Genomic DNA, 144,179 nt, shown 5'->3' with positions numbered 1-144,179 from the left:
GCAGGATAATCTGACTCCAGGGTCTGCATTCTTAAATTCTATTTTCACTGTATTTTAAATTCCTGGAAGACAGAGATTGTGCCTTAATATTTTGTTTACTCCTGCAAAGCATCTAGCACAGTGCTAGAACTTACACATATAACACGTGCTTGATCTATTAGTATTTATTCCTTTCATGTCTTTAATTATTAAACCATTTAGATAAATTCAATACCCCAAAGGCGCCCCCCTGATTCAGATGGAGGAGATGAACATGGAAGAGGTGGCAGGGATCATAACATATAACTACCATTACATATTGATAAAATAGAAAAATAGTGTCATATTGTTGCTATAAAAGCTAGTCAACCACACAGGGAAGCCTCATTACAGCTCACTGACATTTGTTGTTGTTTGCCTTTATAAACGCACATATGTGTGTACGTGAATCTGGAACACGGGGCATGATTCCTATTTTATAATCTTGAAACAGTTAAACTTTGAAATTGTTTTCACTAGAAGAGTAGAAAGCAGAGAGTCTTGCAAATTTCACAAATCATTGACATTGGATATTGTGAGCAGTTGTTACGAACAGCTTCTAAACACTGGAGGTGGGGGAAGGGACTCCCTCCGTAGTGGTTAGTGAGAACATTTAGCTCCAGGCCACAAAACCTCATGTTTCTCACAACTCTGTTTCTCTCAATTAGGAAGGAAACATTTAACTGATTACCTGAGCTCATTTCTATTACTTGGATGCATTTTATGTCCACCATCCCAGACAGTCTGACTTGGAAGAAATTTGCTACCTATATTAGTTTCCTAGGGCTGTCATAACAAATTATCATAAACTGTATAGATTAAAAGAACAGAAATGTATTCTGTCATGGTTCTGGAGTATAGAAATCAAGGTACGGCAGAGTTGGTTCCTTCTGAGGTCTCTAAGGGGAAATCTGTTTCACACCTCTCTCCCAACTTCTGGTGACATCCATCAATTTTTGGTGTTCCTTGGATTGAAGATATATCACTCTAATCTTTGCTTTCATCTTTACATAACGTTTTCCTGAGTGTCTGCCTCTGTGTGTAAATTTTCCTCTTCTTAGCAGGACACCAATCATATTGGATTAAGAGTGAATCTTAATAACCTTTTCTTAACTTGTTTGAATCTACAAAGACTCTGTTTCCAAATAGGATTAAATTCATAGGTACTGGGGATTAGGATTTCAAAATATCTTTTGGAGGGGACACAATTCCACCCATAACACTACTCTGTATGTTGAAGAATTTAAAGTAATGTTAAGAATCACCTAAGCCAAGATTCCATTTAGGCCTGATTATCTGGATATTTTACAGAATTCAGTTATTTGGTTTTACCCTGAAGACAATCACTTTAGGCACCAAAGCCCCAATAGAAATAAAGAAAAATGTTCAGTTTAAATATTGGTCATTAAAATTTGAAATGTTTGAGGTCTGACAATTAAGTTAGTGAACTCATCCTAGAAAAAGTGCTCCATACCTCATTGCTGAATATCACTATGGTCTCCTTCGAAGTACTCCCCTTGGGAAGCTACGTACTGATGCCAACACCTAGTCACCTTTCAAAGCAACTTCAGAACTCTTTTTCTGGAATGGCCATCAGAGCTGTTGTCATATTACCCTTGATATACTGAATGTCATCAAAATGTCTTCCTTTCAATATTTCCTTTATCTTCGGGTAAAGAAAGAAATCATTGGGGCCCAGATCAGGTGAGTAGGGAGCGTGTTCCAATACAGTTATTTGTTTACTGGCTAAAAACTCCCTCACAGACAGTGCCGCGTGAGCTGGTGCATTGTTGTGATGCAAGAGCCATGAATAGTTGGCGAAAAGTTCAGGTCATCTAACTGTTTCACGCAGCCTTTTCAGCACTTCCAAATAGTAAACTTGGTTAACTGTTTGTCCAGTTGGTACAAATTCATAATGAATCTGATATCAACAAAGGTTAGCAACATCATTGAAACAAGTTCGTGAACTTAATTGTCAGACCTCGTATAATCCTTCCTTCCTCAATATAATTTATGGATTATTCCTCAACCATGTAAAGCTTGGATTCCTTTTTCTCTTGTTTTCTCTGGTTACCCCCAAGCTAGTTATACCTTTAGTCAGTTATTAGTCAGTTAATCAGGAGTATTTCATGGCCTCCTATGTGCTCAACACTCTACTAAGAACTGTGAAGCTACTGAAAATGTATTAAATGTGATATTAGAAGAGATACACCCATCCAGTCTTCATGTTTTGCTCAGAGAAAACTAAGAATCAGAGAGATTAGTTGTCTCATAAGTTAACCCTGTAGTTGGTGACAGAGACGTATATCCCCAGGCACCAATCGCACCAAACCTATTCTTATTTTCAGTTCCCTACTACCCTGCGATGCTTGTATAACCCAAACATATATACAGGATAGTTTCATTTCAATTTTTGATCTCCTTGGTTCTCTATCCTTGATTATAGCCAATGTGGAGGAAAGGGCTTCTAATATTGTCTCCAGGAGAGGACTTTTCCCCTCTGCATTTCACTCTGAGGACCTAGAATGTATTATAATATGGCAAACATTTGTTATTATCACTCTTTCTCTAATAAATACACCTGCAGGAAAAGCCAAAATCTCCATCAGTTTCTATGCAGCTGCTTAACCATCTCAAAGTCAGTTTCTTCACAAAACTCTCCTAATTCTCAACATTTCAATTTGCTCTAAAAGCACTGAAGGGTTTGCTTGGGCAGCTGCTAATGTCTAGCTCTGAATATGAAAAAAGATAGTTACACATAGAACAATCACCTTCTTAATCAAATAATGATTTATGACCTTGAACCTGGGAAATAAAAATTCAGATTGACTTTTCTGTAAGTTACGCCTTCTTCACTGCAATTCACTCATCCTTGCTCCAGTTTTCATTTTCTGTACAATCAGAAATCTCAAGCACTAGCGTGGCTTTATACTTGCAGAAATAAATTTTAAAAGAAAGCATGATTAAATTTGCCTCAATTCCTTTTTGAAAATCAAAAGAAATATTTCAAAGTATGCAAGTATCTTTGCCGCACTAAATAGGTTCATTTATTAAGCTAGGTATCCACAGTCAAACAAAAGGGAAGGATTGAGAAATTATGCAGATGAAGGAAAATTTTAGTCCAAATTAAAGGAAAAGCAAATCCAGTTAAACGTATTTTAGCTAAGTTCTAAGCCAAACATTCTTAAGGATATTGCTAACCATATTTTTGATAAGAAGAATTAGACCAAAAAAATTGAACAATATAATCAATCTATATAAAGTAGCATAGAGCCCAGAACTCATACCATTAATGGAGAAACATGGTAAGTTTTTTTTCCTGGAAAAAGTCAGATAATTTTATTTTCAATCTACATAAATTCCACTGAAAATAACTTTGCAGAGACTCAATACAGCATAATATTCTAATTAAAAGCTCTGAAGTTAGGCTGCCTGGATTCAAGGCCAGACATTGCAATTTACTAGGCAAATGACCTTGGGCACATTAATTAAACTTTATAAACCTTCCTCAATTTTCTCATGTATAAAAGAGAGATCATAAGTAATACCTGCCTCTCAGGTATGTTTGTGCAGATGTAATGGGATAATGCATGTAAAGTGCTTGCAATAAGTTCTTCATAGGTTATCTATAATTATCTGCCTTAAAATGTCATGTTAAATAAGGCATTTGGAACATAAAATACAGAAAATAAAAACTAATGGAAAGAAAATGAAACAAAATGTTCACAGTGATTAACACAGGAGTATACAACTATGACTGATTTCTTTTTTCCATTTTCCAAAAAATTTTAAATGCAATTGTATTGAAAATAGAATATGATTTTAGGGAAGTTAGGGTAAATGTGTTTCAATGGAAAGCTTCATTCTTAATATTTTCTCTATGGAAACCTCCAATATCTAGAAACCAGCATCTTCCCCCAAGATATATACTACTCACCCCAAGATGAAGCTTTACCAAAGTCTAAACCTCACAGGGCACATACAGAGAACTTATTGCATGGGATTGATTCAACTAGCCCTCCACAATTAAACGTTCTGTTTTAAGACATCCATAGAATTAGAAACTCGTGTTCTGTAGAATTCAAGAAAAATATAGCTGATTCATTTGTAAAAAATGAGGATTCATGTTATTATAACAAAATGTTGGTTTGCGTTAAACGTTTCCTTGTAATATGTGATCCAAATGTGGTTTACTAAAATTAACTGGTATTGATTAAATGCTGCATTAAGGAATTGGGAAAAATAGATATTCATTTATTTTGGGGGGATGCCTTTTTCAATATCAAGATTATTCATTTCAACTTCAGTATCTTGAAATCTAATTAAAAGAATGTAATGATTTTAGGTGGGGGAGGGGCAAAATCTACTTGTTTATTTTTTAACAATAAGAAATTCAGAAATGATTTAAGGCAGCTTATAAGTATACCTGCATCCAGTACAAAACTATGTATACATGAGAGGAACTTCTTTCGAAAGCCAACCTATACCTTATGGTTAGTGGATTTACGAAAACTTTCTTTGAGAGTAGGCAAAAGCCATACATAATTATCATGTTAAAGTTAGTTATCTGATTTCTTATCCTGTATAAACTTTGAAACAATATTTTGTAAAAAGGGGGGCGTGTTATGAATAAAGATAGGTAAGAGGCTTTTCATAAAATTTTCTGTTAGCGTTACAAAAGATGAGAGTTTGGCCATGACCAGTGAAATTTAATGTGGGTAATTTTCTTTTTATTTCTTTTTTTTTTTTTTCTGGTGGAATTTCCAAGAAAGTGGCTCATATACTCCCTGGAATTTGAAAACATAGAATATCAGCATACTGTTTGCATAGCCTTCTCTGTAGATGTGTAAACAGAGAAGATACACTGGACACTAGCGAACACACACTGTAACCCCTAACAACATTTCCTATAGGTGAAACGATGTTTAAAATACGCACTGAAGATGTCGTGAAGTGACAAATAAGTTACAAAGGAAATACAACAATCCGCTGGGACTTCTTGTCCCTCCCTCCAAAATCCTTTGATCTTTCACAATCTTCGAGAAGAAAGGGTGACCGTAGACACCCCTTGAAGATGGTAAGTGGAGCTTTAAGCATTGGCCGCACACAATGTCATTTGTTTTAGCAGCTGCAGATCGGGGCACCTCCTTATCTATCTCCCTGAAACACCTCACTCCCAAGAGCACCCACATCAGTACGACGTATGAGTAACCCTGTAGACATCAACATGAAGTATGAACAAAGTACTACTACTTACTTCTGACAGATTTGTGAGCCCAACCTAAATCAGAATGCACTATTGAAATATTAATGTTTTAACTATTTTCATTCTGAAATCTTTACAAGAGCAAACACAGACAAGTCAGCCAAAATAGCCATGTTGGGAGAGCATTAGACTAAAGATGAAAAGCAGAACCTCTGGTAGGAAAGGTGAGACGGTCAGAGATTTTGTGCCCATCTAAGAAGCAAATATATAATTTATACATATTTTTCCTCTCCCCAAATAATAAACATGTTTGTCATTATTTTTTAGCTGCAAACTATTCTCATTTCCATGGAATCCTTTTTTTTTTTTTTTGTAAGAGGTATTTACAAAATGTTGAGAAACCTGTGTTGTGTTCTTGGCAAATAACTTTGGTGACTACAAAAGCAAATGCTTCTCCACACTGTCATCCAGAAAAAAAAAAAGAAAAAAAAAGCATTGCAAGGTCAGAGCTATCTGAAAAAAATCCAGTAAATGACAGACGGGTATTATAGAAAATGAGGGATGAACAAGAACAGCAGCAACCAATGATTCTGTCACTGACTTACCTTGAATTCAGTAGTGTGCATTCAGGGGAGGAGGAAAGCAGCAGTCCAGCAGGATTCATTATGATTTGTTTTTATTATGAATGCCTCACCTGAAATTATAAAATTTTAGCAAACAGCTTTGTAATTAGGTTAAAGTCAGCACACAATTCCAGCTTCATGAAATGTATCGGAATTTATCCTTACTATTTAGTCATTGAGATTAAATAATTTGTAAAAATATGATTAAATCCCAACTTCCATCTATTCAGACCATGTATTCTGAGGAACAAGCAACAACAGAAATGTATCCAATATCAGCTTGCTAGAATTAATGGAAAACCTTTGCTGTCATGAAAGCTATCGCTGAAAGGAACAGTGAAGTCTGTTTCATTTGGACGAAACACATATGAAAGGAAATGCCACACAAATGCTGCTCTTTTACAAGTTTGTTTAGATATTCCTTCCATGCACCTGGGTTTAGGGGATGGGTGAATCCTCAGCAAAAGAAAAAAATGACACAATGTCAAGGTTATCGAGGCACAAAGCTTAAATCTGCCAAGTGATTGATTTGCTCTAATTAAATGTAATTCTGCAGAAGCATTAAGAAATCTAATGGTCTGTAAAAATGGTAAATAAATGTTTCCTGAACAACTGTTGCATGTGATTTAACAGTGATTTCAGCACTTTCCAGTGCTTTCTGATGTTTAGCTGGTATTGCTTATGTCAACGTGGCTCTAAACATCCAGGTTAATTTCCAGGTTTCAGAGCCAGTCACTGTGGTTGGAGATGGGGATCAAGTGAACATGCCTATTAGTCAGGAGAGAAGCATAACTTTCATTTCCTGTTAGTAGGTTCAGGGAGGCAAATATCTTGACCCAGATTTAAGAGTTCCAGGAGGTGGCTGTTACCATTGGTCCCCCAGGCAAAGACAAGTTCTAGTTTACACAGCTGGCCCTGACCCTTTAACCCTCTTCCAGGGGCCTGGGGATTGGAGGGTGCTAAGCAGCTCGCAGACCCAGGGGGAAGGGGCAGGAGGTGGTTATTGCTTCACTTCTTCCTACTTACCCACACTAAAGGGGAAGCTCGTTCTCTCTAAATTGGCTGAGAACTCTGGAGATATTCCTAAAAAATTAAAGACATCTAAATCTTCCACAAGGAGGCATTCCAGGAAGCAAATTTTTTTATGCAAATTTAACTAATATTTTGGCCTATATGGAATATTTGGACTCATGTAATAATACCTAGTCCTTCATTACTTTTATTGGGGAGCCACTGGATGTTTACATTCTATTTTTCAGAGATACCTCTTAGTACTGGATCTCAGGCTTCTTAAAAGCAGGGACTTTATTTTATTCATTTTTGTAGTCTCTGCAGCATTTGTCCTGCCATAAACAAATGCTTGTTACTTTTCTCGGATCTCAGCACCATGTCTCACTGATATTTCCTAACTTCTTGTGATGTGGACATCCGATCCTACAGTCATCAAGTGTGCTTAGTTCATTCATAGTCTCCATGCCCAGGGTACACTTCTTTTCTTTCAGCCTCCACCACCACCCATTTTCTCTAGCCCTGATTTTTTTTTTTTTTTAATCTAATTTTTTTGTCAATCCTGCTGTTTGGTGATTAGGCAAGTAACAGCAGAGATGCAGACATGGGAGGTCATCAATAAATAGCTGTCATTTGCTTGATTGAAAGTCATCAGGGTTAGCAGAACAAGAAGTCAAGGAAGGTGTGACAGGAAAAAAAAGTATATAGGACATAAACCAAATTTTTGTGCTTCAGGGATGTTCTAAATACAGAAAAAGAATTCCTAATATAAAACACAATAACCTAAAATTCACTGTACAGTTTGGTCTCTATGGTCTGAGAGTCAGCAAACTACCATCCTCTGGGATATTTATGGATACCAGTTAGTGAGAAGAGCCCGAGGCTTTCTGTTGGTATCTTGGCTAAAATATCCCCAACATTAGAGGAGCTTTGTCATGAAAGTCCCACGAGTTTCTGTTTTCAAGGCCAGAAATGAAAAAGAGATTTGTTTTTCAAGTTTGACTCTTCTCTTTGCCAGATAAGGATATTCTTTCATAAAATCAACCCAAAGATTATCACGTCAGGCTACTTGAAGCTGTGATAAAATTAATGGCCACTCATGTGCTAACAAACTTGTAACCGAACAAGCTCGTTTTTTTCTGTCAATGTGATTGATTGGCAGTATTGTTCAATTTAACATGTTTGATTATCCACTGGTATTTTCTCTAGAGCTACTATTGCAATAGCTTCAAAAGTATCTTTAGAACAATATGGAATTTAATGGAAAATATGATAATAAACAATGGCTGGGGCTTTTTAAAATTTCTGCAACTACTTGGAAAACTAAGTTTACTACATTCATGTTTATCACTGAAGCTTTTCATTTCCTTTCATGTTATATGTTTTCCTATACCATATATATGCATTGAAAAATATCTATTAATATAAAACACAAGGTAAGGAATCTCCTTAGGAAAATTACATCAATATTGTTTATATTTCAGTTGTTAAATATAACTTCGTAATATTAAATGTCTGTACCATGGTGATAGGTATCATATCTGAACATGAATAACTTGACTAATGGATCATTCCATAAAATATGATAGGAGATGAGTTCAAGGCACTTTTGAATTTTCTACTGGCTTGGTTATATACTGTGCTACCAAGTCTTTAGTGTATTAATTATTCTCTCTTGTCATGTATACAGCTTCCCTTAGAGCTGGGGTGGGAAGAGAAAAAAAGTCATGGAGTATTGAAAAATCCAAAGAACAATGCAAGGAAATTGGATTTTCTAGGTAATATGAATTTTTAAATTAATGTCTTAGAAAATACTTCGGGATTTACTTGCCATCTCCAATTTCTTACCTCATGTTTTTTTAAAACCACTTCAATTGGACTTTTACCCACTCTACTTCAATGAAACTTTTTAAGGTCACTAACAAATAGTCAATTCTCAAGCCTCAGACAGTTTCTCAGTTCCTTCCTTTTGCTATGTTTGGTTTTTTTTCTTTTTCTTGGATTTTATGGCACTAAAATACGAGGTCTGACAATTAAGTTCACGAACTTGTTGTAATGATGTTGCTAATCTTTTTTGCTATCAGAGGGATTATTCATTATGGATTTGTACCAACTGGACAGTTAACCAAGTTTACTGTTTGGAAGTGCTGAAAAAGCTGTGTGAAAAAGTTAGACGATCCAAACTTTTCACCAACAAGTCATGGCTCTTGCATCACAACAATGCACCAGCTCACAGGACACTGTCTGTGAGGGAGTTTTTAGCAGTAAACAAATAACTGTACTGGAACACCCTCCCTACTCACCTGATCTGGTCCCCAATGACTTCTCTCTTTATCTGAAGAGAAAGGAAATATTGAAAGGAAGACATTTTGATGACATTCAGGACATCAAGTGTAATATGATGACAACTCTTACGGCCGTTCCAGAAAAAGAGTTCCAAAACTGCTTTGAAGAGTAGACTAGGTGCTGATGTGGGTGCATAGCTTCCCAAGGGGTGTACTTTGAAGGTAACCATAGAATATTCAACAATGAGGTACTTTTTCTAGGATAAGTTCGTGAACGTAATTGTCTGACCTCGTAGCTTGATTTTCTACCTATATTGTTAGCAACTTCCTTTCAAGATTTATCACACCTAATAAACACATCAATCTTAAAATATCCAAAAGTGAACCTCTACCTCCCATCCCAATACATGTACAACCTATACTCTTCTGCATCTTGGTCATTATTGATTCTTCTATTTCTCTCATACCCATATGTAACCTGGTAGTTCTACCTTCAAAATGTATCAAGCATCTGACCACCTCTTTTTATTGTCACTGCTTCCACTGTGGTCCAAACCATCGTCATGGCTCACCTAGACCTGAATAGCCTCTAATTAGACTCCCTGCTTTTGTTCTTGCCCCTATAGTGTATTCTCCACACATCAACCAATAAGCGTGTTAAAGGGAAAGTTAGATGGTGTCACCCTTTAAATCCTTCAATCCAACAAAAGCCAAAGTACTTACAATGACATACAAGTTCCTTCACTGCCCAGCCCTTTGTTACTTTTCTGATACTATCCCCTGCAACTCTCTCAGGGCCCCCTTTGCTCCAGTCTGCTGGCCTCCTTTTTCCCGCCAGAACACATGAGGCAGCTATCACGTCAGGACATTTGTGATACATGTTCCCTCAGTTTGGAACGCTCTTTTCCCTGATACATGCATGACTCAGTCCCTCATTGTTTTCAAGCATTCCTAAATGTCACCTTCTCATTGAGGCCTTCCCAAAACACTCAGTTTACAATTACCACCCACAACTCAGCACTCCGATCTCCTTTAACTTGCTCTAATTTTTTCCCCACTATACTTAGTCTTTCAACATTGTAATTATTTGTTTTGGTTATTGTCTGTCTTTTCCCCACTAGAAGAGAAGCTCCAGGAGGACAGGGATTTGTAAATTGTTGTTTATAAATTAGGTACTCAGTAAATATTTTTAATTAATAAATGGTTAATATGTAAACATAACACACTATTCACTCATGAATAACTGAGAAAGAGTACCCTACAATGGCACTGATCTCTACTTTTTTTCTTTCATTCCCCAATTTTTCTCTTGTATCAATTTTTCTTTCCCAATGAAAGTCTGGCAGGGCATGTATCTAAAACTCTAGAATAGAGTCAGATGCACCCACCCAACATGGGATTCACCAGTCTACTCAAACGTCTTCAGGAGAGAATTTATGAAAAGTTCTGACTGTGAGAAAGTTTCTTAAATTGGAATAATATTATGCTCCTTATAACTTCCAACCATGGTTCGGTTTTTGCTTTAGAGGAAAGCCCTTATAATTATTTCCCCCTTCCCGAAGGAGATGTCTTCAGATATTTGAATATAAGAATATTTGCCTTTTGCTTCCAAAGTATTCACTTTTGCAATACAGCACCCATTCTCCCTATTAAATAGTTTAAAATTTTAAAACACACAATTTATTCTAGAGCAAATTATAGCACTCTATGGCAGGCACTGTATTACCAGGCATATCAAATACATTATCTAATTTAATCCTCACAATAATTCAATCAGGCAGGTACTACTGTTTTCCTTCTCATTTTGCAGATGAAGATCTTGGGGTTCAGTAGAGTTGGTCAACTTGTCCAAGGACACATGACAAGAAAGTGGCCCAGCTGAGATTCAATGTCAGGCTTTGTCTAGCCCCAATCTCGGATTCCTGTCTACTATACTTTGCAATCGTTTGACAAATTACTAAACAATTAAAGCATTCAATTGTCCATTACCATTTTATAGTTTTCTTTACTTATTGTTTCAAATGATGAGTGCAATAATTCTATTTTATGTCTGTAAACCTGGTTTCATGATAAAGAATTTCTATATTCTTTAATTTTTAAATTTTGTACCTATTCGAAAAGGGCTTGTTTTTTTGCTGAGGTGTCCTATGCTGACTGGCTGACTCTCCGGGGAAATTCTGCATTACTTCATGCATCCCGCGGGTATCACAAACATCAGCTTTTATATTAATGTCTCAGCTGGGTGATTCTGGCTTTCTCAGGTACTGCAGAGTTAGACTCCAAACCAACGTGGGACATAGGATCAGGCTTCTGATTGCTTGGAGTAGCGTTTTTCCCAGACAGACAAATATGAGCTTCCTTGTCAAATGTTGGGTCAAAGAGCAGATATTTAATGTCCACCTTTCACTGAAGCTTTAGATTTCTATGGCCCAGACTTTAAAAATATTTTTTCATAGAGACTTATATGATATAGATACATATATGCATAAAATATACAGATATATTATAAATGTATGTGTGTATCTATTATATACGTATGTATGCAGATATTAATACATATGTGCATATATGTATAGAATATGCACATATTTTACAGGTATGTATGTAGTAAATACACACATATATGTGTATCATATATGTATACAAATACAAAATATATAAATATATGTATAAAATATACCTAATATAATGCATTAAATTCATATTTATATATACTGTATAGTATAAATATATATATTATAATTTGGTTCTAATCTCAAAAACTAATATTGGAATTGGTGAAACTTACATAGCTTTGACACTGGAAACATTTCTTTCTCACATAGTTATGAAATCCTCTTATACTTTGATTATTCTGGTCCTGAGTGATTTGCTGATTTTTTTTCTATTTCCTGAGGTCCTGTATTTATACCAAACTTCTTCAAAATAGTTACTTTATTTCTTAGCTAATTTTCTATTTTCCTAAATTCTGGTTTTAAGTGTTCATCATTTGTATTTTTATAGCTTTAAGTATTTTACTACTCCTACCTGGAAGCTAGATGTTTCAAATCATTTTTGGAATGACATAGGGAAATACATTAATAAAAATAAATCAATTGCCATATAAATGCATACCTTCACAGATAGAATTTATGGAGCTTTGTTTTCCAACAATAGCCTCCTATAAAATGGTTTTTGTACTAACCAGGTTTTTGGGATTGGCTTCTCTCTCTGATTTCTACATTATGGTAGTGAAACCGATTTGATAGAGTATCTTGGGTTTATAAGACAGATCATTGTATTCTAAAAAAGCACCTCATCCTCCTCAAAACAAAACAAACAAAAAAGCAACTGAACTGAAGCCATGAATTGCACATTACTTTGTGTGTCACGCTCTCAGATAACCCACTGTCCATAAACTTTGATGCTGCTTCATAGTTATGATGCGGTGGCTGCATGGAAAGTCCCAATGTTCTTTTAAAAAGTGTGCATACCTGTCTATAAAAGAAGATGTGTATATTTTTACTTTTCAATTTTCCATAATTCTCAATATAAAAGTTCCAAAACTTTATATAAGCCAACCAAATAGATACTGGAATGTTGAGCATATACTGAGGACTTAGTAAAAAAAAAAATGGTTGTTGTCACTCATATAACTGGCAAAAAGAATGCCAAAAAAAAAAAAAAAAAAAGAAAGCTTCAATCAAATCAATGGTATAAAATTTTATAAAGTATCACTGTTTAGTCATGAAAATAAACTTTCTTATATAACTCTAAGTGAAAATAAGAATTTTTTCCCAGCACAGAGTTGATTTTATATGAGTTTAAAGCTGTTCTTTGTTTCTTCAATCTCTTGCTTTAAAACACTCTAACTAATCAGTTGACCAGAGCTCCACTGGCTATTCTATCTACTTGCAAACTAGCAAATTCAATTTTCGACTTAACAACACAAACTAAAACGCAGTGGAATGCTGTGATTTTAAGTGGGCTTTGCCTGCCTTTGTTCTGTGAACTCCACCAGCTTTGACACCATAGCAGTCTCACAGCCCTTTGTTCAAACTCACAACATTGAATGTAAAGAACGTCTTTACATTGTGACTTTCTCACCCGAAGAATCCAAATGAATCAAGAAAAATGTTCACCGAAGCTTGGAACAGAAAGAGGTATTTATTTTGTGCCTTAGTTCTATGTAAACTCAGCATCATGACAAATGGATGGAGTTTGCAACTGAGAGTTGAAATTCTCTTTGTCTCCTATGAATCACGAAGCCCAACATGATAACACTTTTAAATATTAGGAACTGATACTGAGCAACATTGAAGATTACCATCTCATGTGTGAGTAGAACCAGACGTGCGAGAGATACTGTAAATTTGAGTGGCTATGCTTATCTCTATCAGATGTCTATTAGTCAATTTTTCCACTTAAACACTTAATCGTGGTTTCTGTAATTTTTCAATGTGTATAAGAAATACATATTTTCTCGGAGAACTAAGGCACTGTGACAAGAGTGGAGAGAGCACTGGATGGAATTGGGAAGGCTCGGTGGCCTATTTATAAGAAACATAAATTGTGAAGTGAAGTAGATTTGGATCTGAACCTCAGTATGGTCACTTCCTGGCTGTTTGTCCTTGGATGAATTATTAGCTTCTCCATTCTTCCATTACCTCATTTGTAAGATAGTCATCAGGACTAAAGTAGTTAATATTTTTGAAGTGCATCGCACCATGCCAGCCTCATAGCAAGCATCTGATATGGTATTATTATGAGACTTGCCATATTGTTTCATGTCACAACTCTCCAGAACTCATATGTAATCATTTTCAAAATATAAATAAAAACCAAATGAACCTAAATAACAACCAGATCTCTATGTCATTCTACCCATTATTTGCCTCTTGCTTTTTTTTAATCTCATGCTCTGTCAGTTTTTTAAATGGTGTGTAATTCTCACAGAAGAAACTTTTAAAGGGTTGAAAGATAAGACAAGCAAGAAGTTTGTGTAGGTACTCACAAGTGGCCAGGCCAATTTAGCTGCCATTTGCCAAGGCAGTAGAAACAAAGCTATGAATTTCTTGAGAGCAATGATGAAGAGGGGAAAACTGGATAGCCTTAGGGGAAGTAAAGGAAGCAGGAGAAGAGGACAGAATATCGAACGCGGTATTTCTGTGTCTCAGAGAAGGAGAAGAGAAAGCAGCATTAGTGGAAAATGGAAAGAACCACTGGAGATTTTACAAAGAAGAAATGACTGTATGTTATTGAAAAGTTACTCCAATAACAAGAAATTGCATTGAAGAGAGTTCTAGAAAAAAAATAAAATAGAAGTAGCAATTCCTTCATGCACTTAAAAAGAAAATGTAAAGAGAAGAAGACTGCTAGTAATGGAGGAAGAGACCTGGGATGTTGAAAGCCCTTGAAAGGGATTATGTTGCAACAAAAGAAGCAGGTTTACTGAGGATGGCTTCTTGAACTTTGCTGTCTGGTTCCCATTATTCCTCCTCTTCAAAAAATGTCATCCATTTCTTTCAGGGCAGAACATTTTGCCAAATGCTATTTAAATATTGATTTTAGAACACTTCCTTGATTTGAAAGTATACCACCAAGATGGGCAAAAATCCAAACTATTTCTTCCTGTAGTCTTTGTTATGATTTATACTGGTGATTTTTCTACCAAAGATAAAATGGGAAAAGACCAGAATGAAAAATACACAAAACACACAATTCCTGATAATAAAATGCATTGGCTGGAGCTATTATGAAGAATATTTGAGCTATTACTCAAGAGATTCTGATAATATACACACAGATATCTGAAAAGTAATATTTCTATTTTTGATAGGAACACTTGAAGAACAGAACAGAAGGTTAAGGGAACTCTATATAAAATTAGTTTCTTAAGTATGGAAAATTTTGGCGAATACCTCTGATATCTCTTATATCATATACACAGATATTAACCCTTACAATTTAATGATCAAAGATTTGAAGAAAAGAAGTTGCTAAAGACTAATGTACTTTATTTTTTCTTTTTCTCGGCTACATCCCAAATGCCTGGCATATAGTTGGCACTCAACAAATATTTGTTATATGAATGAATAAATAAAGCCCTAACCCAACTAAATTAGCAAATAAATTCTTTAATCATTACCAGCTGAGAGCAAATTGGGTCAGAAAATCCTGAGATCTGGATTTAATCTCATGGTTTGGAGTACCCCAACCTTCATTCAGAGCCTCAATCCTGATAACAGTAACTTGGTTTATAATTAACTCTGAAAAGAAATAAGTTCATTAAGAAAAAAGAAAACAATCTAGTTCCTTATCTGGATTTCTTGTTCCATGTGAGAGTAAGTGTGAGTGTGTGTGTGTGTGTGTGTGTGTGTGTGTGTATCCATCCTTCTGAATCTTTTTTTTCAGTGATACAGACTCAGACGACCTTCTTTGGTTTAGATATTTCTCTTTAGAGAAGACTAGTACGTAATGACTATAACTAAAGAAAATATACCTAACGCCAAAGCAAACTGTTTTAACAGTGTTTTTAGAATATGTTTTCAAGTACTCTCCCATAGTAATGATATTTTTTTTTCACAATGTTAATTCCCTTTGAATCTTCACATACATAATGGTCCACAATTATGTATGAAAAATACTTCAAAATTAGACCCATCCTACTTCATTCCTTGATTATCCTCTGCCTAAGCAATTTCTAGAGCATTCTAAATTACTTCTCCATCTCTTCCTCATCCTCGCCCCAACACACATTCCAATCCACTCTCACAAACACTGAGTAAGTCTGCAAAAAATATTTGATAATAAAGCTCGCCAGGAAAGCAATGAATAAGGAAAAAACAAACAAAAATGTCATGAGTGAGGAAACTGTAATGGATGGTAAGCAGGAAATCCATTCAAATATAGAATAAATGCTTGGGTGACAAAGTGGAAGCCAAAGGTGACTAATAAGATGATTAATAACGTAAGCATGAGGACACATATTTTAGAAGTTGTTTTGCAAAGGAAAGAAGTGGGAGAAGAAAATTTGAGAGCATGAACATCTTTATCTGTCATAGAAAGAAATCATGATATACTTTCTAAAATTGATAAATTAGAAAAAGACCTGTCTGTGAAACCAATTCTAGATTTTCCATTTGTTGCAAGAATCAGAAAAACAACTGACCAAGATTAAGTTGAAGCAAAAATTTGGTGAGTTAAAAAAGGATGCTGAGCCATTTCAAGGGAACCAAGAATTGGAAGAACCTCTAGAGCAACTAATGCAAAGGAATCAAAAGGCATCAGACATGAGCATTTGGCCTATCAGCACTTCTACAGGTTTCACCTCTATCTTTCCTCTTTCTCTGCAATTGACTTTCTCCAGCTCACAAAGAGGAAAGTCTGTCTAAGATCTCAAGAATATTACCCGTTATTACTTTGTCCTGGGCCCTGGTTTCTTTTTCATTCTTTTCAGTTCTAAAACTTTGAGGAAAGTTTTCTGATTGACCCATGTTCAATTTTGAATCAATCATAACAGGAAACAGAACTGAATTAGAAGACTATGATTTGTCCAGCTCAAGTCACATGTACGTCATTGAACATATCACCTGTGGCCTGGAAGCCCAGGCAGAAGTGAAGCTAGGTGGGGTGGGTTGTCCCCAGAAAAAGAGGGTCTATTAGACAGACAATAATAGATTTAGGTTATATTTGGTTAACTGCAATCAGTCACCACTTGTAGCTTTCACCATCTGCTATAGTTACCAATGTTATTCACCAGCTAGTTCCAGTTTCCCCGCTTTCCAGACTGCTTTAGTCCGGTGAGTTGTGACTGGAAGGTGCAAGCCCTTTAGAACTTTCTTTCACTCAGGCACAGCAATGGAAACATCCAGGCTGCCTCATCAGCTTGGGTCTCTAGGTGTCTATGAAAAAGCAAAGCCCTCCTGTGAAGCTGTGATGGACCTGTGCTGTGAGAAATCTGTTGTTTGAAGCCACTGAGATTTGATGGCATTTTGTCACTGCAGCATTACTTAGCCTAGCCTATCGGTATTCCATCCTGTTCTTCTATTTCCCAGTGACAGTCTGCACTGCCGATTGACTGCTAACTGTATCATGGCCAAACAATTCTACTCTAATAAACTTTGCTACTCTTCTTCCCCTTTACTTTTTATGACATTCTGTCAGAGGAGGTTCCCACAGGGCTGTTGGCTCCCTAGTGAGAGTATGGCTTCTTTCTAGTCCAGGTGTCTTCAAGAATACAGATAATGGGCCGTGGGACTGAGGAAGGTAAATCACACATTTTCAAGCACTTTTACCTGCCACCACCACCCATTCCAAAATATTTGCCCTGATATTTAATTTATCATAAGCTCTTAAATTTTTCACCTAAAATATTTATTTTAGAAACCAAAATGTCTTTTACTCCTTACTCTCAGGTGGCTTCATTCAATAATCCCTTTCCCCAAACCTTCAGATGTCTTAGGGCTCTGAATGATGTCATACAACATCACAGGACATTCTAACACAAGGAATTTGACAGAGAAAATCTTCATTAACTGAATCTGAGAGGACAAAAAAATTAAAATGTTTACCTTTTATGGAGGACCTTCTATCAATGGACAAAAGTAGCAGTTCTCAATGAGGGAATGATTTTGCCTCCCAAGAGATATTTTGCAATATCTGGAGACATTTTTAGTTTTCACAATTTGAAGGGGTTACTAGCATTTAGTAGGTAGCCTGGGCTAAAGACAAGATTTAACTATGAATCTGTGTCTTTAATTAGGAATTTGCTGCTCCTGAGGCTGTCATGTCACTCCTCTTTAAACACAACATATTATCATTACTTGCAACCAAAAGGAAATGGCCACAACAGTCACTAAAACTCTTAGGAAAGTCCTTACTTTAACTGTCACTTGCAACCTGACTAAAAGAGAGGAAGAGTGAGTCTCCTAGGAGATGCAATAAATTGTTTTTCATTCTCTTAAGAAAGACCTGAATCTTGAAAGCTGAATAGTAATGAATTGTCATGAAGTTAGAGAAGATATCTTAATTATAGTATGTTTGTTTAAAAAAAAGTACTACGAAGTAAACAAAAAAATAAAAATAAAAAATGTTGACCTCAATTTTTAATACTCCTGAGGGCCTGAAATGGGGATACAGAACAAGATTTCTTGTTCTCCTAAACAGAAGTTGAGCCCATAACATAGGGTACTTTATGAGCCAAATAACGTCTAGCGTACTGGAACTAAAGAAATGTTGGCACATCTTGCAAAATCACAGCTGTTTCAGTCTCATTTGGTGACTGGTCCCACTTTATGCAGACCAGTTTGCCTTTTGAAATACAGCACAGCTAACTATTCTGCAGCATGTGATTAAAGCCACTGACAAGGGGGGTTTCTTTGTATTTTAGCTCTTTGTCTCCAAAGCTTCAGAAATCTTTGCAAGTGCTGTGAAGAAATATAGATTACTTTTTAAGAAAGAAGATGCACAGAGATTTCTTAATGTGCACATAATTATGCATATTTTTTTTTATCCACAACCTAAATGTACCCTGGAATCCTGAGAGTAAAAGGTACCTTTCTAAGATTAAAAAAAAAAAAAAAAAGGAACTAATTTAACCATAAACAATGCTGGCATAAGAAAGGATTTCTGTGACTTCATTCACTTACCATGTGCATTTTTAGGTTGCAGAACAGACTCTGCCAGCAACCTGACAGAGTCAGACCTTTCTAATAGCAGAGCTCTATCCCAGGGGACTAAAGAGCTTATAAATTAGGGAAGATGCTGTATTTCGACTTAAGACAGCTGTGGCTGAATGAGTAAGGGGATAAAAGGTGAAATGAGTCTAGACACTGAATTCATCTGACTGGCCAAAGGAACAATAAGAAAGGGTTACATTCTTTCCACAAATGTCAAGGAAATAATTCCCTTGGGATAAGCCCATTCATTTTTTTATTTTTTTTTAGGAAATGGCTCTATAAAAAGTTAGAGCACTATGCTTATGTCCAGAAAACCCTTGGCAGTAAATCAAGTATCTTCATTTAATTGTACACATTAAATTAACTTTCTTCATATTCTAAGACACTATAAAATAACTGACTATCTGGGATCATTTGTATATCAGAGCAGAAAAAAATCTGATAATCTTTAATAAATTAAAGGATGGAACGAAAATAAACTCAAAGGATTTCATTCTCTACCTGATTAAGTGAATGGTAGTAAATTGGGGAATGATGGCATGGGCTGAAAATATTAAAATACTACAAAAGTAAATGGTCCCTGGGACAACCAAGATGGCACAATAGGTAAACGCTGCATTTACCTTCTCTCACACCACATTAAAATTACAACTCATCTACAAATCCACCATTATTGAGAATCAACTAAAATCAAGCTGAACTGAAGCCTTTCAACTAAGGACATGCAGGAGAAACAACCTTCAGACTGTTAGGAAGGTCAGAGACACAAAATGGGCGGGAGGGCTATTTTGGCTGTGGAGGTCCCCCATCCCCTAAATGAGTGAGAGATCCCAGCCCCATCCCAACCCAGAGTTCCAGTGCTGGAAGAGAAGTCCCCATAATTTTTGGTTGTGAAAAACAGTGGACATTGTGACTGAGTGAGACAGTGCAGCTGCACTCACAGGCGCTCCTCTTAAAGGGACTGTGCGTGGACTTACTCGCTCTGAGCGCTGGGGCAGCAGCTGGAAAGGTGGCAGGACATATGGTGGGGAATTGAGTCGTTTGGCTTGGGACAGGGGCCAGAGAGGCGGCTTTCTCCTGGACGGAGGAGCTGCTGAAAGCCATTGTTTCTTTGTTGAGTCCTCCCCCTTCCCTGCGCACTAACACAGGCAGCCGCCATTTCTGAGTCTCTGCTGTTTGTGAGCCCTGCCCTGGTGATTCAAAACCTTGTCCTGCCCAACTTTCGGGCACACCCAGGCTGCTTTTAGTGGCCACTTGCCTTGGCTCAAGCTGCACTTTCCAAAGGGGCTCTCAAAGGTTCACCTCTAAGCTGGCACTAAGTTGGCACTAGTGGCAGCCGGCCTTGGTTCGCGTCTTGGCCTCTCAAGGTGCTTCCAAGCACAGCACAGGCGGCAGCCATCTACAGATTTCTTTCTGGCTCCCGTTGGGTGCCCCCGGGTGGGGCATGGGCTGTGGCTGAAGTAGATCTACAGCGGATCCCCTCTGAGGTGGTCCTGGGGCTGGTGCCCCCAGTGGCCAGCTTCAAAATGAGCTGGAGCATTACCCAGCTGCCTACAAGTATGACACAGCCAAGGGGCAGATTGGGCAGGCACCAGAGTCCTGATGAGACAGATCCTGCTCTGTAGGATCAACCCCTGCACAACAACACTTCCACTGTAGTCAAGGCCAGCCCTCACAACCAGTGAGCCCAAGGGTCAGTCCCTCACACTGATGTGCAATTATCAACCAAGGCTCAACTACAAGAGGAGGGCACACACAAACCACATGAGGGACTCACCTGGAGTGCATAGCTCAGGTGACCAGAAAGACTGCGCAACTGAACCCTACAGCACACAAACTACACAAGGCCACTCTACTAAGACCGGAAGACATAACAGCCCTACCAATTACATAGAAACAAACACAGGGAGGAAGCCAAAATGGGGCAACAAAGAAACATGTCCCAAATGAAAGAGCAGAACAAAGCTCCAGAAAAAGAACAAAGTGAAATGGAGATGAGCAATCTATCAGACGCAGAGTTCCAAACACTGGTTATAAGAATGTTCTATGATCTCATAAAAATGGAGATGGAAACCATGAAAAAGAACCAGTCAGAAATAAAGGATACAACAATGGAAACAAAGAATATATTACAAGAAATCAACAGATTAGATGAAGCAGAGGATTCAATCAATGATGTAGAAGGTAAGGTAGCAGAAAACACCCAAGAATAGCAACAACAACAAAAAGAATTCAAAAAATTGAGGATAGTTTAAGGGACCTCTGAGACAATATGAAGCATACCAACATTTGCATAATAGGGGTACCAGAAGGAGAAGATAGCAAGGAATTGAAAACCTATTTGAAGAAATAATGACAGAAAACTCCCCTAACCTGGTGAAGGAAATGGACATATAAGCCCAGGAAGCACAGAGAGTCCCAAACAAGATAAACCCAAGGAGGCGCACAGTAAGACACATCATAATTAAAATGCCAAAAGTTAAATACAAAGAGAGAATCTTAAAAGCAGCAAGAGAAAAGCAGTTAGTAACTACCTACAGTTAGGTAACAGTTAGGTAGCAGTTAGGTAACTACCTACAAGGGAACCCCCCCTAAGACTGTCAGCTGATTTCTCCACAGAAACTTTGCAAGCAAGGGATTGGCAGGAAATAGTCCAAGTGATGAAAAGCAACGACATACAACCAAGATTGCTCTACCCAGCAAGGCTGTCATTTAGAATTGAAGGACAGATAAGGAATTTCCCAGACAAAAAGCTGAAGGAGTTCATCACCACCAAACCAGTATTACAAGGACTTAGAGAGACTTCATTAAGATGGGAGGGGGGTTAAGGATGGGTGAAAGGGGGAGGGATTAAGAAGAACAAATTGGGTGTTATACAGTAGTCATGGAGATGTAGGTTATAGCATAAGGAATATAGTCAAAAATATTATAATAACTAGGTATGGTGCCAGACAGGTACTAGATCTATCAGGGTGATAGATGGAAATGGGGTTGGGGGCAGGGTGAAAAAGGTGAAGGCATTAAGAAATATAAATTGATAGTTAATACAGTATGGGGAATATAAACAACAATGTAGTAAAGATCATGTAAGGTGCCAGATGAGCACTGGACTTATCAGGGGAATCATGCCATAAACTGTGTAGATGCCTGACCAATGCACTGTACACCTGAAGAGCTGAAGAAGAAGAATACTGAATGTCAACTGTAACTAAATATATAGGTATATGTAGTCATGGGATGTGGAGTACAACAAAGGGAAGATAGTCGATGGTATTGTAACAGCTATATAAGATGTTAGCGGGGTAGTCTTGGGGGGTGGTTATCACTATATGGGAGGTTTAAATGTCTAACTATTACATTGCTTTGTACACCTGAAACTAATAAAAAAAATTCATTGAAAAAAAGTCAATAGTCCTTCGACTTTAATTGTCATCTCATTAAATACTTTATTTAAATAAAGTTTAAATACTTTTAAATTAAGTTTAAATATTTTAAAAATTATTTAAATAACTTTTTTCCAGAACCTAAGCTTTCACCTTTGTATAAAAACAAAACTTTTAAAACACATTAGGTGATGATCATTCTAAAGTGAATACTATTATTTCCCAACTTCTTAACTACACTGTCAGACAAGAGTTCGTGACGTGGGAGAGCACAGACCTGAGAGGAAAGAGTTCCATGAATGGTGGCCCAGAGGTCCAAAAGCCCTTTGAAATTATACGCAGAATTATGTTGCCAGCGTGTATTTTAATCAGCTTCTCAAAGTGACCCTGAATTTATAAAACCAGCATATTTTTGATTAATCAGGATATCCATTATGAACATCTACTATTTTACCTCCATACTGGAACACAACGATGTCCTCAGGACATATTAAACTAAATATATCTATTTGTCCAACCACAAAAATGACTCCAAACTGTCATTTTAAACAGTAGTAGTCAACAATAGATTTGAGATAGAGTAAAACTCACTGTGAGTTAAAAAAAAATCCTCTCTTTAGAATGAGAGATTACTTCTAGATATTTCTCAAAGAATCGCTTTCCTCAACTTTTTCCACTAAAATTAAAACTTAAAGTCTAATGATAGGGCTTAATTGGTGATTAACATATTAAAAGTTACTCATTAATGTATACAGCCACACTGCCTAGCACACAGCATGAACATAGTGCAATGTGATTATCAAAAGTTTCATAGTGTAAGACGCTTCCTTGATTATTCCACTCCCTGCCCTAAAATTATTAATACACATAAATATACTTATGTAAGACCTTCAGGGTTTATCAAACTAGTATTTCTTGTTTTATTGTCTTAGATAATGAAATCTTTGAGAAAGTTTTGTATCTCTAACTTTCTAAATCATTTCCAACACCAAACATTCTAAATCAATCATTTGGTTAAATTCAAGCAAGTATGTTTGCTTCTTTTAGCCTCATTTTTTTCATCCAGAAGACAAGGGTGTTAGACAAGATGCTGATCACATGGTACCATTCGGACCTTAAATTATGTAACTATGTTTTGAAAGTTGGTTAAAGTAAAATTTTCAAAAATTGAAAATCATGATTCAAGCAAATAAAATTACATGACTCAGCAGTCAAAAGTTATTAAAGCAAATGACTCCTATGCAAATGTAAAATGTATATAGGTAAAACATTTCATTCAAATAATTAACAAGGGAACCAGTAAGATGGTAAAACACTTTAAAAAGTATTTTAAAGCTAAATATGTACAGGCAATGTTAGAATAAGATTGCTGGACTACATTTAACTGGTTAATTTCCAACAGGGTAATAAACAGTAAAACCATTAGAATTTTCTTTTCCACCAGACAGAAATTATTTACATCTCTATGGTAAAAAAAGAATCCACAAGTTAACCTCTGCCCTACAACATTTTTAAATAGCCCATTTAATACAAAATTAAACCCAGAATCACACTAAAAGAATACACAAAATCCTCTTCTGGCTATTTCCAAGTGTCAGATAACTTTTCTGACAAATCAAATCTTTTTTAATGAATGAAAGGTCTTAATTCTTGACACCATTTAATTTTTAGAGAAAGGACTTTATCATCTTTATTTGACCTATGTACAATTTCCATATCATATTTTCTGACTTGTGCCCCAAGTATGCCTTATTTTGTTCTGTGCTTAGGTAAGCATTAGCATTTCATAAGAAAGTCTTTACATGACTCTACATCTAGCTTATTTTATTCATTAAATATAATGTAATGTATATTTAAAGGTATAATAAAAACAAGTTATTACACAAATTCAGAGATCACAAATATTTTGAGCATAAGTCTAAGACATTTTGTATTTTGAGAAGTTCCCTGGGTGCCTAATAAACTTAATAAATATGAACGCTATACAGAAAACTTTAGAATTTTTGGTCAAGAAGTCAGAGTATATAAATTCTGTGCTTGCCTCCTCTGATGACCACATCAAAATTACAACTATAGAACAACCATCATTGAGAATCACCTGAAGTCTAGCTGAACAGAAGTCCTATAACTAAGGATATACAGAAGAAACCACAGAGAGACTGGTAGGAGGGATGGAGAAGTGGAATGGGCTGGCCGCACACCCAGGCTATTTCGGCTGCAGAGAGGTTCCCCCCTGAAGAGCAGGGGTCCCAGCCCCACACCAAGCTCTTCAGCCCAGGGCTCCAGTGCCAGGGAGAGAAGTCCCCATGACTCTGGCTGTGAAACACAGTGGAGATAGTGGCTTAGTGGGACAGAGGGCAGCTGGAGTCCCAGGCACTCCCCTTATAGGGCCCATGCATGCACTTACTCACTGATGGACTCACTTACTCTGAGCTCCAGCGCTGGGACAGCAGCTCGAAAGGCACCAGAGACATGTGGGGAGGGAGTGAATTATCTGCCTGTAGGGCGAGGGCTGGAGGGACAGCATTCTCCGAAACAGAAGTGCTGGCAGAAGCCATTTTTCCTTGTTGACTCCTCCCCTCAATCTACATACAGACACAGGTGGATGCCATATATGCGTCTCCATCAACCTAGCTAATACTGATCACCGCACCCTGGTGAGATCTAACCCCACCCAACTTGAGGTCCTACCTAAGCCCCTTCCAGTCCCTTTTCCATACACAAAGCCTATCTTGGCTCATGCTGCAGACTTTCCTAAAATCTCTCAAAAGTTCACAAACCCCAAATGAGCTGCATCTGGCATTGGCATGCCCTGTACCTCTTGCTAAGCAGCCCCAAGCCTGGCACTAGCAGCAGCCGGCATCAGTTTGTAGCCCAGATTCTCCCAACCACCTCCAAGCCCAGCACAAGTGGAAACTATCTGCAGATCACTTTGTAGTTCGTATGAGGTAGCCCTGTGCAACTGATCTTGGCCTGCACAAGCCCCTCCCAAGAGGCCCCAGAACCAATACACCTGGTGGCCAGCTTCAGACCACACCAGAGCACCACCCAACTTCCACAAATAACTCACCCCAAGGGCAGACTGGGAAGGCACCAGAGCTCTGCTAAAGCCAATCCTGTTCCTTAGGGTCAGCCCCTGCACAACAGCCCCTCCACTGTAGCCATGACCAGTCCTCACAACCAATCATCCCGAGAGTGAGTTTCTGCCACTGACATGCAAACAGCAACCAAGCTCAACTACAACAGGAGGGCACACACAAGGGGCACACCTGAAGACTCAGGTAAGCAGGGAGACTGTTCCATTGGGCCACACAGAACACCTATTACATAAAGCCACTCTACTAAGACCGGGAAACTTAGCAGTTCTACCTAAAATATACAAACAAAAACAAGGAAGTGGCCAAAATGAGGAGACAAAGAAACATGTTCCAAATGAAAGAACAGAACAAATCTCCAGAAAAAGAACTAAACAAAATGGAGACAAACAATCTATCAAATGCACAATTCAAAACACTGGTTATAACGATGCCCAATGAGTTCAGAGAGAACTTCAAAAAAGAGATAGGAGCATAAAAAATGGAGACAGAAAACAAAAAGGAACCAGTCAGAAATGAATAATACAATAACTGAAATAAAAAATACATTAGAAGGAATCAACAGTAGATTTGACGAAGCAGTGGATTGAATCAACAATTTGGAAGGTAAGGTAGCAAAAAATACCAATTAGAAAAGAAAGAAGAATCCAAAAAAATGAGGAGAGTTTAAGGGGCTTTTGTGACAACATCAAGCATACCAACATTCGCATCCTATGGGTACCAGAAGGAGTAGAGAGAGAGCAACGAATTGAAAACTATTTAAAGAAATAATGACAGAAAACTTCCTTAACCTGGCTAAGGAAATAGATATAAGCCCAGGAAGTGCAGAGTCCCAAAAGAATAACCCAAAGAGGCCCAAACCAAGACATAAGATAGTTAAAATGGCAAAAGTTTACAGACAAAGAATGAATCTTAAAAGCAGCAAGAGAAAGGCAGTAGTTACCTAGAAGGGAGCTTCCATAAGACTGTCAGCTGATTTCTCAACAGAAACTTTGCAGGCCAGAGGGGTTGGCACAAAATACTCAAAGTGATGAAAATCGAGGACCTACAACCAAGATTACTTTACCCAACACAGCTACCATTTAGAATCGAAGGACTGGTAAAGAGCTTCCCACACAAGAAAAAGCGAAAGGAGTTCATCACCACCAAACCAGTATTACAAGGAATCTTACAGGGCTTCTTTAAAAAGAAAAAAAGAAAAAATATGAATAATAAAATGGCAGTAACTACATATCTATCAGCAATTGCTTTAAATGTAAATGGATTAAATGTTCTAATCAAAAGATATAGGGTGTGTGAATGGATAAGAAAACAAGACCCTTACATAGACTGCCTATAAGAGACTCACTTCAAATTGAAAGACACATATAGACTCAAAGTTAAAAGGATGGAAAAAGATATTTCATGAAAATGGAAACAAAAAACAAACTGGGGTAGCAATACTTATACTAGACAAAACAGACTTTAAAACAATGGCTACCACAAGAGATAGGACCCAGTAATCCCACTTCTGAGTATTTATCCCAAGAAATCCAAAAGACCACTTTGAAGGGACATGTGCATCCATATGTTCATTGCAGCATTATTTACAATGGCCACGATATGGCCACCTGAGTGTCCATCAATGGATGTATAGATAAAGAAGAGATGGTACATATAGACAATGGAATATTACTCAGCCACAAAAAGAATGAAATCTTGCCATCTGCAACAACATGGATGGACCTAGAGGATATTACGCTGAATGGAGTAAGTCAGATTGAGAAGGACAAACACCATGTGATTTCACTGATATGTGGAACCTAAAGAACAAAACAAACGAACAAACAAAACAGAAACAAACTCATAGATACAGAGAACATTTTGATGGTTGCCAAATGGGAGAGGGATTGGAAGATGGGTGAGAAAAGGGAAGGGATTAAGACGTACAAATTGGTTGTTACACGTCGTTATGGGGATGTAGGGTATAGCATAAGGAATATAGTTAATATTGTAATAACTATGTGTATGGTGTCAAATGGGCACTAGATTTATCAGGTTGATCACTTTGCAAGTTATATAAATATTTAATCAATAGGTTGTACACCTGAAACTAATATAATATGTCAACTGTAATTTAAAAATAAAAAATATTTGAAAGGAAAGAAAGGAAGGAAGGGAAAAAAAGGAAGGAACAAAGAAAGACAGAGAGAGAAAAGAAAGAGAGAGAAAGAGTAGGAGGGACGGAGAGAAAAAGGGAGGGAAAGAATATGTTAATTATGTGAGATGATGGATATGTTAATTAGCTTGATTGTGGTCATACTGTATACAATATATCAAATATCAAGTTGTACACCTTAAATATAAACAATTCCTATTAGTCAATTATACCTCAATAATGCTGAAAATTTTAAAAAGGAAAACTTTAAACATAATTGTAAGATTCACCCAAAGCAAAGAAAACCAAAAATTAAATATTCTCTTATAGTTTACGGTATCTGTTAATTTGCATGCCACCTAAAACTATGCTATATGCACATCAAGAGAAAACATGTCACTAATAATATCAAATATATGTATACACAAACACAATCCAATAAAATTCTTGACTATTCAATTCTTTCTTTTATCATGGATAAAAGTAGCAAACATTCCTCTATACTTCACTTCTGAGAAGTAACCCATCTACAAAAGATAATGAACCCATCTACAAAATAGAAAGCATGCATCTTTAATTTTTAATATTTTATTACAGATTTTTAAGATATGTATTTTCATAAGTTTAAAGAAAATAAATCACACAAGAATAAGCTTTTGTATGTCTGCCAAGGTAAATTGTTCTATTTTAAATTTATCAAGTTATAAATAAACCACATAATGTGCCTATGCGACCCACAAATAATCTGAGTACATTTGAAAGATACAGAATATTCTCATTGATTCAGTAAGGGAAAAGAGGAGCATTACTTCTTAGAATTAATAGCCTGGCCTTCAGCTATCCATTAATTCAAAAGTAATACAGCATGAATTATTCACTGATTATAAAACAAAATACATTGTTAAAAAGCAAAAGTGACTAAAACTAACATGTGTTCCTGAACCTTTCGTTTGATATTAAGTATTTTGGAAAAACTGAAGGCAAACAAACAAAGTCAGACCCACATATGGGAAGACGATGCTGGCCAAAAGCAGGTAACTTGAGACACAAAATTAAAGCTCACGTCTCAGAATCCTGGAATCCCACCACCAACAGCACCAATTTGGATGAAGATGGTATATTCCATAAAAAGCATATTACAATGCACATATGCCTCCTTGATAAGACAAGGTGTAAGGTAACTGGACCACAAGTTACTTCAAGTCAGTGCCTCACAGTAGAACCTGGGCTCCCAAACTTTTGTTAGGCCAATTTTTCATTAATATAATGATTAATGAGAGAAAAAGCGATCTTTAAAAACCCAAATACCACAGGTTAAAGTGGAGACTCAGGAGAGACAAAGAGTACGCTGAAGAGATGGGATCGGAGGGAGACACTCAGTGCTGTACAGCAAGAATGGTCGCAACACCAACTCTCCAAACGTGAGCCCGGCAAACAAGGGCCCTAAAATGCAGTACTTGAATGGGAGCCTAGAAAAGTTACAGTTAGACGATCAAATGATCTCTCTCTCCTGAGTCTATCTTCTCCTGTACTTAACATGTTATTTTGACATTTTGCCCCTATACTTTTGTATAAATCAGAATCTACAGATATGTTCTTGTTATTAAAAACATTCTTAAATTGTATTTTTCAACTTGCAGGGAAAGGAAAATTCAGTCTATTAGTGTTTAAGTAAAGGGTGGAGTGTGTGGGGGTGAGAGGATAATGATGATTTGTTCAAGATTTGAAACCTCTATATGAACATCTATCATACACGATGACATGGGTATCTTCTAAGACTATGAAGAGCCGCCAGCACATGAAGACTCTATCTCCAAATCCTTCCGCCAAATTTAAAAAGTTGGTAGAGGGAACTGGGGAGAATTATCTGAAGTTTAATAATATCCAAATTTGCTGCTTTCATTCTAGTCATGTGCTTTCCTTGAGGAGAATTGATCAGTCAGGTTTTAATTTATTTTGTTCATATTTTTCACATTGGAATAAGCCACACAATATATTTAAACACACTCAATATCTGGCCCTATTGTCAATATCTGGGAAATAGCAATGCAATCAGCTTAAATATAATTACACAGAACAAATTTGAAGAAACCCACTCTTATTAAGGAAATATACAGAAATTATAGTTCATCCTTTGTAAAAATAACAATACTTTTAAAAAGGGCATCCATTTTTAGAAAGATACTCGGTAAGTATAGTTTCAAATAGGTAACTTCATGCCTTAAAATTGTTTAATTTCTAAGCCACTAGACATAAATTGGACCAAAACTGAGAGAGCAAAATCACCTAACATATAAATTGTGAGATGTGGATAGTTTCTGACACTGACAATGAAGTAAATGTCTAAAAAAGGAATGGAAAATGTGGTTCTCACTGCTCAGAATCACAGAAATGCCTGGTCATTTACAGCTACAGTAAAATATATACAGATAGCTTTGCAAATGACTCACCATTTCTATTTAGAACTATTGCATGTGCTGATGTACTTACAGATTGTGTGCCTCAGTTTTCCAGTGCAGACTGGCCCCTGGGTTAGTGCTGGGACTGCTGTGTGGTAACAATCAGCAACAAATAATGCCAAGAATCATGCCCATTAGTATCTGGACAGACTCATGAAAATGGCACAAAATATAATTTATTAAAGGAGTCAGTTTATACCATTCTACTAAACAACATAACAAATGTTTTAACAAAGTTAGCTGGAATAATTATTGCAACTATTCGATCAACAGATACTGAGACTCACATGACATGATGTTAGTGAAAAATACAAACAAATATTTTTTGAGGAACATGATTTTTGAAAGCATTATAAGTCTGCTTATAGAGCTAAAGCCCATCACATATACTTGGTTCAATTTATTTCTTTTATATATTCATCTACACTGCCACATTCTTAAAAGGACTTGAGATTTGTGTACTTAGTTCAAAAACAAAAACAAAAAAAATACATAAATACATCTAGTACTCTAGCCAGAAGATCCTTTTGTTATTCATTCATCGGTAATACTTTGGCTCCATGTGCACTGATGTAGGTGAGGAGGATTTGGGCTCTTTGTTCTATTACGTCAATAAGCTTTTCAATTCCTTGTCTACCTCCTTGACTTTCCCAATAAACTTTATCAAGAAACAGAGACTGAAGGAGTTTCTGCCGTAAGTGCTGGCTCTTCAAAACAGAAACTGCAGATTCAGGAAACCTGAAAAGATAAAATATTTCACTCTTAGTAATTGTTTGGAAATGTTATACCTTACCCAACTGCTCTGCCCTTCATTAATCTGGCATAAATCACACTATGAAACAGTACCTTGAGAATCAAAACATTTTGATCACTGTCAAGCAGACACTTATCATAACAATATACTAGAATAATACATTTCAAGGGAACGAAATTTTCTATACCATTGAGAAGTTGACATGCTAACATCTTACCTCAGGCCATGATATGTAGGTAAAGAGAGGCACAGAATTAAAAAGAGAATTCTGTTGGATGGGCAAAAATACTTTCCTCAATCTCAAACTCCATTTCACCCATGGAAACCACTTGAATCTGTCAAGTCGAATAGTATTCTCCTACGTGTCAACGTCAGGTTTTATGCAAGAAAGTCTTCAGCAAAATGCTGACAATTTCAGGCAAGTTCTCTTCCTGAGTAGAAGTTACATGGGGAAGAATCCAAAATACGTGCAGTAAAAACAGAAAGGAATAATTCCAAAATGCCCAATTAAATAAAGAATTGCCCCTGATTCAGATTATACTTCAGGAATTCTAAGGATCTGGGAGCGTTTTCTTGAACTGGAATACTAAATTGTTTTCAAATCAATTTAGCAAAACTCAAGTGTTAGAGCCAGGGCATTCCACCAGGAACCATCTCTCTGGAAAACCTGAGGCCAATTTAGAATTAGCTTAAGAGAATGCATGTACTTCCTGACCTTCACACAAGAAGAAAAAGGCCAGGGTCTAGCACACACATTATCTTAGTAAAAGTTCTGGTTCAAAATCACTAGTAATGTATTTTTCTGAATCACCAATTCGGCCTTCCCCAGCTGTGATTAAAACGCTGATGAAAGCACAGTGAAAATATTGAGGTTTCATAGTAATTTTCAAGTAAAAGTAGTTGTTCCTGAAAAACCAAAACAAGAGCACATACTTGCTGGAAGAGTGCAGTTTGCCAGAAGTTTCAAGCCTTCTAAGTACCTTTTCTAAATTTCAATGGAGCAAGTGGGGCATGGCACTCAGGGGCATGAACGCAAGGCATCCACGTGCTTCTGCACTTCTGCTGCTGCAGAAAAACCAGAGGACACAGAGCTGGACATTCTCGATGAGTCTGAATAAGTGTGGAAATAAAGAAGGCTGCTAGGATGCTCTGAGCTCCTGAAGACATGCAGTATGTGACGTAGTGGCCATAGTGTTAATTAAGCATTTTAGCTCTTTGAAGTATTAGGAATCTATGATTTATAAATGCTATGGCCTTTCGACTAATTTAGCTGTGGCACAATGCATGAGATGAAATTCTTAAAACCGTGGTTCTTTTTACTGGTGAATTGTTTTCACAAAGAGAAATCAAAAAATTACCGGTCTTTGCATTATATTGGTTAATAGGATTATTCTATGCATAAATCTGGGTTAGCAAAATCTTCATTTTTGTTTTTCAGTGTGTGAGTTACATATTCAAGGAGGATTTAACGAAACTCATTACTCCTCATAAAGCATTTAAAGTTAAATTTTCTTTGAAAGTATAAATAAAATAGTATTCATATTTATAAAAATGGATGGACTGCATTCTCCAGGGACTCTTAATTCTAAGAGAAAATTTAGGGATTTAAGAAGGCCCCATAGTATCAACTCAGTAAGTGATACCATAGGTGTGTCAATTTTCCTACATGTCAAATTTCCTTCATTTAGATACTTTCAGGAGACAATTTGCCTTATATTCTACCTTCAATCCACAAAGAGATGTGAGGGCAAAACATGGGAAACACTCATGAAACTGGGGCTCATGAAAGTCTCACAGTGCTATCTCTAGGGTTGAAAGTACATAAAACCTACATTACCTAATTCTCAGTGCGAGGAAGGACTATTGAAATATGCTTCAGAGGATTATTAACAAGAGCAATAGTAACAGCACGCATAGCATGTTATTGCAGAAAAATCACTGGACTTGGATTTGGAAGACTTTGCTTCTACCCTCAATTTTAGACTTGCTCATGTGCTTTCCAGCAGTCACTTAGCTTCACACAGCTGGTCAACTACTTTAGAAATTCACCTCTCCATTTTCAAGTCTCAAACATATCCCAAGTTCTTGATCACTCTGATTTCTGACTAAGGCAGGAAAACCATGAAGCGTGGCTACAGGTGGACCCTAAAATCTAGCGTCTATCTCCATAGCAGGTTGAACAGCTCCGATTCTACAGCAGGGCTACTGCCACTATTAAGTGTCTTAGTTTCCTTTATTTCCAGTTACATGTAAGTTTGAGATACTTTTTTCCATAATCTATGTCTACTGGTAGGATTTCCAAATGTTCGAAAACCCTCCTACCTGAATTAAACAGCTGCTACCCTTTGGTACAGTGTTCTACTCAGCAGATTGGCTCTAATGTTCCACCACAGTCATAAAAGCCGCCGGAGTTTATTGTGCCTTTGGACACCCTGCCATGCCAATATCTGCATGCCTAGTTAGTTTCCCTGTCCCATGCCCAAATAACGGAGCCTCTGCCACCTGCTTATCCCTGTTCTGCCAGTTCCTATTCGAGAGATTTCTGCATGCTTCCACCCTAATCCACATGGATTTTTCACAGTGAGGGCCAAGCAACATGATGGATGTGAAATATAGCAGGAGCTTTGCAGGTTGCATGGGCTGGAGGCAGTGATACCCTGGATGCAGCCTTGTTCTGTTCCGCTAGGTTTTGTTTCCCTTTTCTGCGCCTCCATTCCCAGAGTCCACACCCACAATTCAAGGATTAAATCAATCAGACACAGGATGTGAGGTTTCTGAAAACCTTACTAATTATTTAATATAAATCTGAAATCCTACATCACGAAACTTACTCTTGGATGCCTTTTAACAATTTGAAGTTTAAGTTATCTTCACTTCTGTCAAAGAAACCCTTGTTGTTGATAAATACCAAATGTCTTGGGTCATGCTTTCGCTGGACAATGTGGGCCAGAACCACAGAATCTTGGTGATCACATTTCAGCCTCAGTCCGTTCTGTACACAGGCATCTTCCTTTTGAGGTCTGAATCCACAGCAATTGGTATCCAAGCGATTATAAATCTGATAATGAAAAACAAAAACAAAATTCAAGATGCTGAGTAAAAACAAAACTCGGGAAAGTCAGAAGAGTTCCAAAGAACTGGTATTTTCTAAATAGCTGACTTGCCAGAACCTAACAGCTTCATTTCGTTAAAGGCAACTGTCAGGATAAGTCCAAGGTTCATATCCTTCTGACTCAGCTATGGTTATAAGCTTTTCCAGCTTCTGCTAACAGCTCCAAAGGCAGATCACCCTAGTTTGGCGTCTCCACCCTTAATAGTCACAGTTCCCACTGACATCACATGTGCATGCACAGCCAGAAAAGTCTCTGACTCTATTCATGACAGAAGATAGAAACGGCTGTACTTCTACATATCCAGAAGGCTCTATCTTGTTTTCTCCCTTGGATTGGGTTACAGAAAATCTGAGTTATCTCAGTGGCTCAACTGGACAAAACTATTGGGTCTATTAGGGTTTATTATGGGGAATAGGGCTACGACCATATAGAAGAGGATGAACAAAGATTAATTAGAAAAGGAAAAAATTGTGTAATTTCCATTTCCTTGGGACAATGAAAGAAATATTTATTGATCCGGGTAAATTAAAGCCTTGGCTCAGAAATTAGATAAATTTAAAGTCAAATTTTGCTCTCACACTTGTTGGCTCTATGACCTTGTATAGATTCCTTTACATCACTGATTCACAGTTTAATTACCTATATAGTAGGAATGATACTATTCACCTTGCATGGTTAGTAAGAAGATTAATGAAAATCCTGCTCTCAGGCATCTAGTAGATACTCAAGAAATGAAAGCTGTTGTTATAATAGTTGAGACACACATACACACAATATGAAGTGATTTACCTCAAAACAAGCTTCCAAGGCAAAAGGTAATTTCTCCATTTTACTGAAGGAAAGCTGAGCCTCAGAGGGGTTAAATAATCTGCTTTGGGTAAAATATTAGTATCAAAGTTAAGATTTAGACCCAGTTGTATCTGTCTCCATAATGCCATGATTTTCCCCCATTATATGTCACACTGAATAGCTTATGGCTGGTGGAAGTTTATGTACATGCTCATGATGCAAAACATGGCTAGACACAGAATGTCATGTTTATTCTTTTGGCACTAAATGCCCATCCTGTCTCCTCCTCCTGTGTTTTTACAGATCCTGGGGGTTGGCCATTCTAGGAGGCAGGCCGGGTGTGAAGAAAAGAATGCGGAAAGAGTAGTACCAAAATGTAGCCTCCTTTGAAATGATCATTAATTCATCCATCCAACAGAAGTTTACTACGTATCTCCTACCACCTCTCCGTGGGCTAGGCATCAAGGTAAACGGTGCCTGTGGCCCGCACCTCCTCACACCACCACTTCCAGGGGAAAATAAAGTGGTCATTTAATTTTGCCTCACTACCACAACACACTTGAAGAACTGGGCAAATGACTTCCTCTCTGTCTTCTGCACGTCAGTGGACTTAGTATCAAACAGCATACTTTGAGTAGCAGAGATTATAAGAGACGTAAATTAGCATAAGCAAATTTCCTATGAGCTTTATGTAAAATCAGTCATATGGAGCAGGGGTGGTCAGTGAAATGCCAAGCATTTGGACAGCTCAGAGGGCACACTATTGATCTAGAAACAATCCACAGATAAGGAAGGCCGGTCAGGATTGATTCCAGTTGACCCAGGGGGACATATGTCTAATCAGTGGTTTATCCAAAAGGTCACATAGGCTAATTCCAGTCAACAGGAAGATCCCACCGCTGGTTACAGTACATTCGTTCGACATGAAGATAAATGAGTTTCCTGAAATTGAGCAAGAGTGCCCCAAGCAAATCACTGTAGGTTAAATGAAAAAAAGCATAAATTAGAAATGATTAGAAAAATTTATTGAGCCTTTTCTATGTAATTTGATTCATTTTACATGGTACTTTGACTGCCTTTGGATATAAGGTAAATCAAATCATATGAAGACATTGCATCTGATTACCAATTATCTAAGTCAAGATCAGGGGTCAGGGAGAACATGAAAAATAACTCTTCTAGAAGCTGCTTCTCTTCCAAGCTCCTTATTTTTTAAAAAAATTAGTTAATAATTCTTAAAGAATCTCTCTACCATTTTTCCAGCATCATCATTATCATATGTTTATATCAGTTATAATAACATTACATATGAGGAAAAATCAAATCCTATTTAATTTTGACTATAACATCAAGGTCTGTTATGTTGGATGTAACAACAAGCACTTTAGAATTGAGGCCCTAATTTTCAGTACTTCTGTATGTATTATACTCTTCTACTTTTAAACTACATGAAAAGCATTAAAAATTAGAGGTGGAAAAGTCCAATTTAGGTCATCTTTTTATTGCCTTCCCAACTTTAGATTGTTTCCTACAGGGTATTTTTAAAGTGCTTCATCTGATCTAATTTTGAATCACTCAACCGTCTGTGATGATTTCACCACTTCCCTGACAGACTGCTGCACCACTCAAATCTAACAGACCTTATTATTGAAAATGGGTGTGTGTGCTCAACTCCTTTTCAGAAAAATGTTTACCACTCCTTTTATTCAGATCCTCACATGTACATGGTGGGTATGTTCACGTGTACTGAGTCTGTGTGTGTGTGTGTGTGTGTGTGTGTGTGTGTGTGTGTGTGTGTGTCCACACTTACAGACACAGAAATGGATTAAAAGTCCTCAAATCTGGATTTTACTTTGTTTTTCCCATCCTCCAGCTATAGTAGATTATGTCTTTGTGTTATTGCCCTTATGTAGCAAGGGTTTAAAAAGCTCTTATACCTAGTTCCCTGGCCCGTCTCTGAATTTTGTTTATAGTCTTCCTTTTGAATTCACATTCAATATACCAGAAATAATTTGACCACAAAAACCATAATCCACTCCCTTAAATTCAGTGCCATTTTGCTTGGTATTTAATTTAGTTACCTACTGAATATATTTCTGCTTACTTTTAAGAGAGTTTACCTATTTTTTAAAGCCTAATAAAGCATATTCTAAATAGCTATGAATCTATAATATGGTTTTAATATGCTTGTTCAGTGCACACATTAAAAACATCATTTAACTACTGCATGATTAGCACAGTAGTTCACATCTACGTGTCTATGTTCTTAGACATTATCCTACAAAAATACTATTTGAGGGTAAATTTTGGCAGTTCGGCAATTGTGAGTATTGAACATCATTATTTCATTTTGTTCAAATTTACATTTTATTCTTTAAAACAAGGAAAATCTTTTGCAAAATTGACCTTCTGAATCTGAAGATTACTGTCAACCACTATGTTCCATAAAATTACTCTTTGCTCTTTTAGGAAAATACATCATTTCAATGTTTACCTAACTAAAATTATACTCGGAAAAATCCAGGTGTTCCAGCCAAATTTTTTGTGGGTGGGGATCATTGCCTTCTTCTAAAGTTGTTTTTTATTATTCCATTTTCCTTTTGGTAGTGTTAGTTTTGCCTGTAGGAAAAAGTATCTTATGAGTGACTCATGTGATGCTCTCGATGCTGAAACATGGAGGCCTCCACTGCACTCACTGAGGAGCTCTGCAAAGCCCATCAGCTATCTGGTGACTTTCCACTTTTTGGCACAACACCCATTCTAGTTGTGTCTTCAAAAAGTGGGTCTGTCAAAGCATATGGAAGCTTCTTCACTTCTTCTTTTTCCTCAAAACAATGTGATTAAATGACTAATTTCAGGCCATGCCTGAACGAAGGCAATAAAAAATAGTCTTAAAATGCTGCTAATATTAGTAATGAAAAACACAACAGCAGTCACTTGTTGAGTGTTTAGTACATGCCAGGAACTGCGCACTTAATGCTTTATGTATACTATTTCTTTTCATCTTCATAGCAACCTTAAGAGATAGGTGCAACCAATAGTCCCATTTGATAAATAAGGAAACTGAGGTATAAAAAGCCTAGTTGACTGGCCCCAGGTCCCTCAGCTTATAAATGACAGAACTCAGGATTTTAACCCAGACGTCTATGACTTCCACGTCCATGCTTATCCATCCTGATCCTATCTCTCAGGTGTGGCCTCCAAGACGGTACTGCAAAAAAGCAAGTGCATTTGTATAGAATGTTAAATGACAGGACATATCCAATAAATACTAGTTATAAGATTTCAGCAGAAATACAAAGAACTTCAGTGTAAGAGTCAGAAGAAGTGTAAAAGAAAAATTCATGGAGAGAATGTTATAGTGGGGAGTAAGCGACAGGCAGTATTAACTGAAAAATAGGCAAAGGCATGAAGGTAGGAAATCAAAAAACATCTTTAGAGAAACTGAGAATACATTAGATCAGTGCTTCTCAAACTGTGGTGATCAGGTGTTTTTATCTTTTCTCTCCCCTGGCCCCACAATCTATGTGGACAACTGCTTTGCTAAAACAAAACAATTTAAAAACTAATTTATTACTGGACGGATGAAAGTTTTAAAAGTACAAAATACCAATATTTAGAGCAATAGACAAAACGACTCTACCAAATTGCTATCGAAGTGCTTAATGCTTACTTGCAATTTTTGCACTTACTGTGGACTGCATGCACTGGCTGGGGTCTTTGAATTAATCGCTAATTGAGTAACACAGTAGGATACTGCCATCAGAGGTCGGAGCAAAAGGTGAGTAAGAGTATCGTGCCTATAAGAAAAAGTTAACAAAAGTGGATGTGTCTACAAGTTTCACTCTCATTTTCTCATGTACATTTGAAAGAAAGGTATAAGGCAAGGGAGCAGGTCATCAGGTTAAAATGTTAAAAGAATGAAAACTGAAGGGAACGAAGGCCGAGTGTAGATGGAAGCTGAAGAAAGAGCAAAATGAAGATGTTCTTTTTAACACAGATTAGAATTTGCCCTTATCCAAACATTTTTCTCAATTCTTTTAGTTAAATTACATAACCCTATATATTTTTCTACACCTCTTTAAGGGTATGAATGTGTGTGTGTGTGTGTGTGTGTGTGTGTGTGTGTGTGTGTGTGTTTCTGGTTTGGTAAGTCTGTATCTTAAGATTCTTACCATCTATTTGTTTTTACTGTTTAAAAACTGCACCTTTAACAAATAAATTGCATTTTTACAGAGCAGGTTTAAATTATGCAACAAAACACATAATGAATAGAATCTGACAATTCACACCATAACTCATCCAAAGCCTGGCACACAGTAGGCACTTAATGAATGTTTATTATTGAAAGAATTCTGCTCAAAGTTGGTATTCACTTTGCATTTGGCTATTTACAAAGCCCTTTCAAAACACTGTCTTCTATTGGGAAGACTCAAATAAAATACTAGTGGCTTACTAAGACATGGGTCTTTTTAAGGTAGCATGTAGTGAATGGAGCTGGAAAAAAATAGGAAAGGAGCAAACAATGGAACAGCTTGTGCTTGTCATTTGCTCTCGGTTGGCTTCTTTATGTGGGTTTGGTTTCACTTACCACAGACCATGATCTCTTACATCCCACAGAGAGTCCCCTTGCATGTATTAGGCATTTGATAAATGCACAAGCAGATGTGATAGAAATAACATTAGGACATTTTTCTATAATTAGCAGTTTCTGGAAGTTTCCTTTGAATACCAGTGTCTCATAGGACATCTCATTTGTTTTTAGAAAATGCATGGAGAAAAAAAGTCACATTTTCAGAAATTGCCTTACTTCAAAAAGTCAAAAAGACAGTGAGAATTGTTGCCATTATCGGCCCTCCTCTAGGTTAAGAGAAACACAGAAACATATGGACTAATTTATCAGCTAACGACAATGGAAAATTTGTCGACATGAATTTGTCTCTGTGTAAGCCAGTGCATGGTTGCCATGTTATCAGCAGAAGTAGAGTTGGATCCCTGTAATCTGGTGAATGTGTGAAGGTAGAGGATCACAGAGAAGAGCAACTTAAGACAAATCCCACAGTCCCCATGGAATTTGTTAATACAGACCCAGCCTCTTACCTTGGGAGCGATACAAAGCAAAAATGTTTTCACCAGCCTGCACCTGTATCACTTGGGAACTCTCACCTCATAAAATAATAGATTTCATTTTTATTCTGCGCTGCCATGGTAACAGGTGCCTGTTAAATTAGTATGCATGCAAATGTGACTAGCAGAGCAGGTGATGAATGAAGAGAAGAGTAAAAATAGTTTGCAATTTATACATCTAACAATGGGCATAGGCTCCCTTGGGTCTCTGCCTCTGTAAATAACAGTCATTGTTCTATATCACTGATACTCTTGGTATCAATTGGTACACATTGATAGTTATTTGACTGTTTTAAAAATAACTATGAATGTGCACCAATTCAAGACAGAATTTCTTGTTTCTTCCACATTCCTGAATCATAAGTAAAAACATAATAGCATTTCTTTATGTATAAGTAAAAACATGTTAATGCTACAATATATTTGAATCTATTGCTATAGATGCAATGCTTAAGCATATATGCTGCCTAAGCAAGCACTGGATGCAACATTTAGTTTCCATATATAGCACCCCTGAGTAAGTATCAGAAGTCAAACATCATTCTGGCACAGAAAGATTCTTGAGAGAGTCATCAGGCTATTTTTAGAGAAAGAATTCACATTCTATAATTTGCACAAGCAGAACTGCATGAAAATAGCTCTGCCAGAGGCACACCCACTTTCCTATAAAGATTTAAAAAGAGCATTCAGACTAAGAAAAACAATAATTTTTACATTTTATGAAATTCTGATTTATAGAATGGATTTATATTAAGCAAATAAATTTAACACAGGAATAAAATAAACTTAATAAAAGTAAAATTGTTTAAATGCTGTCTTTCAATGAAATGAAACATCCTTTTTAACAATTTAACATTAAATAGGGTTGTAAATAAGCTTAAAATCGTGTACATTTACGTCTCGGGGAATATTGTCATTGAAAACTTTTCCTTTGTTTGAATTGATTTATATTAATGTTTAGTATTCTTATAGAATTTCTATCAATTTTAACTTCTCCTATAATATAGTTATTTTATTATGAGGAAATTGATAAAAAATATAAGATAAACTAAATGATTGTACTAAAACACAATTCTGATTATAGTGACAAAAATTCTTAGCTTCACCAAACTTTGGTCAGGTTCCTAAACCTTCTCCTTGGCCTATCTGTGCACGTCTTTATAAAATCTTGTTTTAGCAAACACTCTGCTAAGTCAGCTTAACCAGAACCCACTCCCACCCCCACCCCCCTTGATATCTGATCACTCTCACGGTCTAATCAAGTTCTTTATCTTCCACCATCCCCCAAGTGACCCTGCCCTGTCTTCAGCAAGAACCTGGTTAGTCCAATTTACCCGGAACTCCCTTTACCCCTGATGTTTCCTCTTAGTGATTTTCGATTCTTGCACATGATGTTTGCAGGGTTGAGCCCAATCTCTCTCCCTCACTGTAAAATCCCATTGCAGTCGTCCCTGTACCAATTGTGATCGTCCTGAATTAAGTCTGCCTCACCAACCATCTTTAACAAGTGTCATACTTTTTTTTTCTTTAACAAAGATTAACACAATCTAATGTATCCAAAAGCTATTGAAACTCATATTATTTTATGGAAATTAGTTCTCTTTATAAAAATTTCATTGATTCTGACAGTAATTATTTTCTGGTTATTTAAAAAGAAATACTGCTTGAGAGCAGAATGGTGGTTGCCAGGGGCAGGGGAGTGGGGGACACGGGGAGATGTTGGTCAAAGAAAGGGTACAAGATGAATAAGTTCTGAGGATCAGGCATTAGTTAATAAAACTGCTTTGTATATTTGAAATTTTCTAACAGAGCAGCTCTTAAGCATTCTCTACACACACACACACACACACACACACACACACACACACACAGAGGTAACTATGTGAGGTGACAAATGTGTTAATTAGCTTAATCGTGGTAAATAGTTCACAAGGTATATGTATATCAAATCATCACGTTGTGCACTTTAAGCATATACAATCATATTTGTTAATTATACCTCAATAAAGATGGAAAAATAGAAAATAAATTGTGTTTTACTAAACTTTTTTCAAAGATTATTTTTCCATGTTCATATAGAATTTCCCATTTTAAATGGATTTGTTGCTATGCTCTGTGGGTTAACAAATAGATATAAAATAAAGCCATGTCTCAACATTATTATGGAAATAGTTCTGAACCCCCTGAAAGGGCCACAAAAAAGCCATTGCCCCAAACAGTCCCATTCAATTTGACCATAAATAGTAATAACTTTTCAAAGTTCTAAATATCTCTTAGCTATCTGTATCCATAAACAACTTGAATATAGTTGGGAAGAGCATGGAACTACTAGAATCCTTATGAATCAGCTCTCGCTTAATCCTCTCTGAGTCTACTACATTGGGCAACATGAACCATAAATCTTTTAAAAATAATTACATACAAAAATATATAGGAGCCGGATGAATTATCTGCCTGCCCCCTCAGGTGTTCCAATAGAAATATTATCATAATAACTTTTCCATGGCTTTCTAATTTGCTTCCTGGCAGATTTATTCAGAGGTCCACTGGTTAGTCCTCCTGTTTGAACCTCAGCCAAACTCAGGCAAGGTCAGTTTCAAATTGTCTCTGGTTCAATGGCATAGAATTAGTGGGGAAGCCAATCCCAAATGCTAGCTGAAACAATGCATTAAACAATTTTTGAATATCAAAAGGTTATGTATGAAATCACACAGGCTTCCTCAAATCCCTGATCTCTCCAGCCCAGCTATGTATATAACAAGATTCAGGACTGAAGTATGCAATGATCAGTTTCAGCACAGGCTAAAAATTTCATGGCAATGGTTGAAATAAGAAAAAATGACATAGAAGTAAACAGCATATGCCGTACTTTTGATTAATAATTAGATTACATTTGACCCCAAAATGCACAGTTGATTGTCAGTCAGCAACATGAGGTTTGTGAATATGTTATTTGACCAGATAGTTCCCCTTTTGATTCAGATGATATAAGAGCAAAGACCTACTGTCTACCAATTTCCTAGCCCCAAATAAGGCTTTGGCAAATCCATGCTGGAAATCTCTGTGAATAAATGCTAGACAGTAGGTGAAAAGGATATATACAATTCTAAAGGCTTTTAATTTGGAAGCAGACATCTGAGGAACCTGTACGCTCTTTAGCAGGAGGTTTATGCTCTGAGACACAGCGAACCCTTAAACTGGGCCAGGATCCAAAGAAATACGGTCTTGTTGTAGAAGCCAGGTAGCCAAGAAACGATGTCTGTGACAAACCAAAGTCAGTGTGGCTAGACAACTCTTTCTCTTCAAAGTTGCCTCCATTAAAAATCAAATACAGAGCTTCAATTCTGTGAAAGGAGAGACTGTAGTCTCTAAAAGTCTGGTCTCCTCCAGGGAAATTATGTCAAAGCTCAAAGGAAAGACTCATAGGTCAATGCCTTTGTGTTTACTCTCTCCATCCTGTCATATTCCTGTAGAGAATTTTTAGCAGCATAAATACATTCCATTCAAGGGCCATAAATAGTGAGACTATTTGCCTTTTGAAGTATAGGCCAATATAATTCTACTGTTGGTTTCCTAATCACCCCCGAAATTTTGAGGAGGCCTAACTTCTCTGGAAGAAGGTCCAATCTGGCAGGTCAATTTCTGCAGAGGATGGTATTACAGATTTCTTAGGTCAGACTCTCTTTGGAAGAGAGAATACTGAAGGAGCCACTGTGTGTAAATGGGACCTATTGCATGAACAATCAAAGTGGAATTGGTTGTGTGGATCAACCAAGAGGACATCTTGGAAGGAATTGCACTAAGAAACAAGAGGACAATCATTCCCAGGCATGGAAATGACATTGTGTCAGATTCAGGGACCAAGTCACGAAGTCTCAAATGAGCACTGAAGTCCACACGTAGATGGCGAATTGTCTGGATAGAATACAGAAATCCCTCAATTCAGGTTTGTTGAATTTAATTAAATCCCATAAGCTATATCCTGTATGTTTACAATTCCTAATCTTGTTCATAAAGTAAAATAAAAACTACTAAGACATACTAACAGGAAAAATAGAACAAATGGGTATAAAGCAAACCATTTAAATAAAACACCTTTGTAGCCAAGCAAAGTCTTTCATATGATGCTACAGTGCCCCCCCCAAAAAAGAAAATATTCTGTGGTGTTTGTCACATTAAGATTCTGGTTCTAATCTAAGGAAAATGTCTTGGCTGCTGCCTTGCAGGCCTATGTTCTCAGGAATAGACTCCCCATAATATCCATATCCCACTACACCCCTATTACTGGCATCATAAAACCACAGCCTGGCTAGACCCTGCCCCTCTCTAATTGTTAAAATAGGAGTAATAGTTAAAAACAGGAATAACAAGTTATATAAAAATGCATGTGGTCAACTGCATTCACAGTATGTAAGTTTTACAAAACACAAACATCCACTTATTGTGCATGTAAAATGATTTTTAAATTGGCATGTAAAATGATTTTTACATTGGCTCATGAGCGTGATAGCCTGTGGGGAGAAAATGCTGGAAGAGGATAGGAAGAAATGGTCAAAAGGGACTTTATTTTTAATGTTATTTATATCTCTAAAGTAAATACCAAAAGCAGATATGCAAAAGGAATATTGACAGAATAATTCTAGAGGGCGGAAACATGATACTTGTTATGTTACTCTTTATTCCTTGAGACTTTATTTTTAATGTCTCAACGAAGGGTATGAAGATTGTAAAGAACAGAATCTGAAAATAAAATGCCAACTAGCTTCCTTAATTCTGTAGGCTGAGAATACTGCAGTTAACATACAAGAAAGTATTCTCTGCAGTTCCCCATCCATCTACGCAAAAATGGCAACTCCTGACCTCACCCTGACTTAAATGGCATCTCCATGGAAACTGCTTTACATGATCGTATGTTTCCCTACACCACCAAATGCTACAATGAGCAGCTCTACGCTGCAAAAAAATTCAATAAAGACTTATCTGATCCCTACCACCAAAGGCCCGCAGTATTTGGCGATTCAGGAAATCATAAGCATACATATAAATACAATAAATTGAAATTCTTACCAATGGGATGGTTCTAGATGACAACTGTGCTGATCTATTGAGTACTTGCTATCTGTCAGTGTCTTAGTGCATTCAGATGCTGTAACAAAATACCACAGACTGGGTAGTTTGTTGTCCCTCTTCCGGGTTGTAGACTTCTCACTGTGCCCTCACATGGTAGAAGGGACAAAGGAGCTCTGTTGGGCTTCTTTCATAAAGGCACGAATCTCACTCGTCAGGGCTCTGTCTTCATGACCTAATCACCTCCCAAAAGCCCCACTTAATGTTCTCATCTTCATATATTAGGAGTAAGCCTATAAATTTGGTGGGATACAGACATTTAGACCATAGTGGCCAGGTACTGTGATAAGCACTTCATGTAAATTATTTCATGTTATTCTCAGAAAAAATCTCCAAGGGAAGTAAAATCATTCTTATTTAAATAGTAAAGAAATATCAGGGGGATTATGAATTTGCCCAAGATTACAGAGCTAACTATTGAAGAAGTGGGGATTCGAATCCAAGTCTGTTTTATGTAAACACTATTCTACGTCATTTCTCTATGCATATAATGTACTAAAAACTTGGGAAATTTTTTAAAAAATGATATTAGATGTTCAGAGGAGAAAGGGAGCTTAATCTGGTTAGAGCTGAACTTTGAGGGATGGGCAGGCTACACATTAGATAGTGAGGAACAGAATTACAGAATCCTTGAGAAGACAAATCTAAATCTGATAAAGTATATAGACCTGACGCCAATATATACGTCATGTAGATGACAGAAGGACAGATAAAGGCACCAGAAAGGTGGTTAGCCAAATTTAGAATCTAGAACAAGTGATCAGATCTCTTCAACAAGTATAATGATAGGAGAAAAAGAGATAGAGGTGGAGTCTACAGATTAAGAGACATACCAACTAATCACAAAGTATAGGCTTTGAGTTCTGATTTAAATAAACAAACTGTGAGGTAGATAAAAAGATGATGATAATGATAATAGGTAGATGATTGATAGATAGATAGATAGATAGATAGATAGATAGATAGATAGGAGACAATTAAAATTTTGACAAGCATGTCACTGACTGGATATTTAACTGGAATTATTGTTAATTTTTCTTTTGGGTGTGATAATGGTAACATGCTTGTGTGTTTTATAATATCTTCTAGTGATTCAACATACCAAAATATTTACAGATGAAAGTATATGCTTCCTGGGATTTGCTTCAAATTAAAGTGGGCATAGTAAGTAGATAAAAATAGAGATGACATAGGATTAGTCATGAGTTAATTGTTGTATTTGGATGACAGGTACAAGAGGATTCATTATAAATATTCTATCTACTTTTGTATATGTTTAAATTTTTCTATAATACATTTTCTTTTTTTAATAAAAGTTTATTGAGGTGACAATGGTTAAAGTTACATAGGTTTCAAGCGTACAATTCTGTAATACATTTTCAATGCACTAAGGCATTTAAAACTTATTTCAAATCAAATGGAAGTCTTCAAAGATTTCTTTTGCAAGAAGTAATATTACTAAAAGGGAAATAGAAAAGATAAATTTGGCAATGATTTGCACATAATTAGGAAATCTGTATGCTTCTTTTATATCCTTTCTTCTGTCTCTACACATCTAAACACATAAAACAATAAAGACATTGTAGGTACCCAATAAATACCCAGTCTTCTGGCCAGTTTGCTCACGTATTGCAAGCAGTTCTCAGAAGAATAAAACTGTAGTGTCATAAGATAATTTGGAAAATCTCTGAGGCCTTTTTAAGCAAGATAAGTCTTATACTGCAGCATCACTGACACTAAAAATAATTTCTCCTAGTGACAAAGTGTGAACATATACATAAAAGAAACTATGTCAAAGTCCGACTTTTGAATTTCATTATAACGAAAGGCAAATTAATTTTATACAATTAAAATTCTATAGTAACCATGAGATATTTCAGTGCTTAACAGGTCCATACATGCGAAGTTTTGGAGTTTGTCATTTATAATGCCTAGAATGACACACTCCGTGTGTCTTCTACTTAGTGAGTCTCTGTAATCCAGTGAACAACTGTGATTCTCATCATAAAAGAAGTTCTGAAGATTTTTCAATAATCAATAAGAAGCAGGAATATATTGTTCTCTAAATCCTCTGATCCTTGGCAATCTTTGTTTCCTAAATCCCAGCCAATTCTGCATGCCACCCAATATTCCCAAAGCTAACCCCAGACTTTCTTTTTTACTTGAATCCAAGACAGTATCTGACTACATCATCTTTCATTGTTTGCTAGCAAATGAACAAGAAACTATATAATTTGCTTGCTTGGAGTTACCAATAATACATGGTTAGGGGTTATTTAGATTGGCAATGTGCTAATTCTACAAAACAATAAAACTGACCCAAACTTTCTGAAATTCCTGTGACCAGTACCCTGAATTGCTATGCCTTTGTCCGTTAGAGTACCTGCCTGTGAGTGTTTGTCCTCACTGACCTCTGAAAGTCAGAGGTAAGACCCTTGGTCCCTGAGTAGTAAGGATAAAAGAAGGGAATGCTCGAAAGACCCTCATGCTCTATCATGGAGGCCATGGTTGGAGTCTTTCTTTGCCTAGCATATAGAATATTCCTGCAGAAACAAATCTTTTAGTGAAAGGTAACATTTCCTGTTGTTTATAGTTCATTGGAATGTTTACTTTTACTATTATCACACCACTAAGTGGAAAAAATGACACAGAATAAAGAGTGGAAGAGACTAGGTCAAAGGTTCACACCTATTAATCCATTTCATTACATTCAGTAATCAAATAATTAGAAGCCAGCTGCGAGTTAGGAGAGGTAACTGAAGAGAGACAATGGTAGAAGGCAAGGCATACCAATTCATATTTGCTTGTTGAATTCATGAACATAAGCTGATTACTCACAGTCATCAGCAAGAAAACTAGCTTCATGGAACAGTTAGTTTCCATAAGCATCATTTTCCCCATTCCGAACATCTTTCCACGTTCAGCCCTGTTAGAATCCCTCTCTGAAAACTCTCTTCCTATCTCTCATACTCATCTTATTTCTGCAAGTTCTTCAGTTTCTAAACTAAATGTCGCACTCTTAGTCTGCATTATCATGCCTCCAATTCCATAAAAACAAATAGCATCCTATTTGTGGCTACAGAATGTTAACCTTGACTCCATCAGGACAGCTGATATATTCTGCTATGATTATCTGTCTCGTCTATTAGTCTATTAGATTGCATAATGCTTGAAGCCAGGGAGATGGTCTCTTTTAATCACCAGCACTAAACCTGCTGAGTGTCTGGAACAGAGAAGAGCTCCAAAAACATCTGTCAAATCCAAGTGAAAAGAAATACGTATAATTTATTTTGTTGATGGTGGAAGCAAACATCTCCCAAGATGCATCTCTGTCGGACCCCTCTGTTTAAAAACTCCTTAATATCTCATCAAATAAATAGCTGTTCTTAAAAATATATAAGTGTAGGAGCAATACCACTAAATAGTAAAAATATTCAATATTTTCTCTTCATTTAATTTTTCAATCTCAACTTCTACTTCTCTTCCTTTAACAAACTTTGTTTCTTTATTTACAAGTATATCTTTGTTGCAAACCATTTTATAGTCTATCTCTGAGGTCAAAAGCAAATTTGCTACATCCTAAATCTTCTTCTGTTATTTTATATAACTTTTTGGAAAGAAATTTCACCAAATCTTGGAAATTCAAATACTCTCTAGAATACTACTCTTTGTCATCCTAATGGAAATTAACTTTTGTCTACAAAGTTCATACCCCCACACTTCATGAATAAAAGGTTACTTGTGTCTCTATCACATTTTATAGACCCAGTAAAATAGCATAGGCTTTGTGAATGTAGATTTGTTAACAGGGTGAAACAAGAAGAATGTTGTGCACAGAAAATTAACAACTGTGTTCTGTATTCTCTCACTTTTTCTATAGTATCATAAAACAAGTGATTTTAGTTTGCTTGAAGCATAACCTTTTAAAGATTATTCACAAATTCCATTCAATACACTCCAACACATTCTCAAACACCATTTAAATAAGGAATATATTCAACTTTAAAATAAAAATTTCAGTGAAACTGATGAGAAGGATTATTATATAAAAAATAACTATCTTTTTAGGGTACCCGTGAAAAATGGCCTAAGCTTATTATATATTTGTTCAGTAAACACTTTCAATAAATATCTATCACTAGTGTATGATGCTAATTATAGGAAGTAAAAAGATCAATTAAGAGATGATCTTATTAAAAACATATAATTTTTTTTGGAGTAAACTTTACTATGAGCAAAGTCAAAAGAAAAACAACCAACTAAGAAAAATTATTTGAGCTATATAGGATTGACAAAGGCAAATGTTCACGATATAGAAAATGTTTTTATAAATCAATAAGTAAATGTTATGAATGCAATAAAAAATGGCAATGATTTGAATATACAATTCAGAAAATATGAACTGCAAATAATCAATATTTGAAAATATGTATATCCTCAATCTCACTCATTATGAAAAAATCAGAAATATAAACAAGACCCCATTACCTTCCATAAAATCAGTAAAAACATTAGTTTTCTACCTCCCAAAGTTGGCGAGAGAGAGGGAAACTCACACTTTCTTATCTTACTGGTGAAATTGTAAAATGCTGCAATATCTAAAGGAAATCAGCCCTTTGTCTGTTGCACTATAGGAAGTAAATAAATGTTGGATAAATGAATCAATGTAAGTCCATTCTCACAGATGCCATCCTCAGACACATTACTTGATATACTTTTGTAAATACTAACAAAATTAATTCTTAACAATTGGATTAAGTTCCGCCTTTTAGATTCAGTGCTTTAGCCAGAGCCAAAATTAGGAACTCCAATCTTAGTATCATAACTTGGACAGGTTCCAGTAAAGTCTTGCAGAGATCTCATCCTCATGAATTATCAAGACCAAGAAAGACCTCCCTTACTTTCCCAGGAAGAAGGAGCAAGAGAGTTGACTGCAAAAAAACAAAACAAAAAACCACCTCCCCTACCAATAGCAGCAGTTCCTGCAGAGGTAGCAGCTGCCTGATGCCAAGTATCTCAAGCCAAAGGTGATCTTGGCTCATAACGAAAGAACTAGAGTGGATTGGGGGGAGTCCTCCAGGTAATGAATGACAAAGCCTGAACTAAAATAGGAACACAAGCTATACCTAAAAGTTAGATTTAGGTGATATCAAGGATATGGTCTGTATGGATGTGAGGCTACGTCTCACGAAGCATCTAGGTGACTCCCGGATTTTTCACTTGGAAAATTCAATGATGCTGCTGTCATTCCCCCTTAAAATGAAAGGAAGCATTGTTCAGAAGTTTGGCTCTTAAGCCAGAACTCCAGACTCTATTGCATACCAGCTATGTGACTCTGTCCAAGTTACGTACTTCATTTCTCTTTTCCTAGATTATCTCATCTCTAAAATAGAAATAATAATGGTATGTATTTCATAGGGCTGACATGTAGATTAAATACGTTAATATTTTAGTGCCTAGTATCAAGTGCTTAGAACAGTGCTCGGAATATAGCAAGTGTTACATGATTGTTAGATTATTAATAGTATTTATTTAAGGATTTGAAATAGTGATCCTTGTTAAAAATTTATAATAACGATTTCATGTGCCCAGACTTATCCTCAAGGACACAGACAATGGGCATAATGACGGTAAAAGCTGATGATGCCCTCAGAAGATGGTGGCTCAGTTGGAATTTGTTCTTGCTCAGTCAGGGGAATGGACAAAGAGAATTACAAAGCAAGCACACGTCTTGCAAAAACAGTTCCCTTCTTCCATGTTCTACCATACTTCTTCTAGGCAGAAAGTATCACTAGTCTCCTAAATAACTGCTTCAGACAAACGGGATATTTAGGATGCCGTAAATATCACATGATTATTGCCAATCCCTGTCCTTCCTCATGTTTTTTCCTATCCTCTCTAAGATTGGCAGCCTATAATCATGCTCAAACTCTTCCTCCTTCACTATCTATTTTATGACAAAGAGGTCTCCCTCTTTTGACCTCATAACAATAAGAACTTGTATTATTTCAGCCAGCCATTCTTGCATGACTCTATCTTTTTGTTTTAGACACCATACTTTCCAAACTAAATATTTAAAAAAAAGAAAAATCAAACTTGGGGTGGGGCAATGAGGATACAATCTTATACTACTTTGCTACCCCTGTGGTTTGTTTTCTATAGTATAAGGCACAGCAGATGTGGCATAAATACATATTCATTGGATGAATGATAGCTGTAGCTCCCCTCAATGATAAAGACAGAGTGTAGACTGAGATTTAGTTAAGATTCCAGAATAAAGACAAATGTCACTAGAGACAACTAAAAGGGTTTGCCCTCTACTCAGTGCTGATTGGCTCATGCGCATCAGCTACAAACCTGGAGATCATTCCTTTCTCACAGGCTTCACTATCATGGATTTCCTCTCCATCCTCCCCCTAGTCATCATCCTCAGAACATCAACATCTGTGCTGACCACTCCTCCAAACATCTGGCCTCGAAATGAGTACCTTTACCTACTTAACCCTATACATTTTCATTCATGCTCCACTTCATTGCTGATGCATTTTTATCACACTGACTTCTTTCATTAACCTAAGGATAACTTGGTAGTTGTTATACAATAATGGTTAAAAATATGAAATCTAGAGTTAGTCAGACTGAAATCTCTACTTGGGAACTTACTAGCTATGTAATTCCGAACAAGTTAGGTAACTGTTGAGAGACAATTCTCCAGGACATTTCTGCACATCTTATATCAGGTTTTATTCTGTACTATCTCTTCAAGGATGTTAGTAAAGCAAACAGCCTTGGAAGATACAAAGAGTGTCTCCCTCTGAGGTGGAAGACAGACGTGTTTCCTGACCAAGCTATACGGTCTCCTTCTGGGGCAGATTTTAGGCAGGTTTGCTAGCAGCCTTTTATAAGATTGGGGGTTTCCTGAGCCCAGAGTCAGCAGTGACACAAACCCACTACATACGGCATTCACCAGGGCCACTACCGGTAGGTATCACTCCATGGGACCTAAGAGACAAAGGACTATGAAGTTCATGCCACCTGCTGAACCATGAGTAACGAGGTCATTTGTCTCTGCCCCAGGAATCCTTTGTCTTCTGCTAGCATCCATGAACATATGGCTGACAAACTTGTTAGCTTTCAAGAAAGGTAAGATCTCACATTTCTCACAGCTCTCGATCATAACCTCTTTATGCCTCAGCTTCTCTACTTATAAAATGGAGAGGGTGCTTAAAACCAGCGTGAGTCTCATATCTGGACTCTTCAACAATATTTGGTGACTCCTGATTGCCTCTTTGCCAAACCAAATTTCATGCTTTCCAGCTCATTTCTCATGGTGGCTCTGTGGCACTGACATCATAAATCATTCTCTCCTTCATGAAAGTTCCTGATCCCTAGACTGTGAACTCTGTACTAAAATGGTTTCTTTCTTACGTTTTTGTCCCTTTTAGTTCCTTCCTGAAATGTCAGACACCTGAAAAAGGAGAACGCTTTGCAAATGTCCTGAGATTGTCCTAAGTTTCCACAAAATACTAATTAACAATACAACAGAAAGCCAGTTGTTTCTAAAATGGAGAAGGGAAAAGGCAGTAATCAGAATGAGGGGGTGAATAGAGTCATGACATCTTTATCAAAAGAAGATAAGAGGTATAGAAATCTGTAAAATGTCAAGTCACTCAATTTTGTAGATGCTTGATATTCATTTTTCTCCAATATTTAATTATAACGAAATATTTGTAAAAACTTACTAGAAAGAAAAGAAGGGAAATGGTGGCTGTTATATGCCCAAATGACCATTGAAACACAGTGTGGAATGATGGAAAGAAATCAGATTTTTACCATCAACAGATTCCCAGGGAATCCCAGCCCCAGCTTCTGGTAATTATAAGAACTTGGGTGAGTTACTTAATCTCACCAAACTTCAGTTTTCTCACCTCCCAAATGAAGTAAAACCATCCACCTTGAAGAGCTGTTGATGGGTTACCTCAATAAATTGTGTCGATGGTGAGTATGACTATCACAGGATTGTAGTATTAAGTAATTATTTTCTTTAGAAATTAATAAAAGGGCTGAGGGTAGTTCTGAATATACCCCAAAAGGATGTAAAATTTTGTAATGTGGTAGTACACTTGCCAAATATAGATAGCATTATAGAACTTAAACTCTGGCTTCATAAAAATTCAAGATGAAGAAAATTCCTTAGTGTCAGACTTCGATAATTCAGTGTCAGTCTTAGATAACCACTTACTCGATTTGATAGACTTACCTGTAACAGAAAATCAAAGAGGGCCATCTTGGACCACTCGTGGTGATGTACTTCAGTACAACCCCAGTCAGGTTTGGGGACTCGACCATTCTGCCAGCACTTCTGTTTTAACAATTGCTGATAAGTCCCCCAGGTGAGCTTAACAGATGAGTGGGTGTCATTACTTGTTGGAGACAAAGATGAATCCCAGAGAATGACAGGAAATGGGCGGCCATCTATGGAATTCAAAAAACAAACACGTTTTTAGCATGCTAATGCTCGGTGTGTGCCCTTAGACAGTCATACTTTTTTTGTTTGTTTGTTTTAAGGAGGGTGCAGCTCACAGTGGCCCAGGTGTGGGAATCAAACCAGCAACCTCGGTGTTAGCACAACGCTCTAACCAACTGAGCTAACCAGCCACCCCCATACATTCTTTCACAGCTTCACTCTCTCACCTGTCAAATGTGAGAGTTTGATTGGATGGTATTTTATGGTCCCTTTGTCTTCTGAGGCTTTAATATTTTATACCTCCATGATACTTCCTGATAGAAGTCTTATAAAACAGAAAGTTATTGTTAAACAATGATAGGGAAAAAATATTTTAAATAAGATACTTTATAGATGTGGCAGGAATTGGCCACTAACCACCAATAGCAACGTCCTCTGGTTAATGTGGTTTTATTCCACATCTAAAAGCAGCCACCACAAAAAAGGAAAGAATCCAGACATTTATAATTGTCTATTCAGTGTCTGAGTGGAGCTGCTCTCTATTTGTAATAACAACTGTCTGATTTTCTGAGGCCACATTATGATGTCAGGAAGAAAAAGAATTTTTAGAAGTCACAAATTTAAAAGTGAAATGGTTTGGTTCACACCAGTCACTATAATTTCCACTGAAGGAAAAAAAGAAGCCAGAGGTATTTTTTTGTTGTTTTGTTTTGTTTTCCTTTTTGATAGAAACATCATGACTTTTAGTATTAGATCATTTACTCGTGTATAACCTCACGTAGTATATTTAAGCAAATGACATTTCTTCAAATGCATATGTACAGATGATTTTTCAAAAAAAAATCTGTCACTCAAAATTTTTTTGTCTCACTCTCGATAGTTTAGACATTTCATGGCTACACTGCACGAAGAATGGCAAGTCTGAGCGCAGGCAGCATGAACGGAGAACACCATATCGTTGGGCACATGGAATGACACTTTAAGCTTACAACTGGTAACATCACTTTCAAGCTCCCATTTCTGCCAAATAAAGTCACCAAGAGACGATGATGAATAGCTTTTCAGGATGATGCTCTTGGGTGAAAAAAAAAACAAGAACAATAAAACGGAGTCACAAAGATTTGAAAAAAAAGCCACCAAAAAAAAAAAAAAAAAAAGCCCACTTTAACAGGCCTGGGCAACGGAAGACTCTGAAATTATGAGTGGAATGTCTAGACACGTCACAGGAATTTTTAAAAGCCCTTTTAAGTAACCTGAGAGGTTCTCAATATGCAACTGTTTTTCTTTCTGCTAAAGACATCGTTTACCACCTTGCTTGCCTTGCCTTCTTCTATAGTTCTTACCTCTAGTCTTTAACAGAGGAAACCATCATCTTCTCTAACCACTCTTGAATTGGGTGTTATGGGAACTTCAACAGTTTTAATAGCATTCACTTAATCACTCTAATCACCGGCATTCCAGTTTTTTCAAAAGAAAAAAATCGTTCTCCTTTTAGCCTTGCAATTTTGGCCAGGGCATATGGAAAGTCATTTAGATTGTGGAAAATATGCCACAGTCATTGACATTGAATTAAGAGAAAAACAGAGGGAAAAAAAATACATGAACCGTTACTAAAGAACCTCATTTTTTAACATTATCTCTCTCCTTTTGATTTCCTTCTACTTTGTAAAATGGTTTGGGGCTGCTGGGACCTAAAGGACTATTCTCTAAATACTATGCCAATTAAAAAAATAATAATATATCCCAGGTAAAAAGCAATCCATTAGGCAGTGGGAGATAATGCACCAGTGTTATCAAACAGGAGTAGAAGACACAACACAGCTTGCAAAGACATGGCTACTCCAGACTTCTAAAGATAAACACCGAGAAACCGTATCTGTCAATGTCTTTGGACCAAGGTTACACACAGATAGCACTTTGCATTCTCAGTGCTAGGAACTGTTCAAAGGGAGTTGAAACCTAATGGGGAATTTCAATAACACAAATCAATATGTGAGACAGACAGGCCAGCAGTTTCCTCAGCAATTCACACAGCACTCTCACAGAAACAACACATACCCACATAAACAACTGAAACGGTTAACAACCTTCCGGGCTATTTTTCCTTTCCTTTAGGAACATTTGTTTCTTATTTTAAAAGTAATTAAAAGTCAATCTAAAAGTCAGTGCATTTTAAGAAATGTAGAAAAACATTAAAATGTATAGCTAAGAAAACAAAATTCATCTATAATCTCATATCCTAGTAACTGGTTCTGTTATTTGGATCATTTATCTCTGGTATTTTTCCATCCCTTTCTTTCTCACCTGAAAATGTAAATTATTTTTAGAAATTTAAGGAGTAAAGCTTATTAAGAGCTCAGACTCTAGAATCCAACAGACCTTTTGAATTCTGGTCACATTACTTCTTAGCTTTGTAACATTAGACAAGTTATGCAACCTTTCCTTGCTCTTATCTTCCATAAAATGAGGGTGACAATGTACCTTCCAAATGGTCGTTGTTAGGATGGCACACTTACAGTTTTCAGCCTGGTATCTAACATATATATATATATATATATATATATATATATATATATATATATATATATATGCCAGAACGGTTTTGTTAAGACTGTTATTACACATATACAGTAAATAATCACACAGTTCATCAGTCTTCAACTGGTCTTTATTTGTTTATTGAGCATCTACTGTGTGCCAAGGCCTGTTCTAGACCTGAATTAATTAATGACTTTTTTTTCTTTCATGGAGCTTATATTTCCACCAGGGCTAAGAGGCAAAAATTGTGCAAAGAAAATAAACTATTTGGGATTATCTTATATATACATGATTAATTTGTCATAATTGTTTCACTAAATATTGTACCATAAACATTTATTTTATAATTGAATATTTTTAAATAGCATCACTTTAACTGAAATACACTAATATAGCTCAGAAGTCAGCAAACTTGGTTAAGGGCAGGTAGTAAATATTTTAGGCTTTGAGAGACATATGGTCTCCATCGCAACTCTTCAACTATGCAAGTGCTCAACTCTTCTGTAGCATAAAAGCAGTCAAAGACAAATGGCTTTGACTATGCTCCAATGAAACTGTATTATAGACGCCAACATTCACATTGCATATAATTTTCAAGTGTCACAGTAATATGATTCTTCTTTTGATTTTTTTTTCAACACTTCAAGTCGTAGAAACCATCGGCATCCTTAAGGGCCATATACAAAAACAGGCGTGGGCCATCTTTGGCCCATAGACTTTAGGGTATCACCCCCTCATCTAGTCTATGAGAGTATCACATTTCATTTACCATTTCTCTACTTTAGATCATCAAATTTTTTGAATAATACATTTTCTACACGGCTATATAAAAAGTTGTTTTCCAACTGCCAAGGGGAGCTTTCCACTGATAAAAATAATTGGCTGCCAATTAATATTCTGTGCTTTGCTTCACACCCATCCATGTCCCTCAGCAAAATACTTTGAATGCTGACTACCACATAAAGACGTTCCATCCTGCCTTGCTGGAAATCAGTGCTCCTCCAGAAAGGGGGGTTTCCAGAATCCAAGCAGGCAGGTTAGTAGCAGGTCTCAGACTGCGCGGTGCGTGGCCATGGGCATTACGACACAGGGTCTCCTCGCTGCATATGTGTGCATATGGCCCTCGCAGTCATAACAGTATGGCTCCAGACCTCTGAGCTGTGAGTACTACTGCAAGGAGAATTCCACTTTTTATAAAAATGTGGCTGTGAAAAGAATTAACAGAACTGTGATAGATCTGAAGGGATGACAGAAAAATAGCCTCTGAAAACAGGAAACTGGTTAAAGCAACTTACCCTGAAATATTTCAGAGATGAGGAGCATTCATCTCTTTGCATTCGGGTTTGTCAGAATGATGCAGTAATGTACTCTCTAGAGAAATCTAAACAGTGAAGAGATAAAATTCTAACTGTCAGAGTGGTGAGAAAGCAGGGTTTAAAAGATATGTGGGTGTTCGAGTGAATTAAAGGTAACACGGCTGTCTTTAAAAATGACACTTGCCAGGAAAGCTTATTTTTTTTCCCAAATCTGAATATTTTCCCTGAATTCTCATGTTCTCCCAAGTTGTTCTTTATTCAAATGCACACAAAAAAGCCATACTTATGAGAATATAAATGTGAAAATTCACTGAGAATGAGAGCCATGCACAGTCTCCTTTGCCTGGATTTATGAACTGGTCTTCACTTTGAACACTGGTGGGCTGGTTTTGTTCACCTGTGGGAGACGCTCAGCACACTGGGAGGGGTTGTGAATGCCTGTCTGCATCTGTCACTGAGCAAAAATAAGTAAAAATGTCCTGAGCGCTGATATCGAAACTCCTTTCTATCACATGGGACGACTTCCAAGACTCCTTGTGAACAAGGCAAAAAGGAAAGTGACAGTCCAGCTCAGAGCCCTTCATTAAAAACAACTCTACAAAACCCATTCAAGGAAACAAAGTCCAGTCAAAAGCTGAGGCTCATCTTTGTCACCGGGAATAAATTCTGTCGGGCTCCACTGCAACTGTCCAATGCACTGAAGGAAAAACCTTAATGCTGCACGTCTCTAATCGCTGATGGCAATTGTTACGTTGATGTAACTCCAATGATAGCGCAGCAGTTGTCTTGTTACTAATGATCCCTTAAGTGCTATCTGCTCTGTTTTTCTATTGCCTTCGGGTTTGGGCAATTAAAAAGTATTTGAAGTGAGAAAGAGGTTAAGGTCTCCAGGCATAGAATTGCTGGATGTGAACAAGTTAGTCAATGTGAGGACTGGCAAAATAGGAATGCAAGATTCTGTAACAGCCTGGAGGGAAGAGGAAATTTGCAGGATTAGATGAAATTTTACTTCTGCTCTGGGTTTTAAATATTGCTAATTGACTTACTCCACACACAAAAAAAAAACATAAAGTATGTACAATTGTCCTCAAATGGACCTATTGGCTCCAGTGCTTCAGCTATATAAGAATTCAGAAAATGGAGGCTGTACGAGATCCCAGACCCAGGCGAAGCCCAGGCCTTAGAGAGTTTAGAGTTTAGTAGAAACAGATAAGTGCATATATGTAATGATGACCAAATGAAATGTGGGCCAGTTTAATGAGTATTTTGAAGGGAATAAGGGAAGGACGAAAATGAAGACAGTTCTCAGTGTAAAGCCAAGAAATGAAGAAATGGTGTGCCCCAGGACAGCTATGTGGTGAAACGCTGCAGTTTATAAGGAGAAGAACTTTTACTGAAAAGGAGCTGAGTGTAGGGAGGTAGAAAAAGAAGTCATGATGTCAATTCTATTCTTGACTCCATCACTGGTCTCCACAGGGCATGAGCCAGCTTGTCCATGACGGAGTTTCCTGCCGTGAGGAGTACCTTTCAAATCTGTCTGGCAGGATTGTGTCACAATCCAGTGAAACACTGAAAATGCAGCACTGTCAAATACCAGTGCCAAAAAAATGTATACACATGACTTGTATCCATCTTTTGTTATTGGTATATTTTGAGTATTACAATTTTAATACAGTTTTTGTTCCTTTCTTGAAATGTGTGTATATATTTTTTGGCACCCTCTGTATTAAGGAGAGCCAAACCTGTGTTTGGGTTTTATGACTTAAAAAAGGGGGGTGGTGGGTAGAGAGGCAAAATTCCATAGATTTTTATATGTATACATTTTATATAGCCAGCCAAGTTCTGGATATAGGGATTTGTCCTAGAAATAGATTTCTGTGTGATTTAGAACATATTTGTTCAAACAAATAATAACTATATTTACCCATCTGTGTTTTTTTTCCACTTCATAACTTGTTTTCTCTAGGTTAGACTGAATTAATCTCCATATTTCCTCAAGAGTTAGCTAAGTGCAAAGCTAAAGAAACAGGAAAGGAGAATATCTTGTGACTTCCTCCATCACAAACTACTCAAACAATCTAAATCATCAGTTCTGATTTAAAAACAGTGCCTTTTTTTGTGCTGAACCTTTGACTAATACACAGGAACTTCTGCTTTCTAGGCCTGCCCTGGACTTCCGCTATGTAAATGGAAACTCCCAAGCCTCCCAGACTCTTCCTGTCTCAATATTCCATTAAAAAAAAAAAAAAAAAAAAAAAAACAGGAATCAAATTTGACTTCAGAGGGTGGTGATGATGTGGTCACAGGCTCCACAAACAATCCCATTTTGTAAATGAAGTCTCGGTCACATCAGGGTGACCCTGTCCTGGGCAATTCAGTGTTTATATAAATGGAGATAAAGGAGCCATGAATTCCTGACCAGAGTGACCTTTGTACAGTGCAAAGCTGATTACATCCCTCCTCTTCTTCAAGCCCTTCAATGATTCCCCGTTATCTGCAAGATAAAGTCTACTGTGTCCTTACATGACCTTAAACCTGCCTACTCTCCACAGCTTTATCTCACCTCATCCCCACCCACAACACTAACCTCCTTTTTTCACAATTGTTTTGCAATTTCCTAAGCACACTCTGCCTTCACAAGTTTTTTTACACATCTACCCTTTCTACACCCACCCAATCTCTCACTCTACCCACAGTGACTTTTAAGCACCAGTTCTGACATTATCTCTCCTGGAAGTTTATACAGTTCCCCTACCTACCCCCCTACACACACACACACACATTCTAGGCTAAATTCTCCCTCTCTGTGCCTGCAGAGCCTCCTAAAAATATCTCCACTGAGGTCCTCATCATACCCTTCTGGCATGGTGGGTTTGTTTAGCTGTCTCCTGCCCTCCAAGCTGAGAGCTCTGTGAGAAAGGGGACTATTTCTTAATCACCTTCAGATTTCCAACTCCTGACATAACATCTCAACCAAAGCAAACATTCAAAAATGGTGACTGATAAATGAATGAATGAATTTTTCAGGGTCCCTCAATTTTCATCTAATAGCCCTTAGGTTCTAAGGAATGGTCAATGGACCGGTTTGGTTGATGTGACATCCTAGTAAGCAGTGATTTCACTGTCCTTACTCATAATGCATTCTTTGAGAAGGATTAGTGAGAAACCTGAGAAACAAAGGTGGGGGTGTACAGAGGTTTCCACACCCTCATTCTACCCAGCTTGGGCTCAGCAGTCCACTCCCATGTCACCCTAATTCTCTGAGACCCTGGAATGGTGAAAACAAGGGTGGTGTACATACCACTGCCTCTCTCCTCCTGACCCCAAATCACTGTCATGAGAAAGGAAACAGTTAAGGCATCAGAAATCAGACAGAAAGGCAGTGGGGAAAGGGGGTTACAATCTGGATGCATGATTAACCAGGAAACCCCAGGCCACAACCATTGCAGGCTAACATGAAATGTGAAGGGATAATGGGACACGGTATACACACTGACAAGGAACAAGACTCTGGCGGCCTTCTCACCCGCGTTTACATCGCTGCCGCACCACCCACAACCCATGGCCTTTAGAAGACACGTGTTATTCTCTGAGCCTCGTTTCTTCCACAAAGAACCATCCAACAGTATCTGATGTATGGGACTGTTATCAAACGTAGAGAGATAATGAATGTCAAGTGCTTAGCACACCACAAATAAGGTATTGCTATTATTCACGAGCAACTCCAAGCACTTTCTTTAAATGACAATTTTAGGTGCCTGTTTTACTTAGTTCAATCTAGAGAAACTAAGAAAATCTAAGGAAACACATCACGAAGAGCTGAATCAGCTTGGAAATTAGATGAAAATAAAAGGTAACATTTACTGAATGTCACTATGTGTTAGGCGCTGTTACAAATATTTTATAGGTATCCACTCACCTAATTCTCACAACTCTTTTTTTTTAAGAGGTAGGTACTTATCATCACCATTATTTTTATTATCATCATCCTGGTTATATTAATGAAGAAATAAGATACAAAGAAACTAAGGTAATTATCCCAGATCATCCAGCTATCAAGTTAGGAACCAGGATTGAAATTCAAGATGCCTAGATTGCCAGTTGTTATGAGCTGAATTGTGTCTCCCCACCCCCAAAATTCACATGTTGAAGCTCTAACCCCCCAGTACCTCAGGATGTGACTGTATTCCTAGATAGGGGCTTTACAGAGGTAATTAGGTTAAAATGAAGCCAGCATGGTGGGCCCTAATCCAATCTGACTGGTGTCTTTGTAAGAGGAGGAGATGAGAACACAGAGACACAAGAGATGTGTGCACATCGAGGAAAGGCCACCTGAGGGCATAGTGACAAGGTGGACATCTGTAAGCCAAGGAGAGAGGCCTCAAAAGAAACCAAACATACTGACACCTTGATCTTGGACTTCGAGCCTCCAGAACTGTGAGAAAATAAATTTCTGTTGTTTAAGCTATGCAGCCTGTGATATTTTGTGATGGCAAAATAATACTCCTGTCCATGCTCTTAACTACAAAGCTATTTGAATTGGAGTCTGTGTGGCTTCCTTTGTAGGCTTAGGGTGGTGCCTAACACATGGAAAGTAAATGCTATTGATTACAACTGAATTCAACTGTAACTTCAGTAGTTACCCATTAATGGAGGTTGGAGCGGGGCTGTCTAGTCCTTCCGCACCTGTGTTGTCCTTAGAGACAGATGGGAACAGATTCTAATGGCAAGGTCATGACCTTGAGCTCAGGCTGGTGCTGTGAATCCCGAAATCAGTGGCAATGTGATTTCCTCCAGGCCACTGAACTCTCTCATGGCCCACAAGTGTCAATTCCACAGGGGCAGGGATTGTTGACTGTTTGGATTGTTCCACAGGGGCAGGGATTGTTGATGTAGCCCCAATGACTAGAAGAGTGGCTGGTACATAGCAGGTGCTCAATCAACACTTCTTAAAAGACAAAAAAGATAAAGTGATACTGTAGAGGGGAGTATACTGCATGGAGCTGGGGCCCGTCCACCTTTTATGCTGTGAGCCCTGTTTCAACAATTCACTGTTCCTTCTATCCCAGCTACGCGTGAGATCAGGGGACAAGTTACAGAGACACAGCAGAGAAGGTTACTCAGTTCCCCGACTTTGTCTATGAAGGTATGTACTGAGCAAACAAGGGGACCCTGGAGCAGAGCTCTGCTTGGAGTGGATGCTCAGTAAACTTTTGTTCGCTGATGAATGAGAGCATCAAGCGGATTGCTAAAGAAATACCCTTAGGGCTCTTCTGATAAAGAACCCAATGTGCTCTCAATCCAGATTCTTAAAAACAAAACATGATTCCTGCATTTCCAAATGCATATTTTAAAAAGGTTTGCAGCTACATCCAAGATTTCCAGGATATTGTAGTCAGTGTGTTTTCAAGTTGAGCCGGGTTATTTTCATAACTTCCTACAAAACACCCCCGTCCTCCTCACCTGAGGGTCTGAAACAACATGAAATGTGCAGCTGCCCACCCTCTCGCTCTGGTACCTGCGCCGTCACCCACAACTCACGACGCTGCTGCTCGCAGGGACTTGAAGAGAGAGTGGGAAATACACAATGTCTCTCTCCTACTTTACGCTAAGAAGAGGCAACACAAGTTGGAAACAGTGAGCAACTTGGGATCAACAGTGTATTTCAATGGAAGTTGGTAGCATGCCTGCAGTGGGCCATCTAAGCAGCCCTGACATGCAGAATTCCTGGAACCAGGCTACCTTAACTCAGTATGACAGCTCTGTGGCAATAGAGCAGCATCCTAAAAATAAAACATACATAATGTGTCTTCCATGCTGGGCATGAATAATAGCACAATGCTTAAATGCTACTAAAATGGTGTCTCTTGGGATCCATTCATATTACTGTGCAGACTGCCAGGGACAGCTTTGGCAAAGCTGCTAAACAGAAGATCACAGAGGGGTGCTGGATTTTCTTGAGCCCTCTTCTTTTACATGGACATAGTCTGCTTTGTCTTGTCTTAGACAAACATTTACAAATCATTTTGTTAAAATAATTATCTCAATGTTATCAGCACCACATGGCATCTGCTGACCTTTGTCATGATGGATGACTTTTGCAAGGATGGTTTGGCTTAAAACACACTAATATGTTCATTTACATAGCATCTATATGATAGTGTTTGTTAAGACAAGAAAATCTGGTAAGCACTGCCTTGCATTAAAAACAAAACCCAAACCTCGTAGCAACACTCAGAGCAGTATGCAATACTCCCTTTGGGTAAAAATACTATTAATGTTAAATTGTTAGATTGAAAAACAAAATTAAATAGAAATGCTAGCATAGTGGTGAATCAGAAATCACATGCCAAAATTTGCACATTTTTATCACTATTCCATAATTATACCAAGGTATATTTGAGAGATGGCATGTACGAAGTAAAACAACATAAGGAGGCTTTAGTATGAGGCAGAGTTGCGTACAAATTCCGATTCCACTGCTCACTAACTATGCATCCCTAACAAATTTCATAACCTCACTGAGCCTCAGGATTCCCCCATTTAAAGTATCAATACTATCTGCGGTATAGAAGTGATACAGTGGGCAAAAAACCAAATGCAGTACAGGCATTGTGTGATGCCGAACACTAGATTCATTATAAATTCATAATTGAAGATTTCATTATTGCAAATATGGATTGTTTTTAAAAAGCCCTTTGATACTACATTTCCATTCACTTTTGAATTTCCTGCAAAGACACGCATGTGGTGAGCCTCTGGTCCCGTGATAATTGCTAGATTTGTAGTATGATACACCTGTAGGCAATTCCTACTTGGCCTTTCCCCAAGTATACCATTTGCATTTTCTGGGATCTCTTTGGGGTAACACCTGTCAGAAAATGGTATGGTCTATACGACAAAGCCACTAAGTCTACTAATTTCACATACATATTTTTGTATTCAAGGAGAATCACCTAGAATTCATTAAGTTATACAACTAAGAACCTGTGTCCCAGACTAACCTGAGCTTGTGGCTCTGTGCTGAGCGGATCGCCCATGTCACTTTTACTAATTTAAAAAAAGAGAAAAAAATCACTGAGGATGAGCTTTATAATTAGGACCTTTTATCTGTGGACTGAATCAACAGATGAAACAGGTGGGGCCAGGCAAATCGTTCAGATCATAGTGTTTGAGTCACTTATACATCTCTCTTTATATGTCGTGTACTCTTTTTACATGCAGGCAATTTATATGACTTTGGACAAGGTACTTAATTACTCTGGGCCTCTATTTCCACATTCACAAAACGTCTCTCATAGAGTACCCACCGCAGAAAAATTTTACAAGGATTTAGAGATAATGTATGCTCAGTACTTAAAACAGTGCCTGGTACACACAATAACATCTGTATTACTCTCGCTGCGGCTAAAGCTGTTGTCTCCTTGAGAAAATAGAGGTTCCCGTAGCCTGCATCTGTGCATTTGTGTGCGTGTCATCTGTTTCTAGTTATATGAAATAAGTGGATATACCACTAATAGCTTGCGGTGATGGAGAAAGAAAACATACCTTACAGGATTTGTTGAAGGAAGACTGATGAAAAGAGGGAAGACTGGGAAGTTAGAAGACAAGGGTTTGAAATCTTTCTGGACAACTAACTGATGGTATGACCTTGAGCTGTCTTCAGAGTACTTTTCCTTCACCTCAAAATGGAGGTTAAAAAAAAAAAATTCTACTGCATAGATTTCTTGGAAAGATCAACTTAGATAAGCCAAATATCTATATTCAACTCACCATACAGACTAGCTACATTGTTCGTACTAACCATGAATTTATTTTCACAAACATTAATCAAAAGTCCGAGAACAGGAACAACACTTAAGGAAGATAATTTACAGGATTTGCTGGCTACCCACCCTCCCAGTTATGAAAAGATCTACTCCTAACCAAGGCAGACCATCAGAGAAAGATACACTGAAACTAAATCCTATTGTTCCTCCTACAGAAACCTCATTATCAAAGTACATTATAGTGTGAGGCCAGCAGACCATATTGATGGGCCTCACAAGAGCTCTATAAACCGTTTGATTTGCATTATACAGAGTCTGCCAAGGACATTTTTCATTACTTCTACAATGAGATCTTTATAAGATCCTCCCGGAGAAATCCCAGCCTGGGCTTAGGTCTAAAATCAGTAGCACCTGTCTTGAGTATTGGAAGCTGGAGGCAAATATAGATTTACTGTTTAGAGTCAGTGATACAGGCCAAGAATGCATTCCTGTATTGTCCAAAAATATTTATTGAGCACCTACTGTTTGCCAGACTCTCCACTGGGGGATAGAAATGGAATGATACACAAAGCAATGATATAGGATGAGCCAGAAATAAGTGCTGGGTAACTCGATGAAATATATCACCTCCTTAGATGGACAGGGAGGTGAAAATAAAGCAAAGCTTGGACCAAAAGAAGAATAGGAGGACCCTAAAAGGAAAATACACACTTCTGTGGAAATCAGGGGAAGAAAGACACAAGTCAGGAAAAGACTAGAAATAGGTAGATGGAGAAAGACACCAAGAACCTAAGACTGTCTATATATCTCCTACCATGACCAGAACCGATCTATTTATGTACCTTATCCGTATAATACTCTACATAAGGAGAATTATATGGTGTAGGGCGCTCATAACTATATTTAAATTATTTCACAGACTCTTAAGGAAATTGCCCTGACTTTATAACTCTAAATAACTAAATCCGAGAACGTATCAAAGAAAGAACAAAGAAAAATCTGGTACTGTTTGAGATACAATCTTAGGTATTTAATGCATCACATTGAATTAAATACAATCCCGTTAGTTTCTTTCCATCACCACTTACTTCTGAAAGGACAGAGGAACATCAGGCTATGTTGGGATTATAAACCCTTCCTTCAAACTGAGTGCAACTCCCCTTTTTATTCCCAAAGACGCTGGATATTCAGAAAACAGAAATAAATATGTACGAGGAATCCTGGTATCGAAAAGTTGAACTGCGCAGTTAGGAGACCTTGGTTGTAGTCCTAGTCCCGTCGCATAAAGAAAAGATATGTGAGGCTATGTGAGTAATTTGGTACCTTATGTGCTTAGTGTAGTAACAGAAATAGCCAACACTTATTGAAGGTTTACTGTGTGACAAGTACTGGTTCCACGTTTTCCATATATCGACAATAGCCTCATGAGCTAGGTAGTACTGTCATTTATAGCTGAGGAAACTGAGGCACGCAGAGATGCTGTAACATTTCCAGGTCACATGGCTGGTAAATTCACACCCAGTTGTCCCGTTCTAGAGCCCACGCTCCTACCCACTGCTTTATTCTCCCAACTTCCATCCAGGAGCATCCTAGGGAAGATCAAAGGATGTATCAGAGTATCGTGCCTCGGGCTATATTCAAGAGTTCACCTTATCTTCACAGGGGCCTTTATGACATGAAAACAACCGGCAATATCAAGTAACAAGGACTACATTATGTCCAGGAAAGCCTCAGTATATGCCTGCTGTCTCAGTTCCCACCAATATCTTCTTTCATTTCAGAGGGTTCCAGTTTGGATAATAAGTAATACAGCCACCTAAGGCCAGTGGTTAAGAGGTTATGTTCTGATTTTACTGGGCCTAGGTTCGAAAACAGCTTAGCTGTTAACATTAGCTGTGGGAGTTGAAACCAATTACTTTGCCTAAATAAGCCCCAATTTTCTTATCCACCAAATGGAAATAATAATAGTGCCTACTTCTTAGCATTGTTGTGAGAATGATAGAAGTGCATGTATGAACTATATGAATCAGTATATGCTTAGCAAACAGTGAGCACCCAATAAAAATTAGCTTTTACCAACAGTCAACTAAAAGTTTTAGGGGCTAGGGTATGGCTGGATGGCTCAGTTGGTTAGAACGCAAGCTCTGAACAACAGGGTTGCCACATGGGCCAGTGAGCTGTGCCCTCCACAACTAGATTGAAGACAATGAGCTGCCGCTGAGCTTCCGGAGGCGGGGGCCGGATGGTTGTTTGTTAGAGCGAGCTGTCAATGACAAGGTTGCCGGTTCAATTCCTGCATTGGATGGTGGGCTGCGCCCCCTGCAACTAAGATTGAAAATGGCGACTGGATTTGGAGCTGAGCTGCGCCCTCCACAACTAGATTGAAGGACAGTGACTTGACTTGACTTGGAGCTTATGGACCCTAAAAAAACACACTGTTCCCCAATATTCCCCAATAAAAATAAATAAAAGTAAAAAATAAAAATAAAAGTTTGAGGGGCTATTCCACATCAGCATAATCAGTATAATCATGGTGGGCTACCTTATAAACTTGAGACATCGAAACATACCTGTGACTCTGAAGCACGTAGACATAAACCATGATAAGTAAGGAATGCCGTACCTGTCTAAGTAAATCACTGGTACTTCAAGAAGTACCCATTCTAAAATTAAATTATAATCCTAAAGACATTAGAAATCGAGTTTCGTTCTTAGCCAGTCCCAAGAGTTTTAATTCATTCGAGCCCAGACTCCATGGGACTCTCACTAAAATACTAAATTCTATGGTGACAGGGACTAAGGGACTATCCTTTCAGTTTATAATCTCTTTGGAGTCCTTCTGGGATTGTTCTACTTTTAAACACAAGCCACTGGCCCACCCTACTTTGTGGCCATAGACCATGCCATAGAAGTGACTGGCTACATACCCTAGAACCTGCCAAAATGTTTGTCACCTGAGAGAATCTTGGAAATCAGACTCAATAAACCATAGTCATGGACTTGAAAAAAACCACATGGCTAGTTAGCATATATACTGAACAATCACCTGTTTTTGCCTCATTTTCTTTGTTAAATAAAGGGGTTAAACCCATTCTGAAAAATCAAGAGGCTGCATCTAACTTGGGCTGGCTCTGGGCCTTTTAAAAAGATTCCATCTGCTGAAGAAAGATAACCTACTTCCCCCTTACTTTCAAAAACTAACGAACAAAATTTACGTGCTTCCATAGTAACCCATCTAATAATATGCCTGACTGTCAGCAAGATTACCCTGGCTTCCTCTCTTCATCACGCAAATTGCCATTGGATTTAATTAGATTTAATAAGCCACTGGGAAGTGCAGTAAGGGAAATGGAGAGCAAGGATTATACAGTGTGGGCTTACTCTTCTATGTGGAGGACAGCATTTCCCTGGAACCGCCATATCCTCCCCAAACTGGGAAAATCAAGAATGCCAAGCATACGGAAAGACATGCTGCTGCTGCTGCTGCTGTCCAAATGTGAAACGTGGGTGGAGACAATCATTTAGAAAAAGAGAGTGAGGGAAAAAAGAAAATCAACCCGAATCCCCAACAGCTGCAAACAAAGCATGGGAAGCTGTTACCTTGGATGAACTCTGATTTCCTGCTCACAGAAGGCAGGGTCCTGTTGAGCCCCAGGATCCTGTCCAGGTGGAAGGCAAACACCTCACTCATGTCCAAGGGATGCTTGACCAGCCCACAGGGGCCAGGGCCGCAGCCAGGCACAGAGCCATAGGTGCTCCCCTCCAGCACCAGCAAGAGCGCTTTGCTGTTAGGCGACAGGGGCTGGAGGCCCACCACCGCACCATCGGCCAACAGGCGCATTCTGCGGATGTCTTCTTTGCTCAGCCACGAGGGGGCGCTCTCGCTGTAGATCCTGATGTTGCTCTCCCTGGCATGGGGCAGCTGGAAATCTGAGCCGCCACCTCGTACTCCCGGACCCCGTAACAACATCCAGGGTCGTCCAGTGTTAGCCCGGTTTCCTCCCTGGATGTACCCAGGCAATTCAGCATCAGCTGCCCTTGCAGCTTCCTGCAGCTGAAAGGACGGTCCATCCAAAGCCTCCTGTCCTGGGGCTGGAGATGCCACTGCATACTTCTTCCTGCGCTTTGGTTTCACTGTGCCACGGATATTGGCGGGCTTGCTGCGCTTGGAGCGTAGGGTAATGTACACCACATTGGGCTGCAGGGTGGTCCCATTACTCTGGGACTCTGGAGGAGCCAGGGTACCATCCAAGGGTAACTCAGGGAAGGGTGCCTCAGCGGTGTCGCGGCTCTGCTGTGGCCCCTTTTCCGGGGCCCGTCTGTGCTGGAGGGAGGCGCGCCCCACCTGGCTCACCAGGAAGCCCAGGTAGATGGCACAGGCAGTGCCCAGCAGGAGGTTCCTCCGGGTCCTTGGACGCCGGCTGCTCCAAAGTTTACGCACCCCTGGGACGCACAGGGTGCAGATGAACCAGTTTATGAGCTGCCCTGGCTTGTCTGGACAGGTCATTTCTCTGCCGCATCCACATGTTGAACAGAGTTTAAAGTCTGAAGTTGGCTCCTGCTGACATGATGCATGGTTTCCTGAATTCAGCTGTTGCCTCACTTAGATGCCTTAAGTGGTCTCCGGTGGGTAGAGATGGAAGTAAAGGGTTGGTGATGGATTTGGGAATGTTTGTGACACTCGCCACAACAAACCTTTTAAACTCCTATCAGCCTCCCCAAGGAGAAGTGTGGCTTCTTTCTGAGAATGAATGGAAACAGAGTTAACTGAGTCACAATCTCAAACTAATTCAGTTCCTCTACAACAGCAAAAGAAAGAAATAACCCTTTCCTTTCATTAATATCACCACTAAATGTTTTTTGTTTTATACTGAAGTTTAAGAAACAGAAACAAGATAGATGTATTGATCTGATATTCAGTTTAAATTAGTCAGAACAAGCCACAAAAATCCAAGAATATTTTAGAACTTGTAGTTAGACTCATTTAATTTGATTCTGAAGGAAAAGCATTAAAACCAGGCTTTTCCTTTTGAAATTCAAAAATAACTTAAAACAAGTAATAGATGGTTTTTAAAAATCTATAGATATCCCACATTTGTTTTTTAAATCCTGCACTAATTAGTTAACTAATTAACATTCAACTTCAGAAATATATTCTCTTAATCTAACAGAACAATTTTTTCTTCGTATGTTCCATTATCTGATATTATTATTACTCTATTATAGAGCCATAAATGCCCATATATCTTGAAAGCAGTTACATTTATTGTCACACACACAGAAACACAACATACAAATCCGACTGCTTTTTATTCCTTTTCTCTCCACCAAAGTCAGCTGAAAGAAAATAAAAGGATCTCTAGTTCTAGTTTTTCACATTATTAATTAGAAGAAGAAACCATAAGCAACTGTACTTACACAGCTGGCCCCATGCTTGGCTCCAGAAACAATGTAATCCCTGACTCTAATGCAAAGAACTTTTAAAGGCTGAGGCATGTAAGTAGAACATATTTCATGGTCAAGAGGGTTCCACATTTCAAATATTTCAGCTCGGCTTTAAAAGCTCCGTTGAAAACTAGTGATTGCAAAGCAAAAAAACAAAAACAGAAACAAACAAACCAGTTACTTGTAAACTGACTGCTTATAACCCAATGTTAAGACAAGTGAGGTTTAAAAAAAAGAGTTTAAAAAATAAACTGCAATTTTAAATTCTGAAAAAGTAAATGCCGTACAGAAGCAGTTTTCATTCAAATAATTTTCCACTTATTTTTAACCCCTGGGAGCCCTCTAGTGTCCTGTTTGGAAACAGACTCTGAAGTGTTAGTCTCATGGAATTAAAAAAGGTTTGAATGTTTGCTTAGCAGCAGCCCAATAAATACCTTCTAAGATGATAATGCTGTCATCCCACTGTCTGTCCCACTTAGCTGGGGACGAGAATACCAGGGTTTCCAGAGACGACGACTCACTTTACCGTCTTGGCCGTTTACAGAGGAACATTTCTCTCCAACATTTGTCTCCTACCACTTCTGAGAAGAGAAGGCCTGAAAGTTCAAAAAAGTTGAGAAAGGGTTAACACAAATGAGGAAAAAAATAGAACAGTGAGATAAGTGTACACATAGATAGGGAAAGACATGTATAGTGAGCACTTGCATCATGAAAAGGAAAAAGTCGTGGATTCTCTCTGATTGGAGGTTTTTTTTCAAAACCGGTTAGTAATTGGCTTAGGCAGTTTGCATGTCCCGGCACAAAGGCAGAGGTTGATGACCTCCAGGCCTCACCTAGGCATATTCTTTTTGCTTCTATGGCAAATAGAATCAGAAGGCAAGAAAGGGACAAGATTCTCTTCCCCATTGGGGAAAAAACATTTGTGATACTATGGGGGGAGGGTAAGAGATTACAGTATGGTAGTCAATCCTAAAAATACTACATTTTACAAAGCAAAAAGATTACAGAATTGGAATATATACAGAAGGAAAGAATATACTTTCAAGTGAAAAAATACCAAAAATTATAATAGATCTGTTACTTTAGCACTCTTAAACTCAGACCTCTCTTCCTCTGTAAAAGTTCTGCCACATGGAGGAAAGAGAAGGAGCAATGCCAGTACTGACTGTGGCCTTGAAGTACCTGTAGATTTTGGCTAAACTTTGTAAGAATCCAAGCATGAAAGCAATTTTCTTGGTGCTCCAGACTCTTAAAGCACACTTCCATATGCACAGAATTATTTTCTAGATAGTAAATGTTAACTTCTTGAAACCATGGCAGAGCTGTTTCATTATAACTCTTATTATTTTCACATATTGAGACAAATAACTGAGCTGACTCTAAAAATTGAAAACTTTTTGGCAGAAGCCAAGTTATAAAAAGCAGAGGCCGCTGCTAGCTGTTTCTAAAGCAATTTTTTATTAGTGAAGAAATGCTTAGGAAGTAGATAAGAGTTGTATGAGTTAATACGTTTGGTTGATTGATCCCTTCCCTCAAAAAATGTCTCTGTATTAGAAGAAGACTAACAGATCGCCTCCCCTTAAGCCACAAGAGGGATTAGTGGAGGCTAAAGGGTATGATGTTCGGAGAAGAGGCTCCAGAGGGAGAAAGCCTTGGCTTGGAGTTCTCTTCCTTCACTGCCTGGCTGTGGTCCCTTGTGACAAGGAACCTGACCTCTCATCCTCAGTTTCTATCCTTAAGAATAATAATACCACTTACTTCATCCATCTGTTGGGCTGATTAAATGAGAGAGTGGTGACAGAAGGATACTTTGAAATATCGGGCAACAGGTTTTTATCCTTCTAAAAGCCCCCAGACATAATCTAGACCACTAAACTTCTCTGTGTCAGCTGTGGGTGCTGAAGGCCTCAGTCCTCTGCCTGCTGCTCGCGCTTCCTGGTCACAAACGCAGAAGCCAGGACAGACAGCTGGCCCTCGGTCGTTTTGGCTTAGGATAGAACGACCAAAGCAGCAGTGGGTTTCGGCCTGTGTACAGGAGTAAAGATTGATTAAGCTACCTTGATTTTCAGGCTCCTTGCAGGAAACTAGTGCAGAGCTACAAATTATCTCTTCTCTCCTCACCTGAGGCATAGTTTGTATAAAAGAAAGAAGCTGCAGAGGACATTTAAAGGAAGGAAAGAAGGCCTCTGGTTACATTAAACCTGGCACATTAAAAAATGCATTAGAGTTCTAAATAAACACCTTAAAAGTGAAGGAGAAAAAGGTCGAGAAAAATTAGGGGTCCTTTTTTCATTCCTATCTAGTAGTTGTAAGACTCAGTTGTGCCCCCTCCCCCACTGTGATTCAGACATCTGTGACATATCTGGTAAGTTGTTGGGGTGTGGAAACTACACATGCATGTTTTATAAATTGATAGAGAACCTGGATTAGAAAAGACAGACTGTGTTGCTATCACATTCCCTGCCCATCCACCCATTTCCACCTCACCAGCCCAACAGATTCAAGCCCCAGGCAATCACTGATGAAGATATGTGCATGTATTCTGTGAGATGCCGAGGCCCCAGCAGCACTTTGGTTTTCCCTACAAGGAAATGTGATGTAGGGTCTCGGAGCAACCCTTGCTCCTCAGCACTTCCAGGTGTTGGCAATTGTGGAAGCACTGGTGGGAGGCAGGCGTGGCGTGGGCCTCATGGTTCCCAGGGAAGCAGCAGCAACAGCAGTGGGTTCCGCAGTGAGTCACCTTTCAGTAGCTGCACAGACAGAAAATATCTGTGAGAGAGGCTAGTGTTTGGTAACCAAAAATGACTGAGTTATAGCACATGAGTGACAAGCAATGCCATATCCCTGTGACACAAGAGAGTGTTTTTGAGAGGTCCTGGAGGTCTTGTTTTACTTACTAATTGCATAGTAAGAATCTATGCAATTTGAGTCACTCCCACTAGGCTGGTGAGATCCAGGAAAATGTAGGTTGCAGAGCCACTTAACATGTATTACAGATCCACTAAATGCCAGTTACTAAAGCTGGGTTCCGTGGGAGGTATGCAGCATCTGAGGCACTGCTGGGCTTAGTAATGTCTCAGTAATGATGAGTGCTTAGATGGACAAGCGAATAAAGATACTGAGATGATAAAGCACAATCCCTAGACTAGTGGTCCACGAAGTGTGGCCCTGGACCAGCAGCGTCCATTCCCCACCCCGGGAATTTGTTAGAAATGCAAATACCAGCCCAGAACTACAGAATTAGAAACTCTTAGAGGAGAGGCTCTGTAATCTGTATTGTAACAAGCCCTCCAGGTAATCTGCTACATGCTAAACTGTGAGAACCACTGCCTTAGAAAAGGACTCCCAAAAAGAATGTGGCAGGCCAAGAGGAAAATAGGAAAACACCAAAAGAGGAAGGATGGAAAAATGAAAAATTGTAGAAAGATGCAAAACAACATTTGCAATTTATACAAGAATTTTTTTCTACCATTTCCCTCTTTAGGAGAGTTCCATATCCTTCTCAACATTTCATCCATTGGTTGGAAAAAGACAGAATATGTTAATATCTGCCCAGCCACCCTCACCTACCCAGCCTTGTAGATTCTAGTCCTTTTTTCAAAGCAAGGTCATAGGATGCAGATACCAGGGCAGAAGACCATTTGAGAGAGACTACAATTCACAACCCATGGAATGAAAACCAGGAACACCCGTGGCTGGGTGTGGAGGGACAATCTAAGGAAAACTGCAGGAAGAACTCAAATCCTCTACAGGCCATTCCCAGTCTGCACCCACAAGACACCTGTTAAAGTAAAATCACACTGTTTTCCAAAAGGCAGTTCCCATGGCCACATAATGTTTTGCATAGGCAAAAACTATAAGCCAAAAAGCTTTGTCAGGAAGCCATTAGGGTTCTGAAACTAAAAAAATAAACAGATGCAAAGCAGTATAACACATAAAAGAAAATTAAATATTTTGATACAAAATGAATATGTCATTTCTCTAAATATAACCTATTTTTCTAGGAAACAACCAATGCTTTGGATAAGAAAGCACATTATTTTACAGTTCTTTGGAGAATGAAGAGAACCTTGATTGAAGGAATCACCAGCTCAGAGGAAATACTCCTTATTTTGTCATTGCAGTAATTGCTTATAATATAGAAATGGCCAGATGATATAGTTTCTGACAATAAATCCACACTGAGTTGAGGAATTTGTAAACAAAATATTCTTATCTCAGTAAGGTGCTTTTGGCAAGTGCTATGGACTGAGTATCTGTGTCCCCACAAAATTCATATATTGAAACACTAACGGCCAATGTAATGATATTTGGAGTTGGGGTCTTTGGGAAGGGGTTAGGTCATGAAGTTGGAGCTCTCATGATGGAGTTAGTGCCCTCAGAAGAAGAGACAAAGGAGAACTTGTTTCCTCTTTCTGTGCCACATGAGGACACAGCAAGGAGACAGCCATCGTCAAACCAGGGGGGGGGGATGGAGGGGGGGCGGTGGGCTCTCACCAGCACCAAACCATGCTGTCCCTCTGATCTCAGACTTTTCAGCCTTCAGAACTGTCAGAAATACATTTTTGTTGTTTAAACCACCCAGCTATGGTAATTTGTTACAGCAGCCTGAACTAGGACACCAAGATATTTAATTTTGCTCATTTCCTCATCTGAAAAAACAGGATTATTATATCTAGTGCCCAGGATTGTTCCAAGAATTAAATTATGTGTTATATGGAAAGCACTTAGCACAGTGCTTGATACACAGTAAGAAGTATGGCTCTTTCACTTGCTCTCTTTTCCTGGCAACGATGATACTAATGAGTAAGCACTCTCTAACGAGACCGTAAGAAAACACTGATGGATAGAACAGTGACTGACACATAATTTCAAGTTCAAGAAGCAGTCATCACTCATACTAAGTTACTAAATGCAGCAAATTATCCAGAATTTGCTCACTATCTCCTTCTATGTTTAACAAAGGACTTCAAAGATAATCAGAAGTATGTTGTATATTCTACTTGCTACTTTGGATTCAAACCTTTGGTCATTTTGACTGTGATATGTAGAATTAGCCTATGGTAACCACTGTGAGGCTATATAATAATGGCAAATACAGCAGGTCCTCGAATAACATCATTTCATTCAATGTTGTTTCATTATAACTATAGGAACTTAACTCTTGTTTAACCTCTGGTAAAACTGGTTTCATTATTCGTAGTTTCACCTCAGGTCCCAGAACCTATCTAATGTTAGGTAAGGACTTACTATAATTCAACTTAGGAGCATTTGTCATACAAGGTATGAAGTGTACATCACACACTGAAGAATTTCCCCTCAGGTGATATGAAACCTTCAGGCCCCTGAGATACACTCCTTACAGGCCTCTGGCATTGTTACCAGAATGATAATGACTAATGACAATAGTAATAGAATAGTTAACTTTGTCATTACCAGGACATTGCGGGGGGGGGGGGGGGGGGGGGGAACAGATCTTAGAAATATTCACTTATTATAGACAAAGAAAGATTCAGAGTTGACCGCGCCTATTTACCCATTGATCACAGGAGAGGCCACCCAAGTTCTGGATCAATTTAGCTAGCCAGTTCTCCTGGCAGGTAGCTCCCTGTTATGGAGAAACTTGTAATGGGTTATCGCAGATGGAGATGTCTATTGCCACATCTTTAGATGTCTATATTATTCTTTTGTTTTTATTTTTTTATTTAAAATACTTTTGGAGTAACCACTATATGACAGGTACTCTCAAGTCATTTTGGATGTAGCAGTGAAAACGATATCCATTTCCGTATCGAAAACGGTAACAGTCAAGGGGTGTATAGGATCCTACCTCCCAGACTAGACTCCCTTCTGAAACTTTCAGCTCTTTCAGTTCACCTACTTCCCCGTCTACCAACCTTTAGAGCCTGTCCAAACCTAACTGATATGTCTAGTTTCAGATTCCAATTCTTCTTGTTCTGTCTTGCCTCAATATAGTTAAGTAAATCATGCCTATACACCACCTCAAATACGACAATTCTAATCAGGCCAAATTTTTCACCTGGCAAGTGATGGTACCAGACTGGTTTGATTAGTTTTGTAGATTATTCACTTAGTTTGATGAATAATTCACCTACCAATCTGTCATATGTTTCAAAGTGAACCAAAGCTTATTTTCACTTATTCATTTTTTGAATCCTGGAAGAAAAAAGAAAAGGCATTTTCTTTTTCCTTAAGAAAAAAAAAAAAAGAATATAACATTCCCTCTAAAATACATAAATAATTAAAATAAATGGAAAAAGTTTAATAAGATAGGTTTGGAATTTCTGCAGCTAAACTTTTAAATGCCTAAGAAGTTTGGTGAATCTTATCACTAAACATTATTTTTCTAAGTTTTGCAGAGAGCATAATTGAAGATTAAAATGTATAACTCCTGCTTCAGCAGTACGTCAGGCTAGTTACTCTCCAAGGCTTTCTTACTTCAAACCTAGACTCAAGATAAATAAGGAAAAATATATATAATCCACTGTTTACAAGTTCTGTAAAAATGAAGTATTACCCAATTTAAAACTTCTGCAAATTGGGATCAGTTTATATTAGGGAAATATAAAAAAAATACCAAGCATACAAAGAAGAAAAGAAAACAAACACCAAGAGAGAGATAAATTTTAGAATTATCATAATCTAAATATAAATTTAGTATACATGAAAAATGTTTAGAGGAAGGCAAACTGAGCGTGCAACAAGCAGGAATTAAAAATGATTGAATATGTATTGAAAATAAATAAAAAACCACATTTGGAAATGATGTTCAATGTCATTCAAACAAATTGTTGAAATTAAAATTCAGTCGATAAAATTTTTGGCCCTGGACTCAACAGTGTACCTTATGTTGAACTAAATCTTCTACCACAAATAACTTAAAGTTGAAAAAATATATACACAATCCTTTGAGGCCATTGGAGAGCCAGTGCAAGTAATATTGAACAGCTAGAATCCTTCAGAAAAGGAAGCACAGAGGTGTGGTCCACATTGACCTCAGAATTTTCCTGAGGGCTTTTTCCAAATTGTGGCAAAGGTGAAAAGAGCCCAAGAAGAAAGCTCTTTTCTTGGGCTCTTGGAGATCTGAGCAGAGATTGAGTTCGGGGATGCCAAAAGAGATGGGATTTGAGGAGTAAAATATGGGAGAGAAAGGAACCTCAGAGAGAGTGCTCAAAAACCTGCACCCAAATGTCCCTCAAATTGCTGGTCAGTTTCTGAGCTCTAAATGTGCAAAGCAAGCCTGAAGAGAAGCAGTCAACAGCAGACAGGAATTACAAGAGTTGAGCTGGATTTCAGCAGCTGAACAGCACTGGGGTGTTCAAGATTGTTTTATTCAAGACAGAGGAGACTTGCTAAACACAGGCCTGAGACCTGGGAATGGGCATTGCCTGGGGTTAATGGCCATCCCTACGAGTAAAGCCAAAACCAAAATAGGTAAGGGATAACAGAGCTTAAAACCAAGTCTTCACTGGATCAAGATCATGCACTGAAACTCTTTGTGATTAAAAATCTTATTACTTTTTGGAAGAGTATCATATAGATAGAACCTCTACAGTTCAGTACCCATAATCAGAAACATGACTGAAAATTATAAAACGTGCTAAATAACATAAGCAAATGATCAATATAAAAAGAAAAGGCAAGAAATATAGAGGCCCAGGTGCCATCCACAGAGCCATCAGGGAGGCAGTGTATTGCCAGCCCCCGCAACTTGGCAAAGGCCCAATCCATGCTACTTGGCCACTTCTGGAGCCTGTGCATGCACCTCAACTGCATGCCTGACTTCTGGATGCTGTGCAACAGGAGCTCATGGCTCCAGAGGTTGCCATGCCTCTGCCGCCACTGCCTCACTGGTCTTCTTCCTGTGCACCTTCCCCTAGCACCCAAATGGCTCATATGGTGGGCTACCAGTGGTCATCTCTTGCAAAGGCAACTGAAAATTTCATGTCAGAAGAAATTTGGCTGGCATCCCCACAATTCTATGAAATAAAACTTGAAAACTTTGCTCCTTTCTCTGGCTCAGAAACACCACCAGGCTTTAGAGAGTGACCTTCCAGATGGGGCAGCCCAGTTGCTAATGCACAACTGGGGTTGCTACTTACACCCCCAACCCAAAGGGACAGTAAGTGAAGGGCACTTGATCTTAAGCTTCTGTAGCTTCATGATACACCCATCTCTGCATTGAGTCTGGGTTAAGAGTTGTCCATATTGCCAGTGTCCAGCAGTCTAGAGCGTTGGACACTCAGGAGCTATGCTGACTGCAAAGCTGAATTCTCTACCTCACAATATAGGAAACTTCTTGATCTTTTCTGCATTCCTTTCTCCAAGGTAGAGTTAGTTGTTACTTCCTGTCATGCGGGGTCTCGGCTCCCGCTCCCCACATAAGAACACAGGACATTGTGAGGCCAAAAAGGAACACCCATGGAGCCATAGATAGGGAGTCATACCTCTATATTCTTGTTGGCGGCTGGGTTGGAGACACAGGAAGCAGGAGCCACACTAACCACAACCTGCTGTCCTCTTCTCTCTGCCAACCAACCTCACTTGCTAGCTGCAATCCGCCATGCTAACTGCAATCTGCTCTTGCTAGCTCAGCCACCATCTTCTTGCTAGCCCCCATTTGCTGCTAGCGTAGCCATGGCAGTTATATTAGTGGCCAATGGCTCACTGGTTACGGCTGACAACCAACTAGCCACAGCTGATGGCCATCCAATCACAGTTGACGGCCATTTACTACCTGAGCCAGCACCTTTCCACGTGAAGCTGAGAGCCTGGAAACTACACTCCTGGCTCTGTCCTCACACCTCCTCTTTCTCCCTCTGATTTATTTTTCCTCTGTCCATCCATCATTCCCTCTGCTTATTTCCATTATTTCGCTTATTCTGTGGTATTGTCCTTCGTAATTAGTTGAATGCATTTTTTGGTGTCTGTTTTCAGGCAAACAGAAAACCTTAAAACACAATTCAAGCATCCACGAAAAGAAATTGTATTGGCTATTATCACTGAAACATCCAGAGTAGGCTTCAGTGCTGTTCGGTCTTATCAGGCCATGTTTCTCTGTTGTTCTCTTGGCTGTGCTCTTGTCCAGTGGCTGACTTCATCCTCAGGCTAACTTTCCTCCTCATCACAAAATGGCTTTCTGAAGCACCAGACTACATGATTCCTCTTTCATGTTTAGGTAATACACACACACACACACACACACACACACACACACACATATATAATCACAACCGCTTAACAAGATTTCTGAGCTTCATGCAGAGACCAATCACTATACGAATAGATAAAAGAATGTCATATAGGTTTACAACTTGGTCACATGCTTATAGCTGAACCAATAACTGTAGTAAATGATTTTGAATTGTCCCTGGACGTGGACATACAAATCCTTAATGTCTTGGCTTCTACCCAGTGGCAAATGGTTAGAATGATGTCAGGTAGACAAACAAAATATCCATTATAATCATGATAGATTTTTTTTCCTATTCCCCCATTAAAACCTTGAGAGCCTGAAGGGGACAGTACTGACTTATCTCTGTATCTTAGGTCCTATTTCATAGCTGACATATAATCAGTATTCAACAGTCACCCAAATAAATGAACAAATAATAATTGATTTTCCTCAAAAATATATTTGTCACCAACCATTCCTGTAATTCTTAAATCTTATTATAGTTGCAATAATATTTGCACAATACCTTATTGTTCAATACCACCCTGCATGGTTGTAATTTTTACCTATTGCTTCCTGAGTCTTTCACTCGATTTCAACACATCGCTGATTATTTTTAGAGCTGCAATTAACACAGACTTCAATTGCTATCCTGTTTTCCACTTGAGCAGCAAGGCTGTTGCCATGGAAACAGATTTCAATACCTCTCTCTAGAGTCTTGCATCAATACAATTTGATGAGAGAGTCTAACATACTATCTCCTACTTCTATTTTATAAGTACGAAGATCTATTACCTCAAAAAGATACTAGCCATTAGTGGGGTAAGGCATACTTAATGAAATATTGGTTTGACAGCTTGTCCAAGAAGATGTATCAGAGCCCTCACTTGGAGATAATTCCCTAATCAGAGTTGAAGAAAGTTTTTAATGTTTGAATTGGCTAAAAATTCCAAGTTACAAGGTAGATTTTATTTCAAGGAGGGAGAAAGAATCATTTTAATTGGCACCACTTGTTCAGCACAAAGTCACAGACTCATAACCTCTCTCAGAGAACCATGTATGGCGATTATGTGAGGGGAAACTTCCTTCCCCCAAACTCCACCACGCAAAGAGTAAGGTTTGAAATCTAATTCAGGTAGAAGATGGGGGGAGGGAGGAGTAAATTCCCAAGCATCTCTGGGTGAGGCAGCCCCCTTTAGCCAAGGGCGATTCTCTGGAAAGAGATGTCGTTCTCAGCCTTAGCTGCTATACTCTCAGCAGCTGGGGGAAGGCTATACTGGCTCCGTGGGGAACTGTGAGGGGAAGCAACAGCATCAACTACATATGAGTAGAAAGGACTGATCACCAGGTCCTAGACTCTAAACTGGAACACATTTTCATAGTGTAAGACCAAGCTTTGACCTTGTCAACACTCAAAAATCTTTTATTTGGTGACTCAATATGTGCTGTGATAGAATTTCCTATCTTATCGTGAAGTGTTTTCAGAATTTATCTCTGCAGGTGTATCACTGAGGGTGATCTGAGTTAACCCAAAGGCATGGTTTGGGAAAAGCCAGGATAGGAGAGATGCAGGTGACAAAGGGGCAGTGGGGGACAGATTATAATACTAGAGCCAACTGTATCAACAGGTACCAAAAGCACAGGGACCTAAGCAGTTAGTAGATAAGCCATAGCCAAGTATTCGTAGAGGTATTAACTCTTAGAAGCAAGCAGATAACAATGAGCTCGTGGATGAGAAACAAAGCCAAAAGGTACATGTACAGACGAGAACAGGGTCAAAAGAGTACATCAGTAGCAGAAAAAAGAGAAGAGGAGGAAGGGGAGTCTGGACCATAAGACAACAGTGAGGATCCCACCCTGAGTTTGTTTTGGAATCTTTTCTTAGTGCAGTGGTTTTTAAACTGAAGAAGCAAAAGGTTTGTTTCTGGATTTGTTTTTGTTTTGGTTATCTGCTTGTTTGGTTTATAATCCTGGCCCTATCAAGTGATATATTAAGACACTCAGTATATTTGCCCTTGGTCTATGCTTTCTCTGTCTCTGAAGAAAAACGATGATTATCCATGAACAGATGGAGACTGATTCTCCCAAGTGCCCTGGTCGCCACACTTTAGATCTTTGCTCTGTTAACCTTTGCCCTCATCCAAGCCACACCCCAACTGTTCCTGAGGAACATTTAGTTCCCATTAGTCTTGTTCTAGGAGAGAAACAGGTCAATATTATTAATGGAGTGTGTTCTGCATACCAGCAAGTTTGGAAATACATATGTATTTTTTTGTCAGGACATGCACAGTCTTCCTAACCATGAATACCTCCTCAACAAAGCCAGACCAAACTTGGCCCATTTCTCCATAGGACTCAGGCACATTCAGGGTTGCCAGGTTCTCTGCAGGGTATTAGTTGGGGCGTTTTCTTGCCTTCCTCATACTAGGCCCATTTCCAAGTGGCTGGGTACAGATCTTGCTTTTTACTGGATTTGCTCTGGACAGAATTCCTGACTGGCTCCTACTCTACTTTACTTTTATGTTTTGGTCTGCACTGCTGAAATCCTACCCTCCACACCTGCTCCATTGCTTTCTTGCTTTCTCACCTGTTCTTGTGTTCACAATCCCACAATACTCCCCTCTCTGACTCTCTTATAGAATGGCTAGAAATGCTAGACTGGATTGAAGGAGTGTCATAGAAGGGAACGTCAGAGGAGAGTTCATCGCAGTCCAAGGCCGTACAGGCCATAGGAAAGGCTCTGACTTTTAGTGCTAGGGAAATGGAGAACCACTGGAGGGTTTTCAGCTGAAGAGTGAACAAGGTCTGAAAATGATAGAAAATGATCACTCTGGTTGTTATTTTAGAAACAGATTGTAGGGGTATAAAGAAAAAAGAAGGAAAACCCTCTATAAGACATCAAAATAATTCAGACTGAGATGATGGAGGCTTGATCCATGATGGTTGCAGTAGACGTGGTAAGATGAGGTCAGGTTCAGACATATATATATATATATATATATATGTATATGTGTATATATATGTATGTATATGTGTATATATATGTGTATATATATATATATATATATATATATATATATATATATATATATATATATATATATTTAGCTGAGGGAAAATGTTGACAGATTGGAAATGGGGTATGACAGAAAGAACGGAGTCAAGGCTGATTCTAAGAGTTTCAGTTTGAGCGATTATTAAACATTTACATACTATTTCAGGAAATCATTACTGTGCTAGGCATTATTCTAAGTCCTTCCCCAATCACGACTAATTTAGTCCTCATAACAATCCTATGAGATAAATGTAATTAGCATCCCCATTTTATAGATGAGTAACTTGAGCGCAGTTATTTAAATGACTTGGGCAAGGGACCAGTGAATGTTAACTGAGATGGATCAGTGTAGGAGTGGAACAGATTTGGAGCATAATTAGGAGCTTACTTTTCCACTTTTTAAGGACCAGAGACCACTCACTACTCACCTCTCCAAGCTCAGTCTACCTTTGCTTTCAGCTGATATTAGTCCAGCGTATATACTTTGTGGGGGAAGAAGAAACTTCCCTCTACCCTCAAGGTTCTTTCAGCTGGTCTAATAATTAAATCTACATGAGACAGATTAAAAAGAGAAAAATAACCATATTTAATCAAATATGTACATATGGGAACACCACATACATGAGAGAGTCAGAGACCCCACATACGTGAGAGGTTCACCACAGAAAGGGAAAATGAGGTATACATAGCATGCTGACTGAGCTAAGGACGAGGTAAGGTGCCCTGGGGCTTCAGAGGAGAGGAAGGTCATTCACAAGACAATAAAAAGAGCAGATGTTCAGTAATTAGAAGTTTGCCCAGCCCTATAGCTAGGTCATAAAAAGTTATTTGTAATGATAACTCTTATTATGTGCAAGGCCCTAATTTAAATTCTTCTAAGTAGTTAAGGAGGGGAGGGCAGAAATTTCTCTTGAGCCCACAAAGTCTTAGTTGTCTTTAGCTCAAAATAATCTGCACACCACCAAGGCTCATCTTTGGGTGACTCATTCTGAATGCCTACAACTTCTTACCTACAGGGGTTATATCAAACATTCTAAGTTGGCACCAGGGCTCCCACAGCTTAGTATTCCACTGGAAATAGTGGCATGCTGGTAAATGTTTACCAGTCTCTTGGGGGGGAAAAGCAGTACTTGTTGAGTATTTGGTGATTTCTGTGGTACAAATATTCACTCCATAGCCAGCTTCAAACAATGTGATTTTATTGAACATGGAGTTTGGAAGAGATACACACAATTTACCCTCAGCTGTAGCATACCACTAACTTGAACCTTTATAATAATTTTAAAGCGCTAATGAACTGGTAGTGCAATGATAGTTTGGGGCTCCCAAATGAGGAGAATCTATGGTTGGAGATGTAGCCAAAGCAGTTGGGAAAAATAATTTGGACTTAAATGAGAAATTTAAGTATAGATGATAAAGTAAAAATAGACAGTAAGTCCAAGGATATGGAATAACAAAGAGGCTACCTAACTATAGGAGAGTAAAATGGCTGAAATAGTGATTCTTAGTTAATGGCACAAGGGCCCAGTGCACAGATGACTAGGTTACAAACCGGAAGAAGTCAGGTCAGCTAATCAGAAGTCTTAGGAGCAGGTAGAGGAAGAAATCCAGTCAGTATAGAAACGAGGCATCAGAGAACTCCAATAGCAGCAACAGCAGAGACACGCAACCACAGTGTTTCACACCTACAAACCATCTGCTTCTGAATCTCCAGAAGTTATTTTTTTTTAATATTTCTGATGCAGTATGTCTGGATTGCATCAAGGAAGTATGTGTTTCTTATAAGCTCTAGAAGTGATTTGGGTACCTGGTAAATATCAGAGGCATAAGGAGTCAGGATATCCAGGAGTGCCAAGAGCAAACAAAAGACACCTAATTATGAGATTCAAGTTTAGGGCCAGCACAGCAGCGCCTGAAAGGAACAGGACAAAGATAACACAGCAGCCAAGTAAATGGGATACTTAGGTCAGAACTGGTGCTGAGGCCTAAACACCAAGAACATGTTAGGCGTCCTTAGCAAACATTCACAAAGGGTCCTGTCCACATGACCATGAAGTTTTGATTTCTTGGCGGTGGAAGCCAGGAGAAAATTTTATTCAGGGAAATGACATGATTATTTTTGTGTGATGGTAGGGTAGAGGATGGAATGCAAAGAAATAAGACTGGAAGTAAGAAAGCTAATTAAGGGGGCAAATCAAGCAAAGGATGATGAAGGCATGAACAATGACCGTGACAGTACAGATGGAGAAGCGAGGTTGGTTCTAGGGATATATTTGAGTTAGAACTCACGCAGGATATCTGACTGGATATGGAGAGGGAGGGATAGGCAGCCACTGATGATAATTCCCACATTTCTGGATATGGAGCGAGAGGAATAGGGAGGGGTTCAAGAGGATTCCCATGTATCCAACTAGAGTGATTGAGTAAACAGTGCCATTCAGTGAAATAGGCATCTAAGTGGAAAAAAAGAGTGATGAGAACGTATATGTTCATTAAGACTCTTGATTACAAATATGAGAAAATAACTCAACTGGCTTAGGCAAAACAATTGCTTTTTTTGCTTTATGGGATCTAAGAAGGGATTAAACCAACAACGGTGTAGTGGACTGTGCTAGCTGTAGTATTATCTTCTCAGAATATATTTTAATATCCCTCCTATTAACATTTTTTCATGTTTTGAGTACAATTACTGTGTTTTCCCGAAAATAAGACCTACCCAGACCATCAGCTCTAATGTGTCTTTTGAAGCAAAAATTAATATAAGACCCGGTCTTATTTTACTATAAGACCAGGTATAATATAATATAATACTGGGTTTTATATTAATTGTTGCTCCAAAAGACGCATTAGAGCTGATGGTCCGGCTAGGTCTTATTTTTGGGGAAACGCGGTTTGCCTGACCTACCCACACACATAGAAATAGCATATGAGCTGGGTCTGGCCAGTCACAGGACCCACACTTTTCCCCAGAGTGATTAGATCAGAGGTGGTCAGTAGACCTGAGCTATACCAATCAGGGGCTTTTATAGCACTTTTCTATGAAAGCTAGCAGAGACTTTTCCCCTAGAGCTTTTCTCTTTGGGGTCACTGTTTGGGGAGGATGAAAGCCTGCAGCAGCTTGCAACCCTCTTCCTTCCCTAGAAAAAAAAAGTCTAACTGCATGAAGCTTAACTGAGACCAATTCAAAAGCTGAGACAAGCCAAGCTGAGAGATGGAGAACAAGAGTAAGTAACCAAGCAGTTCCAGATTCGTAAATAGAGTCCTGGTTCATATGGTAAAGCTATCTCTTTAATCATATTAGCTTGTTCAATATCCTTCCAAAGCATATGAGAAAATAAATTTGTTTTTCCCCTTAGGCTAGTTAGTAATGGCTCTAGTAATATAAAGTATAACATTCTTCATTAATACTGCTAAAAGGTTAGAAATGCAACTGGGCCTCAGGAAAAACTAGAGCCAGGGGCTGGAGTATTGCCTGAATCTAGTCCCCTACCTTTTGTCTGTTCCTCTCCCTGTACACTGGTGCCATTCTCTCTCACTACAGTCTACTTTCTTTTTACATAGTTGGAAATATGACTACGAACAACTCCCTCGTTTTACTTCTTATAGGTTCTAGCTCTATTTTTGAACTTGGTTCTATATCTATTTTTTGAAGCACAAAGAGTAATCTGTGTTTTTTACTCTCTGTCTTCCAAGTTCAAAATTCTAAGAAAGGATTCTAATTGACCCACCTTGTGTCATATCATAGATCAATCCATTTTAACTAGGGTTTTGAAATACTATGACTGGCTGACCTGGGGCCAGGTTGCCATCCCTAAACCAATCAAACAAGGCCAGTGGGATGGATTCATGTAAGAATAGCAACGCTCAAGGAAACCATCAAGTTAGATGAGGAAAAGGAATAGTTTCAAGAAACAGAAGTACGAATCCCAGAAGAAGGGAAAACACAGCTATAGGTGTCCCTTACTGGAAGGAGAATGTTTTAAACATGTTAAACTTGAGACCCCATGGAAGGCCAAAAGAGGGCCAAGGAAATATGGCCTGTTAAAACTAGTACTCACGCCTATAAGAGATCATTTATGCATACAATCGATTCTGATGAAACATGTCGTCTCAGACTATAAACTTCAAATTTAAACTGTAAACTGTATATAATTTTACTCCAGGATTACTTAGAACTCATTTTCAAAACAATTTTGCATACTTTAAAGTGTTTCTGTGTTACAGTTGAGTGGACATTGTGATGTAAGAGGAGAAGAAGGGTTGTGGCTGATGGAACATTAAGAAGATGAACAAATCAGAGTCCTAAATGCTGTGTCTTACGCATCCTCTAGCTTAACATAAAGTCCTCCAAGTTTATCCATGTTGTCTCAAATGGCAGGATTTCCTTCTTTCTGGGGATGAGTAAATATCATATTATAATATACATAGTAATGTTCCATTGTATCACATTTTCTTTATCCATTCATCTGTCAACAGACACTTAGATTGTTTTCCTATCGTGGCTATGCTGCAATGAACATGGAAGTACAGATATCTCTTTGATACACTGATTTCATTTCCTTTGGCTATATACCCAGAAATGGGTTTGCTGGATGCACTATAAATTTTCATTAATAAATTTCCCATATCAGTTGAATAGCATATGGTTGACAGTTTTTTTTAAACATATATGGTCTTTTTCTTGTGATTATTTGGCAACTATAAAACTATCTCTTACTAGTGGTTTTGGTCCACAAAACTGAGTAACATCCAGGTGAGATTTTAAAGGGAGAAATCAGTATGTTAAGTTTGAAAATGAGACATCCACCTGACAAGTATAAGGATAGTGGGAATAGAGTCAAAATGGACTCAAAAGTCAGAAACAAGAAAAGCAAGATGTAGTTGATTGGCAGTGGATGAAGCAGACTACAGAATTTTTGAACATGCATATCAAGACACATAGATGCATTACAGTTTTTTACCTGCTTCAAATACTTGCTTGCACATGCATTTAACTTAATGTCTATTTAAAGAGATCAGAATGAGGTTCATATCACACAATATTTTTGCAAAGTATATTAAATATTCATAACCTAAGTACTGAATCAGAGAGATGTTGACTTGAGAACTAGTAGCACTACCACTTGTTAGCTATGTGAATCGGAGCGAGTACTCTTCGAACCTCGCTCTATGTCCTCATCCATAAAATGTAGATAATCATAGCATGTGACTCACCACGTGGTTCTAAGAATTGAACAAGATAATGCAGATAAGGGTCTTTGTGCAGTGATTACCCAAAGTAAATGTTCAATAATTTTTAGTAATTATTACTGCTGTTATTACACACTGTCCAGCAGGGGGTATTTCTTTTAGAGCCCCATTAGTGCCTTTCTCTCCTCAGTTTTTTCTCCACCCCACTAGATCACATCAATGATACTCTCACCAGCACCCTCAATGAACTTTCTCTGTCCTTCCACCACAGGTATTGATGACTCTCATTCTGTGAATCCATTGACTGGAAACACTGTTGAAGAAAAATCACATGGTCATAGCAACAAACAAGTGTGAGAGATCAGGTGTGTTTGTTGTAGGGCATTTTAAAGATTACGATTACTTGTGCCATAAATATCTTGGCTAAGATTGAACTCAAGAGATTTAAATTTTTGATGAGTAAAATCAAGTAAAAACTTAACTAAATGTGGCACTCCGAGAAGGTTTTGGTTTCTAAAGATGAAGATTTTAAATTACCTGGACAGGCTGTTCCCCTGTTTTTAGAAAATCAGCAGACATGCTCTTGAACTATCCATATTGAAGGCACATTCTTTGTTCCTGACAAAATTGCGATGACCTGTAGGCTGAAGTTAAGTGTTGTGGTTTGATCAACCATCGTGTAAGGTAGAATCAGAGCTAGATCTTTGAAAATATTGACTTCATTTCTTTATTATTACTATTATTGGTTGATTTGTTTGTTTCTTTGACTTTTTTCTTGTTTTCTTTTTTTTCAAGTTTTGAGGATTGCTTGGAGAAGATGAAGCACAAAGGAAAGAGGCAGCTTTACTGAAAGAAACTGCATCAAGGCCCAGAAGGCATCATCGTGAGGAGAGACTTCTTGAGGTTCTAATAGAATCCAACCATGCTCTGCTCCCCCAATGTGGGAGCTGCAGATCTAGGAACATGGGTATGATGCCACATACCCATCAGTCATAGCAACAGGTGGTCTTCCTCAGAAAACTCGGATTGTAGTAAATACTAGTCAGGGGAAGCTAGAACAAGAAGGAAGGATATGAAGATGTCACACTGGGAGCCTGAACTCCCTGAGGCCTCCCTTAGACTGGCAGACATAACTGCGGAACACTTAGAGGCTGAGGCCTTGGAAGCATGTTGCAGGGGGCATTCAAAATAAAAGAGGTCTAATTTTATATCAATCGACTGGTGAGAACTTCTTCCAACCTCCTCATCTTACAAATGAAAAAAATGCCATACACACTCTTTAGGTACCTTGACCACAATCACTCAGGGAAATGGACGTACGCATCAATATTTTGCACTGTAGTAAGTTACAATAAGATACAGTAAAAGTAAAAATTTGCTGGGATTAAGAAAGTAAATATCTTCCTTACCATTCCTCAATCCAGAATCAGAACTTCACATAAAACCAGGTACAACTTTATCAGAAAACAATATTTCTCCCAAATACACGTTGCTGCTGTAAAACACCGCAGCAGCCCAGCCCTTCGGGTGACTGCTTAATTCTTACTGAGAACGCGTCTTCTCTAAAACAGGCCATCAGAATGACTGCATGACATTATTTCAGTAAGAATAAAGCATCCCCCTCTTGTCTGAAAGAGTGCAGTCATGTGACACAGCAAGCAGCCTTGATTTCCAGTCCATGTGCAGAGCTTCAGAGAGAGGGTCTTTGGACGTAATATTTGACATTTTAATTTTATTTACAAGAAAACAGAACCACAGGTCCATTTCACAGTCCAGAACCAATGCTGATCCCATTACCCACAGCCTGATTTTGCTTTGAGCCCATCAGAACACTGCCTCATTTACATTGCACCTAAACTCCACTCTTTTCCAGAATCCTATAATAACTCTCTTTTCCTTTCTTTGGTAAACACCCCACAGTTCCTTTGGTGTGCAGTCCCTGACATTTCAATGAGTCAGTAAACCTGACTTAGTTGACCTATAGGATTGTCCCTCATAGTCTTAGGCTGATTGGGCTAGAAAAAGACCATGTCTTATATTTTAAATGTCTCCTTTAAGCACACTTAATTATCTGTATTTTATCCTATTCCCTAAGAAGTTAACAAAGCAATCCAACTGCAAGCCAAAGGATGTTTATTATAATAAGATTTCCATGCTATAAACATAGAACGTTCTCAAGACTGAGGAGGAAAAAAAGTCACTCTTTAAAATGAAAAAAAAAAGGAGTTGGTTTTCTTTCAATTTACTAAGATTCAGGCTATGCCTCTTATAATACAGCAGTGATCAAAAAGAGGGTTTTTTTTCCTGCTTAGTAATATGACCAAGAAAGTAATATGACAATGACCACTGCATCAAGTTGAGAGATTCTGAAAAACTTGAAATACTTATGAAGTGCCAAAACCTCCTTCCAGGTCCTCATCCTTGACCTATGATCTTGTTTTCTGTTTCATTGAGAAACAAGGGAAAAAAATCAGAAGAAATGTGCACAAGCTCCCACCACCACCTCTCCCCACCTTCCTGCAACTGCACCTACGTACTGTTCCCATTGGTGACTTCTCTGCATCTAACAAGGGCTAGAGCCTGTGTGCCTGGGTCTAGCCAAGGATGTTGTTCCAGGGATTTTCTTTTCCCTGGTAGGGAGCCTTCAGGGCAGCACACAGGGATCCGCAATGCCGATATCTATGCCATGACGCAGCCTCTTCTCACACGGAATCAGGGATGAACCGTGTGACCAAGAGAATATTGCAGAAGTGATGATGTGTGACTTCAGATGTGAGGTCATAAAAGACGATGACACTTCAACCTGCTTGGATTTCTCCCACTGGGGAAAGCTGCACCGTATCATGAGAACACTCAAGCAGTGCCATGCTGAGGCCCATGTGAAGAGGAACTGAGGCGCCCACCAGCAGTAACGCCAGCTTGCTAGTCATGTGAGTAAGGCTTGGATGTGGAGACTCTAGGCACATCCTTTCTCCACTGAATTGCCTTTGCTCCTTTATCAAAGAACAGTTGACTAGGTATATGTGGGTCCATTTAAGGGCTCTTGTTCTGTTCCATCAATCTATGTGTCTATTCTTTCACCAATTCACATTGTCTTGATTATTGTACTTAACAGTAAGCCTTGAAGTTGGGTAGTCTCATTTCTCTTTGTTCTTCAGTATTGTGTTGGTTATTCTGGGTCTTTTGATCTTCCATATAAACTTTAGAATCAATTTGTCAATATTGACAGTAACTCGCTAGGATACTGATTGAGATTGCATTGTATCTACAGATCAAATTGGGAAGAAGGGACATCTTAACAATACTGCCTTCTATCCATGAACATAGAATATCTGCTTATTTAGTTCTTTGATTTTGTTTATCATACTTTTATAGTTTTCTCATACAGATTTATTTGAAAGTAGAGTGTTTCTATGAAAAGTTTCATAAGCCTAAATGGGTGTAAGGTGAAGAGTATCCCCCACTTTTTGAAAGTTCGCTTTATACCACTTCGTTTTTGGAAGAACTATATTAGTACCTATTTTCACTAACCAAAAGAAATTTTTTCTTTTCCAAAAAAAAAAAAAGAAGAAGAAGCCTATTACCATACTAATGTAGTATGTAAAAGTGAAGTGACATAACTCAAACATTCAGAAAATGGATACCTGTATTTTGTTAGATTTATACCTAAATATTTCATTTTTCTAATGCTAATATTAATGTTACTGTTTTGAATTTTAAATTTTATTGTTTATTCCTGGAATATAGGAAAACAATTGACTTTTATGTATTAACCTTGTATCCCACAGCTGTGTTCTAATTACTTATAAGTCCCAGGAGTTATTTTTGGCATTTTGGGCGGATTTACTATAAGCAAAATCATATCATTTGTGAACTAAGACAGTTTTATGACTTTCTTCCCAAACTGTATACCTTTTGTTTCTTTTTCTTATTTATTGTATTAGCTAGGACTTCTAGTATGGTGTTGAAAATCAGTGGTGAGAGGAGCCATCTTCGTCTTGTTCCTGATCTTAGTTTCTTATCATTAAATATGATGTTAGCTGTAGATTTTTTGTAGGTGTTATTTATCAAGTTGAGGAAGTTCCCCTCTATTCCTAGCTTGCTGAGCATTTTTTAAATTATGAATTGGTGTTGGATTTTGTCAAGTACTTTTTCCTGCATCAATTGATATGATTGTGTGATTTTTCTTTTTTAGCCTGTTGATATGATGGATTGTATTAATTAATTTTTGAGTGTTGTACCAGCCTTACATACCTGGGATAAATCATACTTGGTCATTGTGTACAATTCTTTTTACACATTGTTGGCTTCTATTTGCTAGTATTTTGTTGAGGATTTCAGCATCTATGTTCAGGAGGGGATATTGGTCTGCAGTTTTATTTTCTTGTAATATCTTTATCTGGTTTTAAGTATTAGAGTAATGCTGACTTCATAGAATGAGTTAGGAAGTGTTTCTATTTCTGTTTTCTGGAGGAGATTATAGATAATCAGTATAATTTCTTCCTTAAATGTTTGGTAGATGTCACCAGTGAATTCATCTGGTCCTGGTGCTTTCTATTTTAGAAGGCTATTAATTATTGTTTCAACTTCTTTAATATAGGCCTCTTCAGATTGTCTTTTCCTCATTGGGTGAGATTTTGCAGACTGTCTTTGAAGGAATTGGTCCATTTTTTCCAGGTTGTCATATGTGTGGGCATAGAGTTGTTTGTAACATTCTATTTTATAATTTTAACATCCATGGGATCTGTAGCTCTTTCATTTCTAATAACAATAATTTATGTCTTTCCTTCCTTCTTTCCTTCCTTCCTTCCTTTCTTCCTTCCCTCCCTTTCTCCCTCCTTTTTTCCTTCCTTTCTTCTCTCTCTCTCTCTCTCTCTCTCTCTCTCTCTCTCTCTCTCTCTCTCTCGCGCTCTCTCTCTCTCCCTGTCTAGAGTTTTGTCGATTTTATTGATTTTTTCAAATAAGAATGTTTTTGTTTCATTGTTTTTTTCCCCATTGATTTTATATTTTCAATTTCCTTGATTTCTACTCTAATTTTTATTATTTTGTTCTTCTGCTTACTTTGGATTTAATCTGCTTTTCTGTTTCTATTTTCTTGTATCAAAACTTAGATTACTGGTTTTAGAGCTTTCTTTTCTAATATGTCATTTCCATGCTATAATTTTTTTCTCTAAGCATGGATTTCACTGCATCTCATAAATTTGATGAGTGGTATTTTCATTTTCATTTACTTTGAAATACATTTCGTTTTAAGAGCTCTTCTTTGATCCGTGAGTTATTTAGTGGTGTGTTTTTAAATTTCCAATATTTGGGGATTTTTCATCCAACTTTCTGTTATTTCTAGTTTAATTTCATTGTGGTCTGAGAGCATACTTTATATGATGTCTGTTCTTTTAAATTGCTTACAATGTGTTTTATAGCCCAGAATGTAGTCTATCTTGGCTAATGTTCTATTTGAGCTTGAGGAGAATGTTTAGTCACCTGTGGTTGGATGAAATATTATATAACTGTCAATTAGATCCAGATGATGATGGTGCTAGTCAGTTGAGCTAGATCCCTACTGATTATCTGCCGGCTGCACCTGTCAGTTACTAGCAGGGGTATTGAAGACTCCAACTATAATAGTAGTTTGGGTTTCTTTCTCCTTTCGGTTTTATCTGTTTTTGCCTCGTATATTGTGACACTCTATTGTGAGGTGCATACACAGGACTGTAATGTCTTCTTGAAGAGTTGACCTCCTTATCATTATGTAATGCCTCTCTTTTTCCCTCATGATATCCTTGTTCTGAGACTAAGTCAGCCTTGCCTGAAATTAAAATAGTTATTCCAGCTTTCTTTTGATTAGTGTTAGCATAGTATATTTTTCTCCATACTTTTTAATCTGTGTCTTTATCATTAAAGTGGATTTTTCATAAACAACAGGTAGTTGGGTTCTATATTTTATTCACTCTGTCTTTATCTTTTAATCAGTATATTTAGACCATTCACACTTAAAGTGATTATTAATAGAGTTGGATTAATATCTACTATACACTGATTTCCATTTGTTGCTCTTGTTCTTTGTTTCTTTTTTCTTTTTTTTCTTTCTTTTTTTTTTCCCCTGGGGGGAGGTGGCTCCTTCTCATCTTTTTCTGCTTTCTCTCATTTTATGTAATATTTTGTATGATTCTATTTTCTCTCTTTTTTTACCATACCAGTTATACTTCTTTTAAATTCTTTTTTTTTTTTTAAATTGCCCTTGAGTTTTCAGGATACATTTACAGCTAATCTAAATCCACTTTCATTAACACTATACCTTTGCACAGGTAGTGCAGGTAATTTATAATAGACTGTTCCCAATTTCTTCCTCCTATCCCTTATAACATTGCTGTCACTCAGCTCACTTATCCATAAACCATAATCACCTAATACATTGTTGCTACTGTTATGTTGAAGTTATCTGTTAGATCGATCAGGAATAGGAACAATCTTTTTTTTTAACCTTCATTTATTCCTTTCTAATGTTCTTCTTTTCTTCATGTACAACCAAGTTTCTGCCCTATATCATTTTCCTTCTCTGTGGAGAACTTCTTATAACATTTCTTCTAAAGCAGGTCTGCTGGTGAAAATTTCCCTCAGTTCTTGTTTGCCTGAGAAAGTCTTTATTTCCCCTGCCCTTTTAAAGGATAATTACACTGGATACAGAATTCTAAGTTGGTAGATTTTCTTTCAACACTCTAAATATTTCATGATTTCCAAAGAGAAATCTGATATCATCCTCGTGCTTGCTTTTTTATAGGTAAAGTGTCTTTTTTCCCCTGGTTTCTTTCAATATTTTTTCTTTCTCTATTTTTCTGAAATTTGAATACAATATGCCTGTGTGTAGATTTTTTTTTTAATCCTGTTTGGTGTTCTCTGAGCTTCCTGTATCTGTGGTTTGGTATCTGTCATTAATTTTGGAAAATTCTCAGCCATTATTACTTCAAATATTTCTTTTGCTCCTTTCTCTCTGGTATTCCCATTACCTCTTATGTTATATTTTTTGTAGTTTTTCCATCATTCTTGAATATTGTTTCTTTTATTTTAAATTCTGTTTTCTCTTTATATTTCAATTTAGAAAGTCTTTATTGACATATCTTCAGGTTCACTGATTATTTCTCAGCTGTGAAAGGAATTCTTCATTTCTGGGACAGTGTTTTTTGCTTTCTAGCATTTTCTTTTGATTCTTAGAGTTTTTATCTCTCTGCTTATATTACACATCTGTTCTTGCATCTTGTCCACATTTTCCAATAGAGGTCTTAGTATATTAGTAATAGATATTTTAAATTCCCAGTCTAATAACTCCAAAATCTCTACCATACTTACCTCTGGTTCTGATGCTTACTTTATCTCACCAGATTGCATTTTTTTCTTGCCTTTTAGCACAACTTGTAATTTTTTATTTTTTTTTTGAAAGTCAGGCACGATATAGTGGATAATAAGAACTGAGATAAATAGGCCTCTAGTGTGAGGTTTTATGTTTATCTAGCCAGGAGTTCGGCTGTGTTTAATACTTGCTTTGGTTGTGTCACAGGCTTCAGTTTCCTTTCATGTTTTCTTGTCTTCTGTTTTGTCTTAGGGTTTTCTTAGTAACTCCTTAAACATTGTGTCTTGCAGTTGTCTCAGCTGTAATCCATTATTATTATGCTCGGGCACTTTCACCACAGTCACAAGGTATTGGAGAATTTTATGAATAGATCTCCATTTTCACTGAGCTAGAATTCCTGGGCTGTGACCTTCAGAAGAGTTTCTTAACCATTTTTTTTTCTCCCCCTCATGTGAAGGAGGCAGAAAAGCTAGAAGGAGCTCAAATTGTCTAATTGCTCTCTCTCTAGTGCTCTCGAAAACCTGGCTTCCCGCTGGCCTCTAGTAGCTAGGTTACATAAGGGAAAGATCATTTGCCATGGTTACTACTGTGTTTCCCCGAAAATAAGACCTAGCTGGACAATCAGCTCTAATGCGGCTTTTGGAGCAAAAATTAATATTATATTAATATTAGTATAAGACCCGGTCTTATTTTACTATAATATCTTTTTACTATCTTATAGTAAAATAAGACCGGGTCTTATGTAATATAATTAATATAATATAATATATAATATATAATATAATATAATATAATATAATATAATATAATATAATATAATATAATATAACATAATATAATATAATACCGGGTCTTATTTTACTATGGGGTCTTATGTAAGACCCGGTCTTATATTAATTTTTGCTCCAAAAGACGCATTGGAACTGATTGTCCGGCGAGGTCTTATTTTCGGGGAAACACAGTATGGGAGTTGGTTCGTGGGCTCTACTGATTGGTTGGGGCTCAGGCAGGGAGCAGGTCCCGGTGGCAGTCATGGCATGTTCTGTGCGGTTCCCAGGGGATGCAGTCCCTGGGGCCCTTCTGGTTTCATGAGTCTGGAGCTAAAACATAACGGAGGCCAAAGTGTTACCTTTGTTTAACTAAAACTTTATTCTAGGTTGAGTTTTGGTTATTGTATCCTGGTCATGCTTGATGGACCTAAAGCTTTATTCTTAAGTGAGTTTGACACAGACCAGAACCTAATGTCCTAAGAGCTTAATAATTAAAAGGAGTGGACCTATAGTGTATGTATAGTTAGGTCCTGGGGGAAAGAATGCAAGTGAGTCATCGTTCTACCAGGCTAAACAAAGCTAACTTGCATTAAAGCAGAACGCATGCTAAAAAAATGAAGTTTACATGTGGTTACGCTGTAACCTCAATTCTCTGGCAGATGTAAGAAGAATTGCTAATTTTCAATTTGTCTACTATTTTCTTATTGTGGTATCAGGAGTAATAGCTTCTGAGATCTTCAAATGTCAGAGCAGAAACCAGAAGTTCTAAGATATTTTATATACATTATATCTTTTGACAACATAAAAGGGTGAGGTACACAGATCTTATTATTGACATTTTACATACAAGAAAACAGAGGTGAAACTAACCTGAATCTTCTAGTACCTGCCAAGACTTTTCCAATACAGACCTTTATGTTTAGGCATTAATGCATATGAAACAATTTGAAAGAAAAATTTTAGTTTAAGCAGATGATTGTCCATATTTGGGCTGGCTCGGTGGCACAATATAAAAAGCACGTGACTGGAATATTCCGTAATAAATGTCCTCAAGCTGGACTCAGCCTCCAACCCATTTTTAAATTTTAGGGAATTCACAACAGTGGGGTATCTCAGTCTCTCAATGTGAATCGGAAGCAAGAACCAATCACATGACCATTGCAGCTTCTTGCAATCAAAGTGAAATAATTCTAGGTTGTATTTATGCCCTATATTCCTGGAAGAGACAATTTGTGTGTGAGTGTGTATATCTGAGTATGTACGAAAGAGGAACTTCAAATTTTTTCTCTGAACTGCTTAATCCTTCCCTTTAGTGAAAAGCCTTAGCTTCTTTAATTCTTTAAATGACATGATACTATACCTTTTCATCTGCTTATCATACACTATAGTTTATGAATGTGAGTAATGTTTAAAGCAGGACTTCCTTCCAGGACACCTCATCTTTGGACGGTGCTTATGTTTTCTCCTTCCTTTAACTCCACAACCATTGCCAACCACTAGATTGTCTCAGTTAAATGTCACTTTCTCAAAGAAACCTACCTTGATCTCTTAGACTAGGAGAGAACCCAGCACTTTCCCTTTCTGAGCTTATTTGTTCGTATCTGTGTCCCTTGCTATTCTGGAACCAACATGAAGGCTGGACTCTATAGCTCAATGCTGCATCCACAGAGGTAACGATCTAGAACAGTGCTGTTCAACAGAAATGTCTGCAATGATAGAAATGTTCTAATCCTGCACATATGGCCTATTGAGCACTTGGAAAGTGTCCAGAGCAAGTGAACTACTGAATTTTTAATTCTAATATAAATTTAAATAGCCGTATGCTACGTATCAGATAGTGAGGAACGAGAGCCATGCTTCTCAAAATTTAAGTCAAGAGGTCAGCAAATGACATTTTAACCCTTTCCTCCAGGTAATTCTTATTATCAATATAATTATATCAATATGATTTGACAACTAATGATTTAGAATGTGATTCTCAAGACTGGCTTCACATTAGAGTCACCTAGAGGAGGTTTTACAACTAAACGATCTTGAGCCATACATTTAAGAGATTCTATTTCAATTGGTCTAGTGTGGGGTCCAGGTATCAGTATTTAGAAAACAAAATGGAAAACCTCCCCCGGTGATTGTAATGTGCAATCAAGTTTGAGAAGCCTAGAACATATGTTCTCACATGGCACAGGTAATTGTTCCGGCAGAAAGTAAAGGCTGGCGAAGCGCCTGGTAATGGAAGGAGTAAGACCAGAGTAAGCTCAGCACCCGCAGCGCTGTGTAGGCGGATCACACCGGTGCTGAGCAGGTGAGAGTTTCAGCCGCCAGCCCAGAGAGCAGTGAGTACAGCAACTCAGAGGACACCCAAGTAGCTTTGCTCACGGTTTTTCAAAACGTGCTCATGATTAAAAAGAAAAATTAAGGCTCAGAATAAGTACGTTCAAGCACTGCTAATTTTAGCCAAGACACTGGCAGAGCTTGCCAGATTTGAGGAAATTAACATGAAGTTAAAAGTGAAATCTTATTTCAAGTGGAATGAGCAGTATTGATTAGAAAAAAGCAAATACCAACAGAAAGGACTGCATAGGAGTTTAAATTGCTAGGAGAAATTTAGAGGAAAAGTATTTACTAATACATGAAACAAGCACTAGAACAAAAATGAATACATAGTTTAATAAAATATCAGTGGACAGTTAAAAGTAAACATTAAAAAACGACTTTAAAGTTTATTAAATTAATTTAAAGTTTACATAAAAGTAGTTTGAAACAGTAATTTGTTAACAGATTTGTGCTCAGACGAAATGAGAATAATGTGCTAACCTGATATCGCTTTTCTTTTCCACAAAAATTTAGTTGATTTAGAAAGAGGTAGCCTGTTCCTTAAAGATGGTAAAGATTGCCCACCCACACTAAAGTAACATCACATGCTTTCTGAAATGTGCCAGAGCTGTATGCAATAAACTAAATTTATTTGCATATGTATTGCAGGAAATAACTTTAAGTGAAGTAACACTAATTAATGTTCATTCAGCTGTCCAAATGCAGTTCTTGCACTCTGATTAGCACTTCAAATTATTCTTTCAATGGGCTGAAATCTGGGAGGTTTAGGGCTGCCAATAACCTTTAAGAGAGCCATCTTTTCACTAAAATAATTCACCACTTTTGAAGGTTATGCATTCTCTTATCAATGTGCTTATAAAAATTTGTTTCTTCGCTTTGCTTGTTTTAATTAAATTGAGAAAAAAAATGGTTTCTCAGCCAGCACCCAATTGTATCTCTTTTTAGTCCCATGATATCCTTCCCAGGCACCTCCTAATCCTGTGACCTATTGCAACTGTGTTACGTTAGCAACAATCCACCTCCATGCTTGACCCTTGAGCAATACAGCTCATGTAAGCCATTGCAAGGCTAAAATTTGCTTGTCACCTAACAGTAAAACTATTATTCTTTTATTGTAATAATGTTACTATGCCAGTGTTTAAATATGACTCAGTGTCTCTTTCTGCACTTCATCCCCCCCTCCCACCCCCACCCCCACCCCCCGTGAAGGATGCTGTCTTACCAGCAGTGTTTTGGTTGTTGTTTTGCTTTGTTTCTTAAGAAAGCACACACAATTTCAAATAGATATTTTTCTTACTAAAATTGATCCAGCCATTTTGAAGTTATTCTTATTTTCACTTAAATTGTCCATAATAATGCCAAAGAACATATATTGTAGAGTTGTTTATTTAACATTCTCAGTAATGCAAAAGGAATGGGGAAAATACATGGAAAAATGAAAGACCTTTTAAGTAAATGTTTATCATTGTAAAATAACAAGGAAAGGTGATTTCAGATATATATTCAATACATATCCACAAGAAGTTATCATTATAACATTAAATTTGGAGGAAAGAAAAGACTGGGTTATCCTTAGGTACATTTCAGAGGCCTTACATGGTGAAGTGAACCAAAAGGTCAATATGCAAAATATGAATTCAAGATGGCGTTGTGGGAAGACTCTGGTTGCCTCTTGTGGTAAAATGAGTCTTTTGAGTTATTTTTTTCTCAAGTAGTTTATACCACGGAAAAGATGACTTGTGTTCAGTAGCATTTTCCAAATGTTATCTTATAAAAAATGTCTGGTTCTTGAGTATTTATGGTTTTATAAGGGAACCAAAACTTTTTAATGAGCTTAGCAATGCTGTCCAATAGAATGTCCTGCAATGATGGAAATGTTCCATATCTACCCTGTCCAGTGTGTTAGCTACTGGCTATATGTGGCTACGGAGCACTTGAAATGTGGTTAATGTGGCAGAAGAACTGAATTATTTTTTCTTTTATTTCATTTTAGCGAATTTAAATGAAAATCTAGTGGTCCATATGGGGCTAGTGGCCACCAGATTGCATAGGTAGCTGAGTAGCTGCCTCATGTTGTTGTGCTGGCTGGCTGACAGAACTGTGCAACACACCACTGCTGAACCTGGCCTCTACGAGATGCCTGAAGAGATTCCTCAAGAATCGAAATCTTGAAGAGATTTAGGAGATTCTTAAAGAGATCTTTGGGAGATTCTTCTATCTGTTCAGTTTTTTTGAAAGTCATAAACATATAGGGTTTTATGAACTACTTAAACTAATATATACTGTGGGGGGAACTACCGATGAAGAAAAGTGCATTCACCTCTAGGGGATCCTGAGATGTAGCAGCAATTCAACTAAATGTGTGCAGCTCAGGCTGGAAATACAACGAATGCTTTTGCTTATAAGGCACTGATAGTTCTGAAAGTCTTCGCAAATGCTCCCTCATTTGATTGTCACATAAACCAATTGAGGCAAACAGAGTCCTGGTCCACAAATCTTTTCATTATACCCATCGACCTACATGGGAGAATTTTTTTATAATATCATAAAAACTGTATCTAGATCTTGGATGAAGTTAGGCTTTCAAGCTCTGAAGACATTTTTTTTTTTTCAATCATAGGTTAGAGATCAAAAAGGGGTTCTATGATAAAAAAAAATGAAAATGAAAATCAATGAATGAATGAACATGGGAGTGTGTATATAATATCTAATTTCATAATGCCCTAACACTTTATCTGGAAGAAGGAAGCTTAGCAGGCTTTTGAAAAACTCAATAAGTATCATGTATTAATCACAATTTGTTCACAGATTCATAATGTCTTCATTGTTTCATTTTTATTTCTTTTATTTCAGAAGCTCTTGAAAAGTACCTCAAGTCTAATGTGAAGCAGCTCGCTCTCAGGCGGCACTGGAACCATGAGCAGCAATGAAACAGACCTAACCACTGGTTTCATCTCCTCTTCTGTAGCCATCCTTTTGTTTGGTTCAAACTATGTACCACTTAAAAAATACGAAACTGGTGATGGTAATTATTTTTCCTGCATTGTTAACCTTAAATCATTTTTAAATATGAAGTTCTCTTTTTGGGGTCTTTTAAAAATGATGGTTACAAAAGTAAATTTTGTTGAACTAAATGAATAGAGCTTCAAATAAATAATTTGATAACACCCATGCCAGTTTATCTGAGAGTTTGTCAGTATAGGATGACCTCAAGATTGTGTTTCATGGTGAAGCTAAAATGGATACTGTTAGGCAAGCTTTTCAGTCATATCTGTTATGTTCACAAAAGAAGGAAGTTAGTCCATACTAATAACACTTGTTTCACAAACACAAATTTCCAACACAATTGATATAATAGAGAACAATTTGAGCACAACACAAATTTTGTGTTTGCTTATGGGCAGTTTTGACTCTGACGAAACACTAAGTGAACACAGACTGCCCCCAGATGGGCAAAGATGCATAGTAACACACAACATGTGTTCACACATACCCCTCAAATATCCACCAGCTCCCTCAGCACCACAGTCATCCTTATCTGGTTTTAGAACACTCATCTACCAACTTCACAACAACTCACAACCTGAAATGCCCACTTCCATAAGCAAACTTCAGGTCTTCTTCAAGTTAAAGTGCCACATATACTGTAGCATTTGTGGATTTCTTAACCATTTAACCAATATAAAACTGTACAATTTTATTTGGTTCCTATCTTTTTTTTTTTTCCTAATACACTGCTGAAGAATTTTTGCACCGTGCCCTAGCCCCATTTCCCCCATAAGCTCTATGAAACATTTTTATTGCATGATTTTGCATAATGCAGTGATTTTTAGGAACATAATGTCACAGGCTCTAATGTGAATTTTAGGGAAGAAGCAACAGTTGCTTTTATCTGCCTGCCTTTTATATTAAAGCCAGGAGAAGGAATTGGAGATGTGATGGTGAACATCTGTAGGGGAACAGTTGTGTTATCTCCCCAATTTCTATGTCTTAATACAACTTAGACAATAGAATTACAAATCTTTTATCTCCAGAGTCTTTCTTTTCCTTTGCAGTTACGACAGGAATGGAAACTACTAAAAGAAGAACCAAAAATCCTAAAAACTAAAGGGTAGAAGACCTGGCTTTTAGGTGTTTCACAACTGTGCAATTCTGGGCAAATTTCATCAGCTCTTTTATTCTCAGTTTCTCATTTATAAAATGAAGAACTTGTGAAAAGAACTTATTCCCTTTCATCTTTATGATCCTACTTTTTGTTTTAGAGGTTAATAGCCATTTTTTCCCTCTCCTCCACAGAAATAGGCAGAAATCTTCCAAAGTTAGAGTCAGAAGTGCTACGCTGAGTTGTACCTGCCTTAGGATTTCTTCCAATGTTGACTTTTTCCTTATCCTTTTGATCCCTAAACCCTAGCTGGTACACGCGTACAGATATACCTCACATCACCATGTGATCATCAGATAACTGGCAAATGGCAACCCAGAACATAGAAAGGAGAGCGGCCCTCACTTAGAAGGCTAATTCTCATGTTGGAAATGTCTGCCTCGTCAGACATTCAGCTCTAATTGTATGAGGTCTCATGTGACCATAAATGACTTTATATTTATCCTGAAAGTGGCATAAATGATCCCTAAAGCTTTCGATCACTGTTGTTGTGCTTTTCTGAAGTTCTTAATGCCATGTTTTTGGTGAGAGACAGAACTAGGTATGGCATCTGAATAAAAATATAGAGATTTAGTCTTGCCAATACTAAATATTTGGTTTGTCTTATAGGTGGGAAAAAATATTAAGCAGGAATGCACTATGTATAGCAAATTTTAAAATCAAACAGCCTGCATTTAAATTGCAGTTCTACAAACTGGTAGCTGATTGGGCAAGTTGCTTCATCTCAGATTCATTTCCTCGATGTTTGAACTCAGGTTAATTATGACAGACAGTAATTATAAGACTTAGATTAAATGTGCAAAGTGCCTGGCATATAGGCATCCAATAAATTGTGGCCATTCCTATAATGTCTCATTGATGTTCCTAAAAGTATTAATTTACTCAAATCAGTTTGAACCACTGACACCAATTTCTTTCATTACCAGGAATGTTTCTCCAGTGGGTACTGTGTGCTGCCATATGGTTGGTTGCCTTGGTGGCCAATCTGATACTACGTTGCCCTAAGTTTTGGCCTTTTGCAATGGTTGGGGGCTGTATTTGGGCAACAGGTAATGTATGATATACTATTATCATTTAATACTTTAATTGACTTATACTATGACCAAATAACCCTGGTTCATAATAGAAGGAAATAGTACAAATAGTAATTCTGAATAATCCTTAGTCATAGATGTTAGAAGTTGACAATTTAGTTTCTTTCATTGAGATGTTCCATAAATATTTTTGGTGCATTTCCTGACTCTTCCCTCTTAATGATTTTTTTTTTTTTTTACTACTTGACAGAAAATTATAGCAAAAAATGTTTTAACGGCTCTCTATTCAAGCATAACTCATATATAAGTTTAAGTGCTCTGGCCTTTCTCTAGCATGTTTATCAGAAAATATTTATTAAATAGTAGTCTCTACTAATATCATTTTTAGGATTTTTCTTTAAAAGTGAGCACAGATACATTATCATTTCAAAAGCACGGGCAGACAAATAAAAGCAAACAAAAATCTTCTCCTGGTTGCCTTACCAATACCTGAAATTATATAACTAGAATTTATGCCTTAGCTTGGCCAATCACAGATGTTTCCATGGTCTTAATATAGTACACCTCAGGACAGCTTTCTTTTCTTTATCAAAGAGAAGTCCAGGTATCAAGGATCTTTAGAGGCAATTTGATTAAAAGCAAATAAATTTTAAAATGTTGAAAATGTATTGGGTACCCACTTAATTTGAATATCTGCAGAATAAATGATTTAGTGCAGTTCATGAGTTGGAGGACAAAAGAGTTAAGGTCTAAATTTCCACTAGAATTTAAATTATAATACCTCACTTATACCTTACTGTGATTATGTTTATCTGACTGGGCTAGGGGAACAGAGAGAGCATCCATTCCTGCTGATCTTGATAACCACCCGTAGTATTTATATTGACCCAGCAGGTTCCACTGGGGGTCAGTGGAGGAAGGGTCTAATTTGAGATAGGCTGCAGATGTGGTTCCTATAGACCCAAGTAACTGATTGGATCTGGGAGTAGAGAAAAGGGAGGAGTCAGTGATGATATAGGCGTTTTATCATAGGTGATTAGGAAGGTGGTGGTATTATTGTCACATATGAGGAAAATGGGGAAAAGAACATGTCTGAAAAGAAAAATGATGAGTTCAGGGTTCAGCTTGGGACCTTCTCTGTTGGAAGTTCCTGATGTTTCTACATTGGGGGTCATCTTTGTTGGAGATCTCTTATTGGAGATCTCTCATCTTTGTTGGAGTTGGAGATCTCTTATCGGCAACTTGAAACACAGCACTCCAACTGTGGAGAAGGTCCAGGCTAGACCTGTATCGCTGGGAGCACGTGTCTCTAGCTGATAGTTGAAATCATGAAATTAGTCAAAGAACAAAAAAAGAATATACCAACAGGAGGAATGTGTTCTAGGGAAAATGTTTAGTGGGCACCTAAATCTGGATGGTATGATGAGAAAGAACAGCCATAGAAATTGCTGAAAAGAGGAACAGGAGGGAATCAGGAAATGAGAGCATCTCAGAAGCCAGGAGAGGAAAGCTTTCAAGTGGAGATTGCTGGACTGAGGCCAGAGTGCTGAGGGGCTAAGAACTATGTATAAAGCGATCATAGTTTGGGCCCTGAGTCACCCTCAAGAGCACAAAGCAGTGAATGCAGGAATCCAGAACAGAAGTCAGTGAGTCAAAGTCTGGGGTCATAATGGGCCAAAGACATCTATCTACCTGTGGTTGGCCCTGGCTCAAGTCTAAGGGGATGGTCACTACCGATTTTATTGATGGCCACTGCAGAAGTCAGAGATCGGAGGCCTACGTTAGGATGAAGAACACTGGTTCAGTTAGGCAGGGAACTCAACTTTTTTTTTTTTTTTTTTTTGTAGGATTTTGCACTAAGCCTAGTTCTTCGAGCAATCATAACCATGAGTTTAATGTCCCCCAAAAATGTGGTTATTTTAAAAATGAGGCCTTGTGCTTTACTAAATTGGCCCAAATCCCATAAACTTCAGTTGAAGTTTAAATAAAAATTCATTCAATTTATCATGTATTTTCTGTGTTGGAAATAATACCTTTCTTCTGTTATGTTACGTCCACAGGGAATATTGCTGTTGTCCCAATTATCAAAACCATTGGTTTAGGCCTTGGACTCTTAATCTGGGGATCCTTTAATGCCTTAACTGGCTGGGCAAGCTCAAGGTAATACAAAGCAAACTGTTTCCACTACGATTCTCTGTGCTCATACTCGCTGTAAGGCAAGTGCTAGGGACTGGGCAACCTGAGAGGACTAACATATGGTTCTTATACTCTCAGAGAGTACAGCTGGCAAGACATACACATGAAATATGTTACCTTTAATCATTATTTACTGTAAGTTCTAAACAAGTGATCTAGATTTGATCACGATACAGGAAAGAATTATCTCTAGGGATCCAGAGTAGGGATAGAAAAAGGGAACTGATGTTTATCTTCCCATTTGATTGTGTGACATGTGTTACACGCATCATTCTCATCTCCTTTTCACAAACATGTAAGGTACGCACGCTCAGCTAAGAGAACTGATACACAAAAGCTTGAGCACCTTGCTGAAGGCCACAGAGCTACTAAGCCAGGATTCAAGCCCTGATCTTCTAGCTCCAAAGCACAGCGTAGTCTTCCCTCTAGAGTCTGGGTCAGGGACACAAACCAGGGCCCTGCCTCTCAGCCACTTTTGTAGATAAAGTCTTACTGGAACACAGCCAAATCCATCCATTTAAGTATTGTCTATGGCTGCTTTTACACTACAGTGACAGAGTTGAGTAGTTAGTTGCCAGAGACCCACACAGCCTGAAATATTTACTCCCTGCCCCTTTAAGGAAGAGTTGCCAATCTCAGCTCTGGAGCTGGGCTGTCCAGTAGAATCACCACAAGCCACCTATGGACATTTGCATTTACATTTAAACTAATTAAAATTAAACACTCGGTGCCCCACATGTCCTAGCCACGTTGCAAGTACTCAGTAGCCACATCTGGCCACAGGCTACCCTATTGCACGGGCGGCTGTGGAACGGCCCCGTCAGCACAGACGTTCTATTGCACTGCACTGCCCTTGATCAGCAGAGTCATATTCAAGTGGAGTCTGGGAAAATGAATGAAAGGGAGGAGATTCCACTTACCTTACTTTTGGGGCTCCTCTTCCCATTTAAAGCACTCCAACAACCTCAATCATAGTAAAACCAGCTAACCTCCAATACATTCTTTCCGGTCATTTCCCCATTCCCCGCCCTGCTTTTCTACATGTGCTATTTTTCTTTTGCTTTTTCCTCTTGCCTCCTTTTCTCTTGCCCCTGGATGGTTCACAGTGATTGCCGGGAATGATCACTACAATGTCAAGGCATGAAAATAAAAGGAATTTAAGGTGATGCCAAAGACCAGAGGTCTTTAAACTAAGCACTTACTTAAAAGTCTATTTCAAATAGTATATAAAATTGCAACTAACTAAGTAGCATTCAGTTCGGCACCTGACCTATTTTTTCTTCCTTCTTCCATAGTCTTAGTAAGAAAGGGACACTCACAAGTAATTTTACATATGCTAACTCTTTTAATTTTCGTAAGAAACCTATAAGGTACATTTAATTATCCCCATTTTAAACGTGGGAAATTGAGGCACAGTGACAATAGTTAACTTCTCCAAGTCTCAGTAAGTGAGGGACCTAGGACTGGAACCAGGAATCTGACCCTGAATTGGTGCCCTCAAACACCTGATGAGCACATTTTCAACAGTATCAACTTGACGTGACTTTGTCCGCTTCCAGGTTTGGCTGGTTTGGAATGGATGCTGAAGAAGTATCAAAACCGCTGCTAAATTACTTTGGAGCTGGGCTCTCAGTAGTGAGGTAGGTAGCCATTTCTAATATTTCAGCTCTTCTTCTTAACATTTCGAATGCTTTTTAAAGATCCTGATGTGTTTACATTTTTAAAAAACACCCCACATTTCATAAAACTGTCCTGATTTTGCCTCAGAGTCTTCTTCATTTACATTGGCAGACCTGGCTTTAGAGGACAAAAAGTGCCAGCTCCAGGGTGAGGAGTCCACGCTGCAGCTCTCCAAACCTCTGAGACCCTGGGAAAATCAGTTTAGCTCCTGTGAAGCTCATTTCATGATCTGTAATATTTAGAAAATCATAATACAAGGCTCATACATTAGAATTACACAGCACGTTACAGTATTTTGCAAACTGAAAAATGTCATGTAAGTCAATGTGCTTGCTTCCTGACGCCCCTGGAATAACCGTTGATTCTCTGTTCTTATTATTCACTCTTTGCCACCCAGTTTCCACTTTTCTGTCACCTCATTCAACTCTTCTTAACCCAGTTAGATAACTACTCTCTCACCTATGAAAACACACACTCATATATACCTATTTGTGGATGTCTGTGTCTAGTTGTGTGCACTATATAAATGAGGATGAAAATGACTTTGAATCTCTGTATGTCAGTGTTCAGTCAATATAAATGTAACAGAAATTAGGTCACCTTAAATTCAGTCCCCTTTCCTCTCTAGACTCCATTTATATTCCCTGTCCGTGTTTCACAAAATGAATAGCACTGCCTGGAAAGATTTTAGTACTTTTTTATTCTTCAGGGAAAAAAATACGGTATTTCTCTTCCTCCTGCAATGATAGCTTTTCCCTAACCACATTCAGGAACAATCTCTTTGTCATTGAAATGTTGCCTTAGAGAGTGGTTCCAGGCCAATTGGAGAACAAATAACATAGATTATTCTAAAATAGCAGATTCCTGACATTTTTGGTCAGAGGCAATTTTATGTATTTTGTACAATTCACAGAGCATTCTAGCTTTAAACAGCTCTCTGAAAAACAATTTCTTTACACCCAAAAATTGTAATGTAGCACGCCTTAGTTTTGATTTAATCGTAATTTAAGGCCAATTTACCCAGTCCATCAGCCATTGTTTTTTTTCCCTATTTCTTCTTAGAGAGTGTACATTCTCTAAAATTACAAATTATTCACCTTCTACCACTTCTACCTTGGGCAAATCACTTCATTCTCCAAGCTTGATTTGTTCATTTGGAGATAATAACTGTACCAGCCTCGTAAGATATCTTGAGGATTAAATCAAATAAAATATGTTAAGTGCTTTGTAATAGTGCTAGGCGCATGGCTAATGTTCTATATGTCAGATGATTTTCATTATACTATTCGTTTTTATTAATAATTATTTCATGTTCAATTATTGTATCCCCTTTGGGTATGTGTTGTCAAACTCCAGGATAAACTAGTCAGTGCACCTGGGGAATCACGCAGTTTGGTTTGGAGCTTGGTTTGTGGCAGGGAAATGCAATGATCTCTTCCTGGAGTGCACCCCAACTCCCTTTTATGATTCTTTACTGAGAAGAATTTCTGGAACCTTTCATTATTTTAACTCAGTTAAATCAGTTTGTTCTGAAGGGCATTCATTGACTAAGCCTGGAGTTTTATTTATGGTCAGCATAAGGAAACGTGGAATACAGTTACATTGGTTTACGAAGTTCCTCTTCTTTTTAAAATTGAAATCATTGCTCGTATCCTATGTACAATCCAATTTTTAAAGGACGGGGTAGATCATCTCTATATGATATGTAAGGTAAGTATCAGTTAGTCTCTACACCCAAAACCATCCAGGTATTTTAAACAGCAGAGGATTTAACACAAGGAATTGTTCACAAAAGTGTCAAAGGCCCAGAGGAGCAAAACGAGGAAAGGGGCACCGCCCTACACCCTGGAGCCCACACTTTGGCACTGCTGGAACAATTGCTTCTGTCCGTGATCGAGTGACCGAGTGACCACTCCTGCTGAAATTACTACCATGTTTCCCCAAAAATAAGACCTACCCGAAAACAAACCCCAGTGAAGATAGTCAGCTAGACGGATGCATTTAGTACATTTTGATGATGTTCCAGAAGAACATGACATGACTGTGTTTGAATAAATGTCGATTGTTGTACATAAAAAAATAAGACATCCCCTCAAAGTACACCCTAATGCATTGTTTGGAGCAAAAATTAATATAAGACCCGGTCTTATTTTCGGGGAAACATGGTAGAAAAATCACCAAAACAAAATGGTATCTCCCAACTTTTAATGTCGTGCATATGCCTCCCATTGGCAAAACTTAGCTGCCAATACAGTTAGAGAGAAATGTAGTTTTCAGTCTTCTAAGTCCCATGGTTCAGGAAGTAGAGCTGCCACCAAGAAACACTGTCCAGGACACTCTCCTAAACATGCTTTCATGGAGATCCAGGAGTCGGAGTGCATAAAAAGGCTCTGGATTTTCCTTGAGTCTGTTCTCCATTCTTTTGTCTTCTCACTTAACTTGCTTTCTCTGGAGAGTTGTATTGTGAAGAAACCCAAATCTTTCTTTCTAGCCATTACTTTTCTTCCGAGCCATGGTCCTTGCATCTAACTACAGTCCAGGCTAGACATCTCTGCATAGAGGCCCCCAGGCATCCCCCAGTCTGTCTGAGATGAAGTCACATGTGATGGGGACCCTGGTGGGACAGACACAGGTCAGCACTCTGTAAGCACTAGTTCCTTTCTCTTTGCCTTGCATGTTTCCCAAACAAATTACTCTTCTGATTTTACCCTTCCCTTCAAACCAATTCCTCTTCCTGCATTCCCTTTCTCCACAGAGGTATTAGTCAGTTATTCAAATTCAGAACCTAAGTCATCTTGATTTTTCTCCCTTTTGTACACCATCTTATCTAATCCTGTAAAATCCTTTCTGAATATATCACAACTTCTTCTCCTGTTCCTTAGTCCGTGACTACCTTACCTACCTGAACACAATTATAAAAATCTCCCATCTAATTTCCCTAGTTCCAGTCTTTCCTTTTGCCAGTATGACTTGCTTGTATCTGCTATCAAATCAGGCCATCCCTCTACTTATGAACTTTCAAAGGCTCCCCATTCGATTCAGAATAAATTTGTCTCCTTCACCTGGCATGTCCTCCACAGTGACAGGTTCAACCCTTCTTCCTGGCACCGTTCAGCAAGTAAGAGACTGAACTAGGAAATACTTCATTTTTATTTGAAAGATAGCATATCATATGCCACATTCCACACTTAGCCACCTTACACTATTTCAGGCTCGTATATACTTTGAAAACTTATTATATCATTGTAACTTTTGAACCATGCAAATGCATTCAAAAAAGAATGTCAAAAGTATATCAAACTTGTTCGTTTTCTTAAGTTAATTTACTATTGTAACACATTTTTAACATATTTGCATGGTTCAATAGTCAAGAGTGAGGCATTTGTTACAAAAATACTGGACGTGAATAGACAGTGCATTATGAGAGAGATGTTAAAGGGGGAAAGTCATTAGGCTTATGAATGTGTTTTTATCTCTTAAAATATACTCTGGAGATATTCCCATATCACAGCATAGAGGGCATCCTCACTCCTTTCTTATAGCTGCATAGCATTCCACTGTGTGACCATGAAGGTCACTGCACCTGAGTGTGGGTGTACCTGGAACGGATTGGTAAGGTCAGGAGTGGACACACCTGTGGCTTTGGAAGATGGTCGTAGAGTCTCCTTCATGGGGTATGCACAATTCTGCACTCACCTGTCTCCTTGAGTTCTCCAACGGAGGATGCTGTTAAACTTTTGGGAGTTTTCAATCTGATAGGTGAGAAGTAGTGTTTCAAAGTGTTTTTTATTTGTGTTCTTTTACCTTGTGATTCCAGGGTTAAGCAGGAATAAAAAGATGGAGCCATTGACTAAAATGAGAAAATCGGTAGAAATCTGATTTGGGAGGCGGGGGGAAGCTAATGAGTTTAGCTTCTAACCTGCTGCAATTAAGGCCAATGGGAGATATCAAAGAAAGTGTCTGTCATGTAGAAATGGCAGGACCAATGAAAAGGCAGTTTTAAAGTAATCATCATATCAGTAGGATTTGATTTAAGCTGTTTTTTCTTAACATTCAGGCAACTTGATATGAACCAGGGTTATGGTAAATATAACTAACATTTATTTTCTTTACAGTGCTTTCATATTTTTGTTCATCAAAAGTGAAATACCAAGAAGCACGTGCTCTGTGGACACCACACCACAAATGACAGAGCATGTGAGTATAATATGAGAGGCAACTTGATTTGAAATATAAAATTAAGATAAAAGGAAAATGCATTGATTTCAAACACAGATGAGAAGGTGGGGTGTATGTGGGTGCATGTGTATATGTATGTATTTCTAGTCAGGGTTATCTCAAATGTCTTAGCATGATTGTTATGGCGAGGTCTGTTACCGAGCTCAAGGGGTTCACTGCTTGGGGTGTTCTATTCAAGAATGCAACCTCTTTGCCGTGAGGTAGTTTTCTACTTGCAGCAAGTAAAGGAGACAAGATTTACATCGACAGCTCTGGCTCCCAGAAGAGAGGCTTAGCCATTGCTTATATACACTATTTGGCTAATTACACATTAATGTCTTCTTTGCAGTCGGCTACACTTAATCAGGTTGAGTTCCTGTCGAGCTCATCCTGTTTGCAGCTGCATCTGCAAAATACTGTGCTACATTTTCACATGTAGCAGGACCAGTATTCAGTAAGAGGGGTCCACACCTTGAGATCCTTGTCCTACTAACAGGTCTGTGTGATAATCTATCAGTATTTCCACAGGAAAGTTTCTCAATTAACACAGAGGTCTATTTTCATTGACAGTAGATCCCTACTCAGAGTTGTAGATTCAAGCCCATATTTTGGAAGGATTGAAGGATTTCCACAATAGAAGAACCCTGAATATTATAGAGGAATATGAAGGTTACTTTAGAAAGGAGGAGAAAGGAGGTTCTCAAGTAGACCTAAGAAGGACGGGGGGGAAATAGATCAGAGAAAGCCAAAGAAAGGGTAAACCAAGTCATATGAAAGTAGGAATTGGACTTGACCTTCTTCCTATTTCTCTTTGCGGCTTTATCCTGTTCCACTCAAAGGTAAAGACAGGAAATATATAAGGAGTGACTGTTTTGACTTTGATGAACCTAAATTAGTCTGGAATAGCAAATCTAGATAAAACAGGGACAACATTTAAAAGATGTGACACAGCACAAATGCAGAGGCTACATATACAAAAGTGATTACAGGGCAAATCCCCACTGTCGTGAGCCCAGACTCTAGTCCTTCCTACAGGTATGTCTTCTCCCTGCCGTGGGCCCAGGGCTATCCAGCTGCCCTCTGAATCCGGCGACCCACACCCCCGCTGAAGTACTGCCTCCCTGGAAGGTGCTGCCTCTACTCTTTACTTCAAAATTAATCTTCTCCCTTCCTTCTACTCCTATCAAAACTCCTATCAGCTAAGGTGACTGAAACCTCAGTGAAACTGACACTAAAGTTAAATATTAATTAGCTTAAGTGTAAGAGAAAAGAGACTTATAATTTCACAGGCATCTCTAATCATGGAAATGTTTCAGGGAGAATGGAGGAGTTGGCGTTGAGAGATGGTATCTGATGTGCCTTCCTACTTTAGGGATCCAGGAGTTTTCCTAACCAACCATCCTTCAAACAATGAAACAAAAAAATAAGAAGAATACAATAACTTAAATGCAACTTGGTAAAGATACATACCGTGTTTCCCCGAAAATAAGACCTAGCTGGACAATCAGTTCTAATGCATCTTTTGGAGCAAACATTAATATAAGACCTGGTCTTATTTTACTATAAGACTGGGTATAATATAATATAATATCAGGTCTTATATTAATGTTTGCTCCAAAAGATGCATTAGAACTGATTGTCCAGCTAGGTCTTATTTTCGGGGAAACACAGTAGTAGGCAAGATTTTTTTCTAGGCAAGATGGAAGGATACAAGTAAACCAAGTTTAAAGATGGATAAATAGCATGATTGGTTAGTATGCAACCATCTGTATCACGAGTTCCTCAGTTATCGCCAAAGGAAAACTTGACTTAGCACATGACAAAGAATTCAAATCCAGTTTCTTATCTCTTACAGAAACAGTAGGATTATAACATCAAGAAACTTCAGCTAAGAGGGAAAGATGATTACATACAATAGTAGAAATATTATGAATTTGCTCATCCTTTACCTGCTTAGAATATGTGCCTGATCTTGGGCTGGAAATATTTTATTAACTAATTCAATTAAAAAGACTTCTGAATAAAAATATGCTTATTGATCTAAGGTGGTCCACAGTAGAATAGTCTGAATTTTCCTTGGTTCTAATTTCTTTCCAGATTATTAAAATATGCAAATGAAACACAAGCATTAACAACTTCTGTTAATTTTGACAGGTGTATCAAAATAGCTGTATGTTAAAACTGTAAAAAATTTACATGGAGAACTTACCCACTGCCAGACTGTTCTGAATTAAAGAGGAATAGAATCAGAAACATTTGAGTCTAGAGAGATCCACATAATCAGAATACATAGTGTAACATGTTTATATTTTAAAGTGTATTTGAAAGAGTAGAGAAAAACACTGAAAAATCTTTTTGTCACCAGTGTGATTATCAATTGAATGCTGTTTTTGTTTTGGTTTGTGCCAACGTTTTCAATAGGTGTTCAACAAAACTCAAGAGCCCTGTTCTGTTGATTCCTGGATGGATAACCTTTCTACAGTGCAATCCCGCATCGTGTAAGAAGAGGTTCTGTTATTATTTCATATTTGGTTAAAGCAGGTGTTACCAGAGTGAAGCTGTACTCCTATGAGTTCAAGAAGAAAATGCTAACACAAGCTTTGACTTTCTTAGCTCCATGGTGGAGATTTTCTTGTCCCCTGTTGACTTTTTAGGTACAGAGGTCCTTTGACGCAGTGCTTCAAAAAAGTCCTAAGCCACTGCAGTATTTCTAGCCAGTAAGTAGCTGACAGAAGCTACAAATCTTATTTGGCAGGACTTTTGTACCTAAAGTAAAGAGGACTATAATATAGGCCACAGAATATAATGACCAGAATGCTCTCAGAAATCACAATCAAATGAGGCAACATGCTTCTCTAGTACTACTCTGCCTGGGATGCCCACCTTCCACTGGAAATCTTTCCACTTGTGTGTTAGGTAATTTTATAATCCCAAGATATTCATTTTCAAATATAGAATATTTTGTTTCCATGTAGGTTCTAACCTACACACACACACACACACACACACACACACACACACACACACACACACACATACCTACCTAAAGACTAGGATATTTAGGCTCAACACTGGCTCCTACATTCAAGAGTTTGGGGAGATGGCAAAGAAATATGAAAATATGGAATAGTATGTGGCTTCCATTTTACAATTAATAGCTGTTTTGGACTTTATGTGATGACATCATTTTTTGCCTCAAGAATATAAAGCATTTCCTCTGTGGGTATACACAGTGTCTTCACAGTGGAAAAGGGGTGGTGTCTGGTACATAAAAAATACCCAATAAATATTTGAATAAATTGAATGAATGAATGAATGAATGAATGGATGGATGAAAGAATGAACTCACAAACAAAGAAGCTTTGGAAGAAGTAAATATGTTACTAAGTTTTTGTTTCAGAATAAAACAGATCTCTCAAACAAAACATTTTTTCACAAAGCATCTCCTTTGTTAAGGGAGTATTTGTTAGTAACATTTTTAGTCACCTCATGATTAGCCAGACTTAACTGTATTTGCCTGGTCTGTGTTTAGGACACTTCTCTGGGACTGTGAGGTCCCAGAGAACATGGGGTGTCCTCTGTGAATAGAACCCATTGCTGAGTTGGCCCTGTAAGTTCCTACAGTTTTATATTCCTGAAAGCACTACTAAAATAGACTTTAAGAATTGGTTTTTCACTTTGGAAAGAAATGCTTTTCTCCTAAAACTCTTCTCTGTTTCATGCCATCATCCTTTTGTATTAAGAACGTAAAGGGACTGTTCCAAAATATAAAGGGTGCCAAAAAAATGTATACACATTTTAAGAAAGGAAAAAACTGTATTAAAATTGTAATATAATGAATGATACTAGCATTCATTTGATTAACTATCTTTTGAGTGAATGTCATACTATGTACATTGCTACCGCAATTCAATTCTTGAGATTATCATGCTGAGTGAAATAAGTCAGACAGAAAAAATCAAGAAGCATATGATTTCACTTATATGTGGTATATAAAACTGAAAACAACAAAAGAACAAGACAAACAAACGACAAAACAAAAACTCATAGACACCGACAATCGTGTAGTGGTTACCAGAGGGTAGGGGGTGAGGGCGGTGGTAGAGGAGAGTAAATATATGGTGATAGAAAGAGAACTGACTCTGAGTGGTGAACACACAATGTGATTTATAGATGATGTGTTACAGAATTCTACACCTGAAATCTATGTAACAATTGTCACCCCAATAAACTTTAATCAAAAAAAGGAAAAAAGAAAAATAATACATAGATAACATCTCTTAAAATGTGTACGTTTTTTTGGTCACCTTTGGTATTAATCACCACCACCCCAAAATCATAGGAGTCGCTGGTTTCATGCAGGTATAGCCCAAGCCTGAAGAGTCAACGTGAACCCAGTACTTAAAATGAAGCATTTCCCTCTTACAAAAAGTAATGTTTTACCTTAAATATCCAGGTTATTTTATTAAATCAACACTCCTCTTCAAAGTCAATGAAGACATAGGCAAGTCAATAGATCTCAATAGTTGTTTTGAACAAACTTGTGTTTAGTAGGACAGCTAAAGCCTGTCCGAGCCCTGTGCTAGAATAGAGTGTTTTTAAAAAGAAGCATAGGGCGCAGTCAGTCCACAAATACTTCATAATTTCATTAAGGAGCCAAGTTTATTTAAGGAGATTGTATAATATGATAGCAATATTCCCATCTACGTAATGACAATTTATAATGACACTCTGTTATAACTTCTATAAATCATGTTAGCTCCAAACAAGGGGACCTAAGCTGGACTCCGTGTCCTGATGCTACTTTGACACTGCAGGGCATTTCCTTGACCTCTGCCAGTCACAGAGCTTCAGATAGATGGTCGGTTTCTGCATAATTGTTTGTGAATTACATTTTGAAGCATGCTTTAAGTTATGATTCCATTTGTGTGTCAGAAATATTGCTTAGGGCCAAGATTAGTAGTGATTTATTTGTGTGTGTGTGTTGTTTTTTTTAAGGGGCTGCAGTCTTGCGGTGATATCTGGAATACTCTATGGATCCACATTTGTGCCAATCATTTATATAAAGGACCACAGCAAAACAAATGATAGTATATATGCAGGGGCAAGCCAGTATGGTGAGAGTAAAAAGTTATTTTACTGTACAAATAAACTCAATACCTGTTTTTCTGCTTAAGAATATAAAAAGAACGTGACCACCGTAAATAGTACATCGATTTGATTTCACTTTTTCATTGTCAGTGGTGAATTAGAAAGGCACAGAAGACTAAAAGTAACAAAGGACTGTTTGAGTATATTCATGTGCTCTTTAACATACAAATATATTCAAGATTAGTCAGGATTCATTTCAGCCACTTGGATCTTAACACATGGTTTCCAGCTTTACACTGGGAAGTGTAAGTTTAAGATTTGGAGATTATTTTCCCGTTAGATGATCTCTAGGAAAATATGTATTCTTCTCTTAAAAAAAGAAAAAAAGCTAAAGTGCAGTACACAGTACTTTAAAATCAAGTAAAGATCAAAGTATAGACTTCCTAAAGGTCAAAGTATATCCTAGTTAGTCAGAGGATATTATTTTTCAAGCACAGGGTGATGCACTGAAAGGCCCAACATAATACTTCCTAATTATCTCAGTTTCTAGTGATAAAATTAATCTCTCAGGCCTAAACTCAACACTATGTGCAATAGCTTTATGTAGGCTCAAAATGAGATGGAAAAGGGTCCACTCCAGAGGTCCTATAATTATGCTGAAATATGTTTTACACCCAATGATAAAAAAAAAAAGATCGTGGTTAATAAAGTTCTAAATTGAATATTACAGAAAATTAATGTGATGTATGTTCAGATAAGGGAGAAGTTTGGAGGGCAACAATCATGAGAGAAAGATTGATGAAAATTCTGGGTTTTTAACTCAGCTTTAAATGAGTGGATAGACTCTGAGTAGTTGCCATAGTTTCTTTCTTCCTTTCTATATTCAGCTCCACAAATAGTACTCAAACCTTTGATTATCTTCTCTCTCTTTTTATTAAGATTTTATAGAAATACTTTTTGTAGTTTTATTCTTTTCATGTTTAAAGGATAAAAACTAATAAAATTGAATAACATAGGATAAATTAAAAGAGAAAGAAAAACAAGGGTGAAAAAAAATAAAACAAAACCAGTAGTGAGTCTAAAAACTGTACTACACTTGTACACTTGCTAGAAATGAGCCACAAATTTGATTCTAAGATTTCGTATAGCCACAAGGGAAATCACACTAGTCCCACAATTTAGAAATGCAAAATTAAAAACAACTAATTGATCAGCACTACAGTTATTCTTGGTACTGGAACGTAACAATGTCCTCAACAATCTCTTTGTATAAATAGTACAGTCAGTTCTCAGGGATCTTTCTTATGATAACTCACATGTAGTCTAATAGGAACACACTTCATTCCAATTTATTCAAAAATAATTCTACAAGGGCATAATTTTTTATTTCATTCACGTAACAGACACATAAATAGTACGTGTTCTATGATAGGTACTGTACTTGAGCTCAGTAGATAATACCTCAGTTGATCCTCATGGCAATGGTACTGGTTGAATGTCATTATTATTGGTTTAAAACTGAAAAAAATTAAGACAGAGAGAGATTAGGTCATTGGCCCACGTGTCACAGTTAGCAGGTAGTGGACTGAGGATCCCACCAGGTGATCTGGGCTTGAAGTCACTATCTTATGCTGCCTTTTGTGGTGGTCCGTAAGTGGATATGCTGTTCTTATCTGATCCAGAAGTAGGACTTAGTATTTCAGAAGATTAGACAAACTCTTTGGCCTTCAAGCTTTCCTCCTTAAATATGGCCATTCTTCTGTCCAAAATTTAGTTCAGAGAAACACTGAGTCCAATGTGGTCTCCCCAGCCAGTACCTCTAGTACACCCATCCGTGTGGTCAAAGTGCCACCTGCTTAAACAGTCAGTGGCACTGGGGTTTCTCAGACATTGGCCCACCATAATGTGTTAACTCCCTTGTGTAATTAGGTTTATAGTAATAAACTGAATAAAACCCTCATTGGGGAAACTTCCTAAATATCCTTCTGTACAGCAGTCATCTGCAACAGAGATACTGGTGTCCAGATTGATCAATAAAATACATAAAATTAGCAGCCCCCCAAATTTTTCACACCCCCCTCTCACTACAGCCTGCATGGAGATTTGCTATAATTGCTGTAGTCCTTAATGAAATTAGGTCTGAATACCTATTCTTACAAGGGAGATATTAACATTATATTCACATCATGTTTCTTGTTTCTTATTTAGCTTTCCAAGATAATCATAAAAGCCAGCCGTTTAGATTGATTATATTATAGTAACTAATTTACTACTTAATATTTTCAGGTTTTAAAAATGTTAATTAAAATTCTATACAATAAACAGTATGTACAAAACAAGGGTGATATAGCTTCTTTACTTTTAAGGTTAACTTTGATCTGTTTGTTTTATTTTAGAACTCTAAATACATTTGAAATGACTAAAATTATACACTTAGAGTTTTATAATCTGTATTTTCAGATTTAGACTATGTTTTTGCACACTCCAGCGGCATCTTTCTTACAAGTACGGTCTACTTTCTGGCCTACTGTGTATCCATGAGAAATAATCCTAAACTATATCCTGAAGCAGTCTTGCCAGGTAAGAACATTTACTACGTAAAGTCTTCTTACTCTGTAAATGTAAATTCTCTCCTCACTTAACTTGAATAACCTAATAGTCTTCTGTAAACCAAGCCATACTCTGTGTGTGTGTGGGGGGGGGGGGGGGTGTATATTTATTCCCTTAATTGCATTGGCCCAGTTCACCAAATTTGAAGGATTTAAAAACCATGAAACTGGATATGAAGTGCCAGCCATTATTATAGAACCTAAAACTTGAACAATGAATCTGAGATCATTTCCTATGCCAAAACATCTTGTGTATTGAGCATCAGACTTCATTATTTCTTCTTCACTGTCTAAGGATTCATATTAAAAGTCAGAGAGAAAAAAAAAAAGAGGAGATTAAAAAAAGAAAAAAGAAAAAAAGAAAAATAAATAAAAGTCAGAGTCCTCTGACTCTTAAAAAAAAAAGTAAAAATTATATAATTTCTCACTTATTTCGGAGTTTGCTATAATTCAATTTGGAATACAGGTCCACAATAAAACTTTTTGTAGAACAAAATAAAGCATATGTCAGAGATTCATTTTGATGCCTGATTCATTTAAGCCCAAGTGTGCTGCTATACCACTGTACCATTAGAGAAAATGGCAGAATATTTATTGAAGGCTTAGCTAAACTCTTCTGTAATTTTCAGCTGGTATTTTCTTTCAAATTCTAGGAGTTTTTTGTTTGTTTGTTTTGTTTTGTTTTTTCCTTAGCTATAGGCATCCTTCTGAATTTCACCTATTTTTAGGTTCATGGTTTAGATGGAGTAAATGGTGCTTGCACAGCATGTTCAGATCCAATATTCTCCCTATGCCTCTCTTCACTACTCGTTACCTCAATTACTACATTGGGTACTTTATTTAATGTCAACAAAGTGAAAAATTATTAATAATTCGACCCACAGTAGTCAAGGGCAGAGAAATCATTTGATTTCCAAAATGATCATAAAACATAACTACAAAATCCATGTCAGACAACAACATTGGACAGGAATGCGTCGCTATGTGTACTTGAGCATTCCTGCTAGAGCTAGAGGTGAATTTTTCAGGAGAGGAATGTAAATGTGTGATGTTTGTGTGTGTTTCAGGATTCCTGTCAGGAGGACTCTGGGCAATAGCTACCTGTTGTTGGTTCATAGCTAATTACACTCTCAGCGCTGTCGTCAGTTTTCCAATAATCACCTCTGTGAGTAGCTGAATTGTTTTTCTAAATTTGTGTTTTTAAAATGAAATCTAATTTTTCTGAAGCATTCTTAGTGAATCACTGGAGGCTTTTATGGAGTTTGATTTTTTTTTTTTTTTTTCAAGGAGGACAAGTAGTGTAATAGATTCTTGCAGATAAATTGAGAGCCTCAAATGCCCTTGATCGCTAAGGGAACATTGCTAGCTTCATTTTAGCAGGTTTGTTCATCTTTGATATCTCGCAGTTTTTGGTTGGTCATTTTACCTAATGTTATTTTGGATACATCATAATTTGCTATTTATAACAACACCCATCTCTAGATACCAGTTTAGACATATGAAAGTGCTTTTGTATCTATTATCACAATTGAATCTCATGACAACCTTGTAAGACACAGAGTACTTCATCCTGCTCTTCATATATGACTTCAGTATTTTAAAGGAAGACTTTCAGAAAGTACTAAAGCAAAGTATTGTCTCTGGAGAACGCCATTTATTGTGGCATGACAATACAATTTGATTCATCTGACTTTTTTAAGTGCCAATTATGTAGCACATAGTTTGATAACAGAAAAACAAAAACATTTCTTTAGACGTAGGCAGAACAAGTATTGGTAGGATATCCCTACTTTGATGATGAGAAAATTGGTGTACTTGCTGAGAGCACTGTCTAAAGTGAAAAAGCCAGTGGGAGTCTCACGGCTTCTAAGTACAGTGTGCAGTGCTACTTTTTGCCATCTGTATTGAATCCAATTTAGAGTTTGTTTCCATTTCATTATGGTACTAGGACTGATGTACACACAGGAATTAACTGTGTTAATGGACTCTTATGTCTACTCCAGAGATGTTAGATTGCTGACCAGTTATTAACCTGTGTCCCTTGCTTCTTAAATCACTATCGTAAACAAAATTTGCCGGAAATATTTTGGGCAGCACACCTGTTCAAACATACAAAACTGATATTTAAAAAACAGATTTTTTAGGCTAAAACACAAAAAAGTTTCAGCCATCCTTAAATTTTAGTATACAAGTAAATGTTGGGTTTCAAAAAGTATATTTTTGACAGTTCTACTGTGTTCATAAAATTGTTGGTTTTAAATGACAACTGAATTCAAATAATAAAGTTTTTTTTTATTTAAAGAACTCACATTTTGACATTCTTAATCTCTGCTGAGGGACATGGTATTAAAATCAAACAAATTATAAGGAATTTCTTTTTAGGTTTAAGTCTTCATCATTGGAATGGCAAAGGACCCAAATTCCTTTCCACAAAAATGTTTGTTTCTCATCATTTCAGGGATATTTAATGCTAGAAGTGACCATATAACACAGAAAAATATAGTGGGAAATGGGTATAAAGCTCACCAGTTAAATGCTTGAAAGTAAATTTACAGACAAAAGTGTACAGTATGATATATTCCTCAACTAGGGATACAAATGTTATATTCTTGAAGAAATGTGGGTTCTTTAAAAAGAGTTTGAAGAAATTTTATATAAAATACACAGACACAATTGAGTCATACAAGACAAATAGAAATAGAAAATCAAAACTATTATAAAAATGACAAAGGAAGCAAATAGCCCAAAGGGTAAGTAGTTACGTGATTAAACATTAAGTTTTGCTTTGCACTTGGAAAAGGGGGTAATACAATTGGGGTAACTAATTTATTTTAACTAATAACATACTATTTTCTCAGGAAAGACCACATATTTCCTAGCATTTAAATTCTTAACAGAATTTATCATATGGACCTTTTACAAGAGACACTGAACAATAAATAATATTATTTACAAAAAATGTATAGTAGATAGCAAGATGGTTTTCCAACCACTGTTTCTTGTATTAAGTTATGGTGAAGACTTAGGGCAAAACATTAAAGCCTAAATCAGTGGAAATAAATTGCTGAGGTAGTTGGGGTATGGACAGAGGGTTAGTGGGAATGATCATTGTGGCTTTTGAGATTTGCCTGTCAAAAGGATAATCTTGAACCACTACGATATAAGCAAAGTCTCCCCCGCCCCACCCCGTCCTCATGAGGTATAGCTTCTTCTAGTGCTTGGGGATCGCTACCTGGAAAGGGCAGATAGCTCTGGGAGATGGGGGAAGAGGTCCTTATAGCCACTAGGTTCTTGTTTGGTTTTGCTTTGTTACTCTATTCAAGACAACTTTATCCACATGCAGAAAAAAATTCAGCCCCTACCCTCAAAGATCTTAAAAAAGAATAAATTTATTTTTATTTTATCTTTGGTAGCGCTAGAATTATTTTAACTTTTTCCAATGGAAAATTTCAAACGAACCCATCACCCAGCTTCCACAATTATAAATATGGTCAATCTTAGATTATCAAAAAAAGTACATTTTTTGAGTCTCAGCAGCTCTGTTTTTCCCAGGTAGATATATTTCCAATTGTTACATATCCATTGGTGACTAAACTATGAGTTACTTGAAGGCAGCATCTATATTGTTTATTGGCAAATAATGTTCAACTAAAAAGCAAAGAGAAAAGAAAAATAAAACCCACATAACATGAGAAAGGGCTTGTTAGCGCTGCTCCAAGTATTCCCTGTAAGTCTAAAAGCTGAATCACCTTATCCAGAGGTTCAGCTTCTCAAGATGGCTCAAGCATGCCAACATTAATATTATATCTCCTGTTCTATTGTTTTCACCAATCCTGTCCAAAGTTGGTATGAATTTGCCTAAAGGACCCAGAAGCTTCTTGTTTGGTTTGGATTTTGAGGCTTAGGACCTGATGTCATTGATAAATAACAGTTCTTTTGACCTATATCTCTGACTCTTTTGATGTGGACTTTTCAGATGCTGATAAACAGAAAGTATTTTTATTGTTTTTCTCATATGTCAGGAGTGGAGTCAAACTTTGTTGACCCAGTCATGTAGACAGGTAGAGCAGTGAAGGGGGAAACACATGTTGGAATTGTTTATTTGAAACTCTTTCAGAGTTTGTGCAGAGCTTGAAAAGGAATCATAAAAATGCTGACACAATGCACCTTCTCCACAAAAACCACGATTAATCCAAATTCCCATTTTTTTCCTCTCTCAGCTAAAAAAATTAATAAACTTTAATAGCTTAAAGTTTTCAAATTGCAGAATCATCCTTTTTCCCTCAGTTCCTTTTTTCTCGTTTCCTTTGATCCTGTTTTATTTCATTCCTCTTTCTCTCCTGCTCACGAACCCACTGTTTATTTTTCCTTACATGGTTTTTCTCTCTCCTCACAATACTACCTTTCATATTAATTAAAGTTTAATGTTTGACATAATTGATTACTGTGTAGTAGTATCAGTCTTTAAAAGAAATTTAAAGTACATGCCGCTTCCGTATGCATATTATTTGTCAGGTCTAAAAAAAAAATACTAAAATTTCTTCAGTTTCGAGATTGTCTCATGCCAGAGAAAGTAATAAATTTGTTCTTACATAATTTTTCCTATTAATCCTATTTCTAGTATTACCATAAGGAACTAGTTCACTAGAACAAAATAAATTGTTTGCTTATTAAAATATTTTATTACAAATAGATCACATTAAAGATAAGCATTCTATGGCACAAAATATTCTAGCATCATCCAAATAGTAATAAAAGAACTATAAAGAAAAAAATGAAAACAAGTCTACACTTTTTGCCTAATGCTACTTAGTTTAACTTAATATTGAGTTAGGGTTGAGATTACGAATAGTTCCCTTGGACAATATTGTTATGTTGCTTTTCCAGTATGAAATTATTGGATTAAAATGTAGGTCAGCTCTCCAATTGACTATATTTACATACAGTACAGCCACAGAAAAATAATCAATTTAATTAAAGTTCTTATTTTTTTTAAGGGTCCAGGATTTGTAGCTGCGATGTGGGGTATCTTCATGTTTAAAGAAATACAGGTATGTACGAGAAAGGGCAGAGTTAGAAAATAGGTGTATATCATGTAAGAAAGGTATTTAATACTGTGTTATTTTCTGCAAAGGGCATGTAACTCCGAAGCCCGGAGAAGAAAACATATGAATAGATTTGACAAGATGTTCAAAATGTTATTATCCCTAACAAGGAAAGAAAACATTAAAGATATAATTATTATGAAACATGTTTCTCCTCACCCCAACTCCCAATGAAAAAAATGCTTTTGTTGACTTTGTCTTTCCTTAAGAGATTTAGTTACACAATCTAATAAAATATGATAGAGGGAAATTTTATTTCCTGTAAAATATGGTAGATTAACAAAATAAAATATTTTTTTATCCCAAAGATTAAAATATCCCTGAGGCAAATGGAATTTGGAAATCAATATTTTTGTTGGTTCTCCTGCCTCTCACAGGCCTCCATATCAAACCAGCAACTTCATAGGAAAACAGTACAGTAACTGGTGACTACTGCTTCTTCCCTTTCATGTGTAATTGATGGTGATTTCAAATTGTATTAATCAAATAGAGAGAGAGAGAGAGAGAGAGAGAGAGAGAGAGAGAGAGAGAGAGAGAGTTTTCATTAAAAATTGCTTTAGAATTTTTTCCATTTACCTTTATTTGTGTAAAAAGTCTTCAATTAAAGAATATATATGTGAATAGTATTTTGTAATAGTTTTTACTAAAAATAATACAAATCTAGAGACACTCTCTTAAGGCATCATCAATGTAATATTTTCTGTCTTGATATGCAGTTGTAATAGCAAATAATTCTTGGGCCTAAGATCTGATGTTGCTAATTTCCAGGAACCATAAAGTGAACTGTATCCTGGGCTATTCCTTTAAGTGATTATTCAATTTTAGATTTTAAAAAATCATTTATTTCATTCATTCTAAATGAAATGTTTTGATTTAGAAAACCATAATTTGATAACGTGAGTAAGGTTCTCAGGTGAAATACGTTTTTTTTAGAAGATATTTGGACCATGATATTAATTTTTTTTAAATACACAAGACAACATAAAACATTTATAGACCCATAAATTACTTTCATCCACACGTTTCCTATTTATTTTAGTTAGGGTTGCTTTCCACAAAAAAATAATTCTCTGTCCATAACACATTGTAAATCTCTTTGCAGATATATCATCTGCCTCACAAAGGACAATGATTTCTACTTAAAAATTGAGTATTATTCAGTACATCACGCTGAAACCTTAGAAAATTACAAGTGATCAGAGCTCATTTACACTTACTGATATAAAGAAACACAAACTAAGAATAGATTTATTATAAAGCATTTGAAAATTATTTTGCTCACTACTATGGTCATAATAACACGGAATTAAGAATTCTTTTTCTTAGATACAAGAACTCCCTTGAGAGACTCTCTAACCATTGAACCTAGTGTTAATTCTTCAGAGTCCTCTTAAAAAGATACTAAAAGACAAAGAAAAATTTGTAAAGACACCTTTAAAAAGATGGCGCAGACCAGAAGAGGAACTTTTAAGAACGATAAGCCATGACTAAGTAGCATTTAGTTCAGGAATGTGAGGATAGTTCATAACGTGCAAATTAATTAATGTAGTTTATTATAACATTAGATAAACAGAGAACAGCTATATGATGATATATATTCAAAAGGCATTTGCCAAAATTAAAAATGAGTTTTTAATTAAGAAAACAACCTCTCAGTAAAGCTGCAAATAGCAGGAAGCTTCACATGATACAAGATGTCTATCATAAAACAGTAGCAAATATATAACTAGTGGGAAACATAGGAGTTCTCTATCAATCATGCCTCAATAAAACTGAAAAAAAAAGTTCTCTATAAGTTGAAAGGCAAAGATTTCTCCATCACTGCCATTATTCAGTGTTTTCTAGAGCTCCTAGACTGTGTGGTAAGATAGAATTAAGAAACAAGAGGAATAGCTATAGGAAGAGGCAATGAGAAAATCGTCATTTAAATATAATGTTGTCTTCTCTAAAAATTTAAGAGGATAAGCTTGAACATCTTGAGATCCATGATCTGAAATATAATCTTAAAATCCAGTAAGGTGCTGAAATATAGGATAAAATATAAAATCAATAGCTTTCCAATAAGCCACCAATTACCAATTAAAAATAGGAAAATAAATGCTATTAATGCCTACAAAGATTATAAACTATAAGAAAATAATTGGGGCAGCCGGATGGCTCAGTTGGTTCGAGCAGGAGCGCTGAACAACAGGGTTGCCGGTTCGATTCCCACCTGGGCCAGCGAGCTGCACCCACCACAACTAGATTGAATACAATGAGCTGCCGCTGAGCTTCCCAAGCGGCGGCCAGATGGCTCAGTTGGAGCGCGAGCTGTTAATAACAAGATTGCCCGTTCCTGCATGGGGTGGTTGGGGGGCACAACAACAAGGAACTGGTGGGCCCTGGAAAAACGCGCTATTCCCCAATATTAAAAAAGAATTAAAAAGAATTATGCTACATTTATAAAATCTTTTACTTACTGCAAAGTTTACAAAAGGACATAAATGAAAATCTGAACAAATGGAGAGACTCATTATATTCCTGATGGAAATAACTCATTATTGTTAGGCAGTTCTCTTCAATGACATTCAGTATGAGTCCTATAAAATCCCAACGGAATTCTAGGTATCTGGAATTTTGAGAGTGAGTGCTAAAGTTTGGCCAAGTATGTATGTAAAAAATAAAGAGAGGGAGGGCCCATCTAATAGTAGAGTGAGTTTTGTTGACATTTCTAGAGTTAAAAAAAAACAAAACCTTACAAATCTATATACAATCAAAACTTAGTGGGTATCCAGTGATATTTATCGTTCAGTACAGATGCCTAATTGCCTCTTGAAACCTGAGTCTCAAGGAAAGTTTTAAATACTTTACATGCCAGCTAGTTTAAGAAAGAATTGTCAACTAAACACTGACCCAAAAATCCTATCAGCATTTTTAAAAATTATTTTTCTTAGAAACAACAAAAAATCCTAGCAAAAAGAAGCAAATCATTTACCTGTATGACTTTTAGGCCCTATCAGTTATGTCTTGAAGCAATCCTTGAAGACACATACCAGGGGTGCCAAAAACTGTATGCAAGTGGACACTTTGGTCAACGTTGCTCAAGCAGTAGTTCGCCATAATCAGAAGTGTCTGGACACTGATGGTATCCACTTTGAGCACCTCTTGTGATTGTAGAAGTCAAACGTGACTTGTATTCATCTTTTGTTATGGGTATATATTGAGTATTACAATTTTAATACAGTTCTCCTTTCTTAAAATGTGTATGCATTTTTTTGGCACCCTCTGTATTTAAAAACCTACACCCTAGTGTAATAAGGACTTAAGCTGAGATCTCAGCACTTTTTGCGTGAAAGAATTTAATGATTTTATTTAGTTTTAATGCTATCAGTGCTCCAGTTGACTGATGCTTTGTACTTCTGATGTTCTTTTATATCTGATATCTGTTTCTCTTTGGGAAGTTTGTTTTATAATTTTATATTTAGCTATTTGAAGCTGGATATCCACTATATTTTTCGCAACACACTTTTGTCAATATGTCTACATTAATCCCAGTGCAGGGAATTATTGCCACAACAATTTATAGGTCAGTAACTACTCCTAGATAAAGAATGACATGACTTTTATCTCATCAACTGTTTCAAAAATCCAGGAGAATTTTTTTTTTTTTTTTTTTTTTTTGCTTTGGGGAGAATGTTAGCATTAACAAAGGAAAACTATTTCTATTGTCCAAATATAATCAATCTTTTTTCTAAGAGACTAGGCAGTTTAGGCAGATTCTTAACTGTAAAGGGGAAAAATATTTTACTCCCTGAAAACATTATTCTCTTGTCTACATAAACAACAAAATAGAGACCTTACCAAGGAGTCACATAATTAGGTTGTAAAATGCCGACAACTGAGGACCATATATTGTTTTATCTTAAGCCATCACATCAATTGTCTAATTTGAAGTACATTTAGAAATCATGAGTGTATTCATTCTTTGAATAAATATTTATTGTGTGGCAATTCTGCACTAGTACTGGTATCTAAGAAAAAAGTTACTGTCTTTAAAACTAAGAAAAAGGTGTCAGGGAACTTTAAAACCTTAATGCAAGAGTCAAGGTGTGTGTGCGTGTGTATGCATGTGTGTGTGTGTGTTGCTCTGTACTAGACAAGGCTTGGTGGTGCTGCTTTTCACTTGTACAACTGGTATTAGAGTGACTTCTGATAATATTGATGCTCACGGTGAATCAGACAATACAACTGGCCCCAACCCAACTCAGAAAAACCTCAGTCTGGTCATCAAACAGGCAAATTGATCCACTCTAACCCAGTTCTCTATTAAGTTGAAACAAGGGAATGTGCATTTTATTGTGTTTTGGCTATGTATTAATTAGTGTTAATCTTAATATGAGCTAATAATAGCATTATATGATTTGACTGTCAGGAGATCCCTATGTAATTTTAGACATTATATCTAAAATTAGAGACGTGCTAATCCAGTTTTAATTTGTGATGTTACAACCTTCCCTTAGAGTATTGGGGTCATATTTAAAGAGGGATGCAGACATTCCAGAAATCATTCAAAGGGAAACAGCCAAGACAGGAAGGGAGCCTGAAACCATTCCATATGAAAAACAGTCAAAGTAGCTAAAATACTGATCAGGAAAAAACGATGCTTCAGGTTATAAGACAGTTATTTGTCAATGTTTGAGGGTTTATCTTGTGAGAGAGATTAGAATCAATCCATCTGTACCCCTAGAGATAGAACTCGCAGGAAATAAAATATTTCTACTTAACACAGGCAGACATTTCTTTGTTAATCTAAAGATGGACTGGCTACCTTGGAAAGTAGTTGTCAGCCTTTTCCATCTTTGTGACCAGCGCATGCATACACAGCTGAACAGGCCAAACTTAGTTTCTCTATTTCTTCCTTGCCCCTTAGACTGATGTCTCTTTATATGCACTTCATCACCTCTCCCCAGGAGGACTGTAAGTGCCTCCTCATAGGTCTCCTTGCATCCATTCTGGCCCCGTCCAGTCTGTTCACCATCTGCCAAAAGTGTGGGCTTACACAATGCAAGTCCCATCTTTTTACCACGTCCCGCTGCCTATTCCTTTAATGTCTCCCCATGGCTTGCCAAAATAAAACCCCAAAGTATGCATAGCTTATTAGATCCCTATATGCTCAGGCCCATAGCTTTTTCACCTCATCTTACTTCACTTCACTCTCATTGCTCTAGTCACACTGACCTTCTTTCACATTGGCCCTGGCAAGTATCATGCTTTCTTTTACCACAGAGCTTTGCACATAAAATTCCTTCTACCTGGAATTTCTACCTGCCGCCCTCTTTCCCTGCCCAATTCATTGATACTTCTAGATAGGAGCTCAACTCCCCATGGTCCAACCACCTTGTTAAGATTCGTTTGTAACACACCAAGGCACAACCGTGGTTGCTTGCTTATTAGCACCCATCTCACTTTGTAACATTCTTTTCTGGGATTATGTTATTTCCTTTCTCCCATATTATGCAATTAGCTGAATAAGGCCACATTGCACATTTTGTTCACCATTTTAACTCAATCACATATTGACACATGGTGGGAGCCCGCATGAATTTACTGAATGGGTGAGTTAGTGAGGATCTTGTGGGTTTCAAGGGACTCTGAATGATTACTTCGAGGGATAGCAAAACAGCATGTAGGTGGTTAAAATAGATGGTTAGTGAGGTACCTAGTAATTTTTAGAGTCTGTGCCTTTTGCATATTTGATTCATGTTTTCTTAATTTCAGTTATTCTTTTTTATTATTATTTAGGGTCTACAAAACTACCTATTAATGACACTTGCATTTTGCATCATCGTGACTGGAGCATTATGCACTGCTTTTTCTAAAATCTAATAATCAAATGACCAGCAGATGGCAGCAGTGGTTAAGAGAATGCTTCTACCGGACACTAGACAGACGATGCTGAGAACAGTCATTTTCATACAGCAAATGCATCTCAACTCATCTTGCAGCGGGTAAATGATTTCTTTTTCCACAAATGTGAGACTGAAGGAAAACCGAGTTTCAGTCTAGTTTAAAAATGAAAAATTCTTCTAATGAACTACTTAATGAAGGTACATTCCTATTGCATTACATCTGAGAGTGCTCCTTTTACCACAGTACGCGTATGTACTTAATGTTGCACAATCTAGGAAACAGTGTGCAGTTCATATACACAGAATTTTGTGTATGTCAAATTTCCAACATATTATACTCAATGAAGAGAGGCAGAGCAAGGCTAGAGGTGGTGGTGGGGGGAGAAGAGGTAACTTATAATGGAATTAGATTCCAAATATATCTGGATCCTTTGCTAATAAAAGTAAATGTCAGATTTGGTAACTGAATGCTAAAAAGACCATCTCATTATTTTTAGCCCAAACTTTTCTTTATTTCAAAGGAATATTGCCCAACTTTACATCACCCATCCGTCTTACTTAGCTCAAAATACTTTTGACTTTCTCAAGATAAAAATCCATCTTCAGAGAACAAAATTTTCCACCATTGAGAATATGTGTACATAATACACCTATGTACATATAAAAGTACATATAAACACACGTGTATACTATGTACAAAGGTCTGACAATTAAGTTCACGAACACATCCTAGAAAGAGTGCTGCATACCTCATTGCTGAATATCATTATGGTCACCTTCGAAGTACTCCCCTTGGGAAGCTATACACCGACGCCAGCACCTAGCCCACCCTTCAAAGCAATTTTGGAACTCTTTTTCTGGAATGACCATCAGAACTGTAGTCATATTACCCTTGCTGTCCTGAATGTCATCAAAATGTCTTCCTTTTAATATTTCCTTTATCTTCAGGTAAAGAAAGAAGTCATTGGGGGCCAGATCAGGTGAATAAGGAGGGTGTTCCAATACAGTTATTTGTTTACTGGCTAAAAACTCCCTCACAGACAGTGCCATGTGAGCCTTGACATGATGCAAGAGCTCCTTCAGGACCAGTTCTGCACACACCTTTCTCATGCCTAGATTTTCAGTTAAGATTTTCCTGTTTCTCTATCGAGATTTACTTGGTCTGCTATGCTTCTCACAGTCAGCCGATGATTTTGACGCACAATTTGATTAATTTTTGCAATGGTTTCATCAGTTCTGCTCATTACTGGCCACCCTGACCTCTCTTCATCAGTGATGCGTTCTCTCCCCTCGGAAAAATATTTAATCCATTTGTATACTGCCATTTTCTTCATGGCATTATCCTCATAAATTTGGACTAATATGTCCCTGATTTCACTTCCACTCTTGCCAAGAAACAAGAAATTTAATGAATGATTGTTCATTGCTCTAATCCAAGCTCAGACATTCTCAGGACAGCACACAAAAATATGCAACAATAATAATGAACACCACTCAGCAAGACACCTCCACACGTCAACAGAAACACAGCTGTTAGACACTGATATACCAAAGTTATAAAACCTTAGCGAGCTGTTTTACACTGTTACACTGGTACAGTGGTGCCAGTGTAAGTACACAGTGGCAAGTTCGTGAACTTAATTGTGAGAAATATATATATACATACATTTACATGTATATATGCATATATGTATATATATACGTATGTGTGTGAATATATATATATTGAATATATATGTGTATATACACTGTGTTTCCCCAAAAATAAGACCTAGCCGGACAATCAGCTCCAATGAGTTTTTTGGGGCAAAAATTAATATAAGACCCAGTCTTGTTTTACTATAAGACCCAGTATAATATAATATAATATAATATAATATAATGTAATATAATATAATATAATATAATATAATATAATATAATATAATATACAATGTAATACCGGGTCTTATATTAATTTTTGTTTCAAAAGATGCATTAGAGCTGATTGTAGGTCTTATTTTTGGGGAAACATGGTATATATATATATATATATATATATATATAGAGAGAGAGAGAGAGAGAGAGAGAGAGATTATAAATACTTGACTCACGTGATTGTTGAAGCTGAGAAGTCCCAAGATCTGCAGTTGACAAGCTGGAGACGCAGGAGAGCTCGATGGTACCTTCATAGTCCGAATCTGAGAAGCAGAAGGATTGATGGTATAAACTCCAGTCTGAGTTTGAAGGCCTGAGAACGGCGAGAGCCAATGCTCTAAGTTTTAGTCTGAGTCCATGTCCCCCAAAGGCAGGAAAAGCCCCATGTCCCAGCTCAAAGTCAGGCAGAGAGAAAGAGTAAATTTTCTCTTATTCAGCCTTTTTGTTCTTTTTAAGCCTTCAGTGGATTGGATGTGGCCTTCTCACACTGGGGAGGGCCACATCTGATTTACTCGGTCTATCTATTCAAATGTTAATCTCATCCAGATACACCCTCAAAGACACACCCAGAATAATGTTTAACCAAATATATGGGTACCCTGTGGCCCAGGCAAGTTGGCACATAAAATTAACCATCCCACATATGGTAAGCCATTTTATGATATTTAGCTATTCAACCATAAAAAGAATTTGAGTTTAAACACTTGAATACACTGTTTGTTAATACAGCTGACCCTTAAAAAACGCAGGGATTAGGGATTAGGGGATATACACAGTTGAAAATCTGCATAGAATTTTGAACTCCCCCAAAACGTAACTACACAGTTGTCCTTTGGTATGTGCAGGTACCAAAACCTGCAGATGCTCAGGTACCCTATATAAAATGGTGCAGATCGATGCAAACAGTCAACCTTCCAAATCCATGGACTCCCAACCGCGTATCAAAACCAGTACAGGTATTTTTTTGAAAAAAAATCTGTATATACGTGGACCTATGTTGTTCAAGGGTCACCTGTACTATTCTGTGGAGATTATTTTATCGCATGTCTGAGGCTGTAGTGAAAACATACTGACTATAAATACACAAAGGACTGTGGAATTCTTGAGAAGTTTTCTAACTTCGTTCATTAAAAGGCCTCCCCACTTAATCCCACCCCTGGATCATTTTATAACAACTCCGCAGTATATACCTAAGAGGAATGAATGTATATATCCATAGAGTCTTGTACAAGCATGTCCATAGCAGCTGAAAACTGGAAATAATCCCATGTCCATGAACAGGAGAACGGATAAACAAATTGTGGTATAGTCATAAAATGCAATGGAACGCTACTCATTAATATTCACACAAAGTGAGGCATCTGGTTGCTTATCTTTAGTTATTAACGTATGTTAATCAATCATTTAATTCTTCTGGCTAAATACATTTTCAACCACCAGAGGTCAGTAAAGGTTTAATTGTGATAATTTTTATGTTTTAAAAAAAATGTAATTTTTTTTAAAGTTTAGGCTTCTTCTCGCTCTTTTTTGTTTTCCTCCTTTGCATTTCTCTCTGAAATGACTAGACTTTGCTATTTATGGATTTTTAAAATCTGAACTAGGAAAATTATATCTCGTGTGTATCAATCGAATTCTGTGTTATGTCTGCTTTTTCGTTATTGGGTTTTCATTACTTTTTGACTTTATTATTTGGAGTTTATCATTTAATTTTCTAAAAGTTGAACACATCACAAAATGTATCCATTTTTGGAGTTCTTTAAGCAGAAGAGTGTGTTGCCTTACAATATCCAGGACTTGGAAGAATTCTCACAGTCAGCGCTACCAACACCGGTGAACATTACTGCATGAATACTAAGCTAGAAGCCACATGTTTCTCTAACCCAATGGCAGAAACATCATTACTAAATCATTAGGCTGAATGGCCTCGGGTTTCTCTAAGATACTCTAATAATTCTTCAGCTTCATTAGACATTTTAGGTCACAGAGACCTAGAACTATTTGCCCTGTTACTTTCGAAGACCTTTTTGCAACCAACAGGCTAAAATGTTTCCCAACAGGCTATTAAGTAATCATCTGCAGTACTTGGATGGATTCTGAATATGGATTCTTATGGGTTTTACCATCACTGGTAGACTGGCTGGAGGAAGATGTGTACTCCGTCCCTATTTCCTGGGTACAGAATGGTAGTTTGCTAAGGCAAACGTTTGATGTAAAGTGGGATAGCAAATAAGCCTGATGTTTGTTTCAAATGAGCTCTGAAATGCCTAGTGGAAAATTACCAAGAAACCAATTGCATGGAGCATAGAAAGTTGGACATGTCTAAAATTCTCAAATTGTAAGCTGAGATATTTTCCAGAATCTTCTTCTTTTCTCTTTATTTACACAATGAAAGTCCTTTGGAATTCTGTTTCTTCCCTCATCATCTTAATTGTTATGGTTCCTGTTGAAGATCTCAGGTCTGAAATTCAAAAACACATGTATGTGTTGTCTTGGTAATAAGACAATCAACTTTAATATGGGAATGTGACATATTTCTTAAATATGTATTTTCTGTTAAGAAAATATATATAAAATTAAATCTCACAAAATATCCCAATAGATATTTGTGCATTTTATTATGGGGGGGATTGAAGGCAACTTGGAATTGGACACTTTCAAATGTAAAAGGGGTTTTCTGTAGAAATCAGGCTTTCTATATTCTGCACCATTTTATGGAAATGTGTCTGTCTTTTCTATGACTGTTGGAAAAATTCTAAATGCCTAATCATTGCTTAATTTTTATGCTTTGTGGGATGGATTTCTCCTCCTGAAAAGATGTTTTAAGATCATAAATCAAAGGAAGAAAATGTAATTTTCCTCACCTTTTGTGTGATTTTATGGTTCTGCAGCCCCAACTGTTTGATTTACTATTCACTCAAGTAAATTTATCAGAAAATTCTCTGAGAAATCCAGCAGGGCCAAAATAGTCTATTCTCATGCAGTTTACTTGTGCAAGAGAGAAAGCACATCAACATAAATTGCTATTCATATTGGTTGGAGTTTAAAATTACATTAAAAGAAATATCTTTATGGAACAAAATTCTGGTTCTTTTTTAAAAAATGTAACTTATGATGCCCATTTAAATTCTCTCTGGAATGAACATAGATTTTAAGATTTGTTTGTTTATCAATAAAACAAGTTCATTGTTTTAAAAAAGGGAAAAACAAAGGATAGAACTGAAAATTAAATAGCACCTTGGTTCACTCATGTACATTCTCTCTGAAACTCTCAATTTCTATCTTGCTTACACACACACACACACACACACACACACACACACAGTCTTAGAGATTATTTCCTGAATTTACTGAAAAAATAAATTCATTAAATGCCGCCATTAATATGCACTTTTGTGTATATGTTTTCAAGGCATATTCCTAGTAGAATTATTGTATCACAAGATACACATTAAAATTCGAAAGATACTGCCATAATGCTCTGCAAAAAGTTGTAACTAAATTTTAACTCTGCTAACAGATTCTCCATACAGTTGCCAAAATGATTTTTATCAGTTTCTTAAATATTTCTCAATGTGATGTGATTAAAATAGCATGTAAACAGCTAAGTGCATCTAAGTGTATATTAATTTGTGAGCAGAATTTGTTAAATATTTCTATGTATATCAGCTCCTTGCATTGCCTTTCTGTGACCTTTCTTCTTGTTCATATCTCTTTACAAGTTTTCCAGGAAAATGATAATTTGTAGGATTCCTTTGTATATTAAAGGAATTAACCTCTTTGCCTGTGGTCATTTTTGGTAAATATTTTCCCTGTTTATATTTTATTTTTATTTTGTTGATAGTTGCCATCCATTTAATTATTGTATGGTAAAATTTATTAAATTTTCCCTTTTAACAGACAGATTTTCGTCACATTCTCAAGATAATTATTTTTTAATCATTATGATTTTTTTCTAACACTTCTGTTTTTATGTTTTATATTTAAAATTTTAGTCCATATGTAGTTAATTTTAGAGTAAGGGATAAAGACTTACCTACATTATTTTTCAAATATCTGAATCATGTAATCATTTTTTATGCTAGGACCAAAGAGTAATTACTATGTCTTAATTATCTTAAAATTGTTTATCTTGTCCACTATTTCTTACTCTTCCCTTTCAGGTTATTCCATGCTATTTTTTATATATTTTTCTTTTCAAAATGAATTTAGAATAAGTCTATCAAGCAAATAAACAAACACAACAGCCACAACACATCTGTTAGTATTTTGATTGGACAGCATCTGAATTTGTAAATTTAATTCAGGGACAATCAACACCTTTCAAATATTGAGTCTTCCTATTCAAGAGTGCTCAATATCTTTGCACTGTTTAAAAAATATTTTCGTTGTGCTACTGTGTGGTTTTCTATTTTATTATCGTTGTTTTAAAGTAATAGTTCCTGGTTCTAGTTATCAATTCTGTGATTCAGCTTACTTTTATGTTTGTTTTAATCATTTTATTCTCTTTATTTTTAATCTGATTTAAATGCTTAATTCAATATTTTATCTCTTCTAGTCTAGTAATAAGTCATTAGGTCTATTAATTTTTCTATGAATATAGTTTTAGATCAGTCACATAAGTTTTGATACCCAGAGTTGTTATTTTCATTTTCTAGATATTTGGCCCTATCATTTTCTTGTGTTGTTTTTTTTTTTTCAGTATCTTGTTTTACACAAAAATAATTTAAGACAGCATTTAAAAATTCTGAGGGGTTAAAGTTTTAAACTTTTATTTTAATGATTTCAATTTTTCATATAATTAATGTAATCGATATTCTTTCTATTTATTAAAATTTATTGAAGCAGTTTTTGTGAACTAAAATAGGATTAATTTCTAGAAGTGTTTAATGGAAGTTTAAATATAAGAAGTCATAATTATTCTCACGTTATTAAATTTAGCATGTACTCATTAAATCGATCTTATTTATTGTCTTTTTTTTGCATACTTTAAGCCAAATGTTTATTTTTTAAATTTAATCTGTCAGCTAATGTTTCCTGAAAGTATTGTTTTTCTATTAATTTCCTTTTGTATTTCCTGTAGGTTTGCTTCTTGAGTTGTGATGTTACATTACTTATTTCAGAAAGATTTATTCCAGTTAGATCTTCATTACAGAAGGTAAAGTTTATCTTTACAAAGTTCCACTCTTTGACTTTTGAATGTATTTTTTTCACATTACTTAGATGAGTTGCTTGTAAGCAGCACATAGTTAAGTTTTGCTTTTTGATCCAGTATGAGTCTTATTATTTAACAAATTTATAGTTATCTTTATAATCACTATATTTGGTCCCAATTCTTCCATCTTATTTTATGGTATCTTTTCATGTTTAATAACTTTTTTCCATCTTCTTAAATATAATTTGTATTTTCTGACCCTCTGTCCTCTTGCAATTCAGAAAGTATATCGGCCCCTCTTAGTTTTTCTAGTGTAGTGTAGTGTTTCTGTAACTGTGGACCATGGACTAATAGAATCGACTTAGTACTTGTTATACCAGCACATCCCAGACCTACTAAATCCAGGATCTCAAAGGTGGAAAATGTGTGGGCTTGCTCTACACAAGCTAATCAGGAGAATTCCACCAAGTTTTATCTTGTAGAGTTTCAAACCTATTGAAAATGTGTGCAACAAACCCTGGTTTCAAAATTTGAAAGAATAGCAATAAAAATACCTGTATACCCCTCACCTAACTGTAATGATTAACATTTTGCTTCCTTTGCATCCCTTCTCTCTCTCTCTCTCTCTCTCTCTCTCTCTCTCTCTCTCTCTCTCTCTCTGTCTCTCTGTCTCTCTCTCTCTCTCTCTCCCCGCCCCCTTCTCCCTCCTTCTCTCTCCCCTTCCTCCTTTATTCTCTCCCTAAAGTAAAGTATCTGAAAGGGAATTCCACCAATCATGATGAAAATCATGTCACATCACTTTTAACTACTTGAGCCTTTATTGCTTAAGGCTAGAATGTTGTCCTTCATTACCACAATATTAACATCCAAAAATGTTAACATTGATTTTAAATTATTACATAAATTAATACCTATGGTTGATTGTTACATTCATGGCCCCTATGAACACTGTCCTTCTACTATGCAAAGCCATGAGACATAAAAGGAGAGAGTAAGTGGAGTGGAACCCAAGCATGACTCAGTGTAGAGTTGGTGGGTGCTCTGTCTCTCTGTCTCTCTGTCATCTTATTTTCACCTTGGTTCCCCCAAATTTTCTATTTTCTTTTTCAGCTCTACTTGTCTTTGTTTGGTTTACTCTCTCTACCCACGTATAGGCTATCTCCATGGTATTAAAATTTCACAGACAGCTCTAGCTACCTATCATTCTAGCCCCAACATCCCTTAAGAAAAGCACCTTCCACATTGGCTAGACACTGAAGAGTCTCAAGAAAAGACTCTGGGTTAACAGGGTGGTAGGGACAAAGCAAGCAGCAACAATAACTGGGATAATAGAAGCTGTATCAGATACATGTCCAAGTCACAATAGAAGAAAGATAGTGCACCTGTCAGAACACAAAATATTGCCTTGTGCCAGATTCCATATTTGGTATTTTTTTCAACCATCTTAGAGCCATTTTTGACAACGTAAAACTCTGTTTTTACAATGTAAAATGAAAATTAAAAACACCATCCCTGCTTAGCACACAGTTATTTGGAGGAACAAAGGACATAATGCAAATGAAAGCATTATTACATTAACTATTATGCTATAATATTAAGTGCTCATCGTTAAATTGTTGTTGCTCGAATTAAGTATACCTAGGAGAAAGGCTTGACTTACCTCATTATCCTAGAAAATATATATGTAAGTAGTAATCAAATTAATAGTTATTCTATGTGTAGATCTTTACTGAATAAACAGGATTAAGACATGAAATCATAGCACTTGTGTTTATATTGTTTAGGATCTGTATATGTTATGTTTGTTCTGATGGGTATTTATCTTTGTTTTATAGTATATAGCAACTGAGCTTTCTTATACTAGATCAAGGGTCAACAATCATGTATGACAAAGTCGGCCGCATGGAATAATAATCTGTAATGAATTTAGGCTGCTTTACTGCTTCTAGATACCTCAGTATCACTTACGAAAGAGTGTACAATATAGTCACTGGTAAGAATAGGTTGTAGCATTTGATAGACCTGGGTTAAACCCTCTCTCTTCCGCTTGATATCTGGTTAACCTTTAGCACACTACACCTTCAAAGCTTCCGTTTCTTCATTTGTAAATGGAGAAAATTATACCTACAGAAGTTCAAAGAATGAATGAAATTAAAAAAAAAAGTGTTACCAGGTTAATTCTTACTAAATGCCACAAAATGTGAACACATGTGGCATTGATCTGAATGATTTTTCCACAGGTGGTTCTGGATTTCAATCCTGAAAGCTCAGAAACTAAAATTCATAGGGACCCCTGAATAGACTGGCCTCAGCAATTCTGAATCGAGCTGTCAAAACACAGAAGAGACACATATAAATTGTTGTACATTATTTTTAATGAGAGTTCTCTGCCAAGTGAATCTCTCTACTGCATCCTTTCCCTAGAGATGAGCTACATGGAAAGCCAATTGAACAGAAAGCTTCTCCCTGAGTGAGGAATCAGAACAAGGAAAGATGGTTATTTGATTTGGGTATATAACATAACTGTATATGTGCATACTTTTCTCCACCAGGTAGCTGTCAGAACACACCACCCCAAAATATACCACTTTGGCATATTATTTTGAGCCTAAGGCCGTTGAGAAAAAGCAGATGTAGCATGGCTCTCTAACCTGCGCCTTTCTACCTAAAAGTGGGCATAAGTTTCCTGTGAGAAAGTTACCCTCCCTGTATCAGAAAGAGAACATTCTTATCACTGGAGACAGGGAGTTGATACCCAGATGAACCCATACAAACAAACCTACCAAAATATCCCTTATCCTCCATTAGTTTCCCCATAAATTTCCTAGTCACTTTCCCACATGCACCACCCCTTTTCCTTTGTCTCATCACAGCTCCATGAGCTATTATGCTACATAAGCTCACAGACCAATTCCCTTCTTAGGGTCTTCATTTCCTACATACGTAGCCTCTGTGTACATGTAAAAATTATTAATAACATCAAATAAAATTTGTACCTTTTTCTCCTGTTAATCTCTTTTGTCAGTTTAATTCTCAGGTTCAGACACAGAACCTAAGGGTCTAGGAAAAGTCTTTCCTCCCCTAGAGCTCTGTGTGTCATGTTGGCATACATGTCAGCCAGTCTGGAGGACTCCTGATTCATATTTAGATGGGTCTTCTCAATATTTGCCTCCACTTTCTGCCTGTCTCTAAGCCACCATTACTAATTAGCTTCCCTTTTGATTGACATGAGGAAAAGCATATTAACTTTCAATTGTTTTATAATCAAGTCTGACAGGCCTAGAGGCCCTTTGTTCTACTTAGGATAATTTTTCCAAGTCTGTCGGTTAGCTCTCTTATTTCTCTGCTTTTGTAGTTTTTGGTATATTCCTCAGTGTCATGGTCAGGCATTAACGAGAGTACCTACCTCGTTATACCTTGGCATTTAATAGGTATTTGATAAATGTTAGTTTATTGATTTTTCCCTCACCATGAGTTTATCTTTCCCTGTAGTCCTACTCTGTGTCAAAGAAATGAAAGTCAAATTTTGTCTACAATCTCATTTGTCTGCGATCTCATTATATTCTCTTGACTGATGGTAAGGACCGCTCAGCCTACCTAACTGCCTTGCAGCTGCTGCTCCTCAGTCAGCCTATCAGACAAGCCTCCTCAATGTGGAGAACATATCGATGTATTTCCACTGATTATAGGATTAGGAATGTGAAGGAGAGTATTTTCAAAGTGGTTTTGTTTTGAAGGAGCAGCAGGAGAACAAGTCAGGAGCAGCTCTATTCAAAATATTCATTTAATAGCTTGTTTCTTCTCCTTCACTACTTATATTTAAAAAAGAAGAGTGGACTAGGGAAGATTGAGGCACAAAGAGCGTTTTAAACATTTCAAAGTCACTGGTGAAAAACACTTATTTCTACTGGAAACGTCCTCCCAAACTGTAATTGATAATGGTCTCTGTTATTATTTCCACCCACTTCTGCATCTGCTTTACCACCACTGCCATCTGTTCCTACACACAAACCATGCCTTTTGACATTTTTTGTCTTCTAAGTGAGAACATTTTATTCTCTTAGCTTTGGATGTATGGATTAATTAATAAGAAACTCAATAGCTGGTATAGAGAGAAAAAACTCAATGAACAGAAGACACCTGACCTAACAGAGAAATAAGCCTTGAAAAAGAAGCGATGTCTTTGAAAGTGGGTGGGAGAACTCTCAATTGAGTAGACTTCAGCCTCCCACTGGACATATTTAAGGTGAGAATGCCTTACTTGGGCAGGGGACTGAATACACTAAGATGAGTTTCAGAGGACAGACTAAGTATGACCAAATCTGCAGTTTGAATCAACCACAGTAGTGATGGGTGGTAAACAGATGACCTTAGTGGAACCAAGCAAATGGGAATCAGCAAAGATAAAAACCACTCCTACAGAAGTATGAAGTCTTTCATCAGCAGGGTCATTGGCAAATAGTCATTAGAAGGCATGATGAGACTTCGTTCTCTCTACTTGGACAACTCTTGAGCCTATTGGTAAGCAAAGGTAATTTCTAAAGACCTATAGAGGCTTAGTATTCCATGATCTTCTGAAAAAAAAAAAAAGCCAAATACATACACACACACACACACACACACACACACACACACACACACCTGGAGTATAAACTCTGAAATGCTTATCTCCCCTCTGAAGGCATTTAGATTCCAATGGGTAAGAAGCTACAGACCTTTCCCTTTTCTTCCCAATGGAATTTGTTTACACTAAGGAGATAGGGTTTCTCTTTGTCTCTCCAGAGCAGGGCAGATGTCCTGCTCCTACATAAGCTCTCAGGTTCCTAATTTTAATGTTGCCTTTCTGTAGGAAAAAACACCCTTTTTTTTTGCACATGCAGCTCTGCCCATTTGGCTCTGATCCCATTGCCATAGAAACGGAAAGAACTGGTGCAAAGGGATCTGATGGAGTTCTTGCTCCAAGTCATAATAATCTGCCTTGATCGAGAAATGCATAATATGAACAAATATACATATTAAAAACTTATCATACATATCCTTGATAGGTAGAAAAACATAGCTAATATAGATATGGGTAGGTATGTAAAATTATAATACATATTGTGGTTATATATTCACGCCACATGAACATGTGCAATTTTCAGTAATTGAACTTTCCATCATGACTTTTTGAAAGTAGAATATTACATAGAAAATAGTGCAAAACCCACAATGGGTCTAAAAATGGGGCTTGATTCACATATACAAGCTTTTGCACTTGAAACAAAGGCTACTTAGTCGAGTCTATAAAGGAAAGCCATCACCACCCAAGGTAGCCATGACATTAAAAATATATATATTTAGTTTATTCATGGTGTCATTAAAATTGCCAATCATGTGTAGGCATAGGTCACTGAATTCTTTTTCCTCCTCTTTTTATAGGTATGGGGCAGTGTCTACAAACAGTTATTGTTCCATCCTGGCCTTTTGCACAGAAAGTCCTTACTGCTCTGCTAAAGATCAAAACAGACAATATTTTCTGGATAGAACACTCAATTTAAGAGATCATAAGCTTGATTGTGACTTACTTGGAATAGCAGCACAATATGGAGACTTATTTTTTTCACTGTTGACCAACCAAAATTTTCTATGAGAAGTACAAAGTGAATGCGATAGCAATAAAATAGGAACTATGGACACATTTCCTGATGATGTTGTGCTGGGTTCTTTCAGTATTTTAAATGACCTGGTCATGAATAACTTTAAGGAACTGCCTGAATGTTTTGAATAGTCTCAAGAAACATTAAAAAGATAATAAAAGACCTTTATAAATGTTTTCCTTAGTTAGAAGGCAACAAGGAATAGAAAGGTAAACATCTTTTCCATTGTTTTCAAGATATTACCAAATAAATTGATACTTTTAGACAGAACATTACATAATGGGCCACATTTCAGCAAGATTCTTGAAACAAAAAAATTGTTGAATAAAAGTCATCGAAGAATTTCAATTTGTTTTTAATGTAAGCCTGGCTTCTCTGTGCTAGTTAATATTTTTAAAACCTGGAATTGTCTAATTGAGTTGAATCTAATTTTCCTCTGACATTAAGAAACATTAAGCTGAATATTCCTTTATTAGTGAGAGTTTAAATAAATCCATTGTTACTCCAGTGAGCATTTTATAAATTGATTAGACTTAGCGTTACTTATATATATTGTTTTATTTAAATGTAAAATTTACTTAAATTGTTTTTGTTATGTTTCGTTTTACTGTTACTTTCTGTTTATAACAGATGATAATGCTTATTTATTTATGGTAGGGCTATAATGGTTTTTCTCCCAAAGTAAAATTAAATTTTAAAATTATTTGCATACATGTCTCTGATTATGTTACCTTGCAGATTCTGTAGGCATTTGAATTTGGAACCTTTGGTTTAAAGTACATGACAGGAAAAGAAAAACGATATTTCAACCGGAATAGACTATTCCTATCGATGCTTCTTTGGCCTGGAGCGCCCATTCTATTTATCATAATTGAATTCAGTCCTCAAGGACAATTTCAAATAGAAATATTTATTCTGAAGAAAACTGTTTCCCAGGCACTACAGAGGGAATTAATTGCTCTTCCAGTAATCTTTCAATATTTCCACCAATCTTATATTTACCTCACAGTACAGATTAGATACGTACAAAGATGACACCAAAATATAATAGATATTTAATAAACGTTTGTTGATTTTTGAAAAATGTTTCATTTTTATGCATCCGTATTTTTACCTATGGCAAAAATACTCTCTAACACTATTAGACACATAGGGAAATATTAGGTTGGTGCAAAAGTAATTGTAATTTAAACGTTTAAAAACAATTGCAAAAACGCAATCACTTTTGCACCAATCTACCGTGTTTCCCTGAAAATAAGACCTAGCCAGACAATCAGCTC

At 37.3% G+C, this 144,179-nt stretch overlaps 2 protein-coding genes across 8 annotated transcripts; one reads left to right on the top strand and one right to left on the bottom strand.

The window, feature by feature from the left end:
- Window positions 1-27,986: 27,986 nt before the first annotated feature.
- On the bottom strand, window positions 27,987-71,007 carry GASK1B (golgi associated kinase 1B). 4 transcript variants are annotated; one of them, XM_019733238.3, is made up of 6 exons: window positions 70,753-71,007; window positions 70,292-70,448; window positions 68,474-69,614; window positions 53,044-53,258; window positions 33,459-33,685; window positions 27,987-30,611 (listed from the first exon to the last, which is right to left on the bottom strand). In XM_019733238.3, exons 3-6 carry the CDS (start codon window positions 69,378-69,380, stop codon window positions 30,404-30,406), a joined length of 1,557 nt encoding a protein of 518 aa, XP_019588797.3. In that variant the 5' UTR covers window positions 69,381-69,614; window positions 70,292-70,448; window positions 70,753-71,007; the 3' UTR covers window positions 27,987-30,403. The 4 variants fall into 4 exon arrangements, with proteins under 4 accessions (XP_019588797.3, XP_019588799.3, XP_019588800.3 ...); XM_019733240.3 differs by having other exon boundaries at window positions 68,474-69,610; XM_019733241.3 differs by lacking the exon at window positions 70,292-70,448.
- Window positions 68,917-142,943, top strand: TMEM144 (transmembrane protein 144). Of its 4 annotated transcripts, XM_088792561.1 has the most exons (17): window positions 68,917-69,051; window positions 88,031-88,124; window positions 88,555-90,689; window positions 101,062-101,233; window positions 103,297-103,419; window positions 105,465-105,564; window positions 107,160-107,240; window positions 111,396-111,477; window positions 112,534-112,626; window positions 113,920-113,996; window positions 116,497-116,615; window positions 119,050-119,169; window positions 120,266-120,363; window positions 124,196-124,249; window positions 130,085-130,290; window positions 137,189-137,263; window positions 142,682-142,943. In XM_088792561.1, exons 4-15 carry the CDS (start codon window positions 101,125-101,127, stop codon window positions 130,166-130,168), a joined length of 1,140 nt encoding a protein of 379 aa, XP_088648687.1. In that variant the 5' UTR covers window positions 68,917-69,051; window positions 88,031-88,124; window positions 88,555-90,689; window positions 101,062-101,124; the 3' UTR covers window positions 130,169-130,290; window positions 137,189-137,263; window positions 142,682-142,943. The 4 variants fall into 4 exon arrangements, with proteins under 4 accessions (XP_088648687.1, XP_074194493.1, XP_088648688.1 ...); XM_074338392.2 differs by lacking the exon at window positions 112,534-112,626; XM_088792562.1 differs by lacking the exons at window positions 137,189-137,263; window positions 142,682-142,943 and adding an exon at window positions 134,166-136,764.
- Window positions 142,944-144,179: the final 1,236 nt, after the last annotated feature.

This window comes from Rhinolophus sinicus, chromosome 15, assembly GCF_057876585.1.
Source record: "Rhinolophus sinicus isolate RSI-liver-muscle chromosome 15, RSI-T2T, whole genome shotgun sequence".
NCBI classification, from domain to species: Eukaryota; Metazoa; Chordata; class Mammalia; order Chiroptera; family Rhinolophidae; genus Rhinolophus; species Rhinolophus sinicus.
Note: the sequence above shows the minus strand (reverse complement) of the source record. Positions and strands in the feature narration are given on the sequence as shown.

Bases quoted from the DNA above. Each gene is read 5' to 3' on its own strand.
- GASK1B (XM_019733238.3), bottom strand. From the start codon at position 69,380: ATGACCTGTCCAGACAAGCCAGGGCAGCTCATAAACTGGTTCATCTGC. The intron at 53,259-68,473 runs GTAACAGCTTCC...TGAATTCCATAG, and splicing joins GAAATCAGAGTTCATCCAAG to ATGGCCGCCCATTTCCTGTC. The intron at 30,612-33,458 runs GTAAGTTTCGTG...TTATCTTTTCAG, and splicing joins TTGTTAAAAGGCATCCAAGA to GTTTCCTGAATCTGCAGTTT.
- TMEM144 (XM_088792561.1), top strand. From the start codon at position 101,125: ATGAGCAGCAATGAAACAGACCTAACCACTGGTTTCATCTCCTCTTCT. The intron at 107,241-111,395 runs GTAGGTAGCCAT...TTTTCTTTACAG, and splicing joins GCTGGGCTCTCAGTAGTGAG to TGCTTTCATATTTTTGTTCA. The intron at 112,627-113,919 runs GTGCTGCCTCTA...CGTTTTCAATAG, and splicing joins AAGTACTGCCTCCCTGGAAG to GTGTTCAACAAAACTCAAGA.